Here is a 144,179-nt window from a genome sequence, read left to right on the forward strand (position 1 = left end):
TTTTTTTTTTGAGACGGAGTCTCGCTCTGTCACCCAGGCTGGAGTGCAGTGGCACAATCTCCACTCACTGCAAGCTCTGCCTCCTGGGTTCATGCCATTCTCCTGCCTCAGCCTCCCAAGTAGCTGGGACTACAGGCGCCCGCCACCAAGCACGGCTAATTTTTTTTTTTGTATTTTTAGTAAAGACGGGGTTTCACCGCGTTAGCCAGAATGGTCTCCATCTCCTGATCTCGTGATCCGCCTCGGCCTCCCAAAGTGCTGGGATTACAGGCATGAGCCACTGCACCTGGCCTTAAAATCTCTGCTAATGTTACAATATTGTGATGTTGTTGCTAAGCTTTATTTTATTTATTTTATTTTTTCATAGGAAGGGGAAGGGACACTGTCACTTTTTGCTCCCAATCTCCTTGAACATATCTGACATCTTCATGACTGCATTTTTATAATTCCATTGTTTTTCCTTACAGAGAATAGTTGGTTTGTATTTCTAGTTTCATTTGATGCTTTTATATAAAGAAAATTCTGTCTGAAACAAAGAGGCAGTGAAAATTAATTTAATCTGAACAAGCTGAAAGAAGCTCATTTCTAACCGTTCAGGAAAGCACATTTAAAACATACCAGATTTGTTACAAAGCTTATGTGTATTCTAATGAAAAAAGAAAACTCAAATCCAGACTTCCATTTATATGTACAATCCATTTGAGATAGGAGGAAAAATGTAAAGCAGTCATATTATACATGCCACAGGTAGGAATAGAAATAAAAAGCATTAGCAGGGACTTGATAGAAAATGTAGTAAAAGTTGATTTATGTACTACAAGGGTTGAAGTGAAGGGTCCTTAAGGGGACCAGAAGTCAAAAAACCAATATACTATTAATGCAAAAGAAAAAAACTCCACATTCAGATACACAGGGAAGATGAAAGCACAGGCCCTGCAGAAAAGAAAAAAGAATCTTATTGATAAGAATTTTATAAGGGACTCAAAATATACTCAATCTATAAATACAAAAGAAAATTCAATTAAACTTAAGTTTGAGAGTGGATATTTAATTTCAGTTCACTATTTTAATTTCTTGCTAATAAAGTTGAAGGATTTTTCCATGTGAGAGACTATTTTTTAAAAATCCTTGACTGAAACTGAATAAGAAGGAAGACAGGATTAGATATTTAAAAATAAATAAATAATGGTAAAAATAATTAATCTAAATAATAAAGTGGGCTGCAGCATAACCAAACACCTCAGTAGTATTTGTGGTTAAGGAAAGATTAATTTTTTTCCCCAAATTTTCCCTAAGTAGTCCAATTATCTTAGTATAAACTATTAATGGGCAATGATTTAAATAGACATTGAAATCAAAATACTCCTTAAATGTCCACACTTAATTTGTATGTCTGCTTATTGTTAAAATTTGCATAAGAAAGTAAAGCTCACAGGTTTAGAATAGATAATTAAAAACATATTTTAGCAGGGTTATTGAAATCCTTTTGAAGGGTTTAATATCAGTCAACTTTGATCATTTCTCTGGATGATTTAAAAAGGATGCCCCTAGGTTTATTTCAGATTGTCAAAGTCCAAAATGTAAATGCAATAAATATAAAGCTTTGATTAGCCTATAAGAATAAAAAAGAGATGAAGGCGATGTTACATGAATATACTAATATGCTTTGGGTCTGTGTCCCCGCCCAAATCTCATGTCTAGTTGTAATCCTCAGCATTGGAAGCAGGACCTGATAGGTGGTGATTGGATTATGGGGGGCAGATTTCCCCTTTGGTGTTGTTCTCATGATAGTGAGTGAGTTCTTGTGAGATCTGGTTGTTCAAAAGTGTGTAGCATGTCCTCCCTCCCTTTCTTCCCCCTGTCCAGCCATGTAAGATGAGCCTGCTTCCCCTTCAACTTCTTCCATAATTGTAAATTTCCTGAGGCCTCCCCACCCATGCTTCCTTTACAGCCTGTGGAACTGTGAGCCAATTAAAACCCCTTTTCTTTATAAATTACCCTGTCTTGGATATGTCTTTATAACAATGAGAGAACAGACTAATGTACATATCACATTTGATACTCTAAGAGATCATTGTTATGCCACAGTTTTAAGAAAATGTATGCCAGGCAGAAAATAGAAGAAAAGCTCAGGATAATGAATGAAAATGTTAAAACTTAGTCTTGGTGCTTATGATTGAATTATGTAAATACTTGAAACTAACATCATATAATAGATGTGGCCATAACTTACTCAGCCCTCCCAAAAATTCAATATGATGGCAAATACCACCTTTTTATATATGGAGAAACTGAGGAACAGCAAGTTAAAAAGTTGTAAAACATTTGTCCAGGGTCAGTGATTCCTTAAAGGCTCAAACTCTAGTGTGATGGTTAATTTTATATGTCAACTTAACTGAGCTAAGGGATGTCCAGATAGCTGGTAAAACATTATTTCTGAGTGTGTCTGTGAAGGTGTTTCCAGAGGAGGTTAGCATTTGAATCAGTAGACTGAGTAAAGAAGATCCACCTTTATCTATGTGGGCAGACATCACCCAATCCATTGAGGACCTGAACAGAACAAAAAGATAGAGGCAGGATGAATTCTCTCCATTTTTTCTTGAGCTGGGATATCCATTTTCTTCTGCCTTTGGATATTGGAGCCCCTGGTTCTGAGGCCTTTGGACTGGGACTCAATGACACCATCAGCTTTCCTAGTTCTCAGTTTACAGATGGCAGGTGGTGGAACTTCTCAGCCTCTATAACCACAGGAGCCAATTTCCATAATAAATCTCCTATATACCTATATCTGCATCTATAAAAATAGCTATCTCCTATTAGTTTTGTTTCCCTCTGGGGAATCCTGATTAAAACATCTGGTAACATGGAGAACTTTGCAAGCCATTCACCACCACCTTGACAATCCACCACTTCCTTTTAAGCCTCAGGGGCTAGGTCAGTATTTCATCCCATGAGATGCAAATTGGGGCATTTGCTTCAAATTACACCTGTTGACATCAGGACTCTAAAACTGAAGATATTAGACACTGATTTTCAGTTTCCTCCACCTCCCCCACATTCTTGCCCTCCAATATGTGGATAACCTGTGGCTCTATAAGCATTACGTTTCAAGTTTATGTGAGCTTCTTAAGTGCCTATTGTCCATCCTTTATCACCAATCTTATCTCTTATTGGTAACATTATCTCCGAATTTGAAAGCCTGAAAAAAAAAATGCTCTGGTGGCAATTTAATTCTGTGTAAGATTTCTTACTCATTAATGTACTATTATTAATATTTATTCAATGTTTTCAATTTAATGGCAAAGTGAGACAAACCAAACTTTCTGTTCCAGAAGAAACTAGACATAGATATTCTTAAGTCATTGAGCCAAATAACGAAGGAGAGAAAGCCTTTGTAGAAATTAACTTAGGAAACTAAAAAAAAAAAAAAAAAAAAAAAAAAATCATTTTTCCTAACTTCATTTTTAATTTTTGGGGTGGATAAATTCATAATAGATTTGTTCTTGAAATGAATATTAAAGAAACTGCAGTAGCTCCCTAAATCCCACTGGAAGAAGAGACCATCAATACTAAGAGATATCAGGTGTACCATTTCTAACCAACTGCCTAATATTACTATTATTCAAAGAGGTAGCACTTCAGCTACCAATATGGCATAAAGGAATTGTCCTGTGGCATAATCCACCAAAGTGATTATGAATTAAACTTAGAATAAAAAGTCAGAGGGGGGAAGGAATAAACTCCACCTGAGAACAAGTACTTAATTACTTGACCAAATTTAGAGACTGGAAAGCATAACACAGAATTAGCACACGTGAACCTATTGAACATTTCTTTAAGAGGAAATTCCCTCATGATAAGAAATGGCCTACCTATTTGCTGCCCAGGGACCATGAAGTTTCTGCTCTTGCTGGTCTTCTCTGGAAAGCAGGGCTGAACAGCCATTTTTCTTGCCCTGTTGATTTGCAGTTTGATAGTCAACGTGACCTCAAGCTAAGCATAAACTCCATGTTATTCTAACAGAGACCATGCCAAACTGTATGGAAAGAAACAGAGCCAAGTACAGATAAAAAAAGCAAACATTAAGACAAGAAAAACTTCCAAGGTTCAGAGGATCGTGTCTTTGGGGAACACTTCCTACAAAATGGCATGCCTTCAAATTACACTAAGGACATTTGCAGGAGGCAGTTTTATAGTCATCCATTTGCCATTCTTAGTAGCATTTACAAACAAGGCGCCCAGGAAGAAGACATATATACGCAGGAGAGTCACTATATGAAACACTCACATTTCACTTTTCCTTCTTCAATAGTTAGAAGGATATTTTTCTGGCTGGTTGATTTACAGAAATATTTTTTTCCTGAGTAAATCTCTGCCTATTAAATCCCAGTGACACTCTGCATGTGAAAACACATCTGATCAGCTAAAGATGTCTATCTTTCTTATAAATGCAGCAAAAAAAAGAAAAAAGATAGAAAGAAATTGTAACCAAAAATATTTAGTGATCTTTAAAATATCATAAATTGCCAGTAACTAATGGCTGGTGTATTGATTAATAGCTTGAAGTACATAGTGGGCAGTTAATGCTATAACAAACCCCTCTGGGATTTATTACACCAATAATTCGGTGAAACTACTAAGTTTCAAGAACCTATTGCTGAAATAAACCATATTTTTTAGCACCCACCAGCAGTGGTATTTATATACATACATATATATTTCCCTTCTTAAATAAATTGTTTGTGTGGGAAATTGATCATTTATATGTGCCCAGTCAGAAAATGTGAACATTTAAATGGTTTATCACTAGATGATGTGATCTTGCAAACTCTGTAAGTTGTTTTTATTTTTTTTTAATCTTCTCACCTCCCTCTCAGGAACAAATGCCAGAAGCACTGAGATGCAAACTAGCTCAGTACAGTACTGGAAGAGACAGTGCTAATCAAAGAGCTCTGACTTGAACCAGGCCTTAGAAGGAGAAGGTGTTAAGGACTAATGCATTAATCTGTTAAGCCCCTGTGTCAGCTAGGAGGAAGAAAAAGAAAAAGAAGAAGAAAAAGAAAAAGAAAAAGAAAGAAAAGCACTCTTTAGTGGTGTGCCCTTAACAGGATATACTGGAGACTGAACTTGAACTTGGGAGGCAGTAGGGATGAAGAATCGCTTTTGAAGCTAGGTATACAGTGGAGAACACAGGGAAGCCAAGTCAGAATTGTAAGTAGTCTATGGCCTTCACCATGGTGTGGAATCCAAGCTGTTTGCATATTCAAGGAAGTTAAATATAGCAGTTGACAAATTTTGCTGCATATACTGAGAACCCTGGAAGGCATTGGAAAATACAAAAATAATATCTAACTTTTAGTTACTTCTAAGTACTAAATCCAACTCTCCTTGCCTTACAGGCTGCTGCATCTCTTCTCTTCCCAAGGCTTGAGAAAGTAGATGCCCCTGTGGAGACTCAGCCCCATTCCTGCTCAATGATAATGCCACTTTGTGAGTTTCAACCATGTACCGCCTCATAGGCCTCTGTGTCTGTTCTTCACTTAATTTATGAAAGGCAAGCATTTTTATCTCCACACTATGCTCTCCCTTTTTATAAGCTAAGTAACTTGAAGCTGTCACACAGCTAGTACAGTACAGAGATAGGATTGAAATCTGGGTCCAAACTCTACACATTTTCCAACCACATTGCTATGGGCCAGCAATAAGTTATCCTCACTGTCACCATGCTCCTGTGTGGGTGCCTGTTTAAGGTATCTGGGTTTCTGCCTCATTTGTGTGTTGTGGTTCTATGCATTATGGAAAATTGGGACTCTTTCTTCGTCATTTTTTTATAACTTGCAGTGTTTCAGGCATATTTTCTCCATATCCCTGTCCTTCACTTTTAGCCACCAAGGGTTACATGGTTCATGAAAAGTAGTGATAATTGTTTTTTCATCCTGAGTCAGGGACCCTGCTAAGTCCTTTAAGGACATTGTCTCATTTACTCTTCACAGCTACCTTATAAAGTGTGTATGTGTGTATAGATGTATGCATATAAGTACACATTGTAACTATTTCAGGATGGAGGAATAGAAGCTTCAACATGTCAAGTAATTTGCCGAAGGCCATGTAGTTGGTAAAGCCATAGAGTGAGGATCTAAACTTAGGTCCACCTGACCCCAAATTGCAAACTTCCAGCTACCATGCTATACAGCTTCCTTCTCATGCCTCTTCCCAGGGACAAGAAACCAACCTTTAACTCTAACAGAGTGACTAGGGCCTTCCTGGCCCAACTGCCTGCATATTGCCCATTATTGTGTTTCACTTACCTTCCTAGGTTTGAGGTCACTTCTTAAGATTTAGGCCCAGTACCCAAGTTTAGCGTACTGATCTTCTCCCCATGGTGCAGAGTGCTCTGTATAGCAGACTAAGGCTTCCTTCAGTACCTGCAGGTGAGGCTGAGCCCGAAGGGTCTATCCCATCAAATGTGTAGACCTAGGGTCTCTTCCACTCCCTTTAGTTTTGCGTGGATATACCCAGACCATTTTTATATGAAGAAATCCTCCCTTTCCAAACTCCTTATTCCAACTTGCGAAGGAGTCAAGTGGGAAAAATTCCAATGAACGTTGTAAGTTGACTCTGTGTTTGCCACGGTTCTTCCACAGAGAAATGGGAAGTGAGCCTGATCATCTCCTTTCCCAGCCCATGCTCTCCTCTTGCTTCCCTCAGCAGCGCAAAGCCCATTCTGCTGGACCTGCTGTGCATACATTTCTCTAGATGATTGGCTTCTTTAGGACCATAACAGAGACTTTTTTGTTTACGTCTTGTGCCTCCTGCTCTGCAGCTCAGAACTGGTGTTCAACAAGTACCTGTAGATATTTAAAAAATGAAAGAATAATGACAACATGAAATAGGGGCAAAAACAGAAGGCACAAAGTCTACTGCTGCCTGTAGTTTTAGAGTCAGCTTCTTTAGTAGCCATAGGAATTACCCACATATCCTCCCAACATTGACTTCAAGAAATGAGAGAGCAAAAGAAAGAGAAAAGAGGAATTGGGAGAGAATGGGATTTTTATTTTCTCTGATCAAAAAGGCCTATTATAGAGTCTCTCTCTTTATCCTGCAAAATCCCTAGCCATAACCAAAGCACACTCCCCAAACCAGACCCTATCCAATGTACCCACATGAATTGCCATCTTTTTTCAATCATCTTCTTGCTTCTGTATATTCCTTTCCCATTTCTTTTTTAAGGCCTTTCTGCTTTTCATCTAAATTAGGCCCACCAGCAGCTTTTCTCACATAGTAGATATGGTTCCTAAAACGATCAGTAGAAATCAGAGCTCTGTAATAGGAATTATAGGTTGACGTCATTTTAGGGATTCCTAATTTTTCAGGTCTGACTCTCCTCAGCCAGCATCGTTTGTCATCATTTCAGTTGAAAGGTTCTCTGCTCCAGAGCTTCCACATTTAATAATTAGTGGTCTGTAACACACTTGAGAGCACTGGAGGAGTTCTCTGTTGAAAGAAAATATAGGGATTAAAAATAGAAAATCATTGCCCTTCCATTCTTGAATCTTATAAGTGGGAATCAAAGAGACTTGGCGGTTGGCAGGAGGAGTTGTGGGAAAGCACATTCTAGGGAAAGGGCAATGGTGTCAGTTACTGATAAGTGGAAATTCCAGTGAACCAAGAATTATCTAGAAAATTATTTAGGGATGTAGGTATCAAGCCACATTTTGAGATCCTGATTTAGAAGTCCTGGGATCAGGCCCAGAAATCCGTTTTTAGGAAGCATTTCCAGACAACTCTGATTACAGTCAGAAGACAATACTTTGAGAATCACTAGAGCATAATATTGTAGCACAGTACTTCTGAAGCTTTAATATACTTGAGAATTGCTGCCCCTCCCCATTAAAACTTGCCAATATATAAATTCCAAGAGAACCTGATTCCAAAGGTCTAGAGATCTAAGAATTTGTTATTTCTAACAAGATCCGTAAACCATACGTTGTAACTGTCACTGATATCACACAATAGTTCTCAAATTTGGCCATATAATGAATCACCTAGGAAGTTTTAAAAAAAAACTGATACCTTGATACTACCCCCTAAAGACTCTAATTTAATTGGTCCTTAAAGATTCTAATTTAATTGGTCCTTAATCTGAACGTCAGGATTTTTTTTAATTTCCCAAGTTATTTTAATGTGAAGCACACAAATGTCTCTCGCATGGCAAGTTTTATTCAGTACCTGCTGTATTGGTCAGATCGGTTAGCTGCTGTAGCAATCTAAATCTCAGTGGCCTACCACAAGAAAGATTTATTTTTCGTTTACACAAAGTTTAATGTGGATGTCTCTGTTGGGATGGTTTTCCAGGAAGCCCTCCTCCAAGCTATGACTCAGAGACCCAAGTATTTTTCACTTTGTGGCTCTGCCATCTTCTGGTTCTGGGGTCATTTTGGTATCATCTGGCTAAAACCCTGCGGGAAGAGAGAAAGAGAAAGGTGGTTAAGATTCTTAACAATCTCAGTCCTTCCATCAGCCTGAAGAGTCACGTGATTGATCTAACTGCAAAGGAGACTGAGGAAGGTGACGTAGCACATGGATATAAGTGAGCATTAATAGTTTCTGTCTCTTTGGCTGTGTTCCAGGCACTATGCTAGATGTCAGAAGGTGATGCAAAGAAGAATGTAAGCCATAATGCTGAGTTTAGAATTTTTTGTTTTGTTTTGTTTTTATAGCAATCAACCTCTTTGGTCAATTCAGCAAGTACTGAGTATATCTCACATCGGCTTTGCTTCTGGAAACTGAGCGGTTATCATCATTCTTATCTCCATTTGGCCCAAATACTCCAGTTCAAAAATCAGTTTGAGTAAAGTCCATTAACAGAGAATAACTCAGTGCAGTAGGATATGTCAGCTAGCATATAACTCTATTAAATCTACTTTTTCGTTTTGGCACTTCATGGTACAGTCTTGAGTTAGACCCCTGATTTCCATATCAGCAAAACAGAAACAATAGTCTTTTTCTTCCAGAGTCATTTTGAGAATTAGAAAAAAAAAAGTGCTAATTATTCAGTAGGCCCTTGATATATGTGCACTATCATATTCTTATATATCGCATTATTACATATTCTTATATTATTATTGAAGAATTCTTACAACTGCTTCATGGGTTTCCTCCAACAAGACTTCAGATCCTTGACAGCATGGACCATAGCTCACAATTTTTTCATCTACCATAGTGCTTGGTAAGTGATGGAAATAGAAAAGTTCATTTATAAGCACTTACTGAGTTGGGTTCACTAGAGGCAAGTCTGAGAGCCTGGGGCTGGCAGCTGTCTTAGAAGTTTCCTGAGAACTATTGTTCCTAAGATGGGCACTCCTATGAGGAAAAGTACTATAAAAATCCCCAAGGAACAAATATGGTAAAGTGTAACTCTTGCAAAATGACAGCAATTTAAGTTTCATGAAAATGTCCACCCTTAATTATCTTCAAAATGTTCTGGGGTTCAGACTTCCCCATTAGTTCTAATCAGCCCTTCGCTTTTAACATTGAGCAATTACTTAACAAAAAAAGAATCCCCAATTGTGGACTCCATCATTACAACAGCCCATTTTATAGAGAAGGATCTATACTCTAAGAGGGTAAGTGCCCACGTTCACAGATATCTAAAAGTGGAAGAATCAAGATTCAAGTCCCGTTTTCCTGCATACAAGCCATATGTATCTCAAACTGGGGATGCATCTACCCTCTAACAGTAAACAGTAGTCAGCACAAGTGTGCCAGGATAAAAATGGTACACCTGCCCGAAATGTCAATTAAAATATTAAGGCATTTTGTATATACAGAAAGACAGATATATCATGATGTAGAATGCAAATTTTCCATAATATATGATCACAAAGAAATTTAAAATTTGTGGTGGACTGCTTTCGACAATGCCTCTAGACCCCTGGGGCCACTCATGTTTGCTTCTCAGGAAACACGTAAGAAGAACTGCCCTTCTATGTGCCATAAAGGGCCATTATGAAATGCCAAGTAGAGCCTATTATTTGAGCCCATTACTGGAAATCTGTCTGTAAAACTCTGTTCAGATGCAATAATGATTTAGGCAGGTCTGACTTCCCAGAAATGAAGGGAAGTGCTGAAAATAAATAGAAGATAATAAATCTCTTAATGGGGCAAAGGGGAAAAATAAAGCAAATTATGTTTTATCTGGCAAAGATATCATGGTCTTTTTTTTTTGTAATCTTCATTTTTCCTTTCTGTAGAAAGCAGTTAGTTCAAAATTAAAGAAAATTTGGATTACAGCTTGTAACACGGTGTCCCAGTTGACCCTAACCTGGGACACAGAAAGTAACCATTTGCAGAAACCAGTGGGCCAGTGACCACTCTAGTCATTTATTTATATAAATGCATAAATATAAGCTATGTGAGCTATTGCTGGTACAAGGACATCTGAGTTGCTCCTCCTGTCTGTGGGCCCTGGGGGAATTAGGTACAGAAGGAGTAGTCACTAAGAGCAAAGGAGTTTCATTTATCTCTTATCTAATTTAACCTTATTCCAACTTGCAATGCAGAGCTCTAGTAAAGCAGGCTTGTGATAGATAGCTTTCCCTAAAAGCCAATGAGGGTCTCTGCCATCCCCTGAGCTCACATCCAAATCTTGTAATTTGACTACTCCTGAGCTTACTCCATGATACTGGAGATAGAAGAAGAAACAATGCACATGCTCAAAATGACATGAATGAAAAATGAAAATAAAAAATAAAGAACCTCGCATATCTTTTAATAGAGAGTAACCCTACCCAGTCATGCAAGTGACCCTGTTTATATCCTGAAATGAGAATTTGATTACCAGTTGCTCCTCCTAGGTGTTAAAGGAGTTAGAAGAGAGGCAGGATAGAGATGGGAAGAGAGACCCAATCTCATGAAGAAGGAAATTTTGGACACAAATTTGAGTGCTAAGGACAGAAACTGGAGGGATGCAGATACTGGGAAGTATTTGTTTCGGGGTGCAATAGTACTTTTATCCCCATTCCCCCTTTTGCCTCCATCTTCCATTTTTGAGCTCAGACAAGCATGGGGCAAGAAATTAAATTAAACTCATTGAAGAGCATGTGAGACTGTAAGCATGATCAGGACCACTTTGGGGTCCAGGGCCACGAGAAATGAAATGTGGAATTTGTGAGAAACAAGAGAAACATTTTTATCTGACCCTCACCCTCAAACTACCAAAGACCACAGATATGAGATGCTCAGGTCCAGGAGTAGTAATTCCTAGTGTAGTGGCTGTGCCAGAAGAGCAGGGCATTCCCCAAAAAAAACACAGATGCTAAAGCAATGGTGAGGCCCTTTGGCACATAGGATGCAATGGAGAATTAATGGACTCATTCTTGAATACAAGTAAAATGTCTTTAGAGATTAGGAAAAATTGTTGAGAGAGCTTTTGAGAGCTGGTGATAATGATGAACACATGTGTGTAATTTTGTAGTTTCAATTTTTTTTCACATATCTCATTTGTTTCTCACAATCACCCTAATAGGTGCGACAAGCATTGTTAGTATCCTCATTTTGCAGATGAGAAAACTGAGTCTCAGAGTTTTAAGCAAGCTGCCCAAGGTCATTTGTCTGGTAAGCGTCAAGGTTGAGAACTCAAAAACAGGATTTTTAGCTCTAAATTCTTTACTTTTTCCACTGGAATATATTGCCAGTTTGGAGTTGTGACAGTTCAGTTAACCAGTCCTTAAAAAAGTATTTTAACAAAGCTGACTTAACATCAGGATGCTGAAAGGAATTCAGCAATGGGCCTATGGGGAAAGGAAGTTACAAAAATCACAAGGCTGACCAGAGCTTAAGCCCAGATGAAGAGAAAGGTGCCATCTCAGAAATGCCATGGCCTGCTCATTGAGAGTACAGAAAGGACAGCCAAGGCTAAGAGACCAAGGGAAACATGGAAGGTAGGAGCCAGAACTGCTCTCCAGGCATAGTAAAAGAAAACAACAACAAAAACATGGTGCTGAGGCTAATAGAAGATTTCTGTAATTCAGAACATGGAATATCTTTGTGCTCCTTCAGTTATTTTTTCTTAGGTTGACGGAATCCCTGGGTAAGAAGAGTGGAGAGAGGAGAGTGAATTCTCTTCCTGAGTCAAGACATCAAGGTATCATGTGGACGAAGGGCCTCATCTCCACCATGTGCACATTACATGTTTGGTTTATACTCTCAGGTGCTATAAAGGAGGTTGGGGGAATGTACCTAGAGTAAATACAGAGTAAATAACTTAAAAGATGATAATTTAGACCAGGGGATGGCAAAACTTTTTCTGGAAAGGGCCAGATAGTAAATATTTTCGGTTTTGTGGGCCATATGGTTTTTGTCACAAGTACTCAACTCTGCCATTAGGATCAGGAAAGCAGCCATAGACAATATGTAGATGAATGGGTGTGGCTGTGTTCCCATAAACTTTATTTGCAAAAACAGGTGGGGTGGGTTTGACCCAAGGGTCCTACTTTGCCAACTGCCAAGTTAGAGAAAAATCGTATCTACTTAAAGCCTTTGATAGTATTCTCATTTCCATCTATGAATCAAGGTGGAACACTGGAAAGGGTAGATGATATAATGTTGGCTATTTACTATCAAGTTTTATAACATTAAAATATTATTTACTACCACCATAGGAATTGCATTTCTGTAATTATTAATTAAGTATTTTTCAAGACATTATTTTAAAATATTTCCTATGAAATGCCTCATTTAAGACTTTTCTGACAGAGTTTAGTATTAGAATACAAATGTTTTCCATCATAAAACTTACGTGTTTTCTTCTGTCAGTGGACTCAAATATTTATTAGACATACCTCTTCATCCTTATTAGAAAAGTTTTAAGAAAGTTTTATGCTTAATTCTAATAATCTTATGATTTAATGGCTAGCATACTTTCCTTCTCTGTTTTGTTTTTACCTTCAATCTTCCTTTCTCTCCCTCTATCTCTTTCTCTCTCTCTCTCTCTCATTTCTATTTCATTGGTCTTTTTTTCTTAAATCCACCTCAGATTTTTACAAAAAAGGAATGAATTCCAAATAAGCACACATAATATTACAGAAAAACATTTCAATTCCAAATAAAGAGAGCCAACAGAAATGTAAACCCTACTTGACAAATTAAGCCCTGTCAGGACCAAGGAGGGATGAGATTATTTTGAAGAAGAGGAACAAGGTAAGAAGACTTTCTCTATCAAAATTTTCTAGAAATTTTGAGTAACTGAAAAGTATGGTATTGGCTCTGGAAATAGAGAAAAGATCAACAGAATAGACAAAGTAGTCTAAAAACAGATGAAAAATGTATGGAAATTTAGTTATGACAGAGGTAGTAACTGATTCTCCAAACAGAAAGAAAAAATCAGATTAAAAAAACTTTTGGCCAGGCGCAGTGTCTCATGCCTGTAATCCCAGCACTTTGGGAGGCCAAGGAGGGCAGATCACAAGGTCAGGAGATCGAGACCATCCTAGCTAACATGGTGAAACCCCGTCTGTACTAAAAATACAAAAAATTAGTCAGGCGTGGTGGCGGGCGCCTGTAGTCCCAGCTACTTGGGAGGCTGAGGCAGGAGAATGGCGTGAACCCAGGAGGCAGAGCTTGCAGTGAGCCGAGATTGCACCACTGCACTCCAGCCTGGGCGACAAAGCGAGACTCCATCTCAAAAAAAAAAACCAACTTTTATTTTAGGTACAGGGATACATGTGCAGGTTTATTATATAGGTAAAGTGCATGTCACAGGGATTTGGCGTACAGATTATTTTGTCACTAAGATAATAAGCATAGTACCTGATACATAGTTTTGTGACCCTCACCCTCCTCTCACCCTCCACCCTCAAGTAGGCCCCAGTGACTTTTATTCCCTTTTTTGCATTCATATATACTCAATATTTAGCTCCCATTTAAGTGAGAAAGTGTTTGTTTTTCTGTTTCTGCATTAGTTCACTTAGGATAATGGCCTACAACTCCATCCATATTTCTTCAAAGGACATAATCTCATTTTTTTTTATGGCCAAATACTATTCCATGGTGTATATGTACCACATTTTCTTTAACCAGTTCATCATTGATTTCATGTCTTTTCCATTGTGAATTCTGCTGCAGTGAACATACATGTGCATGTGTCTTTGTGGTAGAATGATTTATATTTCCTTGGTATATACCCAGTAATGTGATTGCTGGGTCAAATGGTAGTTCTAAGTTCTTTGAGAAATTGCCACACTGCTTTCCACAATGGCTAAACTAATTTACATTTCCAACAGCAGTGTATAAGCATTCTCTTTTATCCACAGCCTTGCCAACATTTCCAACAGCAGTATTGACTTTGTAATAATAGCTATTATTTTTTGACTTTTTAATAATAGCCATTCTGACTGGTATGAGATGCTATCTCATTGTGGTTTGATTTACAGTTCTCTAATGATTAGTGATGTTGAGCATTGTTTCATATGCTTCTTGGCCATGTGTATGTCTTTCTTTTGAAAAGCATCTATTCGTATCCTTTGCCCACTTTTTAATGGGGTTTGTTGTTTATTGCTTAATTGTTTAGGTTCCTTACAGATTCTGGATATTAGGCTTTTGTCAGATGCACAGTTTTTCAAATACTTTTTCCCACTCTATACGTTGTCTGTTTAATCTGTTGATAGGCTCTTTTCCTGTGCGGAAGCTCTTTAGTTTAATTAGGCCTCATTTGTCCATTTTTCTTTCTATTGAAATTGCTTTTGGCATCTGTATCATGAAATCTTCTCTAAAGCCTATGTCTAAAATGGTATTTCTAGGTTATCTTCCAGGGTTTTTGTAGTTTTAGGTTTTACATTTAAGTCTTTAATCCATCTTGAGTTTATTTTTGTATATGGTGTAAGGAAGGAGTCCAGTGTCAATCTTCTGCATATAGCTAGCCAGTTATCCCAGCACCATTTATTAAACAGGGAGTCCTTTCTCCATTGCCTCTTTTTCTCAGCTTTGTTGAAGATCAGATAGTTGTAGGTGTGTGGCTTTATTTCTGGGCTCTCTATTCTGTTCCATTGCTCTATGCATCTGTTTTTGTACCAGTGTCATGCTGTTTTGGTTACTGCAGCCTGGTGGTATAGTTTGAAGTTGGGTAATGTGATGCCTCCAGCTTTGTTCTTTTTGCTTAGGATCTCTTTGGCTATTCAGGCTCTTTTTGCTTCCATATGAATTTTTAACTCTTTTTTTTTTATTTTGTGATGGCTGTCATTGGTAGTTCCATAGGAATAGTATTGAATCTGTACGTTGCTTTGGGCAGGATCACCATTTTAACAATATTAATTCTTCATATCCATGCACAAGAAATGTTTTTCCAGGTGTTTGTCTCATCTTTGATTTTGTTGAGCAGTGTTATGTTATTCTCACTGTAGAGAACTTTCACCTCCCTGGTTAGCTGTATTCCTAGGCATTTTATTCATTTTGTAGCTATTGTGAATGGGATTTTGTTCTTGATTTGGCTCTCAGTTTGGACATTATTGGGTATAGAAATACTACTGACTTATGTACATTGGATACTGAAACTTTGCTGAAGTTATCAGATCTAGAAGCTTTGGGGCAGAGACTGTGGGGTTTTGTAGATACAGAATCATGTCTTCTGCAAATAGAGATAGTTTGACTTCTTCTCTTTCTATTTGCATGCCTTTTGTTTCTTTCTCTTGCCTGATGCTATGGCTAGTCAGAACTTCCAGTACTAGGTTTAATAAAAGCAGTGAGAGTCGGCATCCTTGTCTTGTTCTGGTTTTCAAGGGGAATGCTTCAAGCTTTCATTTATTCAGTATAATGTTGGCTGTGGATTTGTCATAGATGGTCATTATTTTGAGACCTTTTCCTTCAATGCCTAGTTTGAGGGTTTATAACATGAGGGGATGTTGAGCTTTATTGAAACGCTTTTCTGCATCCATTGAGATGATCATGTGGTTTTTGTTTTAAATTCTGTTTATTTGGTGAATCACATTTATTGATTTGTGTCTGTTGAACCAACCTTGCATCCCAAAGATGAAGCCTTGATTGTGGTGGATTATCTTTTTTATGTGCTACTGGATTCAGTTTGCTAGTATTTTGTTGAGGATTTTTGCATCAGTGTTCATCAAGGATACTGGCTTGAAGTTTTCATTTTTTGGTGTGTCTCTGCTAGGTTTTAGCATCAGGATAATACTGGCCTCAGAATGAGGAAGGGAGGAGACCCTTCCCATCAATTTTTTGGAATAGTTTCAGTAGGAATGATACCAGTTCTTCTTTCTACATCTGGGAGAATTTGGCTCTGAATCCATCTGGTCTTGGGCTTTTTCTGGATAGTAGACTTTTTATTACTGATTCAACTTCAGAACTCATTATTGGTCTGTTTAGGGATTTTATTTCTCCTGATTCAGTCTTGGGAGGTTTCACGTTCCTAGGAATTTATCCATTTCTTCTAGGTTTTCTAGTTTGTGTGCATAGAGGTGTTTGCTGTCATTTCTAAGGGATTGTTGTATATCTGTGGGGTCAGTGGTAATGTCCCCTTTGTTTTTTCTGATTGTGTTTATTTGAATCTTCTCTCTTTTTTTATTAGTCTAGCTAGCACTATATCAATCTTATTTATTCTCTCACAGAACCAACTCCTGGATTCATTGGTCTTTTTTATGGTTTCTTCTGTCTTTATTTCCTTCAGTTTAGCTCTGATATTGGCTACGTTGTATCTTTGTTTTTGAGATGGAGTGTCACTCTGTTGCCCAGGCTGGAGTCCAGTGGTGTGATCTCGGCTCACTGCAACCTTCACCTCCCAGGTTCAAGTGATTCTCCTGCCCTAGCCTACTGAATAGGACTGGGACTACAGGCATGTGTCACCACGCCCAGCTGATTTTTTTGTATTTTTAGCAGAGACAGGGTTTTGCCATATTGGCCAGGCTGGTCTCAAACTCCTGACTTCAGGTGATCCACCCACCTCAGCCTCCCAAAGTGTTGGGATTACAGGTGTAAGCCACCACACCCAGCCTGTATCTTTGTTTTAATTAGTTTCAAAGAATTTTTTTATTTCTCCCTTACTTTCATTGTTTACCCAAAAGTCATTCAGGAGCAGGTTGTTTAATTTCCATGTAATTATGTGCTTTTGAGCAATTTTCTTAGTATCGATTCCTATTTTTATTATGCTGATGTCCAAGAGTGTGGTTCGTATGATTTTGGTTATTTTGAATTTGCTGAGAATTGTCTTAGGATTGATTATGTGTTCAATCTTAGATGTGCCATGTGCACATGAGAAGAATGTATATTCTGTTGTTTGTTTTTGGGTGGAGAGTTCTGTAGATGTCTGCTAGGTCTATTTGGTCAAGTATTGAGTTCAGGTCCCAAATGTTTTTGTTAATTTTCTGCCTCAGTCATCTGTCTAATACTGTCAGTGGGGTGTTGAAGCCTTCAAGTAGTATTGTATGGTTATCTAAGTCTCTTTGTGGGTCTTTAAGAACTTGTTTTATGAATCTAGGTGCTTCTGTGTAGGTGCTTCTGTGTTGGGTGCATATATATTTAGGATAGTTAAGTCTTCTTGTTGAATTGAACTCTTTACCATTATGTAATGCCCTTCTTTGTCTTTTTTGATCTTTGTTGGTTTAAAGTCTGCTTTTTCTGAAATTAGAATAGCAACCCCTCCTTTTTTCTGTTTGCTTGGTAAATTTTTCTCCATCTCTTTACTTTGAGCCTATAGGTGTCATTGCATGTGAGATGGATCTCTTGAAGACAGCATACAGTTGGGTCTTGGTTATTTATCTAACTTGCCACTCTGTGCCTTTGCTTGGGGCATTTAGACTGTTTACATTCATAGTTAATATTGATAAGTGCAGGTTTGATCCTATCATTATGTTGTTAGCTGGCTATTATGCAGACTCTTTTTTGTAGTTGCTTTATAGTGCCAATGGTCTATGTATTTGAGTGTGTTTTTGTGGTGACCAGTGGTCTTTCCTTTACATATTTAGTACGCCCTTAAGGGTTCTTGTAAGGAAGGTCTGTTGGTAATACATTCCTTTAGCATTTGCTTGTCTGAAAAGGATCTTATTTATCCTTCATTTATGAAGCTTAGTTTTGGTAGATATGAAATTCTTGGTTGGAATTTCTTTTCTTTAAGAACGCTAAATATAGGCCCCCAATCTCTTTTGGCTTGTAGGGGTCTCCTGAAAGTTCCACCATTACCTTCATGGAGTTCCCTTTGTAAGTGTCCTGTCCCTTCTCTCTAGCTGCTTTTAGGTTATTTCTTTCAATTTGACCTTGGTGAATCTGATAACTATGTGTCTTGGAAATATTTGTCTTATATAGTACTCACAGGTGTTCTCTGCATTTCTTGAATTTCAGTGTTGGCCTTTTTAGCAAGGTTGTGAAATTTTTCATGGAAAATAACCTCAAATATGTTTTCCAAGTTGCTTGCTTTCTATCCCTGTCTTTCAGGGACACCAATGAATCATAGATTTGGTTTCTTTACATAATCCAATATTTCTCAGAGGTTTTGTTCATTCTTCCTTATTCTTTTTTCTTTATTTTTTATCTGACTGAGTTATTTCAGAGAACCAGTGTTCAGGCTCTGAGATTTGTTCCTCAGCTTGGTTGATTCTGCTAATATTTGTGATTGTATTATGAAATTCTTGAAGTGAGGTTTTCAGCTTAAATCAGTTTGGTTCCCCCTTAAATTGGCCATTTTGTCTTTCAGCTCCTGTATTCCTTGGATTGGGTTACAACTTTCTCTTCAATCTCAATGATCTTCATTCCTATCTATATTTTGAATTATATTTCTGTCATTTCAGATGGATCAGCCTAGTTAATAACCATTGCTGGGGAACTAGTGGAGTCATTTGGAGGTTAGAAAACATTCTAGCTTTTTGAGTTGCCAAAGTTCTTGTTCTGGTTCTTTCTCATCTGTGTGGGCTGATGTTCCTTCAGTCTTTGAAGTTGCTGTCCTCTGGATGGAGTTTTTTGCTTTCATCTTCTTTGATGTCTTTGGAAGTTCACCTGGAATAATGTGGGTTCATTCAATTGACTTTGTTTCTGGAAGATTTTAGGGAGCCAAGTATCAGCTCAGCACTCCAGGGCTGTGTGCTCTAACTCTTGGGGCTGGTACCAGGCCACTGGCTTTGTTCTCTGGCCTGCTGAGATTAGAAACCTGCTGCACTGGAGGGGTGAAGGTGCTCCCCATCTGCTGGCCAGAATGGATGCTAGTGTGTCGGGTGGTGCTGATGCATGGTGCAAGACAAAGTGCTTTGTCAGGGCAAGGGAAGTGGAATCCATGCTTGCTCACTCATGCTGTCAGCCACAGTAGTATGGTTGCCTGCATACATGTCAGCTGGGGCAGGGTAACAGTGGGAGAAGGGCTGTGATGTTCCTGCATACTGCTTGCACCAACAGTCATGGAGCTTGGCAAGGACAGGAGTAGGGAATTGGCTGGGCCTGACTTGCTGGTGTCTGTGCTTGCACTCACTCCAACAGAAGCAGTAGTAGTAGGGATCCGGCATGTTCACACCCACAGCACAGTGGAGGCAGGGCCAGTATCTGTGCATGCCTTCACGCAGACAATTGCAGTATGACCAGGTACCCATACGTCAGCAGGGTAGGGAGGGGATGTGGTGCATACTTGTGCTGATGATAGTGGCACAGTAGGGTGTGGGCACCCATGCATACTGGTGAGGGAGGGGAAGCAAGGTCCACATATGGATGTGTGTCAGCAAAACAGTGGATGTTGGCTGTGTGTGAGTGTGTGCTAACAATGCAGCAAGGTGGTGGGTGGGGGGCTTGGGGAGGCTGCAGTGAGTGGTGAATGTGGGTGGGCTGGTGTGTGTCAATGGAGGCCAGTCTGTTGGAGGTCTCCCATGGTCAAGTGAGGTCTGCCACTGAAGGAGTTATGATGAATGCCCCTGGGAAGCACCCTGGTTGGGCATCCAAGACTGTGCTGCAAGAAGGTGTGGCCAGGGTAGGGCCCTGGGAGAGGCCAGCAGACAGGGGTCACTCATATCAGACTGACTCTGTCTCACAAGCAAGACTGCCATGGCTCAGTGCAGGTTTGACAGTCCCTCTAAGGCTTAAATCTCCTAGAGGAGCATGGCAGGCCTTGAGGAATGGGCATCCCTGCCCATGCTTCATCACAGATGTTCCTGCACCAAACCTCTGGGCTCTGCACAGGCTGGAGTCCTGCCCTTACCACCACTCTAAGTAGCTCTCCCTGCTAGCTTTCCATGGGGGTTATGGGGTTTCCTGCTGCCTGGACTCCAGAGATCAGTGGCAAGAGCAGGTCACTTCTAACCTGTTCAACTCACCCCTTTCCCAGGAGTTGCAGGGGGCCAGAAACAAGTCCTGGTGCTCGGTAGTCCTGTACAGGGTTCCCAGCTTCCTCCCTCTTCAGCCCAGTGTCTGCATCATCCTTCCATCCACTCTCAATGCCTTCCCTCCAAAGATCTGCTCAGAATGTACCAGTCTTCCTGACAGCTCAGTCTCTTGGTGGGAGATGTTCCTCCTGGCTACGTCTAGTTAACCATCTTGGCTCCTCTTCTGAAAGATCAGGGATTAGAACTGCTCCAGGACCCCCGGGACATATAATGAAGACACCCTCTGTTTCTACAGGGTCCTCCAAAAATCAGCTTTTTACCTTATAAAATATATAAATTAAAAATTCCAAATAAATTAAAAACTAAATATGAAAAAAGTAGAAATGTTTAGTATATAAATATATGATATATCTTTATGACATCAAGGTAGGGAAAAAACCTTAAACATTATAAAAGCAAAAATCACAAAAGAAAATATTGATATTCACTCCATTACCTTTTTAAACTTCTCTCCATCAAAAATATCATAAACAGGCCAGGCACAGTGGCTCATGCCTATAATCCCAGCACTTTGGGAGGCTGAGGTGGATGGACCATTTGAGGTCAGGAGTTTGAGACCAGCCTGGACAACATGGTGAAACCCCGCCTCTACTAAAAGTACAAAAATCTGCTGGGCATGGTGGCGGGTGCCTGTAGTCCCAGCTACTCCAGAGGCTGAGGCAGGAGAATGCTTGATCCCAGGAGGTGGAGGTTGCAGTGAGCTGAGTTCATGCCACTGCACTCCAGCCTGGGTGACAGAGCGAGACTCTGTCTCAAAAAAAAAAAAAAAAAAAAAAAAAAAAAAAATATATATATATATATATATATATATATATATGAAACAACAGGAAAAATAAAAGATTAAGGATTAATAACCAGAATACTTAGATATTCTACAAAACAATAAAATTAATAAATATCAAACCATATAATAAATAAATAAACAGCCTTACTAGGGGAACAAAACAAAGTATATGTAACTCACAGAAAAGTAAAAGCAAAGACCATTAAACATCAGAAATATTGACACCCAATGTCAATATTAATTAAAAAAAATAAAACAAGAGATATCACTTGGATTGACAACAATTTTAAAGACTTACAACCCCAATTTTTGGCAAGGTAGTAAGAAATAGGAATACACTGATGGTGGGAGCCTATATTGGTACCAACACCCTGGAGAGCAGTTTAGGAATTCCTAGTAAAGTGGAAAACATATACACATCAATGGTCAAAAATTTCACCCATGGATAACAACCCTAGTGCAGCAATTCTCAAAGTTTGGTCTCTGCACCAGTATTTGCATATCCTGAGGGTTTGTTAGAAATTTAGATTCTTGGGCCCACACATTCCATCTGAATCAGGAGGTCTCAGGGAGGGGCCAGCAATCTGTGTTGTCACAATCACTCCAGCTGATTCTATTGCACAACCAAAGCTAGAGAAACCTTCACACGTGTTCCTGAAGACATGTACAAAGAAGGTTCATGGAGGCATTGTACGTAATCACAAAAAAAATATGAACCACCCAGCTGATCCTCTCAAAAGAATGGAAACATAGGCTGCAGTAATCAAAACAGCAGAGTACTAGTACAAAAACAGACACATAGATCAATAGAAAAGAAGAGAGAACCCAGAAATAAAGTTCACTTCTACAGCCAATTGATCTTTGACAAAGTCAACAAAAATAAGCAATGGGGAAAGGAATCCCTATTCAATAAATAGTGCTGGGATAGCTGGCTAGCCATATGCAGAAGAATGAAACTGGACCCCTACCTTTCACCACATACAAAAATTAACTCAAGATGGACTAAAGATTGAAATGTAAGACCTCAAACTATAAGAATCCTAGAAGAGAAGCTAGGAAATACCATTCTGGATACGAGTTTGGGGGAAAATATTATGACTAAGTCCTCAAAAGTAATTGCAACAAAAATAAAAATTGACAAATGGAACCTAATTAAACTAAAGAGTTTTGGCACAGCAAAAGCAACTATCAGCAGAGTAAACAAGCAACATACAAAAAGGGAGGAAATATTCACAAACAATGCATCTGACAAAGGTCTAATATCCAGAATTTGTTAGAAACTTAAACAGTTGATGTTAAGAAGTTAAACAATTGAAGAAACAAACGAAAAACATTAAAAATGGGCAAAAAACATGAACAGACACTTCTCAAGAAACACAGACATTTGGCCAACACACATATGAAAAAATTGTCTAAATCACTAATCTTCAGAGAAATAAATGTAAACCAAAACTGCAATGAGATACCATCTCACACCAGGCAGAATGGCTACTGTTAAAAAGTCAGAAACAATAGATGCTGGAAGGCTGTGGAGAAAATAGAATGCTTATATACTGCTGGTGGGAACATAAATTAGTTCAGCCACTGTGGAAATTAGTCTGAATATTTCTCAAAGAGCTTAAAACAGAAGTACCATTTGACCTGGCAATGTCATTACTGGTGTTTACTCAAAAGAAAACAAATGATTTTACCAAAAAGACACATGCTCACATGTTATTCACAGCACTATTCACGATAGCAAAGACATGAAATCAACCTAGGTGTCCATCAGTGGTGGATTGGATAAAGAAAATGTGGTACATATACCTCACGGAATACTACACAGCTATTAAAAAGAATGAAATCATGTCTTTTGGAGCAACATGAATGCAACTGGAGGCCATTATCCTGAGCAAATTAACACAGAAACAGAAAACGAAATGCCACATGTTCTCACTTACAAGTGGGAGCTAAACCTTAGGTATTCATGGACATAAAGATGGCAACAATAGACACTGGGGGCTGCTAGAGGGAAGACATAGGGAGAAGGGCAAGGGTTGAAAAAATAACTACTGGGTACTATGCTCAATACCTGGGTGATGGGCTCATTCATACCCAAACCTCAGCATCATGCAATATACCCTGATAACAAACCTGCATGTGTATCCCCTGAATCTAAAATAAAAGTTGAAAAACATAACTAGAATGAATAATAAACTCTGGTGTATTCATTCTATGGATTGTTTTACAGCTATTGGAATGAATGAACTAGTTCTATCAATAAGGATAAAAATTCAAAACCAACATTGAATAAAAAAAATCAAATGACAAAAGATTACACCTTATGATGTTATTCATGTACATTTTTAAACTGAAAAGAAAGGTAGATGCATTACTCATGTCTTTAATAATTTATTGTAAAGTACCAAAACCCATAAGAAGATGTCACACAAGCATCAGAAGGATGGTTACTTCTGGCAGAGGAATGGGGAAGTGAGGCAAAGGGACTAATGAATTATGTAGAGGTTTAACTAGATCTAAAGTACTTTTATATCTTATGAAAATTCTGAAGAAAACATGGTGAATGACAGCATCATTTAAAATTGAGTAATGGATCCATGGAAGTTTGCTGTTATTTTTTGTACCTTTTTCTTTTTGAAGTATTTGATAATTTTCACAAATATCTTAAAGACATAATAGCCTAGGGGGAAAAAAAACCCAAAACTGTAACATAGGCAAGTGTTTTCTTAGATACTGCCAGTGCTTCTTCATGTGCATTCCATGAATATTAAATGTCAGCAAAGGTCTCTGCAATCCCTGAGATTAAAAAGAATTATTTCAAAGCCCAATCCCATAGCTTGTGAAATCCTAAATAAAAAGATATATACATAGATACACAGTTTCTTCAGCTTTTAATTTCTTTCTTTGTTTCCTCATGGAAAATCTATACTACCTATAGATTTAGGAAAATATCTCAAGATTCAAATTAGGTTTGCCTTTAAATTGCTTATCTAGGAAATTAAAAGAAAAAAATCTAAAGACTTAAAAACGATGGACGCAGTGAGAAGTGGTAATAATTAAAACAGATAGAATAATTGGAAATCTATATACAGAATAGCAGGACACATGTAGAATACCAGTCAATTGTTTCTTGCTCTGAAAATACTCAATAGCTATGGAGACAAGACCTCCACATACTGCCATTTGTAGGATACACCCAATGAAATGGATGGCTTCCCATAAGGTAAGTACAGTTAAAAGATCACAACTCAACAATCTCCAGGCCCAAATAATTCAATTTATTTCTTTTTAAATCAGTTTTATTGAGGGATCACATACAATAAAATTCATCAATTTTATATGTAAAATGTGATGAGTTTTGACCAATGTATATGATCATATAACTACTACCACAGTAAAAATACAGAACATTTTCATGACCCCAAAAGTTGCCTCATATCCCTTTGCAGTCAAATTTTTCCTCTAGTCCCTGGCTCCTGGCAACTATTAATCTGCTTTTGTCACTAGAGGTTTTTTGTTGTTGTTGTTTGTTTTGTTTTTTCAAAAATCTCCCATAACTGGAATTGTATGGTGTGTATTTTTTATTCTTTCACTTAGCATAATGTTATTGAGATTCATTGATGGTGTTCCCTGTATGAGTAATATATTCTTTTTTTTTTATGTCTGAGGTGTAGGCCACTATATGGATAGGCTACAATGTAAAATGTCTTAGTCTTAAATATGAATGAATCAGCTAAAACTTAAGAAAAGTCTCCTATATTAAAAAAAAAAAAAGAGGAGGGGCAACTGTAGTAAATGAAAGAGGGAGGCAAACATAGAAGAACAAATGAATCAAGGGAGAGAAAAAAGCTTTTTAAAAGGTTTTAATGTATCAGAGAGATATGAGAATTTTTTTTCTCTCTTACACAAGAAAAACATACTTTGAGAAAGGAAAACTTTGAAAAAACAAGAAACCACTCTCAAAATTTTAAATACTATTTTTAAAAGGAAGTTTGAAAGGTAAAAAGTCAGATAAAGTAAAGAAATTTCCAAAAAATAAAAATACAGGAAAATCTAAGAGGTGGAATATTTAAAAGATTAATGAAGGTGGTCTAATATCCAATTAATATTAATCCCAGAATGAAGGAATGGAAAAACAAAGGAAGAAAATTATCACAGGAAAATGTCATAGAATTGAAGGACACAAAATGTATAGATTGAAAAAGACTCACTGACTGCCCAGGATAAGGAGTGAACAAACACCTGCAACACAGTGCATCACTATGAAATTTCATAACATGGATGCTAAAAGAGAATACCTGAGAAGCTTCCAGAGGAAAAAAAATAAAATCAGATTTAGTGCAAAGGGTCAAGAATAAAATGACATCAGACTTCTCATCAGCAACACTGTCTTCAAAATTCAGAGGGAAAGGGAAGTTATTGACTAAGCATTCTAAAGTCAATGAAGCTATTAGCCAAATGTAGAATAGAAAGAATAAATGCAGATAAGCAGAAAATTAACTTACCATGCTCTCTTCTTGGTAAGCCCATTAGGACTTGTCCTAACGCTGGGACTTTGGTCCTAGTGCTCTAGTAGTAAAATAAGAGAGAAAGGGCGGGGACGGGGATTAATTTCAGAAAAAGAAGGCAAAGAATCCATCCCAGAAAAATCAAAACTGAATTCTTAGGATAAAACCCAGTCCAGTTGGAGAAGGAGGACTGAGACACTGAAAGGCAGACTGTAGGAGAAAGAGAAATTCGATAGAACAATTAATATGATGAGCATTTGAAAATGATTAAAATTTTGTGGCAAGCAAAAACTGACCCAGTTAGACACTCCAGGAAAAACAAAGCGCTTTATAAGAAAAAGATGAAATTCTGGTACACTATTTGGCTCAGCAGTAAACAATATTTACAAATTATGATGATACAATTACTGATTATGATTTAACATAATTAAAATGTTGATCATCAAGAAATTAATAAATATTGTACAAAGTAGATTAATCAGGACATCAACTTGTATAGGGATAGTATTTAGAAGGAACAGATAAGAGTTAAAAACGGTTTCCAATGGAAAGATACAACTGGGATGTGAGGAAGGACTGGGCCAGCAACTGCTGTATTCTAGTGTACACGTTATAGTATTGCTTGATTTTTAAATATAGCATATATTTTTCTTACAAAAATTCTAATGTTTAGTTTCAAGTTATACCAAAATTTGGGGCTGCTGGGGGAGAATGATCCTTTAAAATAAGTTACAGAACAGACTTTAATGTTTAATAAGAATCTTTACAATAATAATAAATATTGATTGAGTGCTTCTAAATTTCCAGGCCCTCTTCTAAGTTTTCTATGAGTATTCGCTGATTTAAAAGGACAGAGAAATTTACTCTAGGGCCTCAAAAATAGGGAAGACACGCCTTATTTAAAATTTAAAAATTCTGATGTGTAAAGCAAAAGGGAATCTGGTCTTCTTTTTATATTCCCACCTTCATCTAGCCCTTGGCATTTCGTATCTGAACTATAAAAAGTGCCTTCTAGTTGCCTGATCTCCAAACTTCCCCTTTTTCAATCTATTTTACACGGGCTACCAGACTAACATTCCCAAAACACTATATTGGTTTAGTTGCACCTCTGCTAAAAAGTCATCAGTGGCTCCACTTTATCTAGCAAATAAAGTACAATCTTAGCATGTCATTTAAATTCTGCTGGGGCTGCTTTCCAACTATCTTCCTTTTATAGTTTCAAGTTTCATCAAACTAGTCCTTTTGTAAATACGGACTAGTTACCTTTCTCCAACGTGCTTTGTGCTTTGTACTCTCTTATGTCATACCTTGCACCTAAAATGCTTCTGTTCCCTCAAAATTCACTTAACACATTGATAACCCATTCTTCAAAGTGCAGTTAAGGCATCTCAGCCTCTATGTACACTGCCATACTCAGTCACAAAGGCAGAAATGATTTCTCCTTCAACTGCATACCAACGCCAATGATGATCAACCTTAGTTTCTCTGTTGGCCATCTCCTGGCCAATTCTATGCCCTGCTCCATGCCACTGACTGCATCACAGATTTTCCCTTTAAGTTCTTTCCTGTTCCCTTCCTGCTCTAATGCTGTGTCTCTGACAGTAGCTGCATCCATCCATGGCCACAGGTCCCAAATTGTGGCCTCTCTTTCGGTTCTGGTTCTCCCTGGGCTCTAATAACTCCATTTTACCATTGTTCTTTTAGCCCTAGAGTGACAATGGTTACCCACTGTTGCTATAGTCTTTTGCGTTAATTTTTCCTTAACCCTATCTGCATCTCTGCAAGCAGACTCATCATTAAATTCATAAGCCTGTAAAATAGAAAGCCACTAAGGAGAAAGAGCTAGATGAACCATCTGGAGTAAATTCTGTGACCCACCAGGACTCTGGCCCATATGACATTCATCTATCTCTCATTGCCTTCTATCATAATATAAGTTGGATTTACCCAAAGACTATGAATTTCCTAAGTAAGGAGACCACACTTGACTCATCTTTGCTATTTAGGTGCCTGGTCATAATAGATTTTCAATAAATGATTGGGAAGTCAATGAATCTTAATGTGCCTATTTAATGCACTCCACAAAGGTCGGGTAATTACCAGTTCCTGAATAGGAGATTTTCACATAAACTTTCTGTTCTTAGATATCACTCTGATTAGGATTATTAAAGGAACACAGTCCTGACAACAGTGAACAAAGGGGGGGAAATAGATGATTCTGAGAAGAGAGCACTTTGAACCAGAGATGTGTGAACCCAGAAGCATTTTGAGATTGGCATCATGTCTTGAACTAGTTTTCAAAGGAATCAGACTTGGCCAAACCCAAAGAGAACTTTGCCAAGCAGTTTTCCCCTTAATTTTTAAACCCATGTGTATTTTAAGGGAAATTCAATCCATATGTTTCTGATTCATTTACACTTAACTCATCAAAATGTTGTTTTGTAAGAGTTATTTGATGTCCCAGTCTTTTGAGCTTTTGTGCAGAAATGCCTTCCCCCTCTTATAAATAAAAACCTTTTGGCAAGTCGTACACAAAAATTGATCCCTGAAAGGTTCGAAGTCATTTCAAACCTCAAGGCCCACAAGGTTCCAGTGATTCCTTACTGGATCTGATAGGACTCCTGTCTCTGTAGAAATCTGAGGGCTTTTGCTGAAGAGACACAAAGTTGCACAAGGATGGAAGTCTGACCCAGCAAAAAGACAAAGAGAATTTTAAACTCCAAAGTGGGAGAACAGGCATGTAAAGTGGTAAAGAGATGAGAAGAAGCTACAAATCAAACACCAAAAACAGAGAGACAAAGAGAATAAATGAAACAATTTTCTGTGTACAGAAGTTCAAAGACAAGGCAGAGAGAGAGGGAAATATGAGCAAATATATGTCATGGAACACATATATCAGAGCTCTCAGAATCCTGTTTTAGAAAACCAAATGCCTTGGCCATTTGGGAAGCAATTATGAGAATGTGTTATTAATTACTTAGTTGTGCCTGTTTACTTGAGCAACAATAGTTCTTGCTATGGATCCTGCCAGCTTGCCTGCTTGACTTCTATCACCAGTACTAATATTATTTCAATAGGCCCTTCATTTTTCTTTGTTCATATCCATAGCTTCGGGTCGGAGTTAGCTCAAGCGGTTACCTCCTCATGCTGGACTTTCTATCTGTTCATATCCATAGCTGAACTTATACATATGCAGTTCTCATACCACTATCCTTCAAAGCATCAAAGAGAAGTGGATATTTACAAACACAGATGACCAGAAATTGGGCCAGGTCATTGATGCTATTCATTAATATCTCCTAACAATCCATGATGCTGTTGCCCAGGAAACAAAGCCAAGTCTGTATCTTAGATCTCAAGTTCTTCTTTTGTAAAATGCCTTACCTAAGATGTCATAAAAATAATAAAACTCAAGAAAACATAAAGCACTCTGCAAAGACAAGGAGGAACAAGAGTATTTCAATTGAGGGTTTAAATATGAATAACAATGAGTGTGGGCCTTAACAAAATGCCTAGAGAAAACTTGAGTATAATTTCCTGGGTTGACGTTCTCAAAGGAAAGAAGCTCCAAAGGGGATAAATGAGAGACTATTAAAAAAAACAAAATTCTGGCAACATAATCACTTACGTTTTCAAGTGGAAGTGAAGGTGGAGACATCTAAAGAAGAGTGTTTTTTCTAGTTTTTTTTAAATGAGCTTAGAATATTTTTTTAAAGGAGTCCACACAGGCCTGAAAGAGTGGCTTCAAAGGAAAACAATAAAGCAAGGCCCAAGCTTGCAAAAACATGTTTATGAAAATATGAAAGAGCTTTAGCAGCTATCTTGAGAGAATGGGGAACAAGAAAAACACTCCTAATTGGGGATGCAAATCAGGTAATGTCTGATATCAGCTAGAAAACAGAATTATCTGCCCTATTAAACAGAATGACACTGTTGATTTGTTGTATTCCCCAACCGGAATATGAGTTCCTTCATGATGGGGTCTTCTTTTTTCCCCACTTCAGATGCAGAGTAACTAGTGCATCTAATTCAGGCTTAGTATATATTTGGAGAATAAAAAAACTGATGTCAAATGAAAGACTCTGCCATGTGACTATCTCCATCTCTGCTACTTCTCTCCACATATATATAACCTTCATCCAGCAACCTGAAGGCCATTCTATCTCCCTCTATAGCAAATAAGGCCAAGTCTACACATCTGTTCGCTCACTGTCATCCTAAGGGGCATTAATCACACACCTTATCTAGTTCACTGCACCTTCTTTCCTTCCAGCTCCATTTCACAGAAGTGGGTGTACCACTGGTAGAATCTTCCTAGCCTTGTCTCCACCTATTACTCCTACACCTACCCCTCCCTAAAATACTTTCTTACTTCCCATCTTTGGTTTTGTGCCAATTTAAAATTGAACCAGCATTATCCAACCCTCTCTGAGATGTTCCTTACAATCATCTACTCCTCCCTAATGTCACCTCTTCCTGAGAATGCCTCAGTTTCTGCTTCCTGCTTATTACCAGACACTCTTGCCCCAGTTATCCAGCATGCTGTCTACACGCTTTCCTGCCTCAAGACAGCCAATGCTGGAAGATGCTATGAGGCAATGCCCTACAGCAGCAGTAGTCACACAGCTGCTCTCTAAGGGAGAGGCACCTCCAAACATTGAGAAATTACACCCAGGGCCATTAGGGAAAGGAACAGGCAATCTGCAAAAGGTCAGGCCAAGCTAACTTCATTTCCTTTTCTAATTAGTGGATGGATAGCAAGGCATTTGAAATTGTAAAATCAGAATCAGCGGAGACTTTATAGAAGTGATGCTCAACACTTGGTTGGGGGTGAACTCCACTGAGAATCTGATGGACGCTAGGAACACTATTCACACAAGTTTATCGTACAATTTCAGAAGAAGTCATTCACTACATATTAAGAACATTGTTTTAGCAGCTGACTAACCTATCTTCTATCAATGATTTTAAAAACGCATGCTAATGTCAATGACATCTAAATTGTATTCAAATACTATGATCCTATCATTCTAATAAAATAGTGATAATGAAAAGAAATGCATTTTTAATGTTTGCCACATGCCAGGTTCTATCCTAAGTACTTTACCTACCTTGCTTTATTTAATTCTCACAACAAAACTATCAGTTTGGCATTATTATAATCTACAAATAAAATCGCAATACAGATGAGGAAATTGAGGCTTAGAAAAGCTAAGTCATGTGCCCATGGTCACACAGCATGTGGGTGAATTAAGATCCAAACATGCATCTGTCAGTCTCTGTGTCAGGATAGGTGAGGTTATGACTCCCCAAAGCCCATTGGCTTAAAATCATAGAGGTACATTTCCCCTTACACCAGAGGTCCATCACACCTCAGCAGGGGTTCTCTGCTTTTCTTGGTTACTCAGAGTCTCAGCTGACAAAGCAGCCACCATTTCCAATGTTGTCAATCTCTTCACATGAAAGAAAATGAATCTCTGAGTGTCTCTTATAAAATTTCTTTTCAATATTACTATTTTATTAGAATCATAGGATCCTAGTATTTGGATGCAATTTAGATGCCATCAACATTAACATGCTTTATTTTCTTTCTTTTTTTTTTTTTTTTTCAGACGGAGTCTTGCTCTGTCGCCCAGGGCCCAGGCTGGAATGCAGTGGCACGATCTCAGCTCACTGCAAGCTCCGCCTCCCGAGTTCACGCCATTCTCCTGCCTCAGCCTCCCAAGTAGCTGGGACTATAGGCGCCCGTCACCGCGGCCGGCTAATTTTTTGTATTTTTAGTAGAGACGGGGTTTCACCGTGGTCTCGATCTCCTGACCTCGTGATCCGCCCGCCTCGGCCTCCCAAAGGCTTTATTTTCTTTTATCACTGATAGAATGATAGAAGATATAAATTAGGTTAGTCGCTGCTAAAACAATGCATTAAAATTCTGTGGCCCAGAGTAACTTCTCCTCACATCTCTTTGGACAAAACAAATCATGTGGGCAAATGGAAAGGGAACAGGAATTGCAATCTTACTCTATGTCCAGGATATGGAATCCTGAAAATATTTGGCAGGCGTCAAAATGTCTACCGCACTCCCAAAGCCCATGCTATTAACAACAATTTCTATATACCCTCAACCTAAGAAATGAAATGTTATGTAGCTATGTTTTTCCATAGCCATGACATCATACAGGGAATAATCCACATCAAATGTCATTCCTCACTGTCTGCTTCTGTGTACCTAAAGTTTTATAGTATGACCTATTTGGAATGTTGAAAATGCACTAAATTCCAAATACCTGCCCATGATCTGTCTCTAAAATGCAATATATCATAATATAAAGTTTAATTATAGAAGCAGTTTTAGCAGTAACCAAATTTAAATCCTATTTTTTTCTGATCTTTGCCCTTGCTTTCTGAAAAAAAAAATTCCTTTAAACAAGCAATTTGCTGTGCTACCACAACTCATTAAAACAATGCTGCTTATTTGCCCTTTTATCTCCAAAATTATTCTATTCTGGAAACTTAAAGTTACAGAAATAGCTTCCTTTTGATTTTTATTTCCTGCAATGTCTGTGGATGGTGCTTTATAGTTTGCAGAATACAGGAACTTTTCACATCAATGATTTCATTTGATCAGCCTTTCATATAGGCATTATTTTCATTATAGTTCTCCAAATAAATAGATGGTTAAATTTAAAAAAAAAAAAGAAAATAATGTAGCCTAAGGCCATACAGCTAAAAAGAGGGTGATGCTGAGATTCCACCCATCTCTTCTGATTCCAGCTTGTGCTTCTTCCTGTCGTACCTCCCAAATCTTTGTGCCAATTCTCTTTAACTGCTGGTAAAAATCAGTCATGGCCTGTCCTCTTTTTTGTGCGAGAATATCTAGGACAAAGAGTTCCATATCCCAAAATGATGCTGGCCTCTGAGGCTCCCACAGAAAAAGGGTCACAAAGTTTCAAGGGAGAAAGTATGTATTCTCTTAAGCAAAGGCAAACTTAGCATCTATAAGAAGTTCCCTAGTCAGAACAGTTTTTATTAGCAGGCAATAAATAAATAAATAAATAAATAAATAAATAAATAAGCTCCTGAATGGAGAATATTTTAAACATAGAAAAACTAACCTGTAGTAAGCACCGGCTATGAGTCCAGCCCTTAATATTGTTTGGGTTAATAATGGCTGAGGTTTATTGAGCGTTGGCTGAAAAAGTTCCAGGGTTAAAGCATTACATGCACTGGTACATTTTATCCTTGCAAAATCCCCACAATTGAGATATAGTCATCATTCCTTTTTTGCACACGAGGAGACTAAGCATTAGAGACAGATGCCAACATCACACACAGCCGACAAGTGGCTGAACTAAGATTTGAACGCAGAGGGTCAAACACAGAGCCTGCCTCCTTGTGACTTAACGACGACAGCAAGCCTAGTACACAGAGATCATTATTCTCACTTTACAGAAGTGGGAACAATAGCACAGAGAGGTTAAGGAATGCTTTCAAAGCTGCACAGCCAGCAGGTGATGAAGTGAGAATGAACTCAGATTTGCCCCCATATCAAAGGCCAGTTATACCTGGTGCTGGTGAAGCTGAGTCTTTGTCCAAAGAACTCTGCCTCTTTTAACTTAGGGGCCATCTCAGCAAAGGGAACATCACAGAGATCAATCACCAGGGATGGAATGACAATGCCAGACCCACATTTGTACTCTGGCTCCCAGTCTACTGATCCAGGCATGCTGTTAATCTCTGGGGCTTATAGAAGAGGAAATTCTGTTTGTTCCTAGAGGCCTTTGAGGCATCTTCCATTCAGAACTTGCACCACACTGTTCCTCTGACTGAGATTGGCTCCAAGTGTCTGCTACTGGGGCATCATTCCATTTCTTCAGGCTTGTTTGAGGCATTAATACTCAAGACACTTCCCCAGCCATCCTCAGCCACCTCCCTTCACCAGGGTCACCATAGAGACATGCTTCCATCAGTAAGGACAATGCACATCCCCCATTTCTAGGATTAAGCATGTCACTTTTCAAGGAATGTTATGCTGTGGTCGTCACACTTTGTGCCTCTCATTTCACAGCAGATGAAGTGAATGAAGATGGTCACAGCCCTGGCACATTTACAGTGATCACCTTTCTTAATATCTGAGGAGAATTGAACAGGAATGTTGAAACATGTTTCTGATTTAAAAATATTACCTTGTACCAGTTAGAATGGCTATTATTAAAAAGTAAAAAAAAAAACACAGATGTTGGTGAGGCTATGGAGAAAAGGGGACACTTATACACTACTGGTTGGAATGTAAATTACTGAAACCTTGATGGCAAACAGTGTGGAGGCTTCCAAAGAACTAAAAATAGGACTATAATCCAGCAAACCCACTACTGGGAATCTACTTGAAGGTAAGGAAATCATTTGATCTAAAAAGATACCTGCACTCATATGTTTATCGCAGCACTATTCACAATAGCAAAGCCATGGAATCAGCATAAGTGTGCATCAATGGATGATTGGATTTAATGTGTGGTATATATGTATAGATCTAGATATGTATACACATACACATACATCTGTATAGATCTAGATATCTAGATGTGTGTGTGTGTGTATATATATGTATATATATGTATATGTGTATATATATGTATATATGTATATGTGTATATATATGTATATATGTATATGTGTATATATATGTATATATGTGTATATATGTATATGTGTATATATGTATATATGTATATATATGTATATATGTATATACACACACACACACATGCACCATGGAATTCTACTCAGTCATAAAAAAGAATGAAATCATATCTCTTACAGCAACATGGTTGGAACTGGAGGCCATTATCCTAAGTGAAATGACTTAGAAACAAAAAGTCAAAAACTGCATGTTATAAGTGGTAAACAGTGGGTACATATGGAAATACAGAGTAAAATAATAGATACAGGAGACTCCACAAAGTGGCAGAGTGGAAGGGGGGTACCTACTGGGTATAATGTACACTGTTTAGGTGATGGATACACTAAAAGCCCACACTTCACCGCTATGCAATATATCCATGTAACACGACTGCACATGCGCACCTAAGTCTATAAATTAAAATTTTAAAAATTAAAAAAGTCTATAAATTAAAAATTTTAAAATCTACTATGTTCTGTTGCTGCTCAAATATCCTTCTTGCTTATAGACATAATCAGGAAGATCATGATTTTATTAATAACATGCTATTGGAGAAATATAGCAAATAATTGTGTCTCGTCAGGCCAAAGTGACAGAAAGTAGTGCAGCACTTCCTCATGGCCCACAGAATTGGGCAACTAGGAGCAGTGAACCAATGACTCTGCTGTTTAATTTATGTATTTGAGTAAAGCAAGGGATCAAGAAAGTAGGAGATCAAGTTTTGATGAAGAAAGCATAAGCATGGTGGCTCATGCCTGTAATCCCAGCACTTTGGGAGGCCAAGGCGGGCAGATCACGAGGTCAGGAGATCAAGACCATCCTGGCTAACACGGTGAAACCCTGTCTCTACTAAAAATACAAAAAATTAGCCAGGAGTGGTGGCACTTGCCTGTAGTCCCAGCTACTCGGGAGGCTGAGGCAGGAGAATCACTTGAACCTGGGAGGTGGAGGTTGCAGTGATGCCACTGCACTCCAGTCTGGGCAATAGAGCAAGACTCCATCAAGAAAAAAAAAAAAAAAAAGAGGTATTGCAGGACAAAGTGAGTGAAGAACATGAAGAACACAGAGTAGCCATGTGGTACAGTGAATGGGAATGTTCCTACTAGACAGGAACTCAGAGAGGGTGGGGGCTGTGCTAGAAATGTCCTGAAGCTTCTAACCAAACAATGAACTCAAAATCCCCCACTCCACTTTCCCATTATCAACATAAAAAGGCAACTTTCATTGTATTCACCATCCACACATCTCCTGATTCCTTCAAACTCATTCCTGGTGTTCATTATAATCTCATTCCTTATAGGTAAAAGTAAAATAAAAATAAATGAAAATAATAAAAGCATGTGAAGAATAACCCAGGTTACAGAACAGAGACAAAATAACCCTGATATGACAAAGTGCCTTGCCACCAATACCCAGCCAGGCACTGTCCCATGCAGAACTGGGCTGAGGACGGTTCAGAAGGCCCGTCAGAACCTCTCTGGACCATGTGACAACTACAGAAATCATCCATGTAGACCTGACCCTCAGGTTTAAATGGGATAGTACGTATGCCACAGGTGACTTTTAGAGACTTTTATTCTACCTCACATATGCAAAAATATAGCATCTAGCTTTGCTGAGTATGAAAATCTAAATTCAGAATCACTTCAAAATTGCCTCTGATTGCAGGGAGAATGCCTGAAAGAACAAAAAAATAAAGAAAGCTGCAGACATTGAAGAAGTTTTTTGTTTTTTGTTTTAAAAAAGGTAGAACTTTTCCATCCTGACAAAATGCATCAACTAATTTCCATTTGTTTTCTCTAGAAGTCAAGTGCATAGCAGCTCAATGAGACATCTGAATCTGCAAAAGAGAAGTGAATATTCATGAAGTTTATTTTCCCAAAAGGTCTGTGTTTAAATATACAGTGCAAGCAATCAAACTGAATCATTTAAAAATTAGGTTTGTAAATGTGGGTTCCCTTCCAAGGGTTTATTCTAGTAGGAATTTGTACTTCTGAGATGCTGGGGAAAGCCCTGGCAAATAGAGGCTGCTAGAAAAAGCAAAGATAGTATCTGCTGTTCCATAAACAAGCAGTTACTGCACGGCAGGTAATTCGGCTGTGTAATGCAGGCAAGCGCTTAGCCTGTGCTACTAACCCCTTGCTAGGTCCCATCTAAACTGTTTCATGACTGAAAATTGCTATGGGGTTAAATTGTCCATCAGCAGGAAGAGAAAAAGGGAAGCTTCATGTTCATGATGAGGAACATGTTCAGAGAAGCGTCAAGCTTGAATGGAAAGAGAAGGAGGAGAAATGTCTGTAAAGAGATTATGGAGCTAAGTAAGGTAAGAACAGCTTTAAAACAGCAGGCATGGAAGTGAATGGATAGAATGGAAGAGTCCACTCACTAGACCTAGAGAGACCTAGACTAGATTCGCAGAGATTAAAATCACCCCAGCAGGTACACACAAGTTTTCTAGAATTCTAGGAGTCCACAGAATAGCATTAATCACCATGGGAGTCTGGCATCACTGCTGTGTGGAGCTGCCTTCATGAAGCCGGCAGAGCAAAGATCCAGGAGCAGAAGCCCAAAAAGCATTGAAGGAGAGAAGCAGCAGGATGGGGCTTCCAGAGGTAGGAGAGGGCAATGCCAGGAAAAGATGAGTCTGTTTATTTCCCCCAGTGGGCTCTCATCACGGCTGTGGAGTGGGGGGAGATCCAGGGTGGCTTAAACAAAACCGTGAAGATTAACATCTTTGGCACTTTTTAATCTTCTTATCAGCAAGCTGGGCTCTCACTGATATCCTGTGTCTGCCAATGCTTAAGTTGCAAGGAAGTTTGGAGACAGACAGTCCCAGACTCTGCAGCTTTCTAGCTGAGTAACTTTGAACATGATATTCAAATTTTCACTTTCTCTTCTGAATAATAGGAGTAATAACTGTCCTTTACATTTCAAAGGGTTAACAAGAATTAATAATATAGGTGAGAGACTTAGCACAGAACTGGCACAAACTAAATACTCGATATTCATTGCTACCATTGTCAAGACTTACTAAAACGTAGACAGACGAAGTCCTACAAAAAAAGCTCTCTCCCAGAGTTGACAGGAAATGCTGTATTTAGATTGGTATTCAGAGACAGGGAAACTTCGCTGGTGCCCTCTCAAAGCTTCACACAAACATGAGTTCAACAAAAGAATGAGCATTTATTGTGTGTGTTTGGGTAAGGTACTGTGCTACGCACCAGTGACAAAAAGATAATAAAATACAGTCCGTTCTCGTAAAATATCTTAAACAGAAAACAAAAATTAATGAAATATAATATATATTTTACATATGTGTGTGTGTGTTAAATTTCAACCCGAAAAAGAACTACGAATGTATTTGGAAAATTGAGCATTAAAATTTAATACAGCAGGCTCTTTTTTGACCCATCTATTTATTTTTGAAGTAATTTCTTAAATTAGCTCAATACATTCCATTGTCTTTTTCCTGGTTTTAGATTAGATAGAAAAAAATTATATCTCCTTAAATGTCTGGTTAAAATGATGGTTTCCTTCCTTTAAAGATAAGTAGTAATATGTTGGATTCACTTTTTGTTGACTTGGGATACAAGCATGGATTCCACATGGGAGTCTCTGACTTTGATTCTTGTGAAACAAGCACAGGAGACTGCAAGATGGGGAAAATGAATTCTAAAGAAAAAGATGTTTTGTGACAAAGGCTGAAAGACAGATTTAATGCAGAATTAATTTTCAGAAGGTATTCATGAGCATTTGAAATATGTTGTGTTGTTAACTGTATGATATTACCCTAACCTGTAGCCTGAATGTCTTCCTTCACGCCATCCTGTGGCTTTTGTCATTACCTTAATCAAATGTGTAGGGCTTGTGACCATGGTGCCAAAGTGTCTTTGTAGAAAAGTCATCATCGTTGAGGGTTAAGAGTTTAACCATGTCACTTGAACTCTTACCCAAAAGCTAGGGCCGAACCAGACATGTAATGTCAAGATGAAACAGGAAAGAATTAAGAGAATGTACTGAGGCTTTCAGCATTATATTTAACAATGTCAAAATCTTTTTGATATCTCAAAGAGGCCACCAAAATTATTCAGGGCTAAGCTTTTTACTTGGGGAGATAACAAACCTCTTTTGGCCTTCTTCTTTTCGTTCATTGGATTTGAAAACTTTGATGTGATACAAAAAAGAATAGGTAGTAAAGATTCATATTAAATCAGCCAATTCCACATTTTCTCTACTTATAAAAAAAAATGTATGGGGAAGAAAATTGTCTGAAATGCCTCAAAAATTTTCTGTGGATTATGATTACTAATAATGTCATTTTCCCATTATCACACACAGATAGATTGATTTTCTTTAAAAAAATGATAATTACTAAAAGTTAAGATTATTAAAATTTGTCTTTTAAGAATTATTTTTTGAAGTTTAGGATGAAGGTATAAATATGGTATTTTCATCAAAAATATTTATATCTCACAGTTAACTTACCAGTTCTTCATTACAAACACTAGCTCCTCAAAGCCTTGAGTAGTGAAATTCAACGTTCCAATTTACTTGTATAGAAACAAATATGGAAGAATTAAGATTCCATATTTAAAAATTTGTTTTATTATTTTTCAGCATCTTCTAGGAGAGACCAATGTGCTGACAAATGGAGATTTTTGGAAATCTACTTTAAAGAATATGTAATATTTGCTTAAATAAACATAGTTACTAATAAGTAACTGAATAGTAACCACCAAAATATGAACCCTTTTAAGACAGAAAAACTCATTCATCCAAGTGGAGCTGTTCTTCAAAACAAACAGCTCAGAAATAAATATGCTTATCAATAACAACATATTTGTGTTTATATTTAATAAACCACTATCTCACATATTTTATTTAGTTCTTACTGTAACCTATGGCTTAGCTTGTTTTAATTTTCATTTTAGAAATGAAAAAAATGCAACTTTGAGCAAGTAAGCTGCTTAAAGTTTCACAGGTAATAGTTTCAGAGCTTCAATTTAAGTGAGTTCTTATACTCCATGACCAGGGTTATTTCACCTTTGTCACAGCAAATTCCTTGTCAATCATAGTAATACTGTTTAAGCTCAAAGTATTAGTAGAATTTTGTTTTTGGAATCACATTTGGAACTCATTTATGAATCATAGAGGAAAATCAGTTTCATTATTTTAGAGTTGCAATGTAGTTTTTGATCAGTTAAAGAAGTGTTAAAATGGATGACCACATCATCAGGTTATTCCCCCAAATCAAAGCCACTTTCAAATTATAAAGGTTTGCCACCCTGGAAAATGTTCAAATAAAGTCACTTGGTCGTAACAAAAAAATTCAAAATTGAAATTTCTGAACCGTTTTAATCAATGGCTGGATGGTTGAAATGAATATATAGTCTCATTCTGGGTACATTTGAATTGCTTAGAATCATTTTTTTTCTTCAATGAGAATAAATAACCCCCTGTAATTTTGCCTGCATTCTTCTTATTTTTAGTGTTATCTATGATACACTGAGGCAGGAATAGGCAGGAATTTTGTTCAGTCAAATTCTATAGTGGTATCACTTCCAAGAGGAAAAAAGTAAAATCAGTTAGGTGTAATAGATTGAGCTATTTCTCCTTAACAATACCTGAAACTTTTTTAACCAGACCTTTATAAAAGAGTGGGAGAGAGGAACTAAAAAGAGCTGAACTCAAATAACAGAACTGAATTTTTAGCTTAAATGTAAGCATCTATAGTAAACTTCAATTAATAAGCACCTTTAACTGCAATGTTGATCTGAATTTAATTCTATTCCATTTTCCCATTAGGGAATTAATTTTATCCAAAGTATTTGCCTTTAATTCTTTTTCCTTTTTCATTGTCTGAAATTCATGCTAGATCAAGAGCTAAAATATTAAAGGCAAAGAATTTAGAGTCTTTGTGTCTGTAATTATTTAAAGCTGAATTTTCAGCATAGGAGAATTCACTACCAGATTTTCTGTACTTCTAATTTACATTTTCTGTTTCAATTTACAATTAGCAAGGCAAAATGAGCAGAGCATACTGTGACCCATCCCATTCAGTGTTTGGTAAACAGATTAATTCCAAGGCATCTAAGAATCAGCTAGGGATCATGTTTATAATGCCAACTTCTGCTCCTTCCCACTCCAACACCACCAAAAGAGACCCTACTGCAGTGGGTTTTGGGCTAGACCCAGGCAGAGAGTCCCCAAACCACCCTTTGAATGATATGAAATATAAACTTTTTCTGCTTTTACTGGGTTAGTAAACAAAGTTTAATGAACTCACCCTTGCTTTTGTTAAGATGATAACTTCATAGATGAATGCTATCCAAAAGTCCTTTCTCAAAAATTTCCTATAGTATCACATAGCTAACCATCATATCCCAATTGCCAATACTCGAGATTTTGCTGTACTTCATTTATTGCCTTTAGAACAAAAATATTTTAGAATGGTTTCTTTCTGATTATTAACAGATTTTGCATTAATTAAACATGTCAACTGAGAGGTTACTATGGTGTTTTCCTTTGGCAAGCATCTTGAAAAGTTTTGTCATTGTCTGTACTTTTTACCATAATGGTGGAAGAATTCAACAAATATTCTAAGTCTAAAGATATACAGTGCTTCTCTTGTGTGGCTTGATAAAGCATGTAGATGAATACCTGGCTGACTAATGGAAATGTAAAGAAAACAGAGTTTTAGCCACAGGAAAGTTAGTGAACATGGCTTCATAAGTTTTAATAAAGATGTCATTCTCACATACTTTATTATTTCCCTTTTATAAAATGAAAGTAATTGGACAACTGGTTACTTGGAGCCCTCCCTTCTGAAAATCATTTTTCTGGTGCTATGGGCTGCTGAGTGAGAATCTCTTTGGACCTGCTTCTCTCCTTTCTGTTCATTACTGGGGTTAATCAAAACCCAGACCTTTCTCCGACCTCAAACATATTACCATGATGGGCTGAGAAAATAGGTAAGTATATGTTTTCTTTGATTTTTCAGACTGCCTGTGTTTGGTAAAAGCAGGATGTAGAAGACAAAGAAATAATGAATTAGAGCTACCTGCAGGCCTTTTAGTCTTGTGCAAGCCCCAAGGAAAGAATTTCTACAGTGGTAAAGACAAGAATGTATAGTTACTAAAGGTCAATTGCTTGTTCTGACAAGCTGCCCCTTTGGTGATGCTCTCTCTGCCCCACATTCTAGAGACCTGTCTGTCTTTCAGCAACTCGGCTATCCCTAAAAGGAAGGCTTCTTAGGATAAGAATGCTGGTTTCGTGTGGTCTTGCTGTGGGAGTTGCATTTTGGCTGTCTTCTTTTTGATTGCGCTAAAAGTGAAAATATTTGAAGGATCCACATAAAAAAGAATAAACTCCGAATGATACTGGGTAAACCCTGTTTTTCTAATCATTATAATTAAAAATCCAACACAGTACAATTTCATATTCTTGTCACCTTTACTATTTTCCTATGTAACACTTACTATTTAGAGCATCAGCCGAAGATCCAAAGGACATTTCCCTGAATATGATGCTTGAGCTTCCATCCCAGATAAGACAGAAAAAAGAAAACTCTATGGGGATTCTCTACACTTTCTGTTGAATTTTTTATAAACCTAAAACCGGTCTAAAAAATATAGTCTATTAATTTATTTAAATCTATTACTGAATTGACACAATATTTATGAATATGCTAAACTGCATCCTTAAATTTTATCTAATATGAATTACCTAATTTCATCTGGATAGGCATGTGCTCTTGAATTCAAATTTGCCAGAGGAAATTATTGCAAAAGCTTATAGCCATTTCAATAAAGTAGGTCTTCACTGGGTTTCTGAGTGCTATAGCAATGCATGAATGGAAAAAAGGGGGGAAGAACAGTTCTGATATTTCATTCACAAGTACGTGGAAGGGTATGAAATGAGACACTTAAATGTGAGAGCTCTATTAAACTGAGAAGGCTGTCAGAAAGCAGAGGCCAGACACATGATAAAATTGCTCTAAGACTTTTAGAAATTCTGACAAAAACCCATTCAATGAGTGGCGATCTTGAAAAGTTTGAAGTATCAATATAAAACACAGATAAATCTTATTTAGTAGCAGGAAGCTGGAAGACAATTACCCTTGGAGATACTTGGAGGTATTAATTGATGAAAAGATACAGTATTCATTTGTTCATTCACCTGCCAAATACTTACTAAGCACCTGTTTTAAAAGTGTGGTTCCCAAACTTTGCTGCGCATTAGAATCATCTAGGGAGTTTTAAAAAAATTCTGATACCCAAGTCACAACCCATATTCATTAACTCAGAATGCCTGGGGAGGGGAGCCAGGCATCAGTAAGTTGTTAAAGAGCAGCAGGTGATTCCAATATGCAGCCAAGGTTTAAGGCATTTATCCATCCAAAAAAAGTAAATTGTGCGTGATTGCTTCTCTTAAGGAACTTGAAATCTAGGAGAGACAATTAGTCGTGTACAAAAGCAAATACAAAGTAGAATGCAACACGTGCTTTATTTTTATTTGTTATTTATTTATTTATTTATTTGAGATGGAGTCTCACTCTGTTGCCCAGACTGGAGTGCAGTGGTGTGATCTCAGCTCACTGCAACCCCCACCTCCCAGGATCAAGCAATTCTCCTGCCTGAGCCTCCAGAATAGCTGGGATTAAAGGCACGTGCCACCACACCTGGCTAATTTTTTGTATTTTTAGTAGAGACAGGGTTTCACCGTGTTAGCCAGGATGGTCTCGATCTCCTGACCTCTCGATCTGCCTGCCTCGGTCTCCCAAAGTGCTGGGATTACAGGCATGAGCCACTGTGCCCAGCCAACATGTGCTATAAATGCACTATCTCATGGTGAAGTTGGCTTGGTGAAGTATCATTTCTCAAACCAAGCAGCTCTGGGGTTCCAAGGACCTCTACAGAGAATACATTTGTAGTGATACAGTCATTTACAGGAGCCTTATTTCCAGAAAGAGGCAGCAAACTGGAAAGGGCTCAAAGAAAAGTAACAAAATGATTACAGGCCTGGGGGAATGGACTTATGGGGAGAGATGAAAAGACGAAATATGTATAACCTAAGTGACAATTAAAGATGGAGGGGTCATGATAACAGTCTACAAATACCTAAAGGGCGCGAACATGAAGGAAAGAAGTGAATTACTTTGGATAATGCAAAACAAAGGGTGTTGGTTAAGAGTACTAGGACTGTATTATGAAAAAGAAAATGAAGGCACAGCATCAGGCAATCCTTGCTGACCACTGGAGCTGGCTTCTAAAGGAGAAGGAGCAGCCACATTACTTGAGTTCCCATAAAACAAGTTTGGACAAACACTTAGGAAATAGATGATTAAGAGAAATTTTGTGTAACCTGGACAATGGCAGGAGGTAGGAGGAGAGAAAACAACTGAAATCTTTTTCAACCCTAATACCAAAATTATGCTATAAAAAGTTCAAAGAACAGAAATTGAGAGGAGCCATTATCTTTAAATGTGATTGCAAATGAGGTTGATCCATTAGCTCTTATTAATGTGTTCATTATAGTTGCAGCAAAACACCATGGCACACATTTACCTATGTAACAAACCTGCACGTCCTGCACATGTATCCCAGAACTTAAAATAAGCCTCCCTCTCCCTCTCCCTCTCCCTGCCTCTCCCTCTCCCCTGTCTCCCTCTTTGCACGGTCTCCCTCTGATGCTCCCTCTCCCCTGTCTCCCTCTTTGCATGGTCTCCCTCTGATGCCAAGCCGAGGCTGGACTGTACTGCCGCCATCTCGACTCACTGCAACCTCCCTGCCTGATTCTCCTGCCTCACTCAGCCTGCCGAGTGCCTGGGATTGCAGGCGCGCGCCACCACGCCTCACTGGTTTTCGTATTTTTTGGTGGAGACGGGGTTTCACCCTGTTGGCCGGGCTGGTCTCCAGCTCCTGACCGCGAGTGATCTTCCAGCCTCGGCCTCCCGAGGTGCCGGGATTGCAGACGGAGTCTCGCTCACTCAGTGCTCAGTGTTGCCCAGGCTGGAGTGCATGGCATGATCTCGGCTCGCTACAACCTCCACCTCCCAGCCGCCTGCCTTGGCCTCCCAAAGTGCCGAGATTGCAGCCTCTGCCTGGCCGTCATCCCGTCTTGGAAGTGAGGAGCGTCTCTGCCTGGCCGCCCATCGTCTGGGATGTGGGGAGCGCCTCTGCCCTGCCAACCCGTCTGAGATGTGAAGAGCGCCTCTGCCCGGCCGTGACCCCGTCTGGGAACTGAGGAGTGTCTCTGCCCTGCCGCCACCCCGTCTGGGAGGTGAGGAGCGTCTCTGACTGGCCGCCCTGTCTGAGAAGTGAGGAGCCCCTCCGCCCGGCAGCCGCCCCGTCTGGGAAGTGAGGAGCCCCTCTACCTGGCTGCCACCCCGTCTAGGGGGGGTGTACCCAGCAGCTCATTGAGAACGGGCCATGATGACAATGGTGGTTTTGTCGAATAGAAAAGGGGGAAATGTGGGGAAGGGAAGGAGAGATCAGATTGTTACTGTGTCTGTGTAGAAAGAAGTAGACATAGGAGACTCCATTTTGTTCTGTACTAAGAAAAGTTCTTCTGCCTTGGCATGCTGTTAATCTATAACCTTACCCCCAACCCCGTGCTCTCTGAAACATGTGCTGTGTCCACTAAGGGTTAAATGGATTAAGGGCAGTGCAAGATGTGCTTTGTTAAACAGATGCTTGAAGGCAGCATACTCGTTAAGAGTCATCACCACTCCCTAATCTCAAGTACCCAGGGACACAAACACTGCAGAAGGCAGCATGGCCCTCTGCCTAGGAAAACCAGAGACCTTTGTTCACATGTTTATCTGCTGACCTTCCCTCTACTATTGTCCTATGACCCTGCCAAATCCCCCTCTCCGAGAAACACCCAAGAATGATCAATAAATACTAAAAAAATTAAAAAAAAAATAAAAATAAAATAAGCCTCGGCCTCCCAGGCTCAGGTGATCCTCCCACGTCAGCCTCTCTGGTAGCTGGCACTACAGGTGCACACCACCGTGCCCAGCTAATTTTTGTATTTTTTTGTAGAGAAGGGCTCCCACCATGATTCCCAGGCTGGTCCCGAACCCCTGGGAAGGAGGGCTAAAGCTATCCACCCTCCTCTTCCTCCCAAAGTGTTGTGATTACAGTTGTAAGCTACTGTGCCTGGCCAAGAAAACAATTTTTAAAGAGGCTAGGTAATTCAAAGTCACACAGTTAATAATGGTGCAGTGAGAAATGAAAATGCTCACTCTGTGGCTTCAGAGCTTACACTCTCCTACTTTTATGGAGTACACTAAATTAGGAACCAGATAAAACTTGTCATCTTACAAATCCTCCTCATAAACCTTATCTGTAATATCAGGAGAAGAATACCTACTTTGTATAGTTATTGTGATGAATAAGTGATTTTTAAAAATATTTAGCACAGCCTGGTACACAGTATATTTTCAAGATATGATAGTTTAAAAAAAAAAAAACCTAAAACCCACAAAACAGACATTTCAACATGAGTTTTTCTTCATACCTTCATACGTTTTGTATAAATCTGGCCATCTTTCATTCTTCTTCCTCCCACTCTCTGGGATTATATTGTTTTTATGCAATTGGGATAAACTAATAAACTAATTTTCATTATGATTTTATGTCTTCTTAAGAGATGTGCCTTGAACTTTGAAAGAATTGTGAGAGAAAAAGAGCGCCTATGCAAACAATTTATTTTTCCAGGAAACATTAATCAAACCTCTATTCTAGGCAAGGGGCTCTACTAGGCAATGAGACTATAATAATAAAAAGGCAGATGAGGGTCAGCCCTCCTGGAGCTTACATTCAGGCAGAGAAGACACAATAAAAAACAAACCAACAATGAATAAACAGACATCCATATAAACATTATAAAAGAAAGAAACTTGATGTTACACATGACAGAGGGGTGTGGTTACAGAGGATGATCAGAGAAGTCCTCTTTAAAGAGATGATTGTTAAGCAGATACCTATAAGACAAGGAGACACACGAAGAAAGTCTAGGAGGAAACTTTCACAGAGCGACCAGCAATTGCCAACTTCCTTAGGAAAGAGGTTAGAATGTTCTAGAACCTCAAAGAAGCTATGATGCATAATGAGTGAGGGTGAAGGTGGCATGAAATGAGGTTAGAAAGCTAGGCAGCTGTCATATCCTGCAGGAATCCTAGCCCATGATAGGAAGGAGGGTTTCATTATGCCCATGTTGGAAATGTTACAACCCTAAAGAGTTTGAAGTAAGGAAGTGACATGCTTGCTGTACTTAATATTATTAAAGGTTTACTGTAGCACGTAACTGCATAATAAATTATGTCCTGTGCTACAGGACAGTGATGAGGGGGAATTAAGAAGAATGGAAGAATAGGATAGTGTTTACACTTCTATAGCATTTATATTCATTTGTTGATTTTTTTAGATTGTTTAATGATTGTTAGTTGTCATTGTGTCTTCTCCACACTGAGAAGACTGGAAGTCTAAATATGAGATAAGAAGTGTTGAATTAGACTAGCCTGGTGGCAATGGCTATGAGGAACAGTGTATAAATACAAGATATATTCTGGAGGTAGAATTGAAAGGCAGATTACTTTTTATTTTATTTTATTTTAAGTTCCAGGATACAAGGGCAGGACGTGCAGCTGTGTTACATAGGTAAAACTGTGCCATGATGTTTTGCCACACCTATCGCTATCCTATCGCCCCATCACCTAGGTATTAAGCACCACATGCATTAGCTCTTTATCCTGATGCTCTCCTTCCATTTGCCCCCCGAGTGTGTGTTGTTCTCCTCCCTGTGTCCATGTGTTCTCGTTGTTCAGCTCCCACTTATAAGTGAGAATATTAGAGAAATGCAAATCAAAATCATATTGAGATACCATGTCATGCCAGTCAGAATGGCAGGTTAATTTTGAAATGCCCTAAAACATCTAAGGGACCATGCCAAGTAGACAGCTGGGTAGATGAATCTGCATGAAAAGGAGGTCGGGGCAGCCAGATACTAGTGTGGGGGACTGTGTGTTAACTCTATTTTCTTATTTTCTGTATTCTTGATGCTCTAGATTCCAGAGCCTCACTGACAAGGGATAGACTGCCCCTCCTGGGGCTAGCTAATTCCTAGAGATACCAGATGACTCCCTGTGGAGTACACCTTTCACATGCAAACCAACTAATCCAGAGCCCACACCTCCAACTATCTCCTTTTTCACACTCTCAATATTCCCCTGCCATTATCAACCCAGGGCCAGACAGCAGACAACTAGAGACCACTCCTAGAGTGCAGAGTCCACTGAAATTACTCAGTCTAATCCTAAACCTGCTCAGCTTGCTTACACTGCCTTGCACATTCCTTCCCATGAAAATCACAATAAAGGTTACGGCCCATTCTTTCTTCTTGCTTCTTCTGCCTTCTGACCGACCCTGGTGTGGCCCGTGTGGCCCTGTGTCGTATGGCATGCCCCTTCCTCTTGAGAACTTTGTGTAACAAATCACCTTTAATGGCAAACATCTCATGACCTGTCGATAAAAACAACCCCGACCCAGCCCATTTAAAAGCAGATCCATTTTAAAAACAGGTTGTCTGTGATCAAATCAGGATAATTACTCTATTAATATGTACAAATATTGTGTCAATTTAAAAAATAACAGATTGTCAGCATAACAATGGCATTGAAAGCCTTTAGAATGATGGGGATCACTTAAGGGAAGTGTGTAGATAGAGAAAAGAAGTCACAAGGGCCGCCAGGGGAGTCCCCAAAACTAAAGATCTATGTTTTGGATTTCAGACGGTGTGTCAACTGAGTTGAAGAATTATTTTCAAGCTTTTTCAGCACCTCAAAAATCATGCCACATAAGCCACTGCCTACTCTATGTAAGTGTAAGGCTGATCCTGTTTCAAAATGAGTAATCTTCACTAAGCCCACAATCATAGTTGAGTTATCTTCCCAGAGAAATAACGTGAAGTTAAAAGCCATCCACGTGAGGATACACCCAGTAGGCAGAAACACATGAGATATAAAGCAACCATCCAAATGTGCTGATAAGAAAGAAAAAAAAAACACGTAGGTAAAACTCCTACACTGACAGACATCCAGGGTCTCTGCTGAGATGTCAGGCAACCAAATGCACACAGAGCCATATCCCCAGAGCACGTCTCAGACCTGTGCCATTCCAGCACAGCGTTCTCACAGGTCTACGGTGAAATGAGAAAACCAGGCAGTGCATTTTCAACAAAGCTAAAAGTATTTATTTAAAAGAATTCCTTTGAATCTGAGATTATGACTTTTCTGCCTTCTTTGGTATTTAGATACCCTTCCTTTCACGAAATAGTGGCAAAAGTAGAGATAGTTTGTTACTTTTATACTTGACAAAAGAACAAAGAGGCAGTCCCATAGAGGCCCTTCACATTTTTTACTCTTTTCTTTTTACTGGACCATAATTTAAAAATTTGGAAACCACTAATCTAAAAGATGTTATATACCCAGATATTTGAAAAAAAAATCCACTATTTATAACCAGATTTCTGCTTTCTGTTTCATCCGGACAAATGGAGTAACCCAGACATAGCTCGAATGAGATTTCTCAACGCCACCCATGATATGGAGTTTCCATTTTGACAGGTTGGCCGTGAGTTAGGAAACTATTATCCCAGTGATGGAGGGAATGCGTACACATCCAGAGCTAAAGTGTTATGTTTTCTCAGATACTGACAAGTAGGGACAAAGGTTCAATGGTGACTAATGAATAAACTGTTAAGGTGGAGTCAGGACTTAATTGTTTAAAAGCAGTCACCTGAGGCATGTAGCTGCATTCACTGTGAAACCAAATCAAGCTTCTGATGATGTGGCAAGGACAGATGTATGTATTTATTTATTTAAACAAAAAGGCTTAGCACCTCATCAAAGTCTACTCTCCGCTTATACTTTGAACAGCTACTATAAGGGGATGTAGGATGAACAAGTTATCTTTGGGTTTTTTGTTTTTTTTTTTTTTTTTGCTAATTCTGGGAGTAATTACAGCATCAAATTTCTGGGTATGTTCTTCAATAAGTAGGTCAGGCTCAAATGTTTGGATACAGTAATTTAGGAGGAGGAACTTGTCCTGAGGAGGTTGCTAGAAGGGAGATGAGGGAGACAGAGCCAAAGGCATAATAAATGATAAATTATGCATTAATCAGGCCATGCCTTCATTTTCCTATTGTGGTTAAGAGATTACAATATTAATCTAGCACTACGCATTTAATGTAATGAAAAGCAGTGACAAAGAAAACTTCTACTGTTTTCTATGGAAGAAGCGATGCAAAGCTTGAGAAATTGGCTGCAAGATTACCTACTGTCATTTCCACATTCACCTAAAGTGATCACACTTGAACCAAGACTATCACAGGAAAAGGGAGGATATTTATCACTGGGATCTAGAACTCTGGCTTCCCTAATTTCTTCATGGACCAGAATGGAGCCTGCAGGCAGCACTATGGCCAGTCTGCACATACTGCATTAAAAAAAGAAAAGTGACATGACTTTTTGTTCTTGTTGGGGCTTTCCTTCAACTGTAACTAAAAAAAAAAAAAAAAATACTGATATCAGACCAAAGGGGAAAAAGCCATATATTTTGTTTCTGTAAATATAAACACAGTTGTAGGGGCATACAGACATGATGTTGACGTATGTATGGGTGTTTGTATACATTTTTAGAGATGGGCATCGGGTAAATTAAAAACATAATTTCATTAGAAATTCAGAACCAGATTTATTCTTTTCAGTTACAAGAAATAAAAGCTTCAATATAAAATAAAGTTGTATTTCTGTATTGAATTGTCTTGAACTTTTGTACTGAACCAATATAAAAATTGAACTGTTTTTTGGTATTGAACCAGAAAAAGACCGAATGGCCTCTCAGCCTGAAAATGGAAGTTCACCATTCAATTCCTAAAATAACTTGCTTACTACCATAACATTTGAACAAGAAATATTTAATTTTTAATGCTATTTTAAAAATCCATGTTGCTTGTTCTCATCATATGTTTTAAACAAAGTTATACCAGGAGAAGAAACTCAAGAAATAAAGTTTTGTCCAAAAAAATCTCACTTATGGATCCTACTTTAATTCTGAATCATCTCTCAATTCTTTTAATATTCCTCTTGCTTTCATGGACCCATCTCTTATGTAATTTCTAGTGCTGCACTGGGGAGGCCCAGAAAGAAAAAAGTCACAGTTGGTTTGTCTCACTTCCCAGAGACAAAATGACATGGAACTCTGGGTAGTGAGATGTGGGACTGCTGAAGGAAAGAAAAAGAAGTTGTTCCAGCCCTTATATGAGGATGCCACATTTATTTAAGAGGGGGTAGAGAAAGTAATTAAAGGACAGAATTCAAATTACAACTGAAATCTGTATCAGGCACTATCCTAATGCAGAAGCCCAGCAAGCAGAATACCAGCAAATGAAACACTAACAAGGGTAGCTGCTATCTCTTCAGACAAACCACTGGCAGCTGGGAGCCCACAGGATTTATTATGATCAATTAAGGGTGTGGTGGCCTGGGATAACAGAAGCAGTAGTCCTTGCGACATGGATGTGGAATGGAACATTACGAAAAACACCCCGTTTTTAGAGCTCACATTTTCCCCCAGCAAAACCAGCTCATGCTCACATTTAAGCATGTGTCTGTTTATCCGAAAGCCTTCAATTCTTGCCTCTTGAAATGAAAAATAAAAATTTAAAACAAAAAGAGGATTAGGGGCTTGTTGGGTGATAAAGTATGAACTAATTAACATAACACTTAGAAAATAAAAGCATTAATGAAATTTTAGTTCCCAAAAAGATAAAATGTTACTATTCTCATTTAATGGATGATAAAAATAAGTTTTACAGAAGGAATCGAGAAACCTGAAAAGCATTAGAAAAGTGTCAGACATTGAAACAAATCACTCCGAGAATGCTCCTACTGTATAAAAATTAGACTCATCTCACCTCACTCCTCACCTTAAATCTGCCTGATATACTCTGAACAAGCTAGATCAGGTTATCTGAGAATCTCTTTAGAATCCTGAAGGTCAATCCTGTTCTTGCCTCATTAGGAAACATATGACTCTCTTCTCCCATCTCTTTTAAAACTGAGGGTACCACCAACACCCCAACTGGAGCACGTACAGTTTCTGCTGACATTCCTAAGCCGGTCAGCCAAAGGACTCTGCTGTTTGTGAGCAGACACTCCTAGCACTGGGTGCTGGCTGGCTGACAAGTAACAAGTAGGGAGCAATGAAGAGATTCCTTTATTCCCTGAAAAACTGGAAACCTACAGCAAAGTGGCCTGACTCCTGCAGAGAGATTGGCAAATGCACAGAGAAAATTTTCCCAATTTTAAAAAATCATGCACATGTGAAGAATAAACCTCTTATCATCTGAATAATAACAACACCCCAAGAACACTCAACACTATGCCAGACACCACGTGAAACACCTTGTAGGCCTCATCTAAGGGAATCTTCAGAACCACCCTAAGGAAAATGATGCTTTGCATGTGACAATAAGCAGAGGCATCTGAGCCTGACACATGTGGATTCAAATCCTAGTTACCCAGTTCCAAGTTGTATAACTTTAGAGGACTGACTGTGTTTCTCAGTTTTAACTCATTCACCCTTCAGAAATGGGCTCTAGCCCTTCAAATAAGACAATCCTATAAGCATTTATTCTACCTCCAAAATCCACCCTAGATGTGTCCAGTTTCTCCATCTGTACAGCCTCAACCCAAGTCTAAGGGGCAGATCTAGGTTTTGTGAGGCCTGAGGGTTGTGCAGTTTGGGAGGCCACATTTAAAGAAAGGGCTAAGAATACAAAAGCTAAGAATACATTTAAGAATACATCTAAGAATACAGAAAGGGCTAAGAATACAAAGCTAAGAATACAAAATTAGGTTAAAAAATACTATGTACTTACAGTGAGAAGAGAAATTACAGGCTTGAAAACAAATTTTTAAAGCTATTTTGAAATACTGCAAACTTTACAAAAATTCAGAAAAATAATATACCATTTTTATTAATTGACATGTTGACATACCTCCATAATTTTTCCTGAATGCTTTGGCTGCATATTCTTTGATCACCTCTTCATATGACAAAAATTTTGTAAAATAGTTTTTGATAAAGACAATGGATAATACAATCTTTCTTCTGGCAAGTTGAGGATAATCACCATGTTAGTCTAATATCACGCTGCTATAAAGAACTACCCAAGACCAGGTAATTTATAAAGGAAAGAGGTTGAATTGACTCACATTTCTACATGGCTTGGAAGGGCGCGGGAAACTTACAATCATGGCAGAAGGTGAAGAAGGCACATCTTACATGGTGGCAGGTGAGAGACAGTGTGTGAGAGCACAGGAAAAACTACCATTTATAAAACCATCAGAACTCATGAGAATTCACTCACTATAATGAGAACAGCATGGGGGAAACCGCCCCAATAATCCAATCACTTCCCTCCCTAGACACATGGGGATTACAATTCTGGATAAGATTTGGGTGGGGACGCAGAGCCAAACAATATCAGTCACTGAAAGCTTAAAGTATTTATTTCAGCTTTACATGTTATTGTAGTATTATGCAAACATTAGAGATTTTTGTCAAATTTGGAAAGACTACTTTCTCATTTCTTTCGTAGATGAGCTGTAAGATTTAGGAGCATTTCAAGTTTTCTGTGACTAATCATAGTTACAGAAGTGATTAGTGACTAATTTAAATGACTAATCTTAAATACTCTTTGAATCAGCAAAACTCATTAAGTAGTTCGTTGTTGATGTTCTACTTGAGAATGGTGTGTTAGGGGTTTTATGTTATTTTCATCTTGTGAAACAGCAAGAAATTTAAATATTTTACGAATATGTTTATATGATCTTCTCCTCTTCATTAATTGGATTATCAAACAATCAATGAACTGTCAGTTTCAGTCATCTCTTGGTAATTGGAACCAGGACCCCCCTCAGATACCAAAATCTCGGTGCTCCAGTCCCTCATATAAAATGGCATAGTGTTTGCCTATAATCTACACACATCCTCCTGTATACTTTAAATCATCTCTAGATTACTTATGATACATAACACAATGTAAATGCAATGCAACTAATTGTTATACCACATTGTTTTATTTTTATTATATTTTATTGTTGTATTAATTTTTATTGTTGGTTTTTCTCCCTGAATATTTTTGATCTGTGATTGGTAAATCTGTGGATGCAAAACCCACAGATAAAAGGATTGACTGTACTTCTCAAAATTTATCTCTTCCTCTTAATGAATTAGTGAAATTTGAAAATTTGGGGGTTACATAATTCACTTCTGAATGTTTTATATCTTTGTTTTATATCTCATTACTTCCCAATCTATATTTCTTTGGCTCTCCAATAAATGTAAAGATTATCAAGTAAGTTCACTTTCTTTGTTTAATGGAACTGTTCCATAGCATCTTTGCAAATCATAGTTACAATGATATATGGCTGACTCACCTCACCCTTGACAGGATCCCAAAAATACCCACAGCCACTCCACTATCACCCCACCCAAGTGGAAGCATGGGTGGGTAGCAGAGTCAGAATAGAAAGGAACAGCTGTCTTAACAGTTAGCAACTAAAATGTCTTGTTTTTGCAAATATCACGAAGACATATGACCCATGAATACATCACTAAGGCTCTTCTCCTAGCCTAAGAAGAGGTCTATGTAAGCAAGGGACCTTTCATTAGCTTCAAGATAAACCCATCCAGGCCACCACGACCTCTCAGCTGGGCTATTTTAGTAGCTTCCTAACTGCTTTCTGTGTTTTCACCCTTACTTATTCTCCTATAATTTACTTCCATGCAGCACCCTGAGAGACGTTTAAATACGTAAATTAATTTATGTCACTCTCCTGCTTAAAATCTTTCAGTGACTTTCCATTGCATATATTACACTAGCCAAACTCCTTATTACCAAATACTTGTCCTGCAATCTAGATGCTGCCTAGCTCATAGACTCATCTCATATCTCCCCAAAGCACCCCCATTGCTCACATGCTGTTGTTACACTGGCCTTGTTCTCATGCTTAAGTGCTCTACTACCCCAGTGAAAATTATGCAACAGTGTTTCAGGAACAATAAAGCACTATATCCACGTGAACTATGACTATTATCAGAGTCAGGAATAGAATGCCTATGACTAAAATGGCTGAGGAAGAAAAGTTGTAGATTTTGATTCTTGCCAAAGTTTCTTACTACTATAAACACTGTTCTGAACCTCCACAAATGGAACTGCTGAAAATACAGGTCCAAGTCTTACAGCCATATAGCAAGTCACCATATGTGTGCATATGGTACACGTGTATATATACAATATGTGTAAGCAAATGGCAAGGGTATTTAGCTATAGTAGCTTGCCTACATTACAGATATTTTATCAAATTACAGTCTACATTTAGCAATCTAGTTAGTAATTAAAATACAACGTATGGCACCGTGCTACTTAAAGTGAAATAGCAATACAAAGTTTTGAGATTTTAGTCAATGATTTCTAATAATCCTCCTTTATCAGAAAGAGTCAATGTTTTTCAACATTATCTAGTATTAATGTGGCTGCTCTCCCCAGTTGAGAGATGAAAAGATTGAAGAATAAAGAGCTGGTTCAGGTCATGTGTAATCAATAGAGCGGCCAAAAAAGGTCTTGTTGTTCCTGGTCTTGAGAGTATTTGTTCCCTTGCCACACTGGATTTATTTCCTGAAGACAGCAACATCAAGTATTTTTCAGCAACATAAAACCCAACTCAAAGACACACATGAAAATTTGGTGACCAGATGAATATAGAGAATTGATAACAATGAAGAAAAAAAATGCAGAAGACCACACAGGAGGGAGATTATTATAACTCCAGAAAGATGAAGAATCTGGGGTTTACAGGGGAGAATCAACACAAACTTTGAAAATGTCCATAATAACTTTCATTTTTATATATCACACATGACAGGCTTCTCATTGTTCAAATATGGTCTCTACAACATTAAATCACTTAGCATTGTCTAATAATTATTTCTTTAGATGATTTACCACTTTGACAGTACTGGATTTTGCACAAGTTCTGCTTTCTCTCTCTGAATTTCAAGGCTCAGCTCATCTTTGTATTCAGTGACTTCCACAGTCTGATCCAAACTTAGGTGTTGCCTGACTTAAACTTCCCCTAAACAAATATTATTTGTATGTCAAATAAGTTTCATATAGTTCCCTTTATAGGTCATGATTATTCTACTTTTCATTGCTCAAATGTTCACTGAAATCCTTTCTATTACCTCTGTTGATCCAAGTCCACTTTCCTTCCAAGATGATGTCAAATCCTTTTCCACAATGTCACTGCTTAGAAATGCCTATAGCTATATCCGCATGATTTTTTATTGCAAAGTATACATTTCCATCTGTCTAAGATGTTTTATTGCCATAATACTGTAAACTTCATTAGAATGGGGACTTTTAAAATACTCTATAGTGTCTAGTATTAAACTAAGCACATAATAGGCACCTGTTAAATATGAATTTATCCTCTTAGCAAAGTTAAACCACTACATTTCTATTAATATTTTTCTAACTTTAGACATTATTGTATTCACTGAAGTCTCTAGAGTCAGACTGCAAGATTTAGAATCACATTTAGCCCTTTCATTTTCTGGCTTTGTTACCATAGATGAGCTACTTTATTTTTCTGGGTTTTGATTTTCTCAACTACAAAAGGATGATAATAAGAGTAGCTATGTTGCAAGGTTAGTGTCAGGATTAAATGATGGTGCTTAACATAATACCTGGCACATTGTAGTTTTCAATAAATAACATCTGTTGTTATTATTACTACTATCTGTTGCTTATTCTAAACACACATCATTCATGCTTATATGCACTCTCCCAATTAAACATCATTCTTATATTTTTGAATATTTATTTGAAGTTTTACATATGTTTGCCACTTTATTCTTATTAGTGTTACTTCTTATATATCACATCTCCTTCTAGGATCATGTTCCTTTTTCCTGCAGAGCATATGGTAGACACGGAAGTTCCCAAAGTGTGATACAGAGAACTTGCGGGTGCTTGAGACCTTACCAACGGATCCGTGAGGTCAAAACCATTTTCATAAGAACACCAAAAATTATCTGCCTTTTCCCTTCTTACTCTCTTCATGAAGTCTTCCAGAAGTGCATGGCATAGGATATCAAAAGAGATTGAGTGTAAACAAGATATGTGAATTACACTGTCTACTACTAAGACAGAAATTAAAGCTATTTTATTAAAATGTAAAATGATGTCATTCTATTTTTTAAAAATATATAATTTTCATAAAAATGTTGCATTTAAATTAACACATAATAGGTTTACTATTATTTTAAATGAATTGATAAACATTATTTTTAATTTCTCAGTTTTAAAACTTTATATGTAGGCCGGGTGCGGTGACTTATGCCTGTAATCCTAACACTTTGAGAGGCCAACACAGGTATATCACTAGAGCCCAGGAGTTCAAGACCAGCCTGGGCAATATAGTGAAACCCCATCTCTGCCCATGAAAATACAAAAATTAGCCAAATGTGGTGGCATGCACCTGTAGTCTCAGCTAATCAGGAGGCTGAGGGGAAGGATCACCTGAGCCCAGGGAGGTCAAGGCTGCAGTGAGCTGTGATCACGCCACTGCACTCCAGTCTGGGTGACAGAGACCCTGTCTCAAAAAGATAAACAATAAATAAAAAATACATAAATAAATAAAACTTCATATAGTAAATATTGATAGCTACAACTCACATAAACAAAAGTTCTTTAGGCCCCTCAATAATTTTGAAGTGCATGAAAAGGGCTGAAGACCAAAACATTTGGGAAGCCCTACTTTAAAGTTTTCTGCAAACCATGGTTTTGGTGGACTTTGGTAGTAAATTTAGTTTTAACTTTAATTTTTCTGAAAATATCTTTATTTTGCCCTCACTCATGGATGACAGTTGTGCTAAGTATAAAATTAAGCTGAGAGTTATTGTTTCCTCTCAACTCTTTGAAGACAGTATTCCATTGTCTTTTTACTTCTGTTACCGCTGTTGACAAGGATGCTGTCATTTGACTTCCTGTTTTAGTTTAATTGCTCTTTTTTTCTGGTTGCTTTCAAGTTGTTGTTTTTCCTTCTTCTTCAACATTCTGTAATCTCAGAAAAATGTGTCTAGGCATGAATTTCGTTTTTATTTATTCTGCTTAGGATACATTATAGGTTCAAAATCTGAGGATTTATGGGTTTTTTTCATCAGTTCTGGAGAATTCACATCCATTATCACTACTCTTCCATTCTCTATGTCAGACTTTTTCATTCTAGCCTTGATCTAATAAGCTACTTAACAATCTTTTGGGTTTTATTTTTTATGATTTCAACAATGTTTTTTATATTTAGAATTTTTCACTTTTCATTTTAATGTTTTTTCTAACAAATTTTTGTTGATTAGCAAACTCTGCATTTTAACATCTTTGTTACATATAGAGTTGGTACATATAATACTCTACATAATATACTATATGTCTACACTATGTCTGAAAAACTCAAGTATCTTAGGTGCCTAAATATGTTATCCATCAGTTCAAGAAATCTAAATCAGAGTGGCTGCCTCATACATTTGAAGATCTTTGATTGTGAGCTCATTTCTTCATCTTAATTGTATAATTCCTGTACCTCATTGGGAACCGGGGAAACTTTTCTGCAGGAAAGATTTGCTCCTGCAAATAACCAGGGGATGCAACTGACCCAGGTCTACTTTATCTCTGGTGAGTGTCTCAGCTCATCCTGGGAGATCCAAGCTCCCTCATTATTTATCCTGATGCCTGGAAAGTCACCATCAGAAAATTATACCTAAAGATTATGAAACCATGTATACTTTCAATAAGTCTCTGTTAAAAAGCAAATGAGTTCAAGAGGGATACTACTCTTGAGTTATGAGGTGCCTTCCAATAAAGGATCAGTAGACAGATTAATAAGAGCAATATCCTACAAAACTGCTTAGAGCTGAATTTTCAGAGGACATTTCTGCAGGTTCATAATAGTAAAAACTAAGGATCTTTTATATCTATATAGAATGAAGATGACAAATTAATGTCACCTCACATGCCAAATCCAACCAAGTGGCAGTGGTGTACAGAGTGCTATATTAAGGAGTCTGTTGTCTTCTTTGGGCCCAGCAGAAACAAGTGCCATAAAAACTTGGTAATGTAATAAGAGCACTCCTATGTACCAGGCACTGCTCTAATTACTTTGCATGCATCAATTAATTAAATCCACACAATAATCTTATTCTCAGTTTTTATTTTACATTTACAGTTGAGAAGATGGACTCTGGTTAAATAACTTGCCTGAAGCCATGCAGCAAGTAAATGGTGGATCTAAGTGCTGAACATGGAAAGTCCAGCTTTAAGGCTGTCTGCATAATCATTACACAATAGTGCCCCATAAATTAGAGCAGATAAACAGAGTGAAAGGGACAAATCATTCCTCTCTGTGCATACAATGGTGCAAAACTAGGATCTTTACATGTTTTATCTTTAGATAAAATGAGAACTGGAGCCTGTTTCTTATGTTATCTGGTGGTCTCTACTGGTCTAACATCTGGATCAGAAATACAAGGTTCTTCAAATGACTTAGAAATCATTTAGGAAGGCCCCATGCCATGACTGTTGATGGTGACCATCGAGATCAGGTTAATTGCTGGTGCCACTTGCTTTTAACAAAAAGAATTTTCACACAATCAGCAAATAATCAAATAACAGAGGGATCCCCAGCTCCTGGGCTGCAGACCAGTACCAGTCCATGGTCTGTTAGGAACCAGGCCACACAGCAGGAGTTGAGTGGCAGGTGAGTGAGCATTACTGCCTGAGCTCCACCTCCTGTCAGATCAGCAGTGGCATTAGATTCTATAGGAGCACGAACCCTCTTGTGATGTGCACATGCAAGGGATCTAGGTTGCATGCAACTTATGAGAATCTAATGACTGATGATCTGAGATGGAACAGTTTTGTCCTGAAACAACCCCCACCCACCACGACCATTGTCTTCCACAAAACCCATCCCTGGTGCCAAAAAGTTGGAGACCACTGATACAACATACAACAATTAGTACTGAGTGGATCTTCCTGAGAAAATGTTTCCAGTAGAACATTCATCTGGGATCCAAGGTTAAAAATGCACCAGATTTGCCTACAGAACACTTCTTAGAATATTTGTGACATTTTTTGGTTTACAATTATTCCTATTCCTCAGACTATAGAGTCCTCACAGCTAACTTTATAGCACATTCATAACTGCATCCATAGCCTGGTTATATGCCTGACTACTGGTTTCTTCTTCATTATTGTGTATGTAATGAATGAATGCATGGACTGTTAATGTTTAGCCTAAAACCAGAGAACAGTCTGCACATTAATGCAGACTATCTGTGTTTCTATCCTAAGCTTCTCATTGTGCTATCAACACTTCTGGCTCTTAAGAAAGAGTAAAGTGAGACATACTCACACACACACACACATTCTCTCTCTCTCTCTCTCTCTCAGTTTGGCTGATTTGACTTAGCAGAATTATTAAAACTCATCCCACAGACCCCATTTTAGATTTTTAACTGTAAAGACAAGATGACTCTCGGATAAAATTTTCTCCATTTCGGAACTATTTCCATTTGCAATTTATATTTGATTTTGAAATACGTAAAACAGGCATAATTTTTGTCTTAAAATGTATAAATAGGTGGAAGAATATATTTATCTTGTTTTTATTTTATAAAGAGCTCAGTACTATTAAAGCATTCAAAGGAAAACTTACAAGTGAAGAAATACACACATATCTCTGAGTTCCCAGGACCACAAAAAGCAACCACTTGTTTCGCTGATGTTACACATTATGTTTCTAGGATCACGTGTGATGTGTTTCCCACACTTACAGCACCTCTATATGTCTCCCATAAAGTTACGTATAAGGTGTTTTGCTAACTGTAGGATACATATTTGTATCTCTTTATATGCATTCATATTATTTATTCATAGATTCCTCAGATAATAAATTGGCAAGCGTTTTATTTTCCTCGTTCTTATAGGTTTGCATTATAGTATGTTCCCCTTTGGCAAAGGTTTCATAATTACAGATCCTCAAAGGTGTAATCAGAATATATGTGTGTATGTGTGTGTGTGTGTGTGTGTACACAGTCAGGCATTGCTTAACAACAGGAATGCATTCTGAGAAATGAGTTGTTAGGCAATTTTGTCATTGTGCAAACATCATAGGGTGTACTTATACAAACCTGTATTGTATACCCTGCTACAAACCTAGGCCATATGGTATAGCCTATTGCTCCTGTATTAGTCCATTCTCATATCCAGACTGGGTAATTTATAAAGGAAATTATAAATTTCCTTTATAATTATAAAGGAAATTATAAATTCATTGACTCACAGTTCAGCATGGCTGGGGAGGCCTCAGGAAACTTAAAATCATGGCAGAAGGGGAATCAAACATGTTCTTCTTTTTTGGTAGAAGCGAAGTGCCGAGCAAAAGGAGGAAAAGCCCCTTATAAAATCATCAGATCTCGTGAGAACTCACTCACTATCATCAGGACAGCATGAAGGTAACCACCGCCATGTTCAATTACCTCCTACCAAGTCCCTCCCACTACATGTGGGGATTATGGGAACAACAATTCGAGATGAGATTTGGGTGGGGACACAGCCAAACCATATAATTCTGCCTGTGACCCCCTCCTAAATCTTACATCCTCACATTTCAAAACATAATTATGCCTTCCCAACAGTCCCCCAGAGTCTTAACTCATTCCAGCATTAACTCAAAAGTCCAAGTCCAAAGTCTCATCTGAGACAAGGCAAGTCCCTTCCACTAGAAGCCTGTAAAATCAAAAGCAAGTTAGTTACTTCCTAGATACAATGGGAGTACACCATTCCAAATGGGATAAATTGGCCAAAACAAAGGGGCTAGAGGCCCATGCAAGTCCAAAATCCAATAGGGCAGTCATTAAATCTTAGAGTTCCTAAACGATCTCCTTTGACTCCATGTCTCCCAGGTCACACTGATACAAGAGGTGTATGTACGGCCTTGGGCAGCTCCACACATGTGGCTTTGCAGGATACAGCCTCCCTCCCAGCTGCTTTCACTAGCTGGCGTGAAGTGTCTGTGGCTTTTCCAGGTGCATGGTGTAAGCTGTCAGTGGATCTACCATTCTGGTGTCTGGAGGATGGTGGCCCTCTTCTCACAGCTCTACTAGGCAGTGCCTCAGTGGAGACTCTGTGTGGGGGCTCCAGTCTCACATTTCCCTTCTACACTGCCCCAGCAGAGGCTCTCCATGAGGGTTCTGCCTCTGCAGCACACCTCTGCCTGGACGTCCAGGCGTTTCCATACATCCTCTGAAATCTAGGCAGAGGCTCCCAAACCTTAATTCTTGTCTTCTGCACACCCACAGGACCAACACCGTGTGGAAGCTGCCAATGCTTGTGGCTTGCACCCTCTGAAGCCATGGCCTGAGTTGTACCTTTGCCCCTTTTAGTCACGGCTGGAGTGGCTGAGACAGAGGGCACCAAGTCCCTAGGCTGCACACAGCAGGGGCAGCCTGGACCCAGCCAAGGAAACCATTTTTTCCTCCTAGGCCAGGCTTGTGATGGGAGGGGCTGCTCTGAAGGTCTCTGACATGCCCTAGAGACATATTCTTCACCGTCTTGGCAATTAGCATTTGGCTCCTTGTTGCTTATGCAAATTCCTGCAGCTGGCTTAAATTTCTCCCCAGAAAATGGGTTTTTCTTTTCTACTGCATCATCAGGCTGCAAAATTTTCAAACTTGTATGCTCTGCTTCCCTTTTAAATATAAGTTCCAGTTTCAGATAATCTCTCTCAAGTTCAAAGTTCCACAAATCTCTAGGGCGGGAGCAAAATGCTGCCAGTCTCTTTGCATAGATAAGAGTGACTTTTACTCCAGTTCCCAAGAAGTTCCCCATCTGTATCTGAGACCACGTCAACCTGGACCTAATATTGTCCATATTACCATTGCCATTTTGGACAAAGCTATTCAACAAGTCTCTAGGAAATTCTAAACCTTCCCACAGTTTTCTATCTTCTTCTGAGCCCTCCAAATGGTTCCAATCTCTGCCTCTTAGCAAGTTCCAAAGTCACTTCCACATATTTGGGTATCTTTACAGCAGTACCCCTCTCCTGGTACCAATTTACTGTATTAGTCTGTTCTCACACTGCAAATAAAGATATACCCAAGACTGGGTAATCTATAAAGGAAAGAGGTTTAATTGACTCATGGTTCCACAGGGCTGGGGAGGCCTCAGGAAACTTATAATCATGGCAGAAGGGGAAGCAAACACATCCTTCTTCACATGGCAGAAGAAAGGGGAAGAATGAGTGCCCAGTGAAGGAGGTAGCCCCTTACAACACCATCAGATCTCATGAGAACTCACTATCACCAGAACAGCAAGGAGGTAACAGCCCCCATAATTAAATTACTACCTCCCACTGGGTCCCTCCCACTACAGGTGGGGATTATGTGAACTACAATTCAAGATGAGATTTGGGTGGAGACACAGCCAAATGATATCAGCTCCTCAGCTACAAACCTGTACAGCATGCTACTGTCCTGAATACCGTAGGCAATTTAACACAATACTAAATATTTGTGTATCTGAACATAGGAAAGGCACAGTAAAAATACAGTTTTGAAAACTTACAGGACCACTGTCATATATGCAGTCTGTTGTCAACCAAAACATTATGTAGCACATTACTGTATATAATTTTTTCCATCTTTACATCACTTGGGAACATACAATATAATTCAACTATCCATTCACAATAAAATTAGTGAGTTGGATAAAAATTGTGTGGATAATGAATGAAAATCTTAGTTAATAAAAAAAGAAAATATTTCTAAAAGTGCTATGTACATTTCCTGCCTTCTACAACAGATTCCTGTGGACATCATTTAATCTTTTTTTGGTAAATTTAGGATAAAGGTTGCTTATTCCGCATTTTTATAGGACACTTATAACCAAATTTATTCATTCAACAAATGCCTATTGATTGTTTAGTATGTTCAAATGATAAAGTTAGGCTCTGGGCTACAAACATTATTAAAAAAAAAAGGATTCTTTTCTGTCTCAACCATCTCAATAGTCTGGCAGGGAACAAAGTAATGTGTCCCCAGTTAGTTGTAATAATAAATGCAATAGCTTTGGTAGGCCAAGATAGCCCATTGGAAGCAGCTGCAGTCTGAAGCTCTCACAGAGAAGAAAAAAAATGATGAGTAGATTCTACATCTTCAGCTGAGGTATCCAGGTTCTCACTTTGGGACTGACTAGGCAGTCAACACAGCACATGGAGAGTCAGGAAAAGCAGAGTGGGGTGACAGCCCATCTACGAGCAGCACAGAACCAGGAGAACCCCTACCCCCAGCTAAGGGAGGAGGTGAGTAATTTTATGACCCAACCTGGGGAAACCACCCTTCTCCCACAGATCCTTGCAACTCATGGAGCAGGAGATCTTCTTGCAAGCCCATGCCACCAGGGCCCTGGGTCTGAAGCACAGAGCTGTGCAACCCAAATACCAGATACTGGCAAACCAAATCCAGCAGCACATCAAAAAGGTTATCCACCACAGTCAAGTAGTCTTCATCCTCAGGATGCAAGGCTGGTTCAACATACGCAAATCAATAAACATAATGTATCACATAAACAGAACTAAAGACAAAAGCCACATGATTATCGCAATAGATACAGAAAAGGCCTTTGATAAAATTCAACATCCTTTCATGTTAAAAACTCTCAATAAACTAGGTATTGAAGAAATACACCTCAAAATAATAGGAGCCATTTATAACAAACCCACAGCCAGTATCATACTGAATGGGCAAAAGCTAGAAGCATTGTCTTTGAAAAATGGCACAAGACAAGGATGCCCTCTCTCACTACTCCTATTCAACATAGTATTGGAAGTCCTGGCCAGGGCAATCAGACAAGAGAAAAAAATAAAGCATATTCTAGTAGGAAGAGAGGAAGTCAAATTGTCTTTGTTTGCAGATGACATGATCCTATATCTAGAAAACCACATCATCTCATCCCAAAAGCTTCTTAACCTAATAAGAAACTTCAGCAAAATCACAAGATACAAAATCAATGTGCAAAAATCACAAGCATTCCTACACACCTACAACAGACAAGAAGAGAACCAAATCATGAATGAACTTCCATTCACAATTGCTACAAAGAGAATAAAATACCCAGGAATACAGCTAATAAGGGAAGTGAAGGACCTCTTCAAGGAGAACTACAAACCACTGCTCAACGAAATCAGAGAGGACACAAACAAATGGAAAAACATTCCATGCTCATGGAAGAATCAATATTGTGAAAATGACCCTACTGCCCCAAGCAATTTATAGATTCAATGCTATTCCCATTAAACTACCATTGACATTCTCCACAGAATTAGAAAAAACTATTGTAAAATCCTTATGGAATCAAAAGAGCACAGATAACCAAGACAATCCTAAGCAAAAAGAACAAAGCTGGAGCCCGTATAGCCAAGACAATCCTAAGCAAAAGAAGAAAGCCACTACCCAACTTCAAACTATACTACAAGGCTACAGTAATGGTAGTGGTACAAAAACAGAACAAAGACCAATAGAATAGAATAGAGAACTCAGAAATAAGACCACACAGGTACAACCATCTGATTTTCAACAAATCTGACAAAAACAAGCAATAGGGAAAAGATTACCTATTTAATAAGTGGTGCTGGGAGAACTGGCCAGCCATATGCAGAAAATTGAAACTGGACCCCTTCCTTACACCTTATACAAAAATTAACTCAAGATGGATTAGGACTTATTTGTAAAACCCCAAACTATAAAAACCCTAGAAGAAAATCCAGACAATACCATTCAGGACATAGGCACAGGCAAAGATTTAATGATGAAACCACTAAAAGCAATTGCAACAAAAGCAAAAATTGACAATGAGATCTAATTAAACTAAAGAGCTGCTGCACAGCAAAAGAAACTATCATCAGAGTGAACAAACACTCTACAAAATGGGAGAACATTTTTGCAATCTATCCATCTGACAAAGGTCTAATATCCAGAATTTACAAGGAACTTAAACAAATTTACAAGAATAAAATAAACAACCCCATTAAAAAGTGGGTAAAGGACATGAACAGACACTTCTCAAAAGAAGACATTCATGTGGCCAACAAACATATGAAAAAAAGCTCAACACCACTTACCATTAGAGCAATGCAAATTAAAGCCACAACGAGATACCATCTCATGACAGTCAGAATGGCAATTATTAAAAAGTCAAGAAACAACAGATGCTGGCAAGGTTGCAGAGAAAAGAAAAGAAACGCTTTTACATTGTTGGTGGTTATGTAAATTAGTTCAACCATTGTGGAAGACAGTGTGGCAATGCCTCAAAAATCTAGAAGCAGAAATACCATTTGATCCAGCAAACCTATTACTGGGTATATACCCAGAGGAATATAAATCATTCTATTATAAAGATACATGCACACATATGTTTATTGCAGCACAATTCACAATAGCAAAGACATGGAATAAACCCAAATGTTCATCAACAGTAGACTGGATAAAGAAAATGTGGTACACATACACCCTGGAAGACTATGCAGCCATAAAAGGGAACAAGATCATGCCCTCTGCAGGGACACGGATGGAGTTGCAAGCTGTTATCCTCAGCAAACTAATGTGCAGGAACAGAAAACCAAATACCGTATGTTCTCACTTATAAGTCAGATCTGAACAATGAGAACACATGGACACATGGGGGAGAGCAACACACACTGGGGCCTGTCCACAGGGGCGGGGGAAGGGAGAGCATCAGGAAGAACAGCTAATGGGTCCTGTGCTTAATACCTGGGTGATGGGTTGATCTGTGCAGCAAACCACCGTGACATTCGTTTACCTATGTAACAAACCTGCACATCCTGTGCATGTACCATGGAACTTAAAATCAGAGTTGATAAAAATAATAATAACAATAATTAATGTAATCAATCATACATTAAAGAAAAATTTTTAAGGAGGTGATATTTTGCCACGTAGCCTGGTCATCAAAAAACAAAAATATTCTAGCAGATATAAAAGAGGATTAAGATACCCTAGGCAGGGAATAGAACACACAGCTGAAGCATAAATTTGAAGAGATGATAAGGAGATGTGCTAAGCGGGAGAAACAGTAAAGACAATATGAATAATGGTTAGTATCATGAATTTGGAATCAGATCAACCTGATTTCAAATCCCAATTCCACCACCTAACTTCACACTTAAGTAGGTTTTACCTTTTTGAACTTGTTCATCTGTAGTTGTTGTGAGAATTAGATAATGAATGTTAAACATGTAGCTTAGGTCCTAACACCCAGTGGAGAATACTTGAAGTTGTTGTTATTGATATTATCATTCATGTTGCTATTATTAGAAATGACTCACATTAATGTCTTCAAGGATAGGTCTCTAAAGGCAGTGTCCCTAAGGCATGCTTCCTCATGTAGTACCCTTGAACCAACAGCAACTCTCTTCCCCCTTGTCCATCTACCACCATCACAATGGGCCCCACAAGCAATGCCCATTATGCCTGAACGTTTCTGATTTCATATCTTGGTAAAATATTTCCCCAACTCCTACTTTTTCAGAGCTCTACTTTCTAAGAAAGAGGGATAAAATTAGAAAAAAAAGACAACCTTATCTGTGCTAAAATAAAAATAAACTTCAGTTGAGTGTTCCTACCCTTGCAGGATGTTTCTATGCACTTTAAATATGCTCTTACTGAAATGATGTCTTAGGCAAAGAATTCACTGTAATGGTGAGAATCTCAAATGCAACGGCAGGCCTGAGGGAGAAATTTCCACACAAACATTTCGGACCCCTCTAATGAATTATGAGTAGGTGGCTTCCTCTACCAACATGAAGAGCCATCCCTGCAGAAAACATTGCAGCTGGGTTCCAGTTTTGCATTCCATACATTTCCATTAACGTGGGTGGAAGATTTCATGGTACTATCTAGTTTATTCTTAGCATGTGTGGGTCATGCATTATTCAGCATTATGAGACATCTATTTGAATAATAAGGTTAAAACTATTTTTAAGGCCATGGCTAACAAAGCTCCAAATATTATTAAAAATGGAGCAGATGAAGCCATGAATACTCACAATACACAAGTAATAAAGTGAAGAAATTTTTATAAGGGAGCTAAGAGGAATCCAACCGGTTCCCCCAATCTGTGAAACTCCAAACCTCGCTGTGCCTGAAGACCTTGGAGAGACCCAGTTGATGCCAACTCATTTTTCTGCAGAACCAGTGGGTGTACTCTCTGCCCACACCAGATTTTTCAGTAGCAACATTTCCAAACAAACTACTAGTTTTCTAGGATCAGATAAAGTTACAAGCATCCATAAATAAGAACTTCTTAATATAATTATGAGTCTTGCTTTGGAGGGAGGAAGGGATGCAATGGAGTGATCATCAGCTGGGTCATTAAAATAATTCAGTTGCAAGTTGCTTAACTGAGGACTCCCTACTCCACAACTTCTACAAAGTAAATCTGGGCTAGAAGGTGATTGGTTAATAATGTGATCGGTGTGGCTGGCTGTCTCAAGGTGCTTTGATAAAAATGTATTTGTGCTAAAGACACTATTTATTATAAGTCACATAAGGGTGTGGTGTTTCAATGTTTCCATGTTTAGCAATTATAAACTGAACCTATTAAGTGCTTTTTAACCAACCCAGAAAGCAGACAAACTTAAAATAAGCCCAGACTACATGCTCTCTATAGACACCCTTTTTTTCTGGTCTTGATTTTGCAGCTAAAATGTCTTCAATCCCTCTTGCCATTGACACCTTATAATCTTTATATGGAAATCTTAAGCAAAAATAAATACTAAACTTGATAACCTCTGCTTCAAATAGAAGATAGTGGTATTGAGATAAAAGAAGCAAACTGTTAATACAAGTAAAATTAAATCTGTCCAGGAACCTTTATTTTAGAAAGATTGGTATTCAAATCTTGATTCCTTGTGTTGAAACAGATGGGCTTAACAGGATAATTCCTACAGTATATCACTTAAAAATTCACTATTTATGCGAAGGATTTATGTTTCCAGAGTACCAGTAAAATGCCTTTGCTCTTCTTTTCCCACATGTCCTTGAACATTTCAACCACTTTTGTGGTCTCAACTATCACCCCAAGGTGAATTAGTTCTATATTCACATTTCCTTTTGCACTTGCTTTAGTTTAACAGCGTTTCTGCCTACTGGTTCTGCCAGCTGTGTCTCTGCCATTAACCTCAAGCTCAAGCTGGTTGAAATGATTCATCCCCTTATCCAATAATTCAGAGAAACTTCTGGGCTCCTAATTGTTCTCAATAAAAATCTCCATGTCTGGAATCACAGAGACACAGAATTGCAAAGTCACCCTTCCTTTTCCTTTTTCCTCTTTCTCTACAGCAGAGGTTCTCAACTTCTGCTTTATGGATATTTTGAGTCTGAAATTTCTTTGTCTGCAGAAAGGAAGGCTAGAGTCGCTCTGTGTATTTTACAGTGTTTGGCAGTATCCCTGGCTTCTACTTACTTGTTGCCAGTGGCTGTATCCAATCCCCAGGTTATAACAACCAAATATCTCCAGACATTGTCAAATATTCCTGGGGGGTAAAATCACTCCCCACCTCCAGTCACTTAGTTGCCTAATAGCCAAGTGAATTTTCCCTATTCTTCTCTGTTAGCTTCTTCACATCAGTCCTTGCTATCTCATTACTGTGCCAGCCCCCGGGGAGAACAATCAGTGTGTGCTGTCTTTTTGCAGTACATTTTAGTGATGTAATAGGCAGTGTGTACCAAGACATGCCAAACTCAAAAACCAATAACCAATATGGGAGAAAGAAATTCAGAAAAGAAATCTTGGAAATATTTCTGGTAACTCAGAAGTCCTGAATAGATTTTTTTTAATTGGAGTCTGAGGATTTTAATGTTGACTTCATCTCTAGAAATTTAAAATCATGATTTGGGATAGAAAGGACCAAATAAGAAGCCACTATTTAGCCATTGTCTATGTGAGTTAATTATTTAAACAATCTTAAAATGTGAAGCTCTTTATAGCAAAGAATGTAAGTATGCACAGTAGAAAGAACATGGTTTTAGGATATTATTAAGGTAGTGAATCCCACCTTTGATAATGTGCTAGTGAAAGATAAGAATATCTAACTCTACCAGACTTGTTCTAAGGACTAGAATAGTGAATTACTATTTCTATATTCCATCTTTTACCAGAACAAACTTGAGATAATTCAAAATGTCACATGCTTGGCACATAGCAGGTGTTCAATAAATGTAAACTAAAAATAACATTAGTATTTCATACTGAGCCTGTTACAATGACTTTAAAATGAAATTATATGTGATCCTGTGACTGTTCCATGAGGAATCACATTAGACAAAAACAATAGTGCTGAGAAAGCAGTCAGAATTTCCTGGGGGGTGTAGGGAGAAACAAGAATAGGCTTGGAGTCAAACAGTAGGTCCTCCTAGGTCCATAGACTACTATAAATTAATGATGATAATAAACTGACTTGAAATTCAGCATCAAAAGTTTACTAGCACCCCAAAGATCTTAACTGATAATCACATTAACCCTCTTATGAAAAACAGATTACAATAATTATACTAGATCTTTGAGAATCCACCTGAGTGACCTTTCTATTACATATGCAACAAAGACCAAGAAAAAAGGTCCAGAGAAGCAGAAAACATGCTTGCAAGTGTGGTGTCACACAATCCAAGAAAGGAAATGCCTCAAATAGTACGAATAGTCATCAGGACCAAGTGATGCTGAATGATTAAATAAGCAAAAAATTCAAAGTGCCCTGCTGGGCTGAGAGTCATGGAAATCATAAGAGCAAGTGGAATTGCTGGTTAACACAAGCAATTTCAGTGGGATGGTAACAGTGGACACCAGATTTCAGTGTTCTGAGAAAAGAATGAGAGGGAACCAAGGAGAGATTGTAAGTGTACATGACACTCAAATGAGTTTGGCAGTGAAAGATAAAAGTGAGTTGGAAGGTGCTGTAGAATGAAGGGAGGTTCTCCTGGAAGTTCAGAAAAACTCACTCACATTTAAATACTTAAGAGAAGAAGCATGTTGAAGTTACATGAATAAGAAGAGAACAATAGAATACAATTCCAGGAGAGGTAAAAAGATAGGTGATCTAGAAGAATGGTGGTGACATTAGGCTTTGATGATACAATGAAGAGGATGGATTTGTCATTCACAGTAGCAAGTGGGAAGGAGAAGAGGATGGGGACCTGGCCACTGAATCAATCCTGGCCACTGAATCAATCACAGGACATTGAAGGAGTTCCAATCTGATGGCTTCTATTTTATTCCTGAAGAAGTTTTTCTCTCACTCATTCCTCTGACTTGTAAATTAAACAGGATTTTTTTCTTTTATCCATTTTCCATTTGGAGAAACAGAGGGACAAAAATGGTCAATGGTTAAATAACTTTGGTTGTATGTATCCCTTTTGATAATCCATGATTCTTCTTTTAATCTATGAATCCACCCATAATCCACAGGTACATACACACTGAGAAGTATGCACACATAACAGTTTCTAAGCTGTGCTCTGATTCGTTAATAGTTTCTCAAGTTGGTAACATTTATATTTGAGTTACAAATGGGTAAAATATCTACTCAAATAACATGTGATTTTAGTGCGGCAGTATTGAAGCCAATGTCTCATGTAAAGATTTAGGGCTTTTTCATCAAGACACTGTATTGGAAAATCGCCTGCTAAGAATGTGGTCATTACCGTACATTTTGTGTGCAAAGCAAAGGTGGTTGATACTGTACCTTGGCGAAGCTGCCTTAACCACCTTTGTCGCTGCCCAGGTGTTTCCCATGCCTGTGGCAGACTTAGAAGGTGGAGGAGTGGAGCCTGCCAGACCAGTTGCAAAGTGCAGAACATGCCTCAGGGCCTTCATTCACAATCCAATTTGCCTTAGTGCCTGTGCCCAGCCTTAGCACTGGAAGGCTGACCTTTCGACACAGGTAAGTTCAGCAACAATCACTTGGCTACAGCCAGAGATTCTGCCTGGTGCCAGGAATTCTATGGTCTCCTGGGTGACGGCCACTTGGTGGCAATTTTCAGAGTTCTGCTCTGGCACAGAATAAGGCTGTGCGTGTGTGTGTGTGTGTGTGTGTGTGTGTGTGTGTGTGTGTGTGTGTGTCTTTTCCATAGTTAACATTCAACACTTGCTGGAAGGGAGAGTGAAAAAAGATATAGAGTTGGAATAAAAACACCGGTGTATCTCTCTTCTCTCTTTCTAGCCTATTGTCATAACACTCTGGCTCTGCTCTGACTTCAATGACAGTGAAAAGCAAAATGGAGGAAAGGGCAAAGGAAGATGGGAGAAAGATAAAAGGAAGAAAGAAGACAGAGAATTCTGAAACTTGGAGGCAAGAGAGGGCAGAAGAGGAAACGCTGAGTTAAAATATTATCCTGGAATAAGCCCCACATGTCTTTGGGTAGAATGTCAATTCACCCCTTCTGTCTCTACTTTCTTCCAATTCAAACCTTGGGCACACTGAAGTGGACACACAAGAAAAGTCTTTTGTTATCATTTTTACACCTTCCATATTTGTGGTCTTTGAATTCCTCTAATAAATTTCCCTCTATCAGTGGAATAGCAAAACTTTTCATGATGCTTCTTAAAGTATTTTTAACTCAGGTCTACACAACACAAAGATAATTGCTTGGTTAATATTACCAGTTGGACAGATAAGTAGATAACTCAAGCCAAAAGTATTTCTTTGCCTGATGACCAAAAATCCACTTCACACTGAGCTGAAGGGGAAAAAAAGAGGCAAATATTAATAACAGTCAAGGGCATATACTTTGTTATGAAAGACGTTCCTTTCTCATATAATTTCCAAATGTGATTCTGTAGTAAACAACACATCAAATATGCATAATTGAAATGATTTTCCTTGTGGAAGCAATCTCCTCTGTTCTTTTTTATATTATGGAACTACACCTGGAATTGGTTTCAAGGGAAAGTGAATCAGCTTAACTGCCTCAGCCAAACCTAGAGGGCCCCTTGCTCTCATCTGGGCTGGGAAAGAACTCAAAGTAGCATCTAATGATGATTTTAGTGCAATATCTGGCACATAGTAAATGGTCTTTAAATATTAGCTGTTTTTATCCAATCAGGAGAAAAAATCAACCAGAACTAAACAATATGGAGAGCTTACACATTTAGAAAAAAGAAAGAAAGAAAGAAAGAAAAAGGAACAAAAGAAATACTAATGGTTCTTTGTGAGTATGAGCAATTTTAAAGACATTAATAAACTGGTGGAAATGGAATCTAAATTCTAAGCAACTCAAGAGTACTAAATGTGATGTAGGATAATAGAGGAAAGTGTAGACTACCCTTGAGTTAGGCAGTACAAAGATGTAAGAAGATGATAATACATTCATATCATCAGGGCTTAGAGTCTATCAGGTGACCAAATAATTACCCTTCGGAATACATTTATTCTTGATATCCCAAGATGGCCGAATAGGAACAGCTCCAGTCTACAGCTCCCAGCATGAGCAATGCAGAAGACGGGTGATTTCTGCATTTCCAACTGAGGCACCAGGTTCTTCTCACTGGGACTGGTTGGACAGTGGGTGCAGCTCATGGAATGTGAGCCGAAGAAGGGCAGGGCATCACCTTGCCCGGGAAGTGCAAAGGGTTGGGGAATTCTCTTTCCTAGCCAAGGGAAGCCATGACGGATGGTACCTGGAAAATCGGGACACTCCACCCTAATACTATGCTTTTCCAACGGTCTTAGCAAATGGCACACCAGGAGATTATATCCTACACATGGCTTGGCGGGTCCCATGCCCACGGAGCCTTACTCACTGCTAGCACAGCAGTCCGAAATAGAACTGCGAGGCAGCAGTGAGGCTGGGGGAGGGGTGTCCCCTATTGCTGAGACTTCAGTAGGTAAACAAAGCAGCCTGGAAGCTCGAACTGGGTGGAGCCCACCGCAGCTCAACAAGGCCTGCCTGCCTCTGTAGACTCCACCTCCAGGGGCAGGGCATAGGTGAACGAAAGGCAGCAGAAACTTCTGCAGACTTAAACGTCCCTGTCTGACAGCTTTGAAGAGAGCAGTGGATCTCCAAGCACGGAGTTTGAGATCTGAGAACAGACAGACTGCCTTCTTAAGTGGGTCCCTGATGCCCCCTAACTTGGAGACACCTCCCAGTAGGGGCCAAGTGACACCTCATACAGCCGGGTGCCCCTCTGAGACTAAGCTTCCAGAGGAAGGATCAGGCAGTGACATTTGCTGTTCTGCAATATTTGCTGTTCTGCAGCCTCCGCTGGTGATACCCAGACAAACAGGGTCTGGAGTGGACCTCCAGTAAACTCCAACAGACCTGCAGCTGAGGGTCCTGACTGTTAGAAGGAAAACTAACAAACAGAAAGGAATAGCATCAACATCAACAAAAAGGAGATCCACACCAAAACCGCATCTGTAGGTCATCGTCATCAAAGACCAAAAGTAGATAAAACCACAAAGATGGGGAGAAACCAGAGCAGAAGAGCTGAAAATTCTAAAAACCAGAGTGCCTCTTCTCCTCCAAAGGATCACAGCTCCTTGCCAGCGATGGAACAAAGCTGGACAGAGAATGACTTTGACAAGTTGACAGAAGTAGACTTCAGAAGATCGGTAATAACAAGCTCCTCAGAGCTAAAGGAGGATGTTTGAACCCATCGCAAGGAAGCTAAAAACCTTGAAAAAAGATTAGACAAATGGCTAACTAGAATAAACAGCATAGAGAAGACCTTAAATGACCTGATGGAGCGGAAAACCATGGCACAAGAACTACGTGATGCATGAACAAGCTTCAGTAGCCGATTTGATCAAGTGGAAGGAAGAGTATCAGTGATTGAAGATCAAATGAATGAAATGAAGAGAGATGGCAAGGTTAGAGAAAAAAGAGTAAAAAGAAATGAACAAAGCCTCCAAGAAATATGGGACTATGTGAAAAGACCAAATCTACATTTGATTGGTGTAACTGAAAGGATGGGGAAAATGGAACCAAGTTGGGAAACACTCTTCAGGATATTATCCAGGAGAACTTCCGCAACCCAGCAAGACAGGCCAACATTCAAATTCAGGAAATACAGAGAATGTCACAAAGATACTCCTTGAGAAGAGCAACCCCAAGACACATAATTGTTAGATTCACCAAAGTTGAAATGAAGGAAAAAATGTTAAGGGCAGCCAGAGAGAAACGTCGGGTTACCCACAAAGGGAAGCCCATCAGACTAACAGTGGATCTCTCAGCAGAAACTCTACAAGCCAGAAGAGACTGGGGGACAATATTGAACATTCTTAAAGAAAAGGATTTTCAACCCAGAATTTCATATCCAGCCAAACTAAGCTTCATAAGTGAAGGAGAAATAGAATCCTTTACAGACAACCAAATGTAGACAGATTTTGTCACCATCAGGCCTGCCTTACAAGAGCACCTGAAGGAAGCACTAAACATGGAAAGGAACAACCAGTACCAGCCACTGCAAACACGTGCCAAATTGTAAAGACCATCAATGCTAGGAAGAAACTGCATCAACTAATGAGCAAAATAACCAACTAACATCATAATGACAGGATCAAATTCACACATAACAATATTAACCTTAAATGTAAATGGGCTAAATGCCCCAATTAAAAGACACAGACTGGCAAACTGGATAAAGGGTCAAGACGCATCAGTGTGCTGTATTCAGGAGACCCATCTCACGTGCAGAGACACATATAGGCTCAAAATAAAGGGATGGAGGAAGATCTACCAAGCAAATGGAAAACAAAAAAAAAAAAAAGCAGGGGTTGCAATCCTAGTCTCTGATAAAACAGACTTTAAGCCAACAAAGATCAAAAGAGACAATGAGGGCCATTACATAATGGTAAAGGAATCAACTCAACAAGAAGAGCTAACTTTCCTAAATATATGTACCCAATACAGGAGCACCCAGATTCACAAAGCAAGTCCTTAGAGACTTATAAAGAGACTTAGACTCTGACACAATAATAATGGGAGGTTTTAACACCTCACTGTCAACATTAGACAGATCAAGAAGACAGAAAGTTAACAAGGATATCCAGGACTTGAACTCAACTGTGCACCAAGTGGACCTAATAGACATCTATAGAACTCTCCACCCCAAATTAACAGAATATACATTCTTCTCAGAACCACATCGCGCTTATTCCAAAATGTACCACATAGTTGGAAGTAAAGCACTCTTCAGCAAATGTAAAAGAGCAGAAATTGTAACAAACTGTCTCTCAGACCACAGTGCAATCAAATTAGAACTCAGGATTAAGAAACTCACTCAAAACTGCACAACTACATGGAAACTGAACAACCTGCTCTTGAATGACTACTGGGTAAATAACCAAATGAAGGTGGAAATAAAGATGTTCTTTGAAACCAATGAGAACAAAGACACAACATACCAGAATCTCTGGGACACATTTAAAGCAGTGTGTAGTGGGAAATTTATAGCACTAAATGCCCACAAGAGAAAGCAGGAAAGATCTAAAATCAACACCCTACCATCACAATTAAAAGAACCAGAGAAGCAAGAGCAAACCAATTTAAAAGCTAGCAAAAGGCAAGAAATAACTAAGATCAAAGCAGAACTGAAGGAGACAGAGACACAAAAAACCCTTCAAAAAATCAATTAATCCAGAAGCTGGTTTTTTGAAAAGATCAACAAAATAGATAGACTGCTAGCAATACTAATAAAGAAGAAAAGAGAGAAGAATCAAATAGATGCAATAAAAATGATAAAGGGGATATCACCACTGATCCCACAGAAATACAAACTACTGTCAGAGAATACTATAAACACCTCTATGCAAATAAACTAGAAAATCTAGAAGAAACGGATAAATTCCTGGACACATACACCCTCCCAAGACTAAAACAGGAAGAACTTGAATCCCTGAATAGAACAATAACAGGCTCTGAAATTGAGGCAATAATAGCCTACCAACAAAAAAAGTGCAGGACCAGAAGGATTCACAGCTAAATTCTACCAGAGGTACCAATAGGAGCTGGTACCATTCCTTCTGAAACTATTCTAATCAACAGAAAAAGAGGGAATCCTTCCTAACTCATTTTATGAGGCCAGCATCATCCTGATACCAAAGCCTGGCAGACACACAACAAAAAAAGAGAATTTTAGACCAATATCCCTGATGAACATCGATGCAAAAATCCTCAATAAAATACTGGCAAACCGAAGCCTGCAGCACATCAAAAAGCTTATCCACCATGATCAAGTGGGCTTCATCCCTGGGATGCAAGGCTGGTTCAACATATGCAAATCAATAAACATAATCCAACATATAAACAGAACCAAAGACAAAAACCACATGATTATCTCAATAGATGCAGAAAAGGCCTTTGACAAAATTCAACAGCCCTTCATGCTAAAAACTCTCTATAAATTAGGTACTGATGGGACGTATCTCAAAATAATAAGAACTACTCGTGGCAAACCCACAGCTAATATCATACTGAGTGGGCAAAAACTGGAAGCATTCCCTTTGAAAACTGGCACAAGACAGGGATGCCCCCTCTTACCACTCCTATTCAACATAGTGTTGGAATTTCTGGCCAGGGCAATCAGTCAGGAGAAGGAAATAAAGGGCATTCAGTTAGGAAAAGAGGAAGTCAAATTGTCCCTGTTTGCAGATGACATGATTGTATATTTAGAAAACCCTATCATCTCAGCCCAAAATCTCGTTAAGCTGATAAGCAACTTCAGCAAAGTCTCAGGATACAAAATCAATGTGCAAAAATCACAAGCATTCCTATACACCAATAACAGACAAACAGAGAGCCAAATCACGAGTGAACTCCCATTCACAATTGCTTCAAAGAGAATAAAATACCTAGGAATCCAGCTTACAAGGGATGTGAAGGACCTCTTCAAGGAGAACTACAAACCACTGCTCAATGAAATAAAAGAGGACACAAACAAATGGAAGTACATTCCATGCTCATGGATAGGAAGAATCAATATCATGAAAATGGCCATACTGCCCAAGATAATTTATAGATTCAATGCCATCCCCATAAAGCTACCAATGACTTTCTTCACAGAATTGGAAAAAACTACTTTAAACTGCATATGGAACCAAAAAAGAGCCCGCATTGCAAAGACAATCCTAAGCCAAAAGAACAAAGCTGGAGGCATCATGCTACCTGACTTCAAACTATACTACAAGGCTACAGTAACCAAAACAGCATGGTACTGGTACCAAAATAGAGATATAGACCAATGGAACAGAACAGAGCCCTCAGAAATAATACCACACATCTACAACCATCTGATCTTTGACAAACCTGACAAACCTGACAAGAAATGGGAAAAGGATTCCCTATTTAATAAATGGTGCTAGGAAAACTGGCTAGCCATATGCGGAAAGCTGAAACTGGATCCCTTCCTTACACCTTATACAAAAATTAATTCAAGATGGATTAAAGACTTAAATATTAGACCTAACACCATAAAAACCCTAGAAGAAAACCTAGGCAATACCATTCGGGACCAAGGCATGGGCAAAGACTTCATGACTAAAACTCCAAAAGCAATGGCAACAAAAGCCAGAATCAACCAATGGGACCTAATTAAACTAAAGAGCTTCTGCACAACAAAAGAAACTATCATCAGAGTGAAGAGGCAACCCATAGAATGGGAGAAAATTTTTGCAATCTACCCATCTGACAAAGGGCTAATATCCAGATTTACAAAGAACTTAAACAAATTTACAAGAAAAACTCAAACAACCCCAACAAAAAGTGGGCAAAGGATATGAACAGACACTTCTCAAAAGAAGACATTTATGCAGCCAACAGATACACGAAAAAATGCTCGTCATCACTGCCCATTAGAGAAATGCAAATCAAAACCACAATGAGATACCATCTCACACCAATTAGAATGGCGATCATTAACAAGTCAGGAAACAAGAGGTGCTGGAGAGGATGTGGAGAAATACTTTTACACTGTTGATGGGACTGTAAACTAGTTCAACCATAATTCAAGTCTTTAATCCATCTTGAATTAATTTTTGTATAAGGTGTAAGGAAGGGATCCAGTTTCAGCTTTCCACATATGGCTAGCCAGTTTTCCTAGCACCATTTATTAAATAGGGAATCCTTTTCCCATTTCTTGTGGTGATTCCTCAAGGATCTGGAACTAGAAATACCATTTGACCCAGCCATCCCATTACTGGGTATATACCCAAAGGATTATAAATCATGCTACTATAAAGACACATGCACACGTATGTTTATTGTGGCACTATTCACAATAGCAAAGACTTGCAACCAACCCAAATGTCCATCAATGACAGACTGGATAAAGAAAATGTGGCAAATATACACCATGGAATACTATGCAGCCATAAAAAAGGATGAGTTCATGTTCTTTGTAGGGACATGGATGAAGCTGGAAACCATCATTCTGAGCAAACTGTCACAAGGACAGAAAACCAAACACCGCATGTTCTCACTTATAGGTGGGAATTGAACAGTGAGAACACTTGGACACAGGGTGGAGAACATCACACACCAGGGCCTGCTGTGGGGTGGGGGGAGAAGGGAGGGATAGCATTAGGAGATATACCTAATGTAAGTGACGAGTTGCTGGGTGCAGCACACCAACATGGCACATGTATACATATGTAACAAACCTGCACATTGTGCACATGTACCCTAGAACTTAAAGTATAAAAAAAAAAATCTAGTGTTCAGTAGCACAATAGGGCAACTATAGTTAAGAAAAATTTATTTTATTTCAAAATAATTAAAAGAGTGGGATTGGAATGTTCCTAGCACAAAGAAATGATAAATGCTTGAGGTGATGGATACCCCAATTACCCCAGTTTGATCATTACACATCTTAGGCTTGTATCAATATCACATGTACCCCATAAATATGTAAAACTTGTGCATCTACAGCAATTAAAAATGAACAATTTCAAACCGAAAAAAAAGAATACATTTATTCTTGTATTCTAATCTTTTAACTTCAATGAATACTTCCTTCTTCTTATAAACATACAGATACAGAAGTACATGTGTATTACTTATTAATTATATGAAGACACCTATGGTAAATAGATGAAAGCTTGAAACTTTATACCAAGTAAACCATTATATGAAGTCCCAAAAAGTGAATATTTAATTGCAGCCTTTTTTTTTTTTTTTTAACTCTGCCAAGGTCAATTCAAGGGTAACTTGCTATTTTGGGGATACCATTGCTCTTTCAAAGTTATAATGGTGGACTATGAATGTTCTTTTCACAAGTGTGCACTACTTCAGCTCAATATTTTATAATTTGTTTAAATAGCCTTCTATCTTCAATTCTCTGAATAGGCTTCTACTCAGCCAAGTTTCCTTGGGATGACTTCTGGCTCTAAACCCAAGTTCTAAGTGCTGATAACCTATCTTACTACTCAGCACTCACCAAAATTCAGAGATGATGCCGGGAGAATTGTTAAAAAAGCTGGAGGGGAATCAGGTGATGTATTGTTCATCATCTCTCCATTTGCCCTCTTGCTAATTTATTTTCACGTTTCTACCATATCTTCTAGCTTCTGTGTGTGTGTGTGTGTGTGTGTGTGTGTGTGTGTTCGTTTTTACAATTTCCCCATTTAACTTCTCACCAAATTTTAACTTTCTGCAGTGAATTTCAAGACCATCTAGGTATCTGCCATATTTGCCTGGCATCCACTAGAATATTCTCTTCATGCTTATATTATTTCCTTATCCACTACTTTGTCATTCAACTTTCAACTTAACTTCTTTTTCTTTTCTTCTTCTCATCATTGTATATAATTTCATCTATCTAAATTTCTGTCTATGGAATGAAGGTGAGGTTATTGTATACAGTAGAATTTATTTTTGATTATAATTTTCTCTATAAAAATGAGAATACATTAAAAAATGAAAAATAAAACACTCCCCAAAACATAATTGTTTCCTTCAAGTTTATTTTCTTGTATATGAACTTTTAAAAATCTTCAATTCTTTCCTAAGCAAACATCTGTATAAATAATAAACAATAAATATTTTAGTAATAATATTTGTAACAGCAGTATGTATATAGTTTTCTGTAACTTTTTCACTTAACATTATGAGAAAAGCATTTTTCATGCTGACAAATAGACATCATAATTATGACTTGAAAGCTATGTGACTTGCCATAATATAAACTAACTTGTTTTTGGATTCAATTTATTTCCAATTGTTACTAGTATAAATAATGTTGCTATGCATACATTAGTAGATACAGTTCTTTCCCCTATATTTTGGATTATTTTCTTAATGTAATATCCCAGCAGCGGAATTAGTTGGTTGGAGGTACACATTTCCAAATCACCTTCCAAAAGTTGTACGACCTTACTACCATTACATGAAGATGGTGGTTTTGGCATAGCCTCTTGAACATATAATGAATTAATTTCTAATGCTAGTTTAATATATTAATATTATGCTGCATAGATGTTTGAACTAAACTAATCAATTTGAGGTAATTTTGAATTTTGACCATGTTGATTTCACTTTACAAACTAATCTTCAGAATGTTTACCTTAGCCAAGTAAAGTAATAATGCTAAAGAAAGAAAATAAGGCCAAATAAAGTGTTTCTACCACTTTACTAAATTTTTTTCAAAAAAACTAAAGATATGGACTTGTCCATCATCTGTCTGTGGAGCAAACATCTTGTTATTCATATGTTCTCTTTTGCCTGGCTATTATCAGGTGTAAAGCTCCATTAGGCCACCATTTCACATTTAAATAACCTGACTAATTAAAGCTTTATCAGTTAGAGATGACCAATGTGGTATATTTTGTATAAAGACACTATAAAATCCAATATCCCTAAGCCTGTCATAATGTTTTATTATGTGAAGCACCTCAAGAGACTGGACAGATCTCTTAATTTTTCTGCAGGCATTTAAAGGTGATTAAATCACATAAATGTGATCTTTAAAACTGTGGCCATTAATTAACCCCTCCAGTGGTCACTCATATGTTAGCAATATGGCCAGCATTAGAAAGAACCAGCCTTCATATATATATAATATATGAAATAATATATATAATATATAAATATAATATATATTATAATATATAATATGGTATTCATATTATATTTGTAATCTCACAACAATATCTGAATCAAAGTACAAAAATCTTTTTTTATATCTCCTCATATATACCTTAGAAAGGAGAAAATGTGACTTAGGGACCTAACAGAATTATATCAGGGAGGTTTCTTTAAAGGTGATGGAGATGCTATGTAATTTTGTGTGTGCTAACAAAGCTGTGTGCTAACAAAGCTGTTGATTTTCCACGAATTGTGTCACAGATGTTTCTGGAGAGAAGTAGAAGCTCTACTTTGCTCACAATGTTGATAATTTTTAAGAATATGTTGATATTGTTTGATGTCTCAGCAAAGAGGAAAGATTTGTCTGATTGTTAAAGGTATGAATAACTGACAAAATTAGGACTATAGGTTAGACTCCCTCAGCATCAGGAAAAAGACTCAAAGAATGCACCACCCCATATTTAACGCAAGAGAGACTAAAAATCACTTCTTTCAGTTCTTCATAAAATTTTTTTTGGGGGAAGGTGTGGCCAACATTATAATTCCTGCTGCTACTCCATGTCCAACACATTTAGTCAAACTTTTTATACATTTTACCAATTGCTATATTATGACCAAATCTTGAACTTCAGCAAAATAGCAAACCTATGAATAATGAACAAAGATAAATGGCTAATTATTATAATAATCAGCTTCAGAACTGCTATGAAATCTTATCATGAAATGGGTACACATAGAGTTTAGGAGTCCTTTTCCAATGAGGTACAAGAAGTCATACTTTGGAACCAGAGGTTCTGTTATACTTCTTGTGTGACAATTTCTCCAGAGGGCATTTTCTACTTTTTTGTCTATTTTCTGGTCAAATTCCTAAGTTCAGTGGTGGAGACACTCTGAAAATGTGTGTACACAAAGAAAAGATTGTCACAAAACTGCAGTATCCCATGTCTACTCATCATCTGTGGTATTTTCCTCTGGGTCTGACAGAAACACAAAGGCCCAAGGAAGCTAAAGCATTTATTTATTAACTACTTTGCTTCTAGACATGATCCTTACTTAAATCATTCTAAAAAGATTTATTGTATTCTTCAGGGGAGTGTATTTCACACTATGATTAGAAGAATATAACCCTCATGTTAGTAATAAAGTAGGTTTACAAAGGCCATTCTGGGGACTATGAAATCCCTGACACTTCTTCAAGTTGAATCATTCTAGAAAGACAATTTGAACAAATTCATTGACCACATTGAAGCACCCACACAACTTTAGTATTTGAATGACAACTACAATTGTATAATATTCCTGTAGTTTCTAAAAGGAAATAAACATTTTTTCAGCTTATTAATCTTGATTCATTTACACATGCAACAGTTTTTAATTTAGCCAGTATGTTGTTTGACAGTATCAGCCAAGCATTGTTCCACTTCTCATAGAGGCTGAGACTATATTCTTTTTATTCCATCAAAGTGGGAGAAGAATATTTGACAACAGATAATACCTATTAAATAGTTCCACCAGAGGTTCTGCCAGACCCTCTCCTCTTCCACTGGCCTCAGTGTTAAGCAGAGAATGTGTGTCTCTCTTCTCTGGTATTTTGTTCTCTTAAGAAAGTGTTGTCACCAGTAATACACAGATAAATAAAATTCTTATTCCAAATTTGGCTGATATCTTCACTCTGATCCTATCATTGGCTGTGCCATATTTCTTAGTAGTGTGTTTTGTTATCACATGAGACAGTGGATCTAAGACAAGCCCTTAGGGATGGAATGGCAAATATGGGAAACAACATCATTGGCTTTTGTTGGCCAATTTGTTTCTACAGCAAGGCCATCATCTAACACTTTAACATACTCAGCATATTTTCACAAATGGATTAGTACATGGAGTGAGAAGAGGAGAAATCACTAATTTTGTGAAGAATGACAGATCAGTCAACAACATTTCTTTGTGGTCAGGAAAGGGAAATATTCCAGAGAGCTCCTTTCCTGGTACAAGGATTTACCTATCATGTGCATATTCATTATATTCTCAAATCTTATAATAGAGCCAAGGATATTCCCACTGTAAGAGCTATAAACTGAAGTTCAAAGAGCTGGTGACTCTTATCCCATAAAAAGCCATCCGAAGGCACACAAGGATCACAGTTTCTTATTTTGCCACTCACCAAGTTATTTTTCTTTCCATGTGGCTGGCTTGGTTCCTATCCAAGTGAAGCAAAACCTTTTACCTAAAAAAAAAAAAATTTAAAAAAAAACTAGAATTTTCCAATTAACCACATTTATAATGGAGAGAAGAGATTCTTTTGAGGAGTCAAGGACTGATCTCTCCTTGAGGCCAGCTACTGGATTTGATGGAGCAGAGGCCAAATGGGTAATGACAAATTCCAGGTTTTTATGTCTTGGTTCTTCATGTGCCTGAAAACATATGGCATGAGGTTCTGAGACACTGCAGTGATGACAGAGAGAACAGACATGTTCAAACTCACAGGATTTTAAGGAATGGAATGGATAGGGAGCTTTGGGAAGGACAATAGTAGGAAAAAAGAAAAATCAATGTAGGATCTGTGAAAAAATACCTTCAACTTCTACTACACAATTTGCCTTCTAAGAAATGCAGTCTTGAGTTACAAAAGATGGTTCATGGGATGGTTCCTTTACTGGTGTATAGCACCAATCAAGGACAAATTGTAAACGAATTAAACTGAAATGGAGGGAGAAATTAAGAAAAATAAGGAAAAAGGTTTAAAGAAAAGTTGATTGGTTTCCAAGTAGACAAAGCTGTGGGTATACTCACTCTCTTAGTTTTCTGTGTGTAAATTTTGGACAAATCACTTAATCTTCTTCTCAATGTAAACATTAGGTTATTTGGGGGATTCCGTAAGGTACGTTTTGACAGTAACTTAGCACAGTGCTTACCATATATGAAGCCAACAAATATTATTTTTTCTAGGATATGAATCTAATAAAAACCTCATTTAAAGAAACATGTTTCTTTAACATGTTCCTCATTTAAAGATCATGTTGTACACGTAGTCTATTGACGCATGTAGCTGACACTTAAAATGCACTAACAAAGATAAGACAATATCAAAATAATTATGAGATCCACTAAAAAGATGATAAATTGATTCCTGATTCTAGTTCTTGTATTATAACCCCTGAAACATGGCAGGAAATATTTTTATTTTTAATGAGAAAACAGCTTTGGATATAATTCTGGAAATCTCATAGCATATTCTTTTCTTGCAGCACTGTATCTATGGGATGCACCTACTTCACAGGCATTCTGTGAAAATTATTCAAACTTATTCATTCATATTGAAACAGATAACATATGAGTGAGACCAGTTGGACTTAGCCAGAACTAGGCTCAAATCTACATTTGGCCAAAGGAATAACAAGATGCGTCAATCATTACTAGGTCATCCAATATGTTTTTTTCAGAATAAGACAGAAATCTTTAGTTATGCAAAACCTAATGAGTTTAATGCTTTCTCAAACATTTTTAACATTTCATGGTATGAAATACCTGTAAAAATGCACTGAATGCAATTAGTGGGTCACTGCTTTGCAACCTCTAGTGTGACTTTATTCAAGGAACAATAAGTTTTATGGTCTTGCAGTAAAATCCAACATTGTGAATCATTACTATAGATGTAGCAGCAGCCTTTGGAAATGAAAGGTCAACAACTACAAATTGGTTGGTTGCTTTTGAAAGGAAATCTTAATAATTCAGTTTGCTTAATGACTCAGCGTTAGTTAACTCTTCTTATTCCCAAAGATCTATCTAAGAACCCATAATTTGTCTTAGTTACCATTAAAACTGTTATTTATTTTATTTTTTTAGATGGAGTCTCGCTGTCGCCAGGCTAGAGTGCAGTGGCGTGCTCTCAGCTTGCTGCAACCTCCGCCTCCTGGGTTCAAGTGAGTCTCCTGCCTCAGCCTCCCAAGTAGCTGGGACTACAGGCATGCACCACCATGCCCAGCTAATTTTTGTATTTTTAGTAGAGACAAGATTTCACCATGTTGGCCAGGATGGTCTCAATCTCTTGACCTCGCGATCCGCCTGCCTCGGCCTCCCAAAGTGCTGGGATGACAGGCGTGAGCCACGGCACCCTGGCCAAAACTGTTAATTTTAAACTATAGTTACTGCTCACAAAGAGACACCCGGTGGGCTAATACCAATCTGCAACATATCAGCTATTGAAGAAAGCACTTTGTAACTGTAAATTCCTATAAATATTAAGTATTCTTACTACTCTTTTAGTTTTCTACAGCCACTCAAGGAGAATCTTCTAAAGAATATTCCAGCACAGCTCCATTCAGCTTACAAATTCTTCCAGCCAGTCTTCCCTAGCAGTCGTTCATATCTATTGTAACAGTTCTAGAGCAACTCCCCAAGCATCAATTGGCCAAATGCCTATTTACCAAAAATCAATGGATTGAATGAATAATTTGCTAAATTTTCTATATCTTTATAGTAAGTGTTAGTATCTAATAAAGCCTTCCACTTTCAGAAAGATGGAGTAGGCATACTTTTCCCTAATCCCCCCACTAATACAAATAACAACCATGAACATTATATATAAAAGTAATTTAAGAAAACAGTGAAAGGTGGAGCAAAGATGGCAGAGTTGCCGGGGCTTTGGAATGGCATGCTGGGGAGCACCCTAGGCTTTCCTGGCACCTCATATATCCCAGAATTGAAGCTAAAGAAGCTACAACCCAGAAACATCAACGATTGCAGACAAAGAAAAAAAAAAGCCTCCACGAAGCCTATTGTCTCGAGTCAAGGAGACTGAAAGGAGCAGCCTAGAGAAACGGAAAACTTTTATACAACAATCTCCCTACTTCAGCCAAACACCACAGAAAAAAACTACCCATACCAGCAAAAGCCGAGTGGAGAGTATAGACTTTCATCTCAGAGTAGAGAAGCATGCCATCCCTTTCCACACGGATGTGGGTGTCAAGGGAGGACCAGTAAAGGGTCAGGACCTTCAGCCCCACCCACTGGTAACAAGGCCACTGTCCTGTCAGTGGTGTCAGTGGAAACCATGAAGTAAAATCTCCTTGTATGATATCTTACAATTGCATGTGAATCATAATCATCTCAAAATAGATTCATTTTCAGAAGTAAATTTGATAGAGAAAGACCCTTTTTTTCTAATGACTTTTCTTGGAGAGCAGAACAAGGCATTCCTACCGCTGCCAGCCAGGGGTGATCAGTGGGAGTGTCCGGAGGCAGCGCTCTTGGCATGGATAGGGCCCTCGGTGTTCACATCCCAGACAGCAGCCACGACGCTTCCCCAAGCGGCTTGGCAGACAGCAACTGTGGGAAAGTGCAAGTTAGAGCAGGAGAAGAAGAATAGGCAGGAGCCACGCAATAACTTCAGCTGACAGTTTGGTTCATGAGGATGGATGGGCCAACCCTTTGGAGACTCCCAAAAATAACTGGGAAACACCTGAGCATACCCTCTTTGGACTAGTAGGGCTCAATTGATCATTAAAAGTAATTGTGACTTATTTTAGAACCACAAACTAGTAAGAACTGAAACATCTGTGTTTTAATTATTCCCTGTGACCTTGACCACTAATTCATCTAGTGCTTAATCCATTTACCTAGATGAATAAATGAAATTCTTCATAAACAGTATTTCTAGAAAAAGGTAATATTATAAATACTTCAAGGTGCAGATTAATAGTTTCATTATTGTCCCCCCAAGCATTCACCAGTTCTTCTGTGTGTGATATAAAGCCAGGCACTGTACAAAGGAATAAAGAAAAGGAGTTTCTGCCTTTCAGAATTTACAACTAAAGCAAAAATTAAACACATGAAGAAATGTAGGGCAGAAATAGGAAACCACCTAAACGTTGTGTGCACAAATCCCTGCCAACACCACCAGTGGCCAAACTACCCCTCGTCTCCCCATGTCCATCTTTAGCTTCATTCCTTCCATTCCTGCCCAAGCCACCTGGGCCTCACACCCCACCTGGATCACATACCTGAAGTGGTGATGAGTAGTAGTCACTGTCCACATGATGATTTCCTAAGGGCTTACCACGTGTCAGGTTCCATGGTAATTCTCAGAGTCATAAAGAAGAAGAAAACATGGCCTCAGCTCTCCAGCCTCGGTCAACAAATAACACAATCAGGGTGGCTAATGCAGCAGGACCCAACCAGACTAGGTCGAGTAGAGGCATAAAAAAGAAAGGGAGCAATTCAGCCACACAACAAGCATCCAATTTATGGGCATTCACACCTGCACTTATACCAACCTTTTTCCTTGAAATAATGAGACAAAATAGGGCCGTCGTTGGTGTGACATCAGGGCACCTGCCTATTTCCCAATGAGGTTATAAAACACAAATGTTCAAACTATAAGGGACCTGAGCTATATTCCCAACTACCACTAATTTACCTGGGATGTTAAGGAAGTCCCGTGGCTTTTCTGGGTCTCATTACCTTTACATGTAAAATAAAATGGTAGGCAGACCACCAAAGGCCAATCCCAGATGTAAGTCATTGCTTAATCACCACCTAAAGGGCAATCAAACCAATCATGGTTCCTCCACATTCTAGCCCAGTGAACTTGGGCAAGCCACTACCTTCCTTTGCCTCAGTTTCCTCTTCTGTAAAGTGGGCATAATAATAAGACATCTCCTAGGAGTGTCAGGAAGGTTTAATTACTATATGTAATGTGCTTAGAAGAATGCTTAGCACATACTCAGTAATATATAAATATTACCTATTATTAGAAATTTTTATTATTTCAGATTTCCAATGATATTTCAGTATTTCATTTATGTTGTTCATCACCTGGATTGTAAATGTACAAAGTGTTTTGCATAATCTTTCCAATAGTCAGTATTGGGAATTCATAAATTAATTAATTAAGAGTTGGATTATGCCAAAAACACACTCCTAAAAATTAAAGTAGTTTCTTTGGAAAACCACATTATAACACAGAGGATATTATTAGATTATTTAATCATATATAAATAATACCCTTCTGACCACAAAAAAATGTAGACATATTTCCAAAGCTGGCTAACAATGAAAATGACCTGAACACCTAACTTGAGACCCACTGGCTCCTTGCTATTCACGTGTAGTCGGCAGACCAGCAGCTCTGGCACTTGATTCAAGAAGTCTTATTTGGAGTCCAAGAATCTGCATTTCTGCAAGTCTTCTGGTGCTGCTGACGCTGCTGGTTAACAAACTTTACTTTGAGTAGCAAGGCAGTAAGATGCAGGAATCGGAATTAGACTTTAAAATAACTGAAATGATTGAATTAGTTGTACCAAAGTCCCATTAATGGACCAAATCTGGAAAAGGTCTTACTCAGCACGTTGTACAATCACAATCATGTCGAAAAAGCATTTTAGAACTTACATGGAATTCTAACATGGGTACATCTATACACATAAGAGGCTCCATATTCGTTGACACGTTGCTTGTGACTTAATTTTTGTAATAAAATATTCACTGTTACAGAGATGAACTGACATAGTCTTCATAAGTGAGCACACTTAATGGGAGACATATTCCCTGATTTTAACTTGGACAACTGCAGGAATATCTTTATATAAACATGTATCACTATCACTGTGAAACTGGGATTTCAAAAGTGATTTTTGGTTTGTTTTCTACTTTTTAAAATTTTAGAGGGGCTTGTATTCTTCCATAAAAGATGGAAGTCCAACCCTCAGAGTGCTTTCTGTCAGAATATTAACAGTTGTACAATGTCTAAAGATTTAAGATTAAAATTATACATATATATACATTATGCTTAAAAAAAAAGGCCTAATCCCCAGCAGCTGGAGCATAGTACCAAGAGGCCCTACTTTTGAATGGACTTGAAATTGGAATTCAAATCTTTCCTTAAAACAAATGAAAAAATAATTCTGTTGAAATGAAAACCTAACAGTAGTGAGGCAAGAGGAGGGTGTGGGAAGAAGCGAAAAGCAAACTATTCAGTGACTGCAGCCAATCTTTACAACTGGCTCTGAGAAAAAGACTGAGACGTTCCTTGCTACAAAAGATGCAGCGAAATGACGGCTCTCCAAGCTGCTGAGAACAGGCGATGCTTGAATAAACCCTCCTCCAAACCTTGGAAGATGTATGACTTCGGGATTTCAGAGGTTTCCAAAAATACACAAAACACAGAAAACACTTTCCTACTTTGCCAAAACACATCGGCCCTTTGTTTACATAACGTTCTCCCTTTCTATATGTTGGAAATCATAAGACCCCTCATGGCATTGATAAGACTGAACATAGGGGAAAGCAAATGGGAGGCCGCTCAGTGAATTCTGTCTTGAAATCTTCTTTCACACCTCTTTCCGAAATGTAAATATGGACTCAATCCAGCTTTCCCAGTCCGAATGACTTTGGCTGAGGGCGGTTGGTATGGAAGTCATTTCCCTTCTAGGTGCAGTAGCTACTTTCCACAGACTCAACAAAGACACAAAATATCATTAACATCTGATTCTGAAAAGGTTGACAACCACTTCTTTGTTTTACTCAGCAGTCTGGGGAAAGCTGCTGCGCATTACACGATCATGAGCAAAATTATACCTATTAGGCTCTGATATGAGTATTGGAATATTTCTCTCATTTGCGCACAGCATTGAAGCTTGAATATGCCTATTGTTTTCACAGTATCCATTACATATTTTAAATGGCATGGAAAGATCATATATGTAAACATTACTTCAGCTGAGGCTGAGTGATGCTTGGCAAAGCTAGAGAGGCTGTCTGACCTCCCTGGGCCTTGGTTTCAAGGAAAGGAGCGCCAAGGGACTTTGTCAGGAGATGGCTGATGGTTACGAAAAGGAGTAAGATGGATTGACCAATGGGTGTTGCTGCATTAAAGAAGTCTGGATCCCTTCCTTTGACACACACAAAAAGCTCCAGGCCTCAAACTGGCTCCTTTATTTTGCAGCATACAGAAAGAGGATGAAAGACTTGCCTGAGGGTCTGAAATACCAAGAGGGAAGAGTCTGGAAGAAAGGGGAGAAGGCTGACTGGTTGCAGCTTCAGGATTCATGAATAAAAAAAGGAGAGGGGGAAAGGGGCCTCCAAATTTAAAAGTACTTCTAAAATAGCCATTAATAATCACATTCTCTAAGATAAAAGCAAGAATCCTAAGCTGTTTTTTTTAAGCACTGATGTTTTTCTTACAGTCTTCAGAGTAGGAAATGGAATTAGCCTAAAAACATGAAATCAACTGATTAAGAACTCTTGAAACTTCCCAGGGTCATGAGGCACGCTGGATGGCAGCACTCGCCTCTCCTCACCATAGCAGATGTTGTGAGCAGAAACATTTCTGCACACAGGAGGTTGATGCTGTGAGCAACCTGTAATTTTAATCATTTACAGAGCTGAGTGTAAGCCTCCACCCCAAGATCTAAGTCCTAGAGCCCTGGACTCATGTTGGAATGTTTATTGATATTTTTCTAAGAGACGCTCTCAAAATTATCCTCGCATTTTACTCACCATTAGTCCACATTTAGAGAGCATTTTCTGCCTTTTTAGATTAGACTTAGATTTTCCTGATAACCAGGAATATAAACACAGGGAATAAGTCATTATTTGAAGAATTTGGGCCATACAGATAGGCAAAAAATTTCCTCTAGGCCAAATGTATACTAAAATGTTTATTGTGCTAAATAATTCTGTTTCCTTGATAGATGGCTCACACTCACTTTTAGTCTGAAAATCTGGTCTCAGGCAACCTCACAATAAGAAACTAATGGCTGTTTACTGCTGCAGAAGGCAGCAAAATTGCTTCTTTAACCCTACTGAAGTTATTCTATAACAAATCAAATCAACAGACATATTTTTTAGACATTTCTTAGCATGTTGCCATGCTAAGAAACAACAAGATGCGTGAGATAGTGTCTCCTCCTCAACCAGACTGTGAGCTTACTTACAAGTGGGCAAAGTTAAACTGTAACATAAGATTTAAATGAAGAGCAACTATGAGATTGAAATGTGATGAGATTCCTTGGTGAGCAAGTAAAACAGACCACAGATGCTACTGGACATCAGAGACTGAAGGGGACCATCAAAGGGTCCAGGACAGGCTTTATCAAGGAAGTGAGATTTGCCCACCTATGAAATCATTGCCCTTTATAGGATTAAAAGATTTGCAATAGGTAGAGATGTTTTCCAAAACAGTATTGTAAATAGTTTTCTGTCTGTCTCTCTGTCTTCTTCCCCTGTAAAGGTTTTTTTTTTTTTTCATTTTTTTTGTTGTTTTCCTTAATAGGTAATTATATATATATATACTTTAAGTTCTGGGATACATGTGCAGAACATGCAAGTTTGTTACATAGGTATACGCATGCCACGGTGGTTTGCTGCACCCATCAACCCGTCATCTACATTAGGTATTTCTCCTAATGCTATTCCTCCCTGAGCCCCCACCCCCCGACAGGCCCCAGTGTGTGATATTTCCCTCCCTGTGTCCATGTGTTCTCATTGTTCAGCTCCCACTTATGAGTGAGAATATGCGGTGTGTGGTTTTCGGTTCCTGTGTTAGTTTGCTGAGAATGACGGTTTCCACCTTCATCCATGTCCCTGCAAAGGACATGAACTCATCCCTTTTATGGCTGCATAGTATTCCATGGTGTATATGTGCCACATTTTCTTTATCCAATCTATTACTGATGGGTATTTGGGTTGGTTGCAAGTCTTTGCTATTGTGAATAGTGCTGCAATAAACATACGTGTGAATGGGTCTTTATAGTAGAACGATTTGTATTCCACTGGGTACATAGCCAGTAATGGGATCGCCGGGTCAAATGGTATTTCTAGTTCTAGATCCTCGAGGAATCGCCACACCGTCTTCCATCATGGTTGAACTAATTTACACTCCCACCAACAGGGAAAAAGTGTTCCTGTTTCTCCACATCCTTTCCAGCATCTGTTGTTTCCTGACTTTTTAATGATTGCCATTCTAACTGGCATGAGATGGTATCTCATTGTGGTTTTGATTTGCATTTCTCTAATGACCAGTGATGATGAGCTTTTTTTATGTATTTGTTGGCCACATGAATGTCTTCTTTTGAGAAGTGTCTGTTCATATCCTTCGCCCACTTTTTGATGGGGTTGTTTGCTTTTTTCTTGTAAATTTGTTTAAGTTCTTTGTAAATTCTGGATATCAGCCCTTTGTCAGATGGATAGATTGCAAAAATTTTCTCCCATTCTGTAGGTTGCCTGTTTACTCTGATGATAGTTTCTTTTGCTGTACAGAAGCTCTTTAGTTTAATTAGGTCCCATTTGCCAATTCTGGCTTTTGTTGCCATTGCTTTTGGTGTTTTAGTCATGAAGTCCTTGCCCATGCCTATGTCCTGAATGGTATTGCCTAGGTTTTCTTCTAGGGTTTTTATGGTTTTAGGTCTTATGTTTAAGTCTTTAATCCATCTTGAGTTAATTTTTTATAAGGTGTAAGGAAGGGGTCCAGTTTCAGTTTTCTGCTTATGGCTAGCCAGTTTTCCCAGCACCATTTATTAAATAGGGAATCCTTTCCCCATAGCTTCTTTTTGTCAGGTTTTCAAAGATCAGATCATTGTAGATGTGTGGCATTATTTCTGAGGCCTCTGTTCTGTTCCATTCGTGTATATATATATATATATGTGTGTGTGTGTGTGTGTGTGTGTGTTTTGGTACCAGTACCATGCTGTTTTGGTTACTATAGCCTTGTAGTATACTTTGATGTCAGGTAGCATGATGCCTCCAGCTTTGTTCTTTTTGCTTAGGATTGTCTTGGCTATATGGGGTCTTTTTGGGTTCCATATGAAATGTCAAGCAGTTTTTTCTAATTCTGTGAAGAAAGTCAATGGCAGCTTGATGGGGATAGCATTGAATCTATAAATTACTTTGGGCAGTATGGCCATTTTCACAATATTGATTCTTCCTATCCGTGAACATGGAATGTTTTTCTATTTGTGTCCTCTCTATTTCCTTGAGCAGTGGTTTGTAGTTCTCTTTGAAGATGTCCTTCACATCCTTGTAAGTTGTATTCCTAGGTATTTTATTCTCTCAGTAGCAATTGTTAATGGGAGTTCACTCATGATTGGCTCTCTGTCTATTATTGGTGTATAGGAATTCTTGTGATTTTTGCACATTGATTTTATATGCTGAGACTTTGCTGAAGTTGTTTATCAGCTTAAGGATATTTTTGGCTGAGACAATGCTGTTTTCTAAATATATAATCATGTCTTCTACAAACAGAGACAATTTGACTTCCTGTCTTCCTATTTGAATACACTTTATTTCTTTCTCTTGCCTGATTGCCCTGGCCAGAACTACCAACACTATGTTGAATAGAAGTGTTGGCTTGCCAGTAGGCTGTCTCTTTTTAAACACATGAGACATCTTAATGATCCATCAATCCAATGACATTTTAAAAAATAGGCCACAGCACTAGCCATTTGGGGAAACTCGGCTATGCTGTCTACTGCCTATTATGTTAAAATGACATGAGGACAAGCTGTCCTCCCTAGAACCGAATACATTCCCCCATGTGTGTCCTCACACAATTCTGGGTTCTAGGCCCTTAAAGCTTTATTTATTCTTTTCAGAACAACATGCCTACTCACTTCCAGCAGCATACCTGTGTACACACACACACACACACAAACACACATACATGCATGAATATACACTGTGTAATCTTGCTCAAGAAATATTCTAGCTATAGCCCTTTAGTATAAATTTTATTCTGTTAGCAATATAAGAAAGTTTATATTTCTCTTCTTTTTTAAAGAAGAAATTATTAAGTGTATGCAAGAATCCAATGGGTAAGCACCATTCTTTCCAAAGAGGTTATGATTTTATTAGACCTAAATAAAGGGTTATTGCACAGTAACTCTACAATTAGCTCACACTGCCAAAGGACAATGATGGCAGTGTTTCCCAAGAATTGATGAGGATCCCAGGTGTTTTGAACTCAGGTGATTATTCTCACAACTCCAGCAACTAGTCAACTTGCCGTTTTAAGTCCCAAGCACAAAGAATTTGTCTGTAATATCCAAGGCAGGGCCATATCAAAATTCTGAATTGTTTGGAAAATACTTTGTTTTGTAAAGAAAAGAGCTGTAATGTATTAACTTTTCACGGATGTGAAACAGAACAGTTCAAAATTACCCAGTCAATTAGTTTTTCAAGCCAACATGCCTTCAACTGTAAAAACTGTATAAAAATCTACTGCAATTCAGAGGAAATAACCCAGGAGTTTCTAAATCTCCAATAACTTTTAAGCAATCTAGTCACATTTAGTAGCCCGTAACATTGACTGATCTGTTTTCTATGAAATGAAATCTGAGCTGCATTCCGTTAACACCTCTTCCCTAAGTGGACATTTCTCCTGCTCCTTATCTTTCTCTTCTTTGGCCCTCTTCCTCTCACCTCAACTAGGAATAGTACAACCTAGAAAGCAGACGTAGTACAAGACTCAACTCAGAACAGGGTTCTTGCCCAACATTACTTCTGATAAACTATCTGGTTTCGTGAGTCCAGTTGATTGATTTCTTTGTCACTCTGGATTAAAGAATTACTTCAATACCTTGCAACATTATTGTTATATGGCTCCACAATTCTCTGAGAAGCATTCTTTCTCCTCTCATCTACCTTTCCCCATCCTTCTTGGGATCTCTGGACACTGGAATGGAGCTGTTTTAGCCATAATCTCTCGTAACTAGGAAGTCAAACTAAATTTTCCTCAATCTTCCCACCGTCAGTCGGTGCTCAAGCCTGTAATAAAATTCACGAATTCAGAAGGTCAAGCAACACCAAAATTATAAACTCGCCCAATGCTGGTCTATGCAATTAGTATATAAAAGAACAAAAATTAAAGATAAACGGTGGCTTTAAATATTTTCAGCTGACTAAAAGGAAAAGCATGTGAACTTTTGAAGACAAATTGTAACAAGTGTTTGATTTATTACATTAGAATCAAGTAGAGTCTCATGTACTTAGCAGCCAGTAGTTATATATCAGAAAAGAAATTAAACCCCAAATCCCTATAACACAGGAAGAGGGTACATATGTAGTTTATTTTCTCAGATTAAATACCCAGCTTTTAAAGTGATGCAATCATAATTGACATTTTAATAACAATTTAGACAGAGTACCTCTGCACATTAAATAATATAGTTATTTTATACCATGGGTAATAAAATTGTATTTTAAATACCATACATGGCAAAGAAAAATAAAGCTTCCACCTAAAAGTAAATCTCAACCAAGGAAAAAAAAATTTTCCCTGGAAAACTCTTATGTTTTAAACCCAGTGTGGGGATGATAAGAAGCTTTCTGTTTTTACAGTGCTATCTTCTATTTGCCTTGTATTGATTTAGGTGCAAGCTTTCTAGAATTTTCCATATATAATAGAGGAAGGTACATACAAGGAGCTAAGATTCATACACAAGAAGCCATGACCCACCCATCCCACAAGCTTTAGAGACAGGAAAGACAGTGGTCTCTCCTATATGAAAAGAATAGAGGGAAAATGAGAAAAGAGCTCAAGTTACGCAGCAATTTCTTAGGCCTCCATGACTGGCCAATGATGCAGCTAACACTGTCACCCCAAACTCCCAACCTTCTAACGTTTAACCCAGAGCTTTTTCTACCACACCTTGCTGTACCCACACCACAAAAATGAAAAATGCATTCCAGAATTCTCAGTCCCAGACACTAGAGAGTGTACAGCAGTGCATAGGAAGCCCCTAAAGAGTCAGACACTTCCCACTCCATACCATTTTACTTCTCACATCGCCAGAGCCTGTCAAAAGTTTGCTTTATGGGAGTGACAGCTGAGTCAACTGTGCTAATTTGGGAGATGGAAGATGTTTTAGAAACTCTACTCTAGGCAAGTTCAAGTTCCTCTTGAATTCAGTTTCTCAAAATAAGAGTTAAGTAGTACATACCTCTTAGTTCTTCCTATCTACCAGGATACCACAGCCATCTTACCAAAAAAAAAAAAAAGCTTTTCACTTACTGCCTGCTTACTACCAGATCTATCAAATCAGAAGCCTCAGCCACACTTGAGCCTTCCTGGTTTCATGCACCAATCTGTGCCTCATCTAATCAGTTTCTAGGCTTTCTTTCCTCTGACAATTGTCCTTCATAGATTTCATCTATTTAGTCCTTCCTTTCCATGTCCATTTGGAAAACTATATGGATTTTTCATGGTCCTACACAGTGGGCTGTCTGAGCAAAAGACATGTATAAATAGCAAAGAGCCTTGGAAGCCATAGATAGTATATCCCTCCAGAGAGATTTAGAGATGCACCTCCCCAGAGGTTTTTGCTTACACCCCTGGCTAATAAAGCAGAAGATAATTTCCCCTCTCTCCTAGAGAAGATTGGCTAACAATCCAGGGTAATGGGTAATCTCTCCCTCTCTCTTTCTCAAGGGGAGACTGGGAAGATGAGTTAACAACTCTGTAAATGCTCAGTCTGCCAAAATTTGGGGTCCTCTGCTGTGGTGCACCTCATTGCACATGAAGGTGACACTCAACCCTCATGGAGTCATCCTGTGGGGATTAAGACATGTGAAACTGATGCAAGTTGCAGCTCTAGCTGCTGTTTTTTGCCGTGAGTACTGAATCATCTGTGTCTGTAATTCAGGGGTCTTCTGTCTTCTGTCAGTATTTGTATCTAAAATTGGGGTCAACTAATTTATTTGCTTGCAAGTGGAATAAAATCTTGGACCCTTCATAGGGTGACTTAACACCCACTGCCAATGCCTTAGATTAGGTCCAAATCATCTGCTCATCTGGTTTCAATTTATTCCGTGTTTTCCTATCTTCATTCTCTCCCCCTGTTGAATATATTCTCTTTCTAGTCATTAGAGTTATCGTCTAAAACTCAATTCTCATGCTAGCCTTCCCCTGCATAAAGCCTTCTACAGGATCACACATGCTTTGGGCAAAATGATTAAGCTGCTTAGCATGATGTTGCACAATCTGGGCCTATCCCGTCTCTACTCCAAACCCTGGGCACTCTCTGCCACTTTGCTCCAGTGCTGTCTCAAGCTCTTCTCTGCCTGGAATGCCTTTTAGCACCATTCTCGCCCACCCACCACCATCTCCACGCGATGAACATCTACCCATTATTTCAATGCCCATCTCAAGTACCACTCTTGTGGGAAGGCTTCCTAAAATCCACCAAGAGTTAGCTGATCTTTTTCCCAGGATCATCTGAAACACTGTTTTTGTGGCTGATGGAGCACGCTTACTAATATTCTTTATTCATAGGTTTGTCTGATCCACTAGATTGTAAGCTGTCTCATTTCAACAGATATTGTCCCCTGCAATACACAGTGTGTATTCAATTAAGAACTGTTGAATAAATGAATAAGAATAAGAATGGAAGTGGAAATATTTTCAAAGGCCTTAGTTCTCATCCTTTCCTCATCTACATGAGGCCCCAACCCTCACAAAATCTTGTGACAATTTCCAGTGAAGCCATACATGTTATGTTCACAGGCTGCTACATGTGTAGGGAAGAATGACAAGCAGGGCTACTGTGTTTTATCATTAAAAAGTGCATTTCCCATTACATACCCTCGCCACCTCTTCAACCACAGGCATCCCTCTATCACCAAAACCGAAGTGATCTCAGAGAGTTGAGAAACAGATAACCAAATAATAGTTAATTTAGATATGTGAGTCATGTTTGAAACATTTAAAGCCTTTTGTTTATTAACATTTTATTTACTAAGACTCTTAATGACTCCCTGTTCCACTTGGTCAAGGAAACGAAGTTATTTCATCCAGAAATGCAATTGCTTCTCCTGGCCTTCAAATCTGAAGTGTGAACAAGTTTGATGAACCTGATTCTTAAGCTGGAGGATCACTCTACTGGGCTTCATGGCTGGCTGCCAAAGGAAGGATTCACTGGAAAAATGATGAACGAGGCCACCAATCATGAAGGGAAAAAACAGAGCAAAGTCTGAAACACTGAAAACAGGAGAAGGAAGATATCAGGTAACATTTTCATTGGGACTGAAACTTTAATTGGGAGAATAAGTGTTCATTACAGACTGTGTCCCTGGAATACTTTGGCTAAGAGATTCCAATGAGTGTTAAAATCATTACTGAATGGCCTCAATCTAAACAAACACCCACCTTTTCCATTTCACACTGAGATGAAATTACTTTGCTGTGTACAACCAAAAAAAAAAAAAAAACCCCTGGGGTTGTCAGTTTCTCCTTTCCCAGAGGGGTTGTGAAAGTTCTTTTTCCTTCTCCTTACTCCTCTGCTCAAATTTAGATGTTAGTCTTGTGAAAGTTTTCTATCTGGCACTCAGACTATTGCCCCACAAGCAACACCAACATCTCTACCCAGTGCAAGGCTGATTTTCCACATATGCACACGCACACACAGGGCCGTCCCCTCTCAGCAGAGGAAGCTCTGACAAGCATCTGAGTGGTGCGGGGAAAGAAAGCTCAGCGTTGTTTATAACAAGAGTCATCACGGACCAGGAAGAACAAAGCAGCAAGAACTGACAAAGAAGATGATACCCAGAGCACAAGGAAGAAGTAGTTTTGTTGGAAGAAATGTCCCTCCTATATTTTCAATTATTCTGGATTTCTGTGGCTCACTCCTAATTGACAGATCAGGAAATGCAGAGGCTTTCTCCAGTAAGCCAGGATCATTAGCATGCAAGAACCCGAGGCTTTGTGCCTACAGCAACTTTTTGTTACAAAGAAGATAAAAATGATGTATTGTATATTATATTCCATCAGCAGAGATCATGAAGATCATAATACTTGAAATACAGCCTTGCCTCACCCCACCTATCAATAGATAGATTGCGTGGTGCAGTTTGAGGGCTTCAGCCTGTCTTCTTCTTTATTTTATTTTTTCCAAAGAAAAGCACATAATGAAACCTGTAAAGCAAATTACTCAAACGAGTGATTGGAAACAAATGAAAATGAGTCGTGTTTAAATAATTAACACCTGCCAAATGAGGACGAGGAGCCTTATTGCTGATATTAAATCATGTCCTTTAACGTCTGAAACAGATGACAGTAAGTAATTCCAAACAGACAACGTGAAGCTAATTTTTAGTTCTTGGAAAGTTGAATGAGTTTCAGTAAAGTTGACCAAAAAAAAAAAAAAAAAAAGGGCTTCATTTTGATTTAGTCAATTCTACTTCAGAAAGCTGGGTTTGCATTAAACCTTTTCTTTGGTTTAACATACTGTAAATGAACAGCTTTAAGTCATGGTTTAAAATATATTCATTATTCAGTAAGCTAATGATGTATGTTCCACCTGGTTGCTGTGGAGCCTTGTAAGTAAAAATTGAGGGTAGTATTTTGTTACCAAGAAAAAATATTAGCCTTGCCAAGTTTCCAGTCAATAAATATAACTTACAATAGTGCTGCCAGATAGGCAAATAAAGATGCCTCCTGCCCACCCACCCACCAACAGGAGAAAACCAAAAGAGAAGTGTTATCCTAATCTGGACCAAGATTTAAAATGTCATAAGCACTAGGCAAAATAATCCTTAGCTCTATTAATGTATGAGGAAGAAAAAGACATAATATGGCTTAAATAATGCCATGGTTTAAAGAGTAACTAATGAAAACTCCAGCAGCTCTCTGCATTCCTATCTCACCTGGGGTTTTATGCCCAGTCATTGAATTAGACTTGAGTGACAGCCTTCAAGGCCAAGGGTTGGCTTCCAACTCCGCCTCTTGGGCTGCAAGAGTTGGGAACTACAGCAGGGCCCTTAACTCAGAATTCTACCACTTCACCTAACCCTGCCTCCAGACGAAGCAACAATGAGACTGTCTGCAGTCATGTTTCATTTCTTATTTTGTTTTGTGGAGGGTGGCGGTTGAGGAAAGCAGGTGATGGTGATGACACTAACTCCCGTTCGCGTTAATGGGACCATTCATTTTAATTGGACTTAGTGTTGCAACCACCTTCTTATAAATTAACAAGGTTCTTTGACAATCCAGATGCTTCATATTAAAACATGTTTGGAAAGTAACTACTCTGCACCTGAAATGGTCCACTTTAGATATCTTGGCTATTTAACAGGGTGTGTGCGGTGTGGTGTGTGTGTGTGTGTGTGTGTGTGTGTGTGTGTGTGTGTGTGTGTGTGTGTGTGTGTCTTCCAAAACCATACAGGAACATTGTCTCCAACAAGAAGTAACTGCTCATAAAAATGTTAGCCTGGTTAGAACCAGGACAATGGCAGCACTTAAGATATGAGAGGCAATGAGCTTGCTTCTTTTTTGCTGCTCTTCTCTCAAACACAGCTTCATTATTAGAACATCGTTTGGAAAATGTTATCATCTGATCTAACAGCATGTTCCTCAGAAAATGAGTTGGTGCCTACTATCACATGATCAGAAGCCATCAGTAATCTAATTACTCTGGGAACCAAATCTGACATGACATGAGCTCCTCCTATTTTTCTTCTTTTCTGAAACCAAACCTCTTCACATCATTGCATTTTAACCAATGAGAGATTCTGTTCCTGGTAGGCAGACCATGGGACCCAGAGGAATATTTCCAGGTAAAGACACCAGCTTGATCACAGTCCAAAAAGCTTATCTCTCCCCCATCAAAAAATCTAAGCATGCCTTCCCCCTCCCCCACATCAGAATAGTTTCACAAATACTATACAAATTGCTAGTACCACCTACTGGCAAAAAAAGCAGAACCAACCTAATAACTCTTAAGAGAAAGCAGGAAATGCTACCTAAAGACAGGCCCTCCTGATGCTCGGTGTCTTCAGTAACAACAGTGGAACCCAAGTCATCTAATTCCACAAGGATATGTTTTGAAATATAATTCTATGTTTGTGAAAAGCTTTTTAAGCCATAGGTATATGGGGATCCATTATTATTCCCATACCACAGATGAAAAGTGAAGTGAACTACCTAAATTAAAATATAAAGTCAGTAAAAACTTTCAAGCTGGACTTTATTTTCTTTCACCTTTACTTTAAGAAATGCCTTTTTATTCATTATATACTGTAAATCAGTACCTGCGGTTAAACCTGAGATTTTTTTGCTGTGGGATCTCTGGACCAGTAAAAAAGCACAAGATACTTGAAGTTATGATATGTGGGGTTTTTTTCCATCTTCACCACAAAATTCACAAGTTATATAATATCCCTGATGACTTAGTTTTCTCATGTGTAAAGGGGGTACAATTACGTCTTTAAAATCCACAGAAAATATATAAGGTTATAATCACATACTTGGAAATGTTTTTTAAAAATTAAAAAGTAAGAAAGAACGGGGAGGAGCAGAAAGGAAGTGAAGGAAAGAGGAGGGAAGGGAAAGAAAGCAAAAGAAAGTCAAGAGAAGAAGAGGAGGGGAAAAGAAAGAAGAAAAGGGGACAAAGAAGGGCAGAAAAGGGCAGATGAGGGGAGGTCAGAGGAAATGAGAGAGAAAATTAAAAAAGACTTCTCCACACATTCAAAGCATTAGATTACGTTTGGAAAGTACGTTTCAGCCAGTTAGAAATGTTGGCCATTTGTATTAAGTGAAACTAATTAAAACTATCATGCGGGTCATTCTCATACTAATATAATTTTCAGTTTCTAACATAGTACTCTAATGTGTGAGATTCATGTTTGCTTTTCCAAAGATGGCAAGCCCTAGGGTAGACAGTATGAAATAAGGTGCCATCCCACTTAATTTATTGCATTGCTGACTAATTATTCCATGAGAGTTAGTCTTGCCAGGCTGGTTCTTTTTATTTTTTCCAGCTTTATTGAAGTAGAATTGACAAATTCAGTCTGTTCTTTTAGAGGGCAAGGAACTGGCATTGTTACAGTCTTCTGTTTAGCCCCAAAAAGTCTAGAATGAGATTAGCCACGGAAAGGAAAGCCAATATTCTTGCTTTATTAGGGCTTTGCATTAGTTGCTTCTCCCACCCTGCCTTTCTTATGTTCCATCTTCATGTTTCTACTTTTTCCCCCTCATTCCATTCCAGGTTAATTCACAATGCAACATAGTAGTTGAAGCTTTGGAATTACATAGACTGGATTCAAATTTTAAATGCCAAAAGCCACAATTACTTTTGCACCAACCTAATACCTTGCTAGATGAATGTCTTACAGAAATTCTTTCATTCCTTTATTTTTTTGCTCTTCATTGCACAAATGTCTTCTATGTACCCACTATGAATCAAGCATTGCTCCAGGAGGATTCAGGGGTAAGAAGAGACAATTTCTGCCCTTAGGGAGCTTACACACCAGTATATTCCAACTGTCATCAAAAACGAAAATGAGTTTCAAAAGGATGAAATGTGGGTGATTTACTTAGCTCAGTGTTTGGAACACAGCAAGTGCTCACCAAAGGCAGTTCAAATGTTTTGTTACCTAGGACAACAGCTAAAACAGGGAAGCTCTGTCTCTGAACACCATCAAGAGTTATAGAACCATGATTTTCATTTGAAGTAATTAGGTCAGTCACATTTCCGAAAGAACAACCACAGCTGGTCAGTTCAAACAAAAGTCCCAGCCAGGGTTAAAATACAGTAGCTTAGCCATCAAGGATGTATAGGCCACACGTCTTGCTATTGGGCATATAGAGACATAGGCCTTTCCAGATAACTATCCTCTGGAGTGATATAGTAAGAGGGAGCACAGCATAGTGGAATCCATCCAGTATATTCAGTCTTCATTATTAGTTTTGTGGCCTTATCTAAGTTTCTGACTTTCCTTGAATCCAGCTTATACACCTACCAATCTCATCCCATTTTCTGTTTCCTTTTTCTGAAATGCTTTTCCCTGGGATATCTGCTTGCCCTTCTGCTTATCCAAGAGAACTTGCCTGATCAGCTATATAAAATAGCAGCCTCTCACATTCCAGTTGCACTCTATCCACGTATTACCTTTCATTTACCTTCACAGCATGTCATTTCAGATGACATTACAGATTTGTTTATTCATAGGGTGCTTGACTTCTCAACTCTAGAATGTTAGCAAAGATGTTGTCACTGCTAAAACCCCAGCATTTAGAACAGGTCTCGATCCAAAGTGCTGCTCTGTAAGTATTTGTTTAAAAAATGAAAAACTACATCAAAAATTGCCTACAAGTTTACTAAGATCATACATCTATTGAATTCTACCCGTTGGATGTTTTAGTGCTTAGAGGAGTCCCTTGACCCCAAGTTATGAATCTTTTTGTAAATCCTAGCTTGTTCATCTAACATCCAAATGTTAGATCATTAACTCTAGCATATCAAATATTGCTCTTAGGCTTTTTAGTTGAGGTCCTCCTGAATATGGAAAGACCTATACCCACCAAAAACCTTAAGTTAAAGAACACTACAGAGAAAAGAAAGTCTTCTTTTTGATCTCTTCTTTGTTGTCTAGACCAGTAGGTCTCAAACTTTAGTCTGTGTCAGAACCACCCGCAAGTCTTGTGAAAATGGAAATGATTGAGCCCTGCCCCCAGAGCTTCTGGTTCAGTAGGCTTAGGGCGAGGCCCAGGAATTTGCATTTCTAACAAGCTCTCAAGTGATGCAGATGCTGCTGGTTAGAGGACATGTTTTGAGAATTTCATCTGATTTCACAATGAAGAAATAAAAACTGCTACAAGCCTTCCCACTTTCACCCTGACTCTGTCTTGGCTCACTCTATAAGAGAAGTAATAATTGCATTTACTCCCTGATTTAACAAACTTGAAAGTTATGTTCTGGGAGTGTGGGCAAGTTTTGTGTTTTAGTTCTATAATGAAATCTGGGCTTCAGCATCATTAACCAATCTGCTTCATAATGAAAATTAATTATTATGGTCATTAGACTAAATGGTTTCTGTCATCTGCAAAGACATAATTGGTACGGAAAATTGTCTCACAAATATGAAATAATCAATCAGCAAAGGCTGACTATACCCATGGTTTTTTTCTTTACTAGTTTCCAATGGAGCAGCCCAGAAGTCACTTTGGAACAGAAAGAAGTGGGGAGGCAGTGAGCTACTCTAACAAGGAATGGAAGATGTGTGGCCTAAACAGTAAAACATCTTCTTTAAAGTACAATTTTCATAGTTTCAGGGGAAAAGGCAAACTCATAGAGAGGCCATGGAGAGGGGGCTGGAGGAAAGTTCTTTCTCCAAGGCAAATTCTACAAATATGGCACCCTCTTGACAGATTTAAAGTAATATGATAACATGACAGTTGAAACAATGGTGATAAAAATTCAATGGAAGAAGCAATAGGAAATATGTATAATCAAAATATCAAAAGTGATATTAGGAAGGAGAGAGTCTCAGTAGAATGGCTATTTTATGGACTCACCAATGCCTCCTCCAATCATGCTGGTAAGCTTGCTTCCTCTGATGTTAGAACTTGACTATACCTCTGAGAGAAAGAGTTCATCAATCCCGTGGGATTGCCAGAGGGTCCTTGCTCCACAATCAGCGTGCTTCAAAGGTTCATTTGTATTAAAATTCAACTTGCTTAGAACTAGGTTCTCCTTTTAAGCCTGTTTTCCTATTTGTCTGAATACACAAATCTACAAAGCCATCTAACAAATATTTATTTAACACCTACTTCGGCAGGGTGCAAAATTTAAAAAGCATTTATTGGTAACTGGGATAAGGGGAAAGGACAAGATTATAAAAGAAATAGAAATCTTTTTCTTTACCCTTAAGAGTTTAAAATCTGGTCAGAGACTAAAATAAACAAAAGTAATTACATCAGAACAATACAAATTAACATATCTTCCAGTAAGACTATAAGAGCAATTTAATTAGAGAAGAAAATTTTCTTTGTGGATTAGCATGAAGAAATATCAAATGCAGACTCAGATGCATCTGTGGGTATAGATAAATATTTCTATGAATGAGATGCTGATTTTGACCCCAATATACTCACAAAACAAATGGATGTTGACATATGCCAAGATGACTGGGATCATTTAAGCTGATAAATAAATTACTAAATTAAGCAGCCTCAATCAAGCATTATTTGTAGGGGTACCATGCTACCAAAGTTTATCATGTTTGCTTTGAAGAAAAGTTCTTCATGCAGAAATGTGGCTAATTGTACATTGTTCTAAATAATATCAGATGGAGAAGGTTGCAAATTAGGGAAGATTGCTCCTAGGATAACAATATTAAACAAACATACTAATAATGGCCTAGTGTGAATCCAAAAACAGGGTCAGCTATTCTGTGAATTCTCCCCCTCCCTCCCTTGAGGAACTAAGAGAGGATGTATTGAACCCAAAGCAAACTGAACCATTCACTTTCCATTTTGAGCCCACTTCTGGCCCTGATTGCAGTGTAAGCATTTGGCTTTTTTATGAGTTGCTTCATCAGTACCAACTAGAAAAGGACTTGAACACAGAGAGCCCTTGAACATGCAAAGTCTAATTGTCTTCATTAAAATGAAGAAACGGATGCATCCATCTATCTCAGTGGGAGCTAGTTGCTTACATGTATCTGAGGGATTTGGCTGAGTACAGCTCTTTTTTTTTTTTTCCAATTCCCATTGTTTGTAACAAGTCTTTTATCATCTTGAAGTCTGAATTAACATTTCTGTCTCCACCAGTTTCGTTGTTTTTCCATTTGGCAAACTCTAGGTTTTTCCTGTTGTCTTCCCTTTGGGGCATGAATTAGCATAGTTGTGCAATGTTTATTGTTTGTTACGCCTTTATTTTTTGATGTCATCCTTAAAGATGTCAAATCTTCTTCCTTGAGCCGTACTGGAAAACCCAAAGATTTCCATGAAGCAGGGGTCTGGGAAAATGGAATATTTGATGGAAGCCTATGGCTTTATTGGTGAAGCTGTTTTGTTTTAAGCATACTCAGCATGCTTTTCTCTTAAGGACTAATTCAGTAGCATGTAATTCCCCTACACACACACACACACACAAACACACACACACACTCCATTGTTTCAACTGCAGAGTCAGCACAGCAGCTGCAGATAACAGAGTCAGTAAGCAGTCGGTAAGCATTGTGTTTAAGTTTCATCTTTGGGTGAAATACCTCCTGGATTCAAATCCCAGTACTGTCCCTTACCAGCCACATATAACCCCTCAGAACTTGAGTTTTAGCCTCTATTAAATAAGAGGGAAAAAAATATCATTCAGGAGTATTATGAGGAATAAATAATATTGTATATATAAAATGCTTAGCAGGATTCTTACTAAGCCCACTACTAATATACACAAATACCAATAATGATAGCTTTTTAATGATTATGATCACAGCTTAGGAAGCAATATCAAATTTTGATGATCAAATGATCTACCATGTTGATTATTCTGTATGTAAATTATTCAGCAGCGAGTAGAATTATTTCTTATCCCCACACCCCTCACTGCTCTGCTCATACAAACCTCTTCATTTCTTATTCTGACAACTTTTCTTAGGCTGTCAAAGACACAGGAAGTAAAATCATTTTTATTATGATTTCATAACTATAACATAGATGGATTGGGCAGGCAGTTGAATAAAAAAATGGAACATTAGTTGTTAAAGATTCAGTTCCCTCTAGTCTTCCTTCTCCCACTTGAGGAAAGTCAGAAGTGAGGGAGGAAAAATGACATTGCACTAAAGTGCTTTACGGATGTCTTGGGGAAAGATAAATATGCAGTCTACATGCAAGGTATCATTATATCATTATCACACTGCATTCATTTAATAAGAGATTAAAGTGTTCCAGCTCACAGCAACCAAACTTGCTTCAAACTTTCCCACGGTTTCTTTGATATTTTTTATTTGAAGGAGGCTTCCATTTAGAACAATTGCTGTAATATATTGGTTTTAAACTAAAGCCCTCTTGGACATCGGAAGTACCTTTAATCTGATCATAAAATTAACTGCTCCCTTGTTTGCTCAGATTTGTTTCTTCCCAAATTATGGCAACCTCACTTCATCCTATACGCCAGTAACAACCAGAACATAACTACAGGCCCTTACTCCACTACATTCTAGAATACAATCTTTGAGCCCCTTCTTTCGTGGATCCCTGGAGAAACAAGTACTTGTGTAATCCCAGGGATGCTGAAAGGCTGGAAAATAATTTCCACTGCACTGTCTGTGTTACAGATTGGATTCTCCAGAAGTAGACACTAAGGGAGTTTGGGGGTGTGAAGTTTTGTCAGAGATTACACCTAGGAATGGAAGGTGAGGAAACAGGGTGGGGCGGAGGATGACATCAAGTTGTGTCATAGATCAGATCCCACAAAGTGTCAGTTCACCCAGCAGAGTGCTCTGGAGTGACTATTTTTCCTTTAGTGTCTCCCACAGTGCAAACTGTCTAAACTTTTATACCCACTTCTTGCTCAGTCACCAGATACAGACAGGGTGGCTTTAGGCAGCTGAGATACATGAAAGGGGCTGAGAACTGGAGGCTCTTTGCCAAATACACTTCCCGTGACTGAGGACTGAGGCAACAAGTCCCTCCTTGAAGAAGATCTGGGCACCTCATCTTCAGACTCCTCCCCTCAGTCCCATCTCCATGGGCTCCACGTAAAAGGAGAGAAACATATGTGCAGCCATATGTTTTCCAGTATTTGACTGGAAAGGACTAAGACAGTCCTTTCCAGTCAAATACTCTGCCAGTAGGAGGAAGAATGACTACAAAGGTGAAGTAGCAATGACCATTTATTAATAAGAGAGCAATGACCATTTCTAGCATCGTCCTTATTCCTCTTTCTTCTAAACTTTTCTTTTCTTTTCTTTTATTAGTTCTTACATTCCTGAACAGGCACTGCCTCTTAACTCATAGTCCAAGGCAGAAATTAGGAGCCATCTTTGAGCTCCTCCTCTCCATCACCCCACATAAAATCAGTCATAAGTCTCAGAGTCTCTTCTTACTTCTCCTATACCCCTCCTCTCATCTCTCCACCCACTAACACAACCTAAGATTGGGTGTTATCACCTCGAATTATACTTACTTATCCTTCAAGACTCAGTGAGTGGAACCTCTTCCTGGATGTGTTTCCTTAAAGCTCAACCCTGACAGGCTTCTAGAATAGTTCTTACCATCCTTTATATAATTGCTGACTTACTTTGTATATCTCTCCATCTCTCTACTGCAGTTTAGGCTCATGGAGAACAGGAGCAATGTCTTATTTAAATTTGTTTCCCAGCATCCAGCACAGTGCCTCACACTCAAAACGGTTCTAAGTATTTGTGTGTTGAATGTACTCATTGCCCACCTGTTGTGTGTGAAGCATTGTGCTAATTTGGGCTTTGGGGTCAGGAAGAACCCACCTCCGCCCTCCAGGAGCTTCAACCTGATAAACACAGAATGGAGTTATAAGAGAGGTGTCACATCAAGGGGATATAGAAAAGGAAAGCAGCACTCAAGAGAGTAGAAAGGAAATCAAAGTAGTACCAAAAATAAAAATAAAAAAGAGAGAGAGAGACAGAAAAACTTGAAAATGAGACAACTGTGGGAGGAACACTAAATTAGAGCAGAGCAGAGAAGACACAGAAAGGAAGAAGGTGCTGGAAAGTCTTCTTTCCCAAATTGTCAACTAAGTGATGAAGAGTTTATGTGGAAGGAAGCCAGAGAAGATGTGGTCTGGTCCAGCCATAGTTAAAATGGACAGAGAGAAGATTGATTGAACAAACATATTAATTAATTAATGTTAAATATAAATTTAAATGGTTAGAAGGAAAGAGCTAATCAATTCTTTGTGAATTTTGCTCTCTCACCTTACTATAGTTTCTACTAAGTATGGCAGGAGATTTTAGGGTGAGTTATAAGAACATGCTTCTGTTTAGAAAAGAAAAAAATTTAGCAAAAACCTACTCACAATCCAATTTAATATTTCATGAGACAAGATCACAAGGCATAATATAAGATTTCACTGGATAGAATCAACAACAGAATAAGGCCCCAGCCCTGCAGGAACTGACAGTCTTACTTTTAACAAACTGAAAGTCGTACAACACATTAAGAAGACAATGAAATAGGCTCTGACTCCTTACAGATATTAGATACATACAAAAAGGATAGAGAAATGAAGTATCATATTTTACACCAGATTGTGATGTTCTTGATCTTGTTCTTCTATGTAACCCCACAACCAACTCAGAAGACAGGCATATAGTAATGAAACCAAGTGAAGAAAGCCTCTTAGAAAAGACAGACTTTAAAATGGAATATAAGAATGGGAAAGATGACAAGGAAAGAAAATATTTCCTTCTTAGAAGATAAGCGAGATATGAATCATCATACCAACAGCATTAAAGTTATAGGGAATATAAAATCACCTTGAATTGTTAAAATGAAAAAAAGTTGTGGGATTACAGACATGAGCCTATTATTATTAACTACCTATTTCTTCTTCAAATTCCTTATTTCTTCTCCATTCTCCATTCCCTCTAATACATTTTTCCTCTTCTCAATTCCCCATTGGTAGACATTACCCAGTTCTCAGTCTTTAGTTCTCTTCTCTTTTCTCTTTCACCACACACAAATTATCTTTAGGATCATCCTAAAATTCTTAGATTTGGTGCTGTGTAGTTTTACACACACACAATTTTCAGCCTGGGACTATTTATTTGAAAGTCACATCTAATGATATCTTTCAAACCCATTTATCCCCTTTTGTGTCCACAACCATTATCTAATCCAGACTGATATGACCTCTCATGTGGATTACTGCAACAGCTACCCAAGTCGGAGCCATCCCAGACACCACTGCCAAATCATTCTAAAATCATTCCTGGTTGTCCCTTCCCAAATGCTCTCACGGTTCCCTCTAACCTACAGAATAGACTCCAAACTTCTCACATGTATTTACATCTTTCCATTATCTGGCTCTGCCTATTCACCCATATTGTTACTTATGTCTCAAACAAAGCCTCTGTTCCTTCCAGGCCACCAAGTCTCTATCTGTCCAGTATCTTTGAAGAGCACAAGTCATAATGCTAACTGCGACTGATAGGATGGAAGCTTAAAGATATGAGGCAGCTTAATCTAGAACATTCTGCAAGAAAAGAAAAATGGGATTCAAACTCAAGTGTTCCTCACTCCAAAGCTGTCGTCTTAACCATTGGTATTACAGTCTTTTTCACCCAAAAGCTAGCACTTTTAACCACTACACCCTGCCTTTTTTATTAATCAAAGCATGTATAACTTACCAAAAGAAAAAAAAACTGTCTAGCTCTGGTCTGGCTAATAACTCTATTAGCTAAGGCTTATACATTGTGCAATTTTCAAAGACAAGTACATATTGCTCTTTTACATAAATATGTATGCTAAAAAGGGTGAAAGTGTATTTGATGGATCCTCACTCCTTGATGCGAAATTAAAAGTGTAGAAATTTGCTGGGCATGGTGGCTCATGTCTGCAGTCCCAAAGGTTTAGAAGGCTGAGGTGAGAGAATCATTTGAGGCCAGGAGATTGAGACCAGCTTAGGCAATATAGCCAGACTCCATCTCTACAAAAAATTTAAAAATTAGCCAGGCATGCTTTTGTGCACCTGTAGTTCCAGCTACTCTGGAGGCTGAGGTGAGACAGTGGCTTGAGCTCAGGAGTTCAAGGCTGCAGTGAGCTATGATCAACCCACTGCACTCCAGCCTGGATGACAGAGTAAGACCCTGTCTCTAAAAAAACAAAGTAAAAATATTGTAAAGTATATGAATTTAAGGACTCTATGGAATCAGAAAAAAATTCTGTAAGCTAATGAAGACTTTTTAAAAAATAGCTTCTGGGAGAGAAAGCTAAATAGATATATAATTACACACTTCTTTCCTCACGAAGACAATGAACTAGAGTTTGGTCTCTCTTTTCATGCAAATATATGTGCTCATGAATTTATGTCAGTTTCATTCTCTCATTATACTAAAATCAAAGCATATAAATGGCAGTTTCTTCTTTCTTAGTAGTACTGAAGTCTGCAGAGCAGGAATCCAGCCAAAGCCTATAATACTATGTTTGTCAGAGGTTGCGAAGTGGTGGCCTAAAGACTAAATCTGGCCTGCATGTGTGTGCCATTGGCCCTTATGGTGTTTTCTGTTTAATTGAATTAGTCTCAAACATTCAAAAATCAAGACATTTCACATAAAATCCAGATTTCCAGATTTTCTTGGAAAATACAGAGATCTGAAAACACTGGGCCCGCATTCCTGCATGGCAATAATCCCGTAGAACTCCCAAGTCACTGGCAGGCTCCCCCTGGATGGGGGTGAGTTCTCTAATTCACCCTGCCCTGTCATGGCTCTGTGTCTTGAAGACATTTTATTTCACATCCTCAGGTTTTACAGGTGATCAGAGTTTTGAAAATCATTTGTGGAGGAGGGGAGCACAATGAAGAATGTAGGAAGAACAGAGTCTAGGAACTCAGAACATCATTCTAGTGTTTTGTTTGTGCGTTTGAAATTGTTGAAATTCTTTCTTGGAAAGGTGGGAAGTGCATCAAACTCTTCATATCTCCTGCTTCTTTTTCCATCTCATCGACTACACTTAAAGCACAAAAAATTTTTAAAGAAGGAAAGGAGAAAGAAGAAAGTAAGAAGAAGAAGAAAGAAAGAAAAGGAAAGAAAGAAAGAAAGAAAGAAAAAGCGGGGAGGGAGGGAGGGAAGAAGGAATGAAGGAGGGAGGGAGGGAAGAAGGAAGGAGGGAGGGAAGAAGGAAGGAGGGAGGGAGGGAAGAAGGAGGGAGGGAGGGAAGAAGGAAGGAGGGAGGGAGGGAAGAAGGAAGGAAGGAGAGAGAGAAAGAAAGAAAAAAGAAAGAAAGAAAGAAAGAAAGAAAGAAAGAAAGAAAGAAAGCAAGCAAGCAAGCAAGCAAGCAAGCAAGCAAGCAAGCTGGGCGTGGTGGCTCATGCCTGTAATCCCAGCATTTTGGGAGCCTGAGGCAGGTGGATCACCTGAGGTCAGGAGTTTGAGACCAACCTGACCAATATGGTGAAACCCTGTCTCTACTAAAAATACAAAAATTAGCTGCACATGGTGGCATGTGCCTGTAGTCCCAGCTACTCAGGAGGTTGAGACAGGAGAATTGCTTGAACCCAGGAGGTGGAGGTTGCAGTGACCCGAGATGGTGCCATTGCACTCCAGACTCGGCAACAGAGCAAGACTCTGTCAAAAAAAGAAAGAAGAAGGGAAGGGAAGGGAAAGGAAGGGAAGGGGGGAGGGAGGAAGGAAGGAAGGAAGGAAGGAAGGAAGGAAGGAAGGAAGGAAGGAAGGGGAAGGGAAGGGAAGGAAGGAAGGAAGGACAAAGAGAGAGAAAGAAAAGGAAGGGAAGGGAAGGAAGGGAAAGAAAGAACGAACTCAAGAGTTAAGAGAATTATTTTAATTTCCTTTTTTCACAACTCTCATCTCTGTCCTAGCCCCCATGCCTCAATTTGGAAGACAATTATAGTTATGAGTTGATCAAATTTTATACAGAAAACTGTGATATTTTAATAGTAACTTACAAAACTAACTGGAAGAAAATAATACAATAGCTTGAGGAAGAATCAGATTATAGCATGAAAAGTAACCTCAGAGATTGTGGGTATATATATATATAATTAAGAAAAAAAAGATAACCAAACATAATACTGGGGAATGACACAAAGGATATTCTTAACACGGAATCAAGCAGAGTCAACAAGATTTTTGGTTTGAAAGGCAGCTTCAAGGATGTTTTATTTTATATGTATATATATTTTGAAAAGCAACCTCGGCAATTCTCAAGAAGTTATTATGTCATTTCTTTCTATGCTGCTGAATAAAAGAACCTGTGATTAAGTAGCAGTTCATGACTTATGGAACCAATAGAATTCATTGGACATTTTATAAGAGCTTTTCTAGTGGCTTCCTACCTCTGAGGAGCTAGTTTCGATTTATATGTTGTAATTAATCAGATAGCTAGAGCCAGAGAGAATTCATCAAAGAAAATGGAAACTTATTTTTGTGTAATTAGCTACTCTGATGATTGATCAGTTAGTCACTTTATTTTTTTTCTGTTCACTGCCAATTCTGACTATATATTTTATCTTATTATCCAGGAATCTTCAAATGGAAAAACCTAGTAATTTCTCTTGCCCTGCTTAAGTGTCAATGAAGAGAATAATAGAAGAAAAGCTCTTTCTAAAACTGGTTTTCCAAACTTTATATGTGAACTCCTTTCTAAATATTGGAATTCTATTCTTCCCATAGAAGTGGCTGTGCTCCACAATATAAGAACAGAACAGCAGATTAAGTAACAAAGCAAGGACTTACTAGATAATCAGGATGTTAAAGAGGAAAGTGGACTTTCTGGTTTGAGGTTAGAACAGTCCATTCAAAATCTTCTGGAAAACACAGAGAAAGCTTAACTAATTTGAAAATTATTGCCATTCTTTTTTTTCCTGAGCTACCACCAATTTATTCATTCCCTTTTTGAAAACCTCCTCTATTTTTCATTTGGCAAACAGATTTTCTTCATTGCTTCATACTGATGGGGGGTAAGAGGGAGTAATGTCTTCTTATGTATAAAGTAAACCATATGAATGTGTAAATTTAGACAAATGGGGAAATAAATGGATGGCTATTATGCAAATAGCAAAAGCCAAATGAATACGTAAACTTTCTTAGACCACAGTGGCGCCTTCTCAAAGAAGTGTTCCCTTTGCTCTTTCCTTTAAGTTTCACAAGCCTTAAGAACCAAAATCAACTCAAGAGATTTAGCTTTCAGCCCTTGGCTTTTATTTACTTCTTCTTCTTCTTGGTCTGAAGTAAACTGGCCAGTCCTACTATATATAAGCACATGTAAAGAAGATGAAAGAATTAGGTGATAGGATTTTGCTATAAAGCAAATAAACTAAGTTTATGTAGTTCTTTCAAGTCCACCAAACAAACATGAATCTACTAGTAGAAAACTATCTTACACCTTTTGAAACTCTTAATGTTCAGTCCCTCCCAGCATGCAAAGTACTTTTCATCTATAAAACTTTGAAAAATGAGAGGATTTTGCTATAAAGCAAATAAACTAAGTTTATGTAGTTCTTTCAAGTCCACCAAACAAACATGAATCTACTAGTAGAAAACTATCTTACACCTTTTGAAACTCTTAATGTTCAGTCCCTCCCAGCATGCAAAGTACTTTTCATCTATAAAACTTTGAAAAATGAGAGGATCTTAGAAGGTAACTGGGGCAATACTCTTCAATAGCAATACTCTTAATCTTCTTAGATTCTTTACCATTAAGTTTAAGTACTAGAAACTCAAAAGTTTTTTAAAACTCTCACTGCCCTTTTGAAATTGTAAACTAACAGGGTGTCTTCTTTCCTGGCCACCTTTTCAGATGAGAGCTGCTCAGATTGTTGGTGTATGCATTGGATGAAAGCTCTTCCAAGCCTTCTATCTTTAAACTGGCTTATTTCTTTACAGTCTTTGAAATTATGTTACTGATGGCCCTTTGAATAACCAAATCTAGAAGACTTTTCCCATACATCATTATCCTGCATCAAGGGTCTCTTCTCCAAATTACTGATCTCCACTATCTTCCAGCCCCTCTGGGAAGAGCTGAGGTTTCAGTGTTAATATTTGGCATTTCCACTCCCTGGCCATTGGAATTTTTTTTTTTCCCAATCTCAACTCTCTGTCACTGAAGCAAGAAATAATTTATTCTTCTAACCAATAGGTACTTGTTACAAACCTTCATATGTTAGATGAAAGTAAAGACTCCATCTCAGGCTCAGGAGAACCCCGACACCTCCCTGTATTCACTCTCTGTCCTTTCTGCCAAGGTGTTATGTGTTTCACCACTCTTCCTCTGAGTGTATCAATAGAAGGGAAATTAGAGGCTGGGACCTACAACTACCATTTGGATTTTGACCTTGACTTCACCATTTCATCCTGTTTCTTCCGTGGATCAATTTTATGGCATTTGTGGAACTGAGATACCTCAGATGCCCCCTGAACCCTCATGTATTCATCAGATCATGTGACAAAATTCTATCTTCAAATGCTGGTAGCCATGGGGGTTGATGGAGTCAGCTACTGTCTGCCATTACTGCTTGGGGCCATGGCCATAACAGGGAGTGAGGATTATATGTATCATCCAAGGAATAGGAGGAGGGACGAGGGCCTCTATTGGTCTATGTGGCTGTTTTTATATAACACCATGCTGTTTTAGTTACTGTAGATTTATAGTATAGTTTAAAGGTGAATAATGTGATGCCTCTGGCTTTGTTCTTTTTAGAATTGCTTTGGCTATTTGGGCTTTTTTTTGCTTCCATGTGAATTTTAGAATCATTTTTTCTAGTTCTATGAAAAAATGACATTGATAGTTTGATAGGAATAGCTTTGGGCAATATCACCATTTTAATGATATAGATTCTTCCAATACATGAGCATGGAATGTTTTTCCATTTGTTTTTGTCATCTATGGTTTCACTCAGCAGTGTTTTGTAGCTCTCCTTGTAGAGGTCATTTACCTCCTTGATTAGATATATTCCTAGGTAGTGTGTGTGTGTGTGTGTGTGTGTGTTGCTATCATAAATGTTATTGCATTCTTGACTTGGATTTCAGCTTGAATATTATTGGAGTACAGTAGTGCTACTGATTTTTGTACAGTGACTGGATCCTGAAACTTTACTAAAGTCATTTATCAATTCCAGGAGGCTTTTGGCAGAGTCTTTAGGGTTTTCTACGTATAGAATGATATTGTAAGTGAAGAGAGATAGTTTGACTTCTTCTTTTTCTATTTGGGTGTCTTATTTGTTTCTCTTGACTGATTGCTCTGGCTAGGACATGCAGTATTATGTTGAATAGGAGTCGTGAGAGTGGGCATCCTTGTCTTGTTTCAGTTCTCAAGGGGAGTGCTTCCAGTTTTTGCCCATTCAGTAATGGCTTGGATTTGCCATAGATGACTCATTATTTTGAGGTATGTTCCTTCATTGCCTAGTTTCTTGAGGGTTTTTATCTTGAAGGGATGTTGAATTTTACTGAAAGCCTTTTCTGCACCTATTGAGATGACTATATGGTTTTTGTTTTTAATTCTGTTTATGTGATTAGTCACGTGTATTGATTTGCATATGTTGAACCAACCTTGCATCCCAAGGATAAAGCCTACTTGATCATGGTGAATTAACTTATTGATGTGTTGTAGGATTTTGTTTGCTAATATTTTGCTGAGGATTTCTGCATCTATGATCGTAAGAATTATTGGCCTGTAGTTTGGTTGTGTCTGTGTGTGTGTGTGTCTTTGCCAGGTTTCGGTATCAGGGTAATGTTGGCTTCATAGAATGAGTTAGGGAGGAGTCCTTTCTCCTCAATTTTTTGGAATAGTTTCAGTAAAATTAATACCAGGTCCTCTTTGTATATGTGGTAGAATTTAGCTGTGAATCTATCTGATCCAAGGATTTTTTTGGTTGATAGGTTTTTTATTAGTGATTCAATTTTGGAACTCAGTATTGGTCTGCTCAGGGTTTCAATTTCTGCCTGATTCAATCTAGGAAGATTGTGTGTTTCCAGGAATTTATCAATTTCCTCTAAATTTTCTAGTCTGTGTGCATGGAGGTGTTCATAATAGGCTCTGTGGATATTTTGTATTTCTGGGAGAATAGGTTGTAATGTCACCCTTGTCATTTCTAATTGTACCTATTTTGATCTTCTCTTCTCTCTTTTTTTCCTTTGTTAATCTAGCTAGCAGTCTGGTGATCTTGTTTATCATTTCAAAGGACCAACTTTTGGGTTCACTGATTCTTTGCATAAGTTTTTGGGTCTGAATTTCATTCAGTTCCACTCTGGTTTTAGTTATTTATTTTCTTCTGCTAACTTTGATATGAGTTTGTTCTTGTTTTACTAGTTCCTCTATGTGCAATGTTAGATCATTAATTTGAGATCTTTCTAACTTTTTGAAGGTGGCGTTTAGCACTATAAACTTTCCTCTTAACAACTGCTTTTGCTGCATTGTAGAGATTTTGGTATGTTGTGTCTCTGTTTTTATTTATTTGAAATAATTTTTTGACTTCTGCCTTAATTTCTTTGTTTATCCAAAAGTCATGTAGCAGCAAGTTGATTTTCATGTAATTGTGTAGTTTTGAGTGATCTTCTTGGTATTGAATTCCATTTTTATTCCACTGTGGTCCAAGAGTATGGCTGGTATAATTTTGTTTTGTTTTGAATTTATTGAGACTTGCTTTATGGCCAAAAATGTAGTTGACCTTAAAGTATGTCCCATGTGCAGATAAGAACAATGTCTACTCCGTGATTGATGGGTGGAGTATTTTGTACATGTCTATTAGGTCAAATTGGTCAAGTGTCAAATTTAAGTCCAAATTTTCTTTGTTAGTTTTCTTCTTCAATGATGTGTTTAACACTATCAGGGGGGCATTGAAGACCTCCACTATTATTGTGTGATGTCTAAGTATTTCTGTAGTTCTAGAAGTACTTGTTTTATAAATCTGTGTACTCTTTTGTTGGGTGCATATATATATTTAGGTTAAGTCTTCTCATAATAGAACTCTTTATCATTATGTAATGCCCTTTTCTTTTTTACTGTGTATGGCTTAAAGTCTGTTTTATCTGATTTAAGGCTAGTGACCCCTGCTCCTTTGTGTGTTCTGTTTGCATGATAGATCTTTCTTCGACCCTTTACTTTGAGCCTATGTGTATCATTATATGTAAGATGGGTCTCTTGAAAACTTGCTTCATAATGTCTGTGGACTATGTATTTAAGTGTGTTTTTGTGGTAGCAGGCATTGTTATTTCATTTCCATGTTTAGAATTCCCTTAAGGATTTCCTGTAAGGCTGTCTAGTGGTAATGAATGCCCTTTGCACTTGCTAATCTCGAAATGACTTTATTTCTCCCTCACTTATGAAGCTTAGTTTGCAGGGATATGAAATTTTTACTTGGAATTTCTTTTCTTTAAGAATGCAGAAAATAATCTCCCAATCCTTCCTGACTTGCAAGGTTTCTGCTGAGAAGTCTACTGTTAGCCTGATGGGATTCCCTTTGTACATGATCTAACTTTTTTCTCCAGCTCCCTTTAACATATTTTTTCTTTAGTATCAACTTTGGACAGTCTGAACATAACTATATGCCTTAGTTATGTTCATTTGTTATAGTATCTTGCAAATGTTCCCTGGCTTTCTCATATCTAGATTTCTACCTCTCTAGCAATATTAGGAACATTTTCTTGAATTATTCCCTCAAGTGTGTTCTCCTGGTTGTGTACCTTTTCTCCTCTCAGGAATGCCAATAATTCATAGATTTAGTGACTTTACATAATCCCATCATTCTGGAAGGCTTTGATGATTTTTGTAAAATTATTTTTTCTTTATTTTTGTCTGCCTGGGTTAATTTGAAAGACAGGTCTTCAAGCTCTGTAATTCTTCTGCTTGGTCCAGTCTATTGATAAAGCTTTCAGTTGTATTTTAAAATTCCTTAAGTGAATTTTTCAATTTCAGAAGCTCTGACTGATTTCCTTTTAAGATGTTTATCTCCTCTTTCATTTCCGGGATTGCTTTAGAAGGTTCTATCTGTTGATTTTCAACTTTCTCTTGGATCTTGTTGAGCTTCCTTGCAATCCATGCTTCAAATTCTTTATCTGTCATTTCTGAACTTCCCTTTTGGTTAGGAACCATTGCTGCATAGCTAGTGAGATGCTTTGTTTTTGTATTAGTCTTTTCTCACACTGCTGATAAACACATACCTGAGACTGGGTAATTTATATAGAAAAAGAGGTTTAATGGGATCACAGTTCCATGTAGCTGGGGAAGCCTCACAATCATGGCAGAAGGTGAAAGGCACATCTTACATGGCAGCTGGCAAGAGAGAATGAGAGCCAAGCAAAAGAGAAAACCCCTTATGAAACCATCAGTTTTCATAAGACTTATTCATTATCACAAGAACAGTATGGGGGAAACTGTTCCCATAATTCATTTATCTCCCATTATCTCTCACTGGGTTCCTCCCACATGTGGGAATTATGGGAGCTATAATTCAAGATGAGATTTGGGTGGGGACACAGCCAAAACATATCATTCTGCCCCTGATCACGCCCAAATCTCATGTCCTCACATTTAAAAACCAATTATGCCTTCCTGACAGTCCCCTAAAATCTTAGCTCATTTCAGCATTAACTCAAAAGTACAAGTCCAAAGTCTCATCTGAGACAAGGCAAGTCCCTTCCACCTAAGAGCTTGTAAAATCAAAAGCAAGTTAGTTACTTTCTAGATACAATGGGGATACAGGCATTGGATAAATGCACCTATTCCAAACGGGAGAAACTGGCCAAAATGAAGGGGCCCCATGCAAGTCTAAAATCCAGTGGGGCAGTCAAATCGTAAAGCTCCAAAATGATCTCCTTTGACTCCATGTCATACATCCAGGTCACACTGATGGGTTCCCATGGTCTTGGGCAGCTCCACCCTGTGGCTTTGTGAGGTACAGCCTCCCTCCTGGCTGCTTTCACGTGCTGGCACTGAGCAACTGCAGTTTTTTCAGGCACACGGTGCAAGCTGTCCATTCTGGGGTATGAAGGACGGTGGCCCTCTTCTCACAGTTTTACTAGGCAGTGTCCGAGTGGGGACACTGTGGGGGCACCAACTTCAGATTTTCCCTCAACAATGCCCTGGCAGAAGTTGTCCATGAGGGCCCCACCCCTGCAGCCAACTTGTGCCTGGACATCCAGGCATTTTCATACAGCCTCTGAAAACTAGGCAGAGGTTCTCAAGCCTCAATTCCTGACTTCTGTGCACCCGCAGGATCAACACCCCATGGAAGCTTCCAAGGATTGGGGCTTGCACTCTCTGAAGCCACAGCCTGAGCTGTACCTTGGCCTCTTTTAGCCATAGCTAGAGCAGCTGAGCCACAAGGCACCAAGTCCCTAAGCTGCACACAGCAGAGGGCCCTGTACTCACAAAGCCATTTTTTTCCTCCTAGGCCCCCAGGTCTGTGCTGGGAGGGGCTGTCATGAAGTTCTCTAACATGCTCTGGAGACACTTTCCCTATTGTCTTGGGGATTAACATTTAGCTCCTTGTTACTTATGCAAATTTCTGCTTGAATTTCTCCTCAGAAATGGGTTTTTGTTTTCTATCACACCATCAGGCTGCAAATTTTCTGAACTTTCATGTTCTGTTTCCCTTTTAGAACTGAATGCTTTTAACAGCATTCAAGCCACCTCTTGAATGCTTTGCTGCTTAGAAATTTCTTTTGCCAGACACCCTAAATCGTTTCCCTTGAGTTCAAAGTCCCACAAATCTCTAGGGCAGAGGCAAAATGCCACCAGTCTCTTTGCAAAAACATAGCAAGAGTCACCTTCACTCCAGTTCCCAACAGGTTCCTCATCTCCTTCTGAGACCACCTCAGCCTCAATTTTATTGTTCATATCATTATCAGCATTTTGGTCAAAGCCATTCAACAAGTCTCTAGGAAGTTCCAAACTTTCTCTAAGACCTCCATACTGTTCCAGCCTCTTCCTGTTACCCAATTCCAAAATTACTTCCACATTTTTGGATATCTTTACAGCAGTGCCCCACTCCTGGTGCCAATTTACAGTATTAGTCCATTCTCACACTGCTATAAAGGATGGCCTGTGACTGGATAACTTATAAAGAAAAAGCAGTTTAATGGAATCATAGTTCCATGTGGCTGGGGAGGTCTCACAATCATTGTGGAAGGCAAAAGGCACATCTTACACGGTAGCAGGCAAGAGAGAATGGGTGTCAAGTGAAAGCAGAAACCCCTTATAAAACCATCAGATCTCATGAGATTTATTCACTACCACAAAAACTGCCCCCATGATTCAATTATCTCCCACTGGGTCTCTCCCATAACACATAGGAATTATGAAACTAAAATTCAAGATGAGATTTGGGTGGGAACATAGCCAAACTATGTCAGTTGTTGTCACTTCATGCAGGTTTTTCGTGGTGCCAAAATTCTTGCACTGATTCTTTCTCATCTGGAGATGCTGGTACTTCTAATTTTTGTAACTATTTTCATGCAGTTATAATTTTTTGTCTTTCTTTCTCTATAATATTATTGGGTTTTTTCTTTCCCTTTTCCTTTTCCCCATCCTTAGGGGATGTGATGGTAGAGAATACTGGGTAGGATTTTTTGGCTTTGCCTCTATAGCTGTTAGTACTTCTGTCATCAGGTTTTATACTGGGCTGTGGAGTTTGATGTACAAGCTAGTAGATGGTACTTATGTGGTACTTATGGGTAAGAGTGGGAGGCAGCCATCATGGTTGGGTGTATGCTTGATCCATGTTTTCTGACAGAAGAGCTGTTGCCTCAAACAATAAGCTGACTTGTGGAGTGCACAGGGGTCTAAGCTCCCTGCTCAGCCCTGAGGATGCGGGCATGATGGGTGGGGCTGGACAAGGTGGGCCCACCAACAGGTCCCTCAATGGCAGGCACAAGCACTAGTGCCAAGGGGAGAATCCAGTGGGTGATCACCAAGTTCCCAGAAGTGTGCCTAGGTGTGGATCTGGGAAACCTCCTTGGCCTCAAGTTCTCTACACAGGATAAGGAGTGGCCTAAACTACTAACCCAGGAGAGTGGGTGCCACAGATGCCTGGAGATCTGCCTGGGCATGGAGCACAGTGGGACCCACTGCACCAGGATCTGTGCACAGGAAGAGTAGGGTGGTTCAGGGTGACAATCCAGGTGAGGAAGTGCTCCAAACACCTGGAGATATGTCTGGGCATGGAATGGAGAGGGTCCTACTTCCTCACAATGTCAGGGGAGAAGGCTGGGTCACCAAGTAGACCAGTTCCAGGTTGCCAAGCTGACCCTGGCTATAAGTCTCATTGTCCAGGAGAAACTACAGCTATAGCAGCTCTCCTCCCACCCCAGGCCTGTCATAGGGGAGAGCACAATTCCACTGCCTACTTCTGAGGTGCTTTCCACAGTTCTGGCTGTGGAGGCCCCTACCCTGCTCCAGAGCAGGTGCTCCATTCTCCAGCCTGAGTCAAATGCCTGCACAGCCATGCTGCCATGTGGCTAAGAATGGCTGGCTTTGTGTGTCCAGATTAAAAAAGGCCTCCTGCGTTCAATCCCAGGTCTGGGAAAATACCTGCAAATTTTCCCGGTATCTTTCCCTAACAGGATTTCCAAGCCTCTCCCCAAATTAGCTCCAAGGCTTGGGAGAAACAAAGTGCTCTTCTTCCGCCTGGGTCACTCAGATCTTCAGTGGAAAGATGAGTCACAGAGGGAGGCTCTCTGCTGTCTCACATATTGAGGCTTCACTCACTTTTATAAGCCAAATGCCATCAAGGGGGCTGTTTGCCCATGTTCCCCTTCTCTGGATCTGGGGTGTCCTTCACAATTCCAGAGCGGATTCTCATTTTCCTTCTTGAGTTAAAGCTTAGAGTTGACCTTTATGCACTATCTTGCTATTTCCAAGTGGCTGAAGCACGCTAAAAGCTTCTAAGCTGCCATCTTGGAGAACAATAAAAAGGTTTTTATATTTTTAAGTAACTTTGCTTAAATCTAAAGAATTTGATGACATGTTGAAATTGTTGAAATTCTGCCCATAAATAAAGTTTTATTGGAACACAGCCATGTTCACTTGTTTACATTTGACTATGGCTGCTTTGGTGCTGTAATGGCAGAGTTGAGTGGTTGCAGCACAGATTGTGTGGCCTGCAAAGCCTAAAATATTTACTGTCTGGATCTTTGCAGAAACTCTTTGCTGACCCCTGGTCTTAAGGGAAGGATATCTTTTTATTCTTGACCTCTTGCTAAGGCAACTCCTTATTATTTATTTGTACTAACGACCAAGATCACTTCCCAAGTTATGCAGGTCACTCACTCACTATGCAAAGCAATGCTGCTCAATGACGATTCCAACCTTTCTGTGGTTTTGGATATATTTATTCACATGGGCATTTACATGAGTACATATTATGTGTTTTCAGTATTTGAAACAGGACTAATGGACAATATAATTTGATATATTTCAGCATCCTGATTTACAATACCTGTTCTGCCACTTATTTGTTGTGACTTTGGGAAGTTACTGTTTTCACATTTATGTAATTTAAGACCTGCTCCTTACATTGTTGTACAAAATAAAAGAGAAAGTTTTATGAAAGAGTATAGCACAAGACACTTAATAGATAGTCTATAGCTATTAATTCCTTTCCTCCATCATCCCATCTCATTACCATTTTTGCTCCTTTACACTTGTAAAAAGTCAAGAGACAAGAACATATCCTTCACTGGGTACTTTCCCCAATGAACTAAATTTTCCAAGTTATTTGAGAAGGTAAAACAGCTTTTAGAAATGCACTAACGAGAAAATGAGCATCACAGAGGTTTTTATCTTGTCTAACACAATAGCCCACGCCCTGTGGGCACTCCATAAACACTAACTGAATTGGATTTTATTATGCTGTTAGACCACAACCAATTGTTTTGCTGCCTCCATAATCAGAAAAGCTGGCTTAAAATGTATGGAAATAAACAATTTACCCATTGGTCCATGCTTGGAAAGGAAAACGTACACCTAACGTTGAGACATTATGCTTTGATAGATTCTACCCTTGGGGTGTGTTTAAATATGTAGCTTCAGTTTCTCTTTTATCAGTATACAAAAGTTTTCCAAGAAACACAAAGACTTGTGTTTAAGGACTTGCCATGCAGCATACCTCATGTTGTAGAAGCACCACAGTACTAGCAGTACTACCAATTGAAATTGGCTTGAAGACAAATGAAGCCTTGCTAGAACCTAAGAATAGAAGATTGTAAATGAAATAAACCTATCATTGAATTCTACTTATTTCATATATGCTTAAAAAGTTAGAAACTATATGTATAGTTCCAGAACTGTACAATACCTTAGAGATGATCTCTTCAAAGAGTTTTCACACTGGAACCCTAGGGGTCTTTGGCAATAACTTAGGAGGCAGGAAAACTGTTGTATTTTTTCCATTCCAACTACTTCCTCAGCCACAGAAATGTGTTTGTTTTGTATATTGGAGTTTTGCATAATGTTTAGTTTAAAAATGGGTCTCACCAATTTTAAAAGGTGGAAAGCTACTGACTTATCTATTGTACATTGTAGATCATGAATCAGCGAACTTTTCCTGTAGAGGACCAGATAGTAAATACTGTATTTTAGGCTTTGCCTGCTGCTATATGTTCTCTATCTCAGTTACTTAACTTGACCTTTGTAAGTGAAAACAGCCATAAACAATATGTAAAATAATGAGTGTGACTATATTCTAATAAAACTTTATTCACAAAAACTGGTGGCAAGCTAGATCTGGCCTGTAGGCCACAATTTGCTGACCCTTGTTGTAGATAATAAAAATGAGTTCTGGATATGTTTAAAAGACTAACCCAAAGTCACTAACCAGGTGATTAGTGACAGCTATGAGACCAGGATTCTTCCCACTACACTGCTAATAGATTAGAAAAACCTTTACAAAATACCATATCTTTGGAAAGGTAGTGGATAATATCAGAAAAGATTCAATTCCATGAAATTTTGGATGCCTATCCTGTAGCTAGTACTGCATCCTGCCACAATCCCAATCAATACCTTTGTTTTAATAATTTGTTTACCACTGTGCCTAAAAAACAATGCCTCAAGGTGAAAAAGAAAATCTGTAATGTTCTTATGTCACATGACTCATTAGTTTTGCCAATGTTGTTCAGTGAAAGGATATATCACTTAATTAATTGTTGGTTTTGATCACTCTACCTCTAGCAAAATGACATCCAATGTTTTGCACATAAAAATTTATTTGATCTCTGCAACTCAACAGTTATATTATGATGTGAACATTAAGCCTTAAGTATTCTCTAGATGCAAATGACTTGCCCTCTGTATTCCTTTCCATCTTGGTACAACTCTGTCTGCAATGTCAACACAGCAGAATCTATTTCCCAGAATTAAGGAACTTTTCCTAATAAAAGGAAATCTCCCCACCTGATTATCAAAGTCCCACTCCCTCAAGCTCAGCTCACAAGACAGCCTCTGCTCTTGGTGATGCTGCTCCTCACACTCACCTCTGCAGCCTTTGTCTACACAAAGGGGGAGAGAAGCCTCCCAGAGCAAAAGCAATGCTGTTGTCAATTCTTCCTGAAACTCCTTCTTCCTCTCTGAATTCAATACTGTTTTGAACTTTTCCACATCATGAGTTTCAGTTTCTTGTAACACCCTCCTCCTTCACAGGTTAGTAAAAACCCAACTGGAAGGAGCAGTAAATCAACTCAGAGCATATGGGAAATACCACATACTCCTGTAACTCAAAGAACATATGAGGCAACAAGGAGCAGGAGAAACTACAATTGCTGTTATGTACATTGATTCTTATGACAGTTGTAATGAAAATGGAAAACAGTTTTAGCATAACATTCCAGTTACAGTCTCAAGATGGTTGTGTTGTGGTTTTCCTTGACTAATCTGCCCAGTCAACAAGAGAGACCTGAAATTGTTTTTAGAAAATAATTACGAAGACTTAGAATTCAAACGTCCATAAAACACGCATCAGAATTTTAAAAGAATTCAAAGGGACAGTTCTCATAAGTGTATTTATGCCACCTTAAGCCACGGAAAATAGACTACATTTTCCTACCTCTCTACCCCAAAACCATAGCAAGGTATTTTCAAAAGATAATTGATCATTTACAACTCCCTTTATTCTTTAGAATAATGAGATCTTAAAGCTAGAAAGGATCTTAAAAATCAACCACTGAAATACGTTGATTTTTAATCATAAGGAAACTGAGGTATGGATGATTAATAAGTAGTTTCCTGGGATTCCAGAATTAATTGGCAACTCTAGTGTAGCACCAGAGTTGTCTAATCCCCATTCAGAAGTTCTATCTGCTAGTCCGTGAGGCCTCTTTCATTCCAATCACATTGACCACCATTATAATCTTAAAAAGAATCTTTTTTTAAGTATCTTTTGCTGAAACAATCCCCATGTTTTCTCATGAATCATTGATTGGCAGGACAAAAACCTAGTGGAAACTCCTCAAGATTACTCAAGGAGTTTACAGTAAAGGCAGGAAATATGTGGGCTTTTGTTTTTCTCATTTTTGTTTTTTCTTTGTTTTTAATTTTCTATCCACATCTTAGGCCAAGCAATCAACTCTTCTGAATGAAGTCTTCTCTGGTTTTCATGAATTTGTCTGTGTTTATCTCATAACTATAACCAAAGGTAAATCGCCAGAGCTTTCCCTTGCTGGTCTTTCCAGTCCACACCAGCAGATTGGCATGAACTCTCACACATAGGAAGCTCTGCTTTTTTTAATGTCCTCTTCGCCATGGGTTGGGCTGTTTGAAGGAAAGGGATTTGCACTGGGTTTTGACAATGATACAATGGAAGGCATAAGGAAGTCACATTAAGAAGGAAAGGTGTGATTGAGAATCAAAGGTGTGTCTACACAGGGCATCCCAAGGAATGTGAGTAACCCAGCTTCTCGGGAGCAGGAGACTTTCTTTAAGAAAACAATAGAAAAAAACATTAGTCAATTACGGAAAAAGCAGTTTGTAGAGAACACTGAATAGCAGACTGATAAACTTCCTTGACCATACTCCATTAGAGGTACCTGGAAAAAAGAGCAGCCAGTCTAGAAAAAGTTGATTTGAAGACAAGGATGACATAATCCCTTTGGAAGACAAACCAGACAGTGGTTTCAGGGCTGCTTCCTAGGCTCCCTGGTAACAGGGAGACATCATCATGCTGTAATAGGTGCTCACCATGATTTATCTCACTTCATGTCAACCCCCACTCCCTGGAGTAGGCACTATTACCCCCATTTTCCAGATGAGATGATTGAGGCTGATAGAGGATAAATGATTTTTATTAAAGTCCCACTTCTGAGAAAAGGTAGATCTGAGTCTGAAGCCCAAGTGCACATGACATTTCTTTACAGATGCACAGTTGAAACCTCTTGAAAGTGGTGCAACCCACTAGAGGTACACATGGTAGTCAGAGCACTTAAGTAATGTTTCCTAAAACAAAAGAAAGAATCTTAATAGATAAATAAAATGACAGAAGAATTGGCAGGACTTCAGGACTAGTTGGATATGAAAGAAAGGGAGAATCAAAGGGACTGGGGAAATAAGGGTCTTGGAAACATGCACTGGAATGCCACACAAATAAACTTGTACATATGCAGGAACTCAAAAATACATTATTCAGGTACTGAATCTCTATTGATTTTACAAACATGGAAAGGCCTCACTCACCTGTGTATCCAGTGTTCATCTCCTTCTCTTTGCCATCCTAGCACTTTTTTGACTCCCTAAACAAGAAGACTAAGAGAAAGAAGTATCCATTTAAGACAAACTTGCCCATCTACAGAATGATGTGCAGAGGGAGTGTATTAGTCTGTTCTCACACTGCTAATAAAGACACACCCAGCAGGGTATGGTGGCTCACACCTGTAATCCCAGAACTTTGGGAGGCCAAGGCAGGTGGATCTCGAGGTCAGGAGATCAAGACCATCCTGGCTAACATGGTGAAACCCCGTCTCTAACAAAAATACAAAAAATTAGCTGGGTGTGGTGGCATATGCCTATAGTCCCAGCTACTCGGAAGGCTGAGGCAGGAGAATCACTTGAACCCAGGAGGCAGAGGTTGCAGTGAGCCAAGATCATGCCACTGCACTCCAGCCTGGGTGACAGAGCGAGATTCAAAAAAAAAGGAAAGAAAAGAGGTTTAATGGACTCACAGTTCCACATGGCTGGGGATGCCTCACAATCATGGCAGAAGGCAAAGGAGGAGCAAAGGCACATCTTACATGGCAGCAGGCAAGGGGGCCTGTGCAAGGGAACTCCCATTTATAAAACTATCAGATCTCATGAGGCTTATTCACCACCAAGAGAACGTTATGGGGGAACCTCCCCATGATTCCATTAACTCTACCTGGCCCTGCTCTTGACAAGTGAGGATTATTACAATTCAAGGTGAGATTTGGGTGGGGACACAACCAAACTATATTGGTGAGAGACTGTGTAAGACCAAACCTGCTCCAAGTGCTCAGATCCAAGCTTCGTAGACTAGAGAGGGTTAGCTTTCATCCCTTTTTAGAGATCCCAAATTTTCCCCAACTCCAGAAACTTAACAGAGCCCATTGTTAATAAGCTTAATAAAGAAACACCCTTGGAAGTTATTTCAATACTGGAGAAAAGAAAAATGTTCTGAAATAACAATATGTGCCTTTTTATCCTTTAACTTGAATCACCCATTTATTCAACAATAACTTACTGGACACACACTATGGATAAAGTGCTGTACTTGTGTAAGCAATACAAAAAAAATAGCTTACCCCAAAAAAAGAAAAAATTCTAAGAAAGTTGTCATTATTGTTCTCACAGAGCACATAATTTGGTTGTCAAAAAGGATTATAAATATAACCTTTGAATTAAATCTTTTAGAATTCTTCTAGCACTTCCCATCTATTAGAGACCAGTTTGTTAATGATGATAACTGAGCATCTAATTTTATTCCCAGTGTTCCTGCATTTTGCTAAGAACATTCGTGGCTGGTTTTGTTTCTTCCTTACTCTTGAAGAGGTAGAAAATAAATGCCACCATGACAACACATTTGGGGGCCATAACAGTGCACCCTGCTGATCTCCTGCTGTGGGGAATATAATTCACTGACTGGTGCCAGCAGCTGTTCTCTGAATCCACCACCACATTCATGCTGAGGCCACACTTCCCGCAGGCTACTCCCAGCCAGTGGTGGAGCCCAGCAAAGATACTGGCACAGACCCCATGCTGGGAGATGCAGGACTCTTCTACAGATCTTGGTTCAAGGGCTGTCAGCCTGGGCACAAATTTTCTTAGAACTGGCTGCAGTATGGGACTCTTTCTTTGATCCCATCCTCTTTCCCTCTCTCCTCAGGGGTCAGACCTGCATCATGCTTTGAAGGCTGTCCCCACCTTTTCCATCTCCCTGCCCCTCTCCCCTACTGGGCACTTCCCCAATACATCTCTTGTATGTCTAATCCTGCCTTGATGTCTGCTTCTCAGAGGATTCAAATAAGCACAACATGCACAAGCAATAAACATTTTCACATTTGCCTTCTACAATACGTGCTCCCTCATTAATACTACCAAAGGTATGTCTTTTAAAAAGTACCTGAGTGGGAGGAGGGAGAGGATCAGAAAAAATAACTATTGGGTACTATGCTTATTACCTGAGTGATGAAATAATCTGTACACCAAACCCCCATGACACACAGTTTACCTACGTAGCAAGCCTGCATACCCACCCCTGAACCTAAAATAAAAGTTATAATTAAAAAATTAAAAAAAAATTTTAAGTCTTTTAAAAATACCCTATTCATAGCAACTTGATCTTTTGTTGCTTTTACCAGTATATGTGAGATAGTTTCAATGTGCATATTTTGCCTTTGGTACTACAAAGTAAGAACTTTTTTCTTCAGTTCATTAAGAGAAAATCACCTTATTCCTCAGGATCTGGTCCAAAGCAGAGTTTAAGGACACAGTAGTGTAGTGGGTAGCCATGGAATGAGACCTCATGTTCTCCCATCCTGCGATGCCTCTTAATTATCATGTGGCCTCAAACAAGCCATTTAAACCCCCTGAACCTGTTTCCTCTATAATATGTATGGAGATACTATTATCTTCCTTGCTAACTTCAAAAAACTGTTTTAAGAATCAAATGAGTTAATTATGTGAAAGTGACTTGAAAACTAGAGTGCCATACTAAAGAAAGATATTATAACGATTGTCTTCTAAATAATAAATGGGATTGACCTACTTTATTCACATTTCCTGGGGGATAAGCACTGGATATAACAAAGTAATTTCACATCAAAATATATACATCTCAGTAGTAGGGTGGGAAAAGTAAAAAAAACTGTGGAAACATCGAAGATCAGGTTATGTAAGCCAATCTTAAGACATCCAAGTAAGCTACAAAATTACAAACCCAAAGCTTTACTGAAATTACCTTACCTCCTACAGACTAGAGTAAATGTAAGATGCTGGCTTAAGTGGAAAGAAAAAAAAAAAAAACTTCAAGTTTAAGGTAATTTCCAAACCGCAGTGATCTGGATGAACCTTAGAACCAAATATAAGCCTTCCAATCTGCTTGAGTTTAGGTAGTAATAATAAATCTTACCACACCAGTAACTTGAGGTTTTCCTTGGTTTGATTATAAATCACTTTTCATATGAATAAAAGAAGAAAAACATTCTCAAGGGTCAATGGGTATATGTGAATATATGTTATTTTCTTTTCCGATATTATGATTGAATTCAGGTGTCTCTCTATGACAATGAAGTTGGTGTAAAAGTCTGTGAAACAGCACAAACCTACAGGGCTATAGGCTAATCGCAGGTGTAAATATAAGCCATTACAAACTTGATAGAACTAAAACCTATGAGAAATTTCTTTGTAATGCTCTTAATCCTGAAACCAACAGCTTCCACTGAAATTATGAGTCCTCAATTTAAAAACTTTGGAAAAATTCTCCTTTTCCTGGTTAATTGCAAAATAAACAGATGTCCTCGAGGAGAAGGTGTCTCCTTTGTTTGTTGACTGCCTTAAAATGAAGGTAATATTGAGTGGTGCTTGGAACTGTGTTAAACTAACCATGCCCTTCTCCCAGTATTTGCTTTGCATTTCCTATTTCATTACCAATATTAAGTCTCTATATAAGAAGTCTGTGAAGTATATACTCATACTCGTACATTAAATAGAGACACCATGCAAAGTTCTTGGATATGAGAAGAAAAAATTAACTTCTTTTGTTACTACTTCCCCCAACAAAGGGAATATTTGTAATCCAACAAAACAAGGGTAGGCTGTCTTACGCACTGAATAGAGGCGACTCTGCGCCAAAGCGAAACTGAAACTCTTGCTCCATCCACAACACTTATGACAGATTTGAGAAAATGAGGAGACAAAGTCAGCCCAGTTCCTTGAGGCAGCATAGGGTTACATTAACGGATTGGTAATAGCTGAAGTTCATCTGAAGGGATGTGACAGTTACTATTTAATTGATAGAAATCTGATCAGTCCTTACAAACTCCCCTCAAACATATCTGTCCTACCACGATAAAACCCCCTCAAAATCCACCACTAAACAACAGAAAACTCAACTCAAACACCAAAGGCATATAAAATGAAGACAAAAGAACAGAGGAGGCTGGGAATTTTTACTTACAGAATGTCCTGGAACAAGAACAAAAAGAGGTCTGAGGGTGATTAAAGGTCACATTGCTTCATTCCAAATGTCTTCTTCAAGGGAAAATCAGCTTTCATCAGCTTTTCCAGGTTTCTATGTCCCAGATCACCCCCACGTGTCCATCCAAACAGAGCTTCTAAATAAATACAAACAAATGCATTCTTAGTGGGGTTGCACTTTCAAATTAAACACTATGAACTTGCTTATGTGCATGCAAATAAAATGTCATGCTCATCAGGAGAGCATACTTTGGCATCAAGTAGTATATGGTAAATGGCACATAATCTGATTGAGTGAAAACATCTCTATGCCTGAGGAGAGTCAATTTGGCTGGATCTGCTTATGATGGAATTGACTCTGTCACAGACACCCCAGGCAGAGACAACCTTATCCTTTCACATGCAATGACACTCGGCCCTTTCTATACTACCAAAGTCAGTCCTGCCTGCTTTTTTATCCATTCATTTATTCATCAAATACATTCTGAGCACCTACTATGTAACAGGAGCTATTCTAGGTACAAGGTCATCAAAATGAAATACTGTTCCTGAGATTATAAGTCTGGTTAGAATTTTACAATATATACAAAGAAGCAACTGAAAGCAAAAGTACCTACAGTGCACAGAAATGTAAATAGCACAGAACTTGCCAAACAGTAGGCGCTCAATAAATGTTAGGTGAATAAGAATTTGAATAATTATTAATAGACGGCCATGCAGAGTGCTAGAGTATAGACAGCTTAGAATTATTCCTAGTGCATAAAAACACAAGAAGTATTTAGAGATAGAACAAATCAAATAAGAAATACTATAAGCATATAGAATAATAGTTACCTAACACAAGCAATGGCTTCCCTATGAAGGTGACATTTAAGCTAGATGAATAAGATACCAAAGAAAATTCTAGGCAGGGGGAGTAATAGTAATTGGCCAATTAACTATGTATAAGTCATGTGAGCTGAAGTATTAACCTCAGAATATGGCTGCACTTACTTCATGCTGCCTGACTTATATTGATCTGCCCAATGCTCTGAAACATGACCATGTAGCTAGTTTCATTGAAGACAACAGAAGATTCAAGCATGCACCTTCAAGAAACAGTGATAATCAATAAGCCTGTGACATTGTCCTTATAGCAAAAGCTGATTTGTTAGTGCTAAAATGCAGGGTATGTTAAAAAAAAAAAAAGTAGAAGACATGGACAATGAAAAGCAAGAAAGAACTAAAGAAAGGTCCTTGTCTTGTGTGGTTTACAAACAGTAGAAACACAGGAAAAAATAAAGACAACAGTATTGAAGCAAAATATTTAACAACATAAAATCAGTTACATCACTTCAAATAATTCAGTTCAAGAATATTATCCCTCAAGAAAACACTAGAAAAACAAAGCTGGTTTTATTAAAATAAATGCTCAGATTTCAAAGAGAATATTTAACTTGGTATAGAAACAAGACTGTAGAACCAGATATTTATTGGGATTCTGTAGGATGACTGTCATAAGAAAGGGATGTGCAATATACAATCAAGGGAGGATTCTCAGAGCAAATGACTTTTAGGTTGCAATGTGACAACTATATTTGCTGTGGGTTTATCTCTAAGCATATAATAAATCCAAATAAAAAAATGCAATTCATCTTAATAAAATTTGCTTTACAAACAACCATTCAGGTAAGTATTAATTATCCCACAAAATGAAACTTGCTGTTTCTTTTTTGGGTAAAATAACATTTCTCAATAGTTTTCGCAACTGAAAATGTGACATATTGACATGTTAAAGAAGCTCCTAGGTCACATGACTAACCACTCCTCTGTAACATCCTTTCTTTACAATAACCCAGTCTCTGACAAATTTATTGATGAAATGGAGAATCAAACTACAATAATACAAAAACAATAATCTGTTTGCCTTAATTGAAAGGAAAACATGCTACCACTGAAATATATATGTACTTACTTATATATATACTTACTTACATATAAGTATTTATATATATTATACATATATACTTATATATAAGTACTTATATATGTATATATATACACTTATATATATACCTTCTCACATATATATACACTTACATATATATACTTACATATATACTCACATATATATATTTATATATATATATTTTTATATATATATGTACACACTTACTATATATAGAGAGAGAGAGAGAGTAAGATGGTGATACGGTTTGGTTGTGTCCCCACCCAAATCTCATCTTAAATTGTAGTTCCCATAATCCCCACATGTTGTGAGACTGGTGGGAGATAATTGAATCATGGGGTCGGCTACCCTCATGCTGTTCTTGTGATAGTGAGTGAGTTCTCATGAGATCTGATGGTTTTATAAGGGGCTTTTTCCCCCTTCACTCAGCACTTCTCCTTCCTGCTGCCATGTGAAGAAGGATGAAGGATGTATTTGCTTCCCCTTCTGCCATGACTGCAAGTTTCCTGAGGCCACCCTAGCCCTGTGGAATTGTGAGTCAATTAAACCTCTTTCCTTTGTAAATTACCCAGTCTCAGGCAGTCCTTTATAGCAGTGTGAGAATGGACTAATACAGTAAATTGGTACCAGGAGTGGGACACTGCTGTAAAGATACCCAAAAATGTGAAAGTGACTTTGGAACTGGGTAACGGGCAGAGGTAGGAACAGTTTGGAGGACTCAGAAGAAGACAGGAAAATGTGGGAAAGCTTGGAACTTCCTAGAGACTACGAGGGCTCAGAAGACAGGAAGATGTGGGAAAATTTGGAACTTCCTAGAGACTTGTTGAATGGCTTTGACCAAAATGATGATAATGATATGGACAATGAAGTCCAGGCTGAGGTGGTCTCAGATGGAGATGGGAAACTTGTTGGGAACTGGAATAAAGGTAACTCTTGTTATGCAAAAAAGACTGGCAGCATTTTCTCCTGCCCCAGAGATGGTTTCCTGGGCCAGGGCCAGGGTCCTCCTGCTGTGTGCAGCCTTGGGATTTGGTGCCCTGCATCCCAACTGCTTCAGCCATGGCTAAAAGAAGCCAATGGGCCAGGAGTGGTGGCTCACGCCTGTAATCTCTGCACTTTGGGAGGCCGAGGCAGGTGGATCACAAGGTCAGGAAATCAAGACCATCCTGGCCAACATGGTAAAACACCATCTCTACTAAAAACACAAAAATTAGCTGGGTGTGGTGGAATGCACCTGTAATCTCAGCTACTCAGAAGGCTGAGGCAGGAGAATCACTTGAACCCAGGGGGCGGAGATTGCAGTGAGTCAAGATCATACCACAGCACTCTAGCCTGGCAACACAGCCAGACTCTGTCTCAAAAAAACAAAAAAGCCAATATACAGCTCAGGCCATTGCTTAAGAGGGTGCAAGCCCCAAGCCTTGGCAGCTTCCATGTGGTGTTGGGCCTGCAGGTGTGCAGAGGTCAAAAATTGAGGTTTGAGAGCCTCCACCTAGATTTCAGATGATGTATGGAAATGCCTGGATGTCCACGCAAAAGTCTGCTGCAGGGGCAGAGCCCTCATGGAGGACATCTGCTAGGGTACTGCAGAAGGGAAATGTAGGGTTGGAGCCCCCACACAGAGTTCCCAATGGGGCACTCCCTAGTGGAGCTGTGAGAAGAGGGTCACCGTCCTCCAGACCCCAGAATAGTAGATCCACAAACAGCTTGCACCGTGCACCTGGAAAAGCCACAGACAATGCCAGCCATGAAAGCAGCTGGGAGGGTGTTGTACCCTGCAAAGACACAAAGGCGGAGCTGCCTAATGTGGGAGCCCACTTCTTGCATCAGCGTGACCTGGATGTGAGACATGGAGTCAAAGGAGATCATTTTGGAACATTAAGGTTTAATGACTGCCCTATTGGATTTCAGACTTGCAAGAGGCCTGTAGCCCCTTTGTTTCAGCCAATTTCTCCCATTTGGAATGGGTGTATTTGCCCAATGCCTGTACCCCCATTGTATCTAGGAAGTAACTACCTTGCTTTTTATTTTGCACACTCATAGGTGGAAAGGACTTGCCTTGTCTCAGATGAGACTTTGGACTTGGACTTTTGGGTTAATGCTGGAATTAGTTAAGACTTTGGGGAGACTGTTTAGGCCATGGTTGTGTTATGAAATGTGAGGACATGAGATTTGGAAGACACCAGGTGCAGAATGGTATAATTTGGCTGTGTCCCCATCCAAATCTCATTTTGAAATGTAATTCCCGTTATCCCCATGTGTCATGGGAGAAACCCAGTGGGAAGTAATTGAGTCATGGGGATGGTTACCCTCATGCTATTCTCATTATAGTGAGTGAGTTCTCACAAGATTTGATGGTTTTATAAGGGGCTTTCCCCCCTTTCACTCAGCACTCGTCCTTCCTGCCACCACATGAAGAAGGACATGTTTGCTTCCCCTTATGCCATGACTGTAAGTTTCCTGAGGCCTCCCCAGCCCTCCAGAACTGCGAGTTAAACCTCTTTCCTTTACAAATTATCCAATCTCAGGCAGTTCTATATAGCAGCATGAGAACAGACTAATACAGACGGTAAACTATATATGTATATTTTACCTCAATTAAAAAATTAAAAAGAAGAGCTGAGCATGGTGGCTTATGCCTGTAATCCCAGCACTTTGGGAGGCGAAGGCAGGTGGATCACCTGATGTCAGGGGTTCAAAGCCAGCCTAGCCAACATGGTGAAACCCTGTCTCTACTAAAAAATACAAAAAAAAAAAAATAGCCTGGTGTGGTGGCACGTACTTGTAGTCCCAGCTACTCAAGAGGCTGAGGCAGGAGAATTGCTTGAACTCAGAAGGCAGAGGTTGCAATGAGCCAAGATCATGCCACTGCACTCCAGCCTGGGTGACAGAGAAACAATTATCTATCTCAAAAGAAAAAGAAGAAGAAGAAGCTGCCATGCTCACTTAAGCACATTTTCCTGTATTTCCTGTTTACTAGGCAATTAGAAGCGAATATTGGTCTTTTTGGCAGTAGCTCATCTGTGTTAATGAGTATTTGTTTCCTTTTGTGTCATCCTCATCAGAACTATTCCACTTTGCTGGAGTAAACAGCGAATGAAATGATAAAACATAATAAAAACAATTTTTAAACCCACTATTTCTCTTCACAAGTAGAAGTTTTCCTAGTTTCTATAATAATAAAAAACTAAAATGGTGGGAAAATAATTGATTACATCTGTTTTCTGCCTTAGAGTTTAAGAATAATTTCTCCATCTTTGTCATTTTCAACCCTCACTAAACATCTCCTATGGGTGCTTGGAGTTAAAAATCACAATAAGGATTCTGTTCCAAGATGACCCAATAGGAACAGCTCTGGTCTGCAGCTCCCAGCATGATCGATGCAGAAGACGGTGAATTCTGCATTTCCAAATGAGGTATCTGGTTCATCTCATTGAGACTGGTTGGACAGTGGGTGAAGCCCACGGACAGTGAGCTGAAGCAAGGCATGGCATCGCCTCACATGGGAAGCACAAGGGGTCGGGAGATTTCCCTTTCCCAGGGAAGGGAAGCCGTGACAGACTGTACCTGGAAAATGGGTAGACTCCCACACAAAAACTGCACTTTTCCAATGGTTCTAGCAAACAGCACACCAGGAGATTATATCCTGCGCATGGTTCGGCGGGTCCCATGCCCACGGAACCTTGCTCACTGCTAGCGCAGTAGTCTGAGATCAACTTGGGAGGCAGCAGCATGGCAGGGGAAGGGGCATCCGCCATTGCTGAGGCTTGAGTAGGCAAACAAAGTGGCTGAGGAAGCTCGAACTGGGCAGAGCCCACTGCAGCTCTGCAAGGCCTGCTGCTCTGTAGACCCTACCTCTTGGGGGAGGCCATAGCTGAAAAAAAAGGCAGCAGAAACATCTGCAGACTTAAACATCCCTGTCTGACAGCTCTGAAGAGAGCAGTGGTTCTCCCTGCACAGTGTTTGAGTTCTGAGAATGGAAAGACTGCTCCCTCAAGTGGGTCCCTGACCCCCGTGTAGCCTAACTGGGCTACACCTCCCAGTAGGGGCCGTCTAACACCTCATGCAGGCAGGTGCCCCTCTGGGACGAAGCTTCCAGAGGAAGGATCAGGCAGCAATATTTGCTGTTCTGCAGCCTCTGCTGGTGATAACCAGGCAAACAGGGTCTGGAGTGGACCTCCAGTAAACTCCAACAGACCTGAAGCTGAGGGACCTGACTATTGAAAGGAAAACTAACAAACAGAAAGGAATAGCATCAACATCAATAAAAAGGACATCCACACCAAAACCCCATCTGTAGGTCACCAGCATCAAAGGCCAAAGATAGATAAAACCACAAAGAAGGGGAGAACCCAGAGCAGAAAAGCTGAAAATTCTAAAAACCGGAGTGCCTCTTCTTCTCAAAAGGATCACAGCTCCTCACCAACAATGGAACAAAGCTGGATGGAGAATGACTTTGACGAGCTGACAGAAGAAGGCTTCAGAAGGTCGGTAATAACAAACTTCTCTAAGCTAAAGGAGGATGTTCAAACCCATCGCGAAGAGGCTAAAAGTCTTGAAAAAAGATTAGACGAATGGCTAACTAGAATAAAGAGTGAACAGAAGACCTTAAATTACCTGATGGAGCTGAAAACCATGGCACGAGAATTATGTGATGCATGCACAAGCTTCAATCCATAGAGTGGAAGAAAGAGTATCAGTAATTGAAGATCAAATTAATGAAATAAAGCAAGCAGACAAGATTAGAGAAAAAAGAGTAAAAAGAAATGAACAAAGCCTCCAAGAAATATGGGACTATGTGAAAAGGCCAAATCTATGTTTGATTGGTGTACCTGAAAGTGCCAGAGAGAATGCAACCAAGTTAGAAAACACTCTTCAGGATATGATCCAGGAGAACTTCCCCAACCTAGCAAAGCAGGCCAACATTCAAATTCAGGAAATACAGAGAACACCACAAAGATACTCCTCGAGAAGAGCAACCCCAAGACACGTAATAGTCAGATTGACCAAAGTTGAAATGAAGGAAAAAATGTTAACGGTGGCCAGAGAGAAATGTCGGGTTACCCACAAAGGGAAGCCCATCAGACTAACAGCAGATCTCTCAGCAGAAACTCTACAAGACAGAAGAGAGCAGGGGCCAATATTCAACATTCTTTAAAAAAAGAATTTTCAACCCAGAATTACATATACAGCCAAACTAAGCTTCATAAGTGAAGGAGAAATAAAATCCTTTACAGACAAGCAAATGCTGAGAAATTTTGTCACTACCAGGCCTGCCTTGCAACAGCTCCTGAAGGAAGCACTAAACATGGGAAGGAACAACCAGTACCAGCCACTGCAAAAACATGCCAAATTGTAAAGACCACTGAGGCTAGGAAGAAACTGTATCAACTAATGGGCAAAATAAGCAGCTAACATCATAATGACAGGATCAAATTCACACATAATAATATTAACCTTAAATGTAAATGGGCTAAATGCCCCAATTAAAAGACACAGACTGGCAAATTGGATAAAGAATCAAGACCCATCAGTGTGCTATATTCAGGAGACCAATCTCAAGTGCAGAGACATACATAGGCTCAAAATAAAGGGACGGAGGAAGATCTACCAAGGAAATGGGAAGCAAAAAAAAAAAAAAAAAAAAGCTGGGGTTGCAATCCTAGCCTCTGATAAAACAGACTTTAAACCAACAAAGATCAAAAGAGACAAAGAAGGCCATTACATAATGGTAAAGGGATCAATTCAACAAGAGTAGCTAACTATTCTAAATATATATGCACCCAGTATGGGAGCATCCAGATTCATAAAGCAAGTCCTTAGAGACCTACAAAGAGACTTAGACTCCCAAACAATAATAATGGGAGGCTTTAACACCCCACTGTCAATATTAGACAGATCAATGAGACAGAAGGTTAACAAGGATATCCAGGACTTGAACTCAGCTCTGCACCAAGCAGACCTAATAGGCATCTACAGAACTCTCCACCCCAAATCAACAGAATATACATTCTTCTCAGCACCACATCACACTTATTCCAAAATTGGCCACATAGTTGGAAGTAAAGCACTCCTCAGCAAATGTAAAAGAAGAGAAATCATGACAAACTGTCTCCCAGACCACAGTGCAATACAATTAGAACTCAGGATTAACAAATTCACTCAAAACCACACAACTACATGGAAATTGAACAACCTGCTCTTGAATGACTACTGGGTAAATAATGAAATGAAGGCAGAAATAAAGATGTTCTCTGAAACCAACGAGAACAAAGACACAACATACCAGAATCTCTGGGACACATTTAAAGCAGTGTGTAGAGGGAAATTTATAGCACTAAATGCCCACAAGAGAAAGCAGGAAAGATCTAAAATCAACACCCTAACATCACATTTAAAAGAACTAGAGAAGCAAGAGCAAACAAATTTAAAAGCTAGCAGAAGGCAAGAAATAACTAAGATCAGAGAAGAACTGAAGGAGATGAAGGCACCAAAAACCCTTCAAAAAAATCAATAAATCCAGGAGCTGGTTTTTTTTAAAAGATCAACAAAATTGATAGACCACTAGCAAGACTAATAAAGAAGAAAAGAGAGAAGAATCAAATAGATGCAATAAAAAAAATTATAAAGGGGATATCACCACCGATCCCGCAGAAATACAAACTACCATCAGAGAATACTACAAACACCTCTATGCAAATAAACTAGAAGACCTAGGAAAAAAAGGATAAATTCCTGGACACATACACCCTCCCAAGACTAAACCAGGAAGAAGCTGAATCCCTGAGGAGATCAATAACAGGCTCTGAAATTGAGGCAATAATTAATAGCCCACCAACCAAAAAAACTGCAGGACCAGACGGATTCACAGCGAAATTCTACCAGAGGTACAAAGAGGAGCTGGTACCATTCCTTCTGAAACTATTCCAATCAATAGAAAAAGAAGGAATCCTCCCTAGCTCATTTTATGAGGCCAGCATCATCCTGATACCAAAGCCTGGTAGAGACACAACAAAAAAAGAGAATTTTAGACCAATATCCCTGATGAACATCAATGCAAAAATCCTCAATAAAATACTGGCAAACCGAATCCAGCAGCACATCAAAAAGCTTATCCACCATGATCAAGTCAGTTTCATCCCTGGGATGCAAGGCTGATTCAACATACGCATATCAATAAACATAATCAATCACATAAATAGAACCAACAACAAAAAACACATGATTATCTCAATAGATGCAGAAAAGGCCTTTGACAAAATTCAACAGCCCTTCATGCTAAAAACTCTCAATAAACTAGGTATTGACGGGATGTAGCTCAAAATAATAAGAGCTACTTATGACAAACCCACAGCCAATATCATACTGAGTGGGCAAAACCTGGAAGCATTCCCTTTGAAAACTGGCACAAGACAGGAATGCCCTCTCTCACCACTCCTATTCAACATAGTGTTGGAAGTTCTGGCCAGGGCAATTAGGCAAGAGAAAGAAATAAAGGGTATTCAATTAGGAAAAGAGGAAGTCAAATTGTCCCTGTTTGCAGATGACATGATTGTATATTTAGAAAACCCCATCATCTCAGCCCAAAATCTCCTTAAGCTGATAAGCAACTTCAGCAAAGTCTCAGGATACAAAATCAATGTGCAAAAATCACAAGCATTCCTATACACCAATAACAGACAAACAGAGAGCCAGATCATGAATGAATTCCCATTCACAACTGCTACTAAGAGAATAAAATACCTAGGAATCCAACTTACAAGGGAAGTGAAGGACCTCTTCAAGGAGAACTACAAACCACTGCTCAACAACAAATGGAAGAACATTCCATGCTCATGGATAGGAAGAATCAATATCATGAAAATGGCCATGCTGCCCAAGGTAATTTATAGATTCAATGCCATCCCCATAAAGCTACCAATGACTTTCTTCACAGAATTGGAAAAAACTACTTTAAAGTTCATATGGAACCAAAAAGAGCCTGCACTGCTGAGACAATCCTAAGCAAAAAGAACAAAGCTGGAGGCATCATGCTACCTGACTTCAAACTATACTACAAGGCTATAGTAACCAAAACAGCAAGGTACTGGTATCAAAACAGAGAAATAGACCAATGGGACAGAACAGAGGCCTCAGAAATAACACCACACATCTACAACCATCTGATCTTTGACAAACCTGACAAAAGCAAGAAATGGGGAAAGGATTCCCTATTTAATAAATGGTGTCGGGAAAACTGGCTAGCCATATGTAGGAAGCTGAAACTGGATCCCTTCCTTACACCTTATACATAAATTAATTCAAGATGGATTAAAGACTTAAATGTTAGACCTAAAACCATAAAAGCCCTAGAAGAAAACCTAGGTAATACCATTCAGGACATAGGCATGGGCAAGGACTTCATGTCTAAAACACCAAAAGCAATGGCAACAAAAGCCAAAATTGATAAATGGGAGCTAATTAAACTAAAGAGCTTCTGCACAGCAAAAGAAACCACCATCAGAATGAACAGGCAACCTACAGAAAGGGAGAACATTTTTGCCCTCTACCCATCTGATAAAGGGCTAATATCCAGTATCTACAAAGAACTCAAACAAATTTACAAGAAAAAATCAAACAACCCCGTCAAAAAGTGGGCAAAGGATATGAACAGACACTTCTCAAAAGAAGACATTTATGCAGCCAACAGACACATGAAAAAATGCTCATCATCACTGGCCATCAGAGAAATGCCAATCAAAACCACAACAAGATACCATCTCACACCAGTTAGAATGGTGATGATTAAAAAGTCAGGAAACAACAGATGCTGGAGAGGATGTGGAGAAATAGGAACACTTTCACACTGTTGGTGGGAGTGTAAACTAGTTCAACCATTGTGGAAGACAGTGTGGCGATTCCTCAAGAATCTAGAACTAGAAATACCATTTGACCCAGCCATCCCATTACTGGGTACATACCCAAAGGATTATAAGTCATGCTACTACAAAGACACATGCACATGTATGTTTATTGCAGCACTATTCACAATAGCAAGAATTTGGAACCAACCCAAATGTCCATCGATGATAGACTGGATTAAGAAAATGTGGCACATATATACCATGGAATACTATGAAGCCATAAAAAAGATGAGTTCATGTCCTTTGCAGGGGCACGGATGAAGCTGGAAAGCATCATTCTGAGCAAACTGTCACAAGGATAGAAAATCAAACACCGCATGTTCTCACTTATAGGTGGGAATTGAACAATGAGAACACTTGGACAGAGGGTGGGGAACATCACACATGGGGGCCTGTCGCATGGTTGGGGGTAGGGAGAGGGATAGCATTAGGAGAAATACCTAATGTAAATGATGAGTTAATGGGTGCAGCAAACCAACATGGCATATGTATATCTATGTAACAAACCTGCACGTTGTGCACATGTACCCTAGAACTTAAAGTATAATAAAATAATAATAATAATAATAATAATGACCATTAATTTCTGCTCTCAGGAAGATGTAACAGACATACTTTTCCCCATTTCTACTACTAAGTACATTCAAAAATTCTGGACATTACATATAAAACAAACATAAGATGACTCTAAAAGACAGAAGGAATAAGGAAGGCTGGCTAGGAATCTCAGAACACAAGGAAAGACCCAGTGATAAGTTCCCAGCATTTTTGTTTTGCCTCATCTATTCCAGACTTACAGCTGAAGAAGCCATCAACCTAGAAATGCAACAAGCTCAAACAAAAATAAAAACATCAAAAATCCACTCTGTCTCATCAAAGCACCAGGAAAGGGGCATCCTAGCAAGACAGAAAACTTTCAGACAATTACTGCTTTACTCTAGAAAAACACTACAAAAATAAACCTAGCAAATTAAGAACCTAGCAAATAAATTAAAAAGTACCCCCCCACCTATGGCAGCAAAGACCAAGCAAGGGGCCTAGATTTTTCCCCTCACTCCCTCACCTGGCTGTATCAAGGCACCCCAATCTTTCAACAAACCTAGGGCAACCACTGACAATGCTGTAAAAGATCTACACTCAAAAACATATAGATAAATCAAAATGGCATACTAAAATATGTGCAAATCACCCACAGGGAAAAGAAAAAAGGAGAAAAAGAAAGCAGAGAGAATGAAGAAAAAAACATAAACTAATAAGCTTAAGTTTTAACATAGCAATAATTCAATTAAATGTAATGGTCTAAATACTAATTGTAGGACAGGGATTCATAGAGTAGATTAAATATATATATAGCCCAAATATATGCTCTCCACAAGAAACTCAATTCAAATATAACAAGACACACAGGTGGAAAGCAAAAGGATGGAAAAAGGTATATCATGTACATATTAATAAAAAGAAAACAGGCATAAAGTATAGTCAGATAAAGAAGACTTCAGAGCAAAAAAATTACGAAAGACCGAAGACAGAGAAGAGCATTATATGATGACAAAAGAGTTAAAGAACCACGAGGCTATAGCAATCTAAAATGATTGTGTGCCAAACATTAGTGCTCCAAAAAACTATGAAGCAAAAACTGATAGACTTGAAAGGAA

The 144,179-nt window shown here is 38.6% G+C and overlaps 2 long non-coding RNA genes across 2 annotated transcripts; one reads left to right on the plus strand and one right to left on the minus strand.

The window, feature by feature from the left end:
* Window positions 1-2,872: 2,872 nt before the first annotated feature.
* LOC134731000 (uncharacterized) lies at window positions 2,873-71,536 on the minus strand. Its single transcript, XR_010113016.1, has 4 exons — window positions 71,279-71,536; window positions 8,230-8,459; window positions 7,164-7,494; window positions 2,873-6,848 (listed from the first exon to the last, which is right to left on the minus strand). It is a non-coding gene; the product is annotated as an uncharacterized LOC134731000 (long non-coding RNA).
* On the plus strand, window positions 36,577-45,965 carry LOC117981587 (uncharacterized). Its single transcript, XR_004673173.3, has 3 exons — window positions 36,577-36,652; window positions 41,120-41,300; window positions 44,070-45,965. It is a non-coding gene; the product is annotated as an uncharacterized LOC117981587 (long non-coding RNA).
* Window positions 71,537-144,179: the final 72,643 nt, after the last annotated feature.

This window comes from Pan paniscus, chromosome 7 (genome assembly GCF_029289425.2).
Source record: "Pan paniscus chromosome 7, NHGRI_mPanPan1-v2.0_pri, whole genome shotgun sequence".
Classification (NCBI taxonomy): Eukaryota; Metazoa; Chordata; class Mammalia; order Primates; family Hominidae; genus Pan; species Pan paniscus.